This window comes from Neolamprologus brichardi, chromosome 8, assembly GCF_056152115.1.
Source record: "Neolamprologus brichardi isolate AB-2024 chromosome 8, ASM5615211v1, whole genome shotgun sequence".
In the NCBI taxonomy this organism is placed as follows: Eukaryota; Metazoa; Chordata; class Actinopteri; order Cichliformes; family Cichlidae; genus Neolamprologus; species Neolamprologus brichardi.
The window spans coordinates 13,403,363-13,547,541 of NC_142111.1; the positions used below are offsets into that span (position 1 = coordinate 13,403,363).

Sequence of the window (144,179 nt, forward strand, 5' to 3'; positions counted from 1 at the left end):
TCCATATTTATGTTTCCAGATTGTTTGTTTAGTGCACTTTCTATACCGTGCTCTTTGTACAGTTTTTATTTAGCTGCTTTTGTCTTGCACTGTCCACTTTTTTGCAATGACAATGCAGATTTTCCACTTGTGGGACAAATAAATGCAGATTTGCTGTGTGTGTGTGTGTGTGTGTGTGTGTGTGTGTGTGTGTGTGTGTGTGTGTGTGTGTGTGTGTGTGTGTGTGTTTGTGCAACATTGGCATTTGTTTACTCAGATTCAAGGCAGGCCAAACCTCTGTGTTACAACCTACATACAAAAGACACACATTCACAATATATGGGTACACAAGTCTGTTTTATTTCAAAGTGTTTCAGACTTTCCAGCATTTGCAGACCCAGTGTCCATCATCCCTGCATTTGGCACAGGTGAATTTCTGACATGTTGCACAGGTAAACCTGCTGCGATTCCTGTTGCAGCTCTCTTGCACCTGGCACTGCGTTGTCTTTACAGTCCCTGGCACAGCAGCTGCAGCAGCTTCAGCAGCTTCAGCAGCCTGCCTCTGTGCTAATATTTCCTTGAGCTGCATGAATCGGCAACAAAGTTGCTGAGATTGAAGACTCAGAAACAATCTTCTTTTGCCTGTCCACCCTGTACATGCCTTGTACAAAATGTAGGCATTCACCACCGCCAGGTCCAGCATATTGTAGAAAACCGCTACTGGCCACCTGCATGTTGCTGCTCTTATGGAATACATCCGCACCATTTGGTCCAACACGTCTACACCACACTGTAAAAGCAGAGAGAGAGTCATGAGTATATGTTTTTTTTTCTATAGGCCTGTATAGCACACATCAGAAAACATTGTAGCACTGGTGTAAAATTGTACACACATTCACATACCTTCATGTGGTTATAGTCTGTTATCGTGTTGGGTTTCCTCTTTCTGTCGTCACCAATCATCACGTCTTGGTGCATGGAACTTAGAACACACACAGTCTTGTTTTTTTTAGGTGCATAAAGTGTCAAGGAGACACCGCTACTTCTAAGCACTGAAGTGGAGAATACCTCTCGCTTTGCAGTATCTTTTGCAAGTTGAGGAAGTTCACGCCAGATTTTGTTCACCGTGCCCAGTAACGTTGTTTTGCGCTGCAGCAGTCTGTGCAACAGTGACAGTGAAGTAAAGAAATTGTCCGTTGTGACGTTTCTCCCATCATCCAAAAACGGCTCCATCAGTTTCATGACCACGTTCTCTGCCAGCCTCTCTCCCTTCTGACGACTGGGGTCCTTTCCCAAGTAAGGAGATGCACTGCAGACATATTTGGTGTTGTTACGGATTCAAATATTGGGAATGGATACAAGAGGAAAACCAAAATAACAACACTGGTCCGGCCGGGTCAAGTCAAACGATGATTTAATGAACACACGCGTGGGAGATGGACACCATACACAGACAGCATCAGATCTCAAAATGGTGGAGCCTTGATCAAACTCTTATAGCCTCTAGTGGCCCCCACCTAATCATCAGAGCCTAAACATTCTTTCTCACACAGCGCCTAAGCTACGACCTTGGCTCCCTGTTTATCTGCTCCTGATGAAATGGGGCAGTATGCTCTGTTCTCTTCTAATCAGACAAATGAGACGATGACTTTCTGTGAACAGTATTTCTTATAACTCAGCAGTATAATGCATCATAAAACAATATCATTCATTCACAATAAATCAACAGTCTAATGTAATGCAAATCAGTTTACCAAATGTAATAATTATCACCTTCTTCTAGTTCAGGAGCATAATGCAAACTGAAAACTACATAATAATTCACAATCTTTAATTAGGGGTCTAACATGGCATAAAATAATATCATAATCCCACAATTCCCCCTGTTGAGCTCTTTAGACATAAAGAGCTCACTTACACCCTGCAATCCAGTGTTGCCGGGTTCATTTCTCCTTACTCCTGAGGCCTTTTGTCCCCCTGTTGGGTGAACCATATGTGAGATGACCTCTGTGTTTACGCAGTTCAGATGCAAGAAAAACTTTTATTACAACAACAACAGTAGGTACAGATGATACTCCCATCACTCCCCAGTTCTCCCACAGCTTTATTTCGGTGCTACCTTATACCCTCCAAACGTACTCGGACTAGAACCTCTGTCCGAGGAGCTTTTAACCTTTATTTTATGGCTGTAGGCACCAGTGTCTTCCAGTCGGTTATTCTCTGCTCTTGTTTCCTTCAACCTCAGGGGTTAGACAACCCTTCAGTCGTTGCACAGATCAGGGGATTATTCTGCCCCGATTTCAAACAATGATCTGTGTATTCTGGGATCACAGCTGTGTTCCCCAGGAAAAGGAACAGAAAGGTGTTCTCCTTATGACCAACAGCCTCTCGAACGTCGTTGGTGTGGTGTTCCTGGATTTCCATCAACCCCTTCATGGTTATCGCTGTGTTTATGGGATCCATCCTTTTTAGGTGACTAACTGGAGCCCAAAATGCCATGACACTTGAACCCAGTTGATGTTTCAGCAGTCACCGTAACTGTCTCTGCTGCCAAGGATCCTCGTATATCTGTGACCTCGTCTGGTGTCTGTTCCTTTCTCTGTAAGAGACAGAAAACCAAAACACCTCTCTTCCTAGCTCTAACAATCTAATGTTGCTGTCTACTGATCTTTTGGTGATTCAGAATTGGTTTAGAACATTCAGAATGTCCCAAGGACTTATCCTAATTTAGTGTATGTGTGTGTAAGCGTGTTTGCATTTAGCCCGCTGCACTCAAGGCATTTCTTACACTTTATCAGTCCGGACTATCGCCGAACGAAGCTTATGACCTTCAAAAGACCGAGTGCCAACTCATTATAAGCACATTTGCAAGATATATATAAAAATGATTAAAACCACTCATTCTAATAAAAGACATAAAAAACAAATTAGCCATTTCTAATTCTAACATGTGTCCATTCAATTAAGCTAGAAAATTAAAAGAAAAGGTTAGTGACCTCATATCTTAGAAAGTATCAGACTTTCTCCTGTCCAGTGTCGTTGCTCCAGTCTTGTTATTCTGTGTTAGGGAATGAAATCAATTTAATTGTCATGTTAGATCTGTTCAACACCTGGCTCCGCCCAGAGCCTGCGTCTTCACAATCGTCTACAAACAAAACCTGTATTATTATGAACTTCACTTCAACATGAACTTGTTGACTACTTTTGACACCTGTAGATAGAAGATTAACATGGGGTTATAACAATCACTGTAATACAAATGTTAATATGTCAATAGCTTCAATAAATGTTCAATGCAATGCTTGTTATATGATTCTGATGTAACAATAATGCTGATGCTAAAATAACAGTAAAACACACCCTTTTTATCCCTTACTGACCACAGCAGGGGCCTCTATGTTTTGATTCAGCCATGAAGCTCACCGGATTCATCACTGAGCCCCACCGGCACTGGCATCTGACAGGGTGGTGCTGCATATTCTTTCTTTAATGTCACTATTTTCAATCTGTTAATTAGAGTGCTTAAACATGAAGTAGACTACATCCACTACAAGTCAAGACAACTGTGAATGTGGCCAATTATCAATCTATTACCAATCAATAACAAAAAATAGCTTTTATTTTATGCATGCTTTTAGTCAACCACTCACCCACAGGATCTCCAATCCCAGAAAATTCCTTCTCCTCATTTAATGAGTCTGTCCTCCTTCCATGCCCTGGTAACTGGTCCATCCAGAGCTGTATCATTATGAAATATACATACAACAAGCCAAACCACACCTTGGTCACACCAACCCTTTTCCGCCCTGAAGATGTCCAACGCCATCTTAGTCTGGACTGTCAAAGATGACTTTAACGCTGATTGTTCCGACAATCCATTTATAACATTTCCTGGTCAGATTAGCCAATCCCTGCACACTAGAATAAACATAATCAACATGATCAACATTTTTCCTGCGTGTTTTTTCACCATCTTATTAATTCCAATGCTCCATCCTTATGTGGTTTGTTGCATTATGTTTATCTAGAACTCCACTCTGTCTCTAAATGTCTGAAGAATTTTTCATGTTTGGGGTCAAGTTTTAAGAATTTGACCATACGTGAAATTAATGGTGTTATTGTAACATGGTAGACTAGTGTGCCTGTGTTAATTCAGCTCCATATTATTGTGTGAAGTTGCACTGGGTTGGGAGTGGTTTTTTGTGCGTGTGTCACATTTTTGGTTAGCCAATGGCTGGAATGGGGTTGGACTAATTAGAGGCAGGTGTACTTGATTGCACTGATACACTGGTCTACTTATAGCCCACACTGCAAACACTGCTGTGTCATTTTGTCTCTCTGTGCATGTATGTAATGTGATAATCTGATATGTTCGAGATGGATGGGTTTTGCGCTATGAATTTTATACTGAAGGTGTCATTTTATCTCTCTGTGCAGGCCAGGGCCTATTATATGCCACAGCCTAAAGGCAGCAGAGTTTCAGAGGCTGGAGTGATCACTGGCTATATGCTTGCAGGGTAGTGGGTCTCCAAGGACAACTTCTACCCCTGTTAAAGGCAACATGTGGAGTGCAACTGGCCGTGTGGCATAGCTGGCTCTGGCCTTGGGACTGTGTGTTTTTATTTGATTCATGAATGGGACACTGGACTGTTTTATCTTTTATCTCTTGATATTTTTTGTCACTAAATTATCTTTTAGAATGTTATTGACTGTCATTGTTTTGCCCACGACTGAGACGGTTGGTCAGACCTAAAATCTTTCTTTGGGTGTGTTACATTATCACCCCCATCGGGGCTTACCTTTCCCACTTCTGATGATATTCCTCCCTATTCTTTGCAAGTACCCGCTTTTGGTGGCGAGAAACTGTTGGTGTGGTCAAGTGGGCGCTGTAAAAACAAAAGCTCAGGACAGAACAGTTATCAGTCATGTACTTCATACAAAATTAGCATATATTGAATTTCATATTGATCCTCTGAGTGTAATGGTACATTTTAATTTTAATTTATCAAAGCTAAACACAATAATTTTTCTTTATTTTACTCTTGTTCTTGTGCAGCACCACATGCCCCTGTCGGTTCTATCTTACTTTTCTAAATTATTCACTATTTCAATGGAGAACCTAAATGACGTGGACCAAGGTTTGTCATTACATATCTCTATTTTGAATGTGACAAGTCTATCATTCCCCTGTTATTCATACACAGCAAATTCAAAAGTGTTAAATGTTTTGGTATTAGTAGTCTTAGAGTTAATTTTACTCTAAGTAGAGTCACCTTCTTTTAATGTAACTCTGAGGTGTAAAATGATAGTAGTTAAAATCGAGTGTTAAAAATGAGTGTTTCTATTTCAAATCTGGAGGTGTTACAATGGAAACATTAACTCTTGACCTCTTAACTCTGAACTCCTACAGGGGCTATGACACCAATAGAGTAAATTCACAGACTCCGCCCCCAGCACGGCTCCAATCGAAGCTGAAGTGAAGCCGTTTCAAAACATTTTGCTCTACATATTTGAGTTGTTTGCCATGCTTGGTAAGTCATGTTTTCAAAGATTGTTTCAATTATTGTTATTAGCTTTTACTTCTGTGGCTCTTTGGAGTTGAGACAAAGCTGTGTGAAAGGCATTAGCCATGTTGCTTGGTGATAGCATAATATTCTGTTTTAGCTAGCTGAAAGGTATTGTTTGCGGGCAAATACCACAGCCTTGAAAAAAAAGCTTGCATGTGAATTTTCAGTCAAATTTCTTGGTCAAATACACTTAAAACAATGTCTAGAATGTGAAATGTTGATATAATGGTGCTACTTGAAGCCTGAAAACGATCTCCCATAAAAAACGAGCAAACAGCAGTAGCAGATGTCCCAAGTCCCGACTGAGTTCTACGTTAGCACTTAGATTCCTCCAGAGTTTTGTGCACACGGTTTTAGGTAAAAATGAAAAAGGTTGAGGTTTTACATTTAGTTCAGTATTACCTGTTGTCTGTGTCCTTGTCTTTTGGGAAAATACTTTACACAAGTAATGTCTCAAAAAGGATTCCTTTTTTTTTTTTTCTTTTTTTTTTTTACTGTGCTGCAATTGATTTGTGCCATTAATTAGTGTCAACTAATTTTTATTCAATCTCCACATAGGATATGCTTGTGAAGATGGAATATGGGGGAGAGCAGAAGTGCGTTGAAGTTCCACAAAGTGATGAATTAAGGACATGCATATTGTATTTTGTATTTATTGAAATAAGTGATGAGAATGCTGTTATTTGCATTTACCAGCTCACCTATGTCAGACCTTTTGATAAACGAAATTCTAATGAAAGTGAGAACATGTACACTGTTACATCTTTCAGAAAATGTTTTGAAATTGTGGTGCACAGTTCAGAATAAATGTTTTTCAAAAACCATTGCGTCTTTTTAGTAAATGTTTATTTCCAAAAGAAATTTCTAGAAGTTCAGAACAGTAAAATTCCCGCTTTTTAGAATTAATTAGAAGATAACTCCTACGTAGCTAAACTAAAATACTCTTTGAGAGTTAATATATAAACTCTTAACACCAAGTGCCAAATTATCAACTCCAGAGAGATTTGGTGTCTAACACTAAATCAGAGTTAACGTACCAACTCTCCAAAAAGAGTCAAATTAACACTCTCTGGTGTCCACCCATATAGACACTTTAAAAGTGTTGAAATCAAATCTGACAGTGTTAATTTAGACATGCTGGATTTGCTGTGTAGGTATCAATAGAGTTTTTTCTTGCTTTTTCTATCAAAATTGATTGACTTTTTACAGTGGCCCGCTATGGTTAATAATAACATGTTCAGTCATGAGTGAAATCAAAGCTTCTCTTCACTTTAGCATTTAACATTCCCAACAATATAATGTGCTGCATTAATCGAAACACAGCTAATAAAACACAATTTTCTTGATGGAAACATCAGTAACTCAAAATTAGCAACCAAAGGGTTAAGTCTGCAGTTCACACTCATGTGAAACTACAGCCTCCCCCCCTAGTCTCTGTCCTCCTACTCCTGCAAAAACAAAACAAAGCGAGACAAAACATCCACCCTTCTTTTACAAGCTGGGTGAATTGTTTGTAGACATGTACTAATCCTAAAGTCGGTACCGTTTTTGTCTCAGTGTCAAGTCAGTTTAAACATTTAGTCGTCAGTCCATCACAGTCCAGTCACATGCATACATTCACACACATTCATACCAGATATTGCTGATAATGGAGTCTCACACGCAACCTATTCGAGGCTCCATCACCAGCAAGATGACGTCATCATTTTAAAGGAAAACAGTTCCTTGTTTTTTTGGACTGGATTGACTCGCTGCAATCCTTTTAGGCTCAGGACTTCTCATGTGATCAATGTCCCATATAAGTGAATTTCTCCAGAGCCCATTATAATTATGGAGAAAAATACTTTGCGACTGTTTCTAGTAATCATGTTTTATAGCGCTTTAAAGTTCAATCTCTCAGGCCTGGATTAAAGAGCTGATTTGTTAAATCAGGAACTCACAAAATACCAAAATATCACCACCGGTGGATCACTCCTCTCAGATGTTCTTATTTCAGTGCACTGTAACAAAAGCAAAGACAAACGTAACCAATAAAATACTCATATAATAACAAATACTGGGGCCCGTTAGAAACATGTCCAAGCATAAAACCATCTTTCTCTCTCTTAGAGAAAGAAAACAATCCAAACCTCACTGATAAAATCAACCTAGTGTTAAGCAAAACCCAAAATCAACCAAAACTTCACCAGAAAGTTTTTCTCCGTCCCGGGACAATATTGTGTAAGCATACAGGTACCGTAACTTCTTTTTGCACTGACAAAAACATGTTGGACTTATTACAGTCAATAGTGGACACTAGTTGCCCACAAATGTTTTGCTTTGGTAGAAACTTAAACAACTGAGTTAAATCAACACAACCTTTTCATATTCAGTAAACCTGTGCATTTTGAGTTCATATTACACGATTAAGACATGTTCAGATGGAGTAAGTTAAGCTCCTGGAATATTTTAATCCTTCACAATTCTGTCATTTTTTCAACACTATTCACTAACTTTTATCCAAATTCTACTTGGTCCCTTAAATACTACATGTTGTCTTCATATTGCCTACGGTTCAACAAAGTCTAAATTCTGATTACCATAAAAATTGAATGGGTCTACACCAACTACCATCCTCCTATCTTTATCCTAATTGCACGAGGGCTGGGAAATAACTCTAAAGTGATAGGTTACCAGGCAGGGTGCACCCCGAACAGGTCACCAGTCTATCACCTAGAAACAAACAACCATTTACACTTACATTCACGGATAATTTAGAATCATCAATTAACCTAGCTCTAACAGCTGCATGACTTTTCACTGTGGCAGGAAACCAGAATACCCAGAGAGAGACTACTGCAAACTAGCCAGACTGTGGACTTGCACCCAGGACCTTCTTACTGTGGAGCAACAGCACTCACCAGCATGCCAACAATGTAGGAAATACAGGGAAGCTATGATTTCCTGTTGAATTTTATACAGATCTTTAAAGCCTGAGGCAATTGTGTTAAATACATGTAGGATGCTTACGTAATTCCGAGGGCTGGCCCCCTTTTCTTCTTTTTATTTTATATTTTATTATTGTTATTATTTTTATTTTTATTATTATTTTTTTAGTGTGTCCCTCCTTCAATTAAATCTCAATCACAAAAATGTGGTGCTCCGAAATAAGGCTCACACCGTTAATTCATCATTTTCACTCTGTACCACTGCTCCTTATCAGGCTGTGTGAAGCACAGTAAACAATTCAGTTGAGGCCTTGAGCCATAAACAGACATCACTCACAGACATTGTTTTCATAACCAAACTGCTCTAGACCCTGTCCCCTAAATCTACACAAATGCCCTCTGGGTGACATGAAATGCATTTAACCAATTAACAATCAATGGCTTCTTGTTGTTGTAACAAATTCTGTATTTGGACGTTTGTGTGCAGCATTTTGCGTATCAGCATAGCATTTGTTAGTAAAGCATTCTTCATTGCAGCAGCGTGTGTGTATCACTCTTCATTGCACAAACATGTGTATGTGTATGTGTGTATGTGAGTGTGTGTGTGGATCACTTCTCAGTGAATTGAATCAGCATTTTGATTTGTGTGCATGTGTGTGTGTCATTTCTCAGTCAATCAACAAGTGCATATGTGTTCATATGTGTGTTTCTCTTGATTCTGAGTCAGTGTATGTAGAGGTGTGTGTTTGTGTGTGTGTTTGTGTTCATCACTTTCCTGTTCTGGTGTTCTGGGTAAACCATGGCCTGAAGCGTGCTCTGGGGTCCTGCTCTCCTCCTTTTCAGTCCGTTTGGGTCCATTGGTGCTGCTGCCCAAAGTTCTCTCCATACTGGTTCTGGCCCCAATTGAGGCAGTCCTTTTCTCCAGTGTCCTGCATCTTCTCCTTGTCCAGCTCCTCCTTAACTTGACCCTTTTTGCTTCTGTAGGTCTTTCAGGGTTTGCTCCTGGTGTTGGAGCTTCTCGTCAGGTTTGACAACCTCCTGCTCCAGCAAGCTCCGGGCTGATTTCAAGTCCTGTATCTGGGACTCTAAGCCTGACTGATGGGTTCGATTAGCAGCCAGCTCCTCCTGAGCCATGCTCAGTTTCTGCTCTGATGTCTTGAGCTCTCACTGAGGGCAGAAACCTCAGAGTCTTTTCCGTACACGTCAGATTGAAGTTTATTGATGTTTTCCTTGCTTTGCTCCACGGCCTTCTGCAGCTCTGCTGTTCGGCTCTTCTCAGAGGTCAGCTCCTGACCGAGCCCCAACACCTGTGCCTTCAGCTTATGTTCTTCTGCTGCTTTTGTCCAATCTGAGGTGCCTTCTGACCTCAGTTACTCCTCGTGTCTCTGGCACGCCCTTTTTGCTGCCCGATCCTCCGTGTTGGTCCATCACTGTCCTGCACAGTTTTAATGCAGAGTTGTTAAGGTCAGCATTCTTTTGCTCGGCCTCACTTTTCATCCGGGCTTAATAGGCGTCTCGTCACAGCTCTGTCAGCTGAAGCTGTCTGGAAATCTCCCCCGTGTAGTGAAACGGGCCTTGGATTTAACGTTCTCCGTCTCCGCTGCATGAGATCTCTTTCCTGCAGCACTGTTGACATTCTCAGGCTGTTGTTGTGGGTCCAGCTGCTGTAGCATTTGGTCAGGGTCACATCAAAGATGGTAGAAGGGAGAGCCAAGATGGTAGAGGGGAGAGCAGGAGTCCAGGTCAGCCTCGGCTTTCCGGGCCGACAAAGCAGCCTGTAATTAAGCATAAAGAGAAAAAACAAAAACAAAACAAAAACAGACGAACAGGAAAATGATGTTGTTTGAAAATAATGTTGTTTTGGCTATGTTATTCAGAGAGGGGCCAGGCCCTGTGTCAGCCTTCTCCCCCCCTTTTTTTGTTTTTTCTCACTATATAATCAACTCATAACCCACCAAGTTGACAGGACAACACAGGTACACGTTAAAATTCTTAAGATCATGTTTAATAATTCAAAAAAGGAATTTTATTTCATTCAGTAATCACTTATATTAATCAATCAGAGGAAAACATGTCACAATTTGACTCTTTTAACCACTAAATTTGTTGTTTCATCACTGGTTTGTGATTTACCAGTGTCTGTCTTTTTGAAGTCAAGTTGTTGTCCTGCAACCCAGAGAGTTTAATTGTTAGTAGTGGATAAACTTTATCATTTAACATCAGGTGTATGTTAAGTTTTGCTGCTTTAACCTTGCTGGAAAATCTTCACGTGTTCATGAATGTAAGCTGTTTCTTCATTGCGTGTGTGTGCGTTTGTGGGTGGGATATTTTAACTTTTTTCTCAAACAAGGCATTTCTCTAATTGTGTGTGTTTTTAATTTTGTTTCCCAAATTTTGATTTCCCACCTTAAATAACAGCATTTCCTGTCTTCAGCCAGGAATTAGAGCTTGCTTGTGAGATTCAGGGACACATGGTGCCAAAAACAATTCAGTGAAAAACTTGCCTGAAAATTTCCAGTGATGGTAACCGATAACTGGAGGAGAAGATGTCCTTTAAGCTTCTTTTTCGGGTGGGGACAAAGTGATAGGTCAACCTGTAAAATTTTGAGCCAGAGCTTGGCATGTGTGTCGTCCCAATTTTATTAATCTATCCTTTTGCTGCTGTACTCAGGTCTCCTGGTTGAGAGAAATCCACCTGTATTAAAAGACTAAAACATTCATTTACTATTTTTCTTACAACATCCATTTAATTCATCCACCTAGATTTTACTCTCTCTCTTGGTGCATAGTTCACACAGTCAGGCAGTTGCCTTTTATGGGCATGCAAGTTTCCGGTCACTTACCCCCAGCAGCTGCGAAGCCGTCTCTCCCATATCAAAACTCAGCCAAACATTAAACATTCACCGTAGTCATTCAAAACTTTATTTGTAATATTATAATCAGCAAAATCAGCGTTTTAATTACAGGCATGTATCATTGTTTGCAAATCATACGTATATAAAACTCAATAACACGCTAAACAGGAAGTCCTCTGTGGGCTTCACAGCAGCCACCTCATTTGCATGTTCACACACTATCTAAAAATAGCTCGCAGCACACTGTCGTCACACACAGCCTCGTTTCACACTCAACTCTCTATTATTTTACAAAGACGTCTTATATTTACAATCACTCTCAGGCCTGAAAGTTTTAGCGCCTACACAATTTTGACAAATTTAAGATAACGGGTCCAACCGAAGAAAGTCCAACTTTTTTGTAATCAATTAACCAGTATCAGACTCTAACTGTATCTGGCCTCATCTCTAAAATCCCTAAGTCAATTTACAGTGCCCAAAAAAGCGCAGATAAGGAGACTCTAACTCCTAGCTTGTTCCAGGATGCCCTGTACCCCACAGTCAAGCCAACTGAACTAACCCTGTTCGCCGACAGGTCAAGGTCGCGCGTCCGCGGCCAGGAGGGAGCGTAACCTCCGGGCTATGCGCCTCTTAGTGGACTCTAACCACCGTTCTAACAAAATTTATAATACTTTTAAACAACAGACAACACCCAAAAACAAGAGTATGACTGAGGCAGATGCAACGTTATGGACAATGGAGACTCTAACTCGCAACATGACCAACACAGATGCAATCTTTAGACCAATGGAGACTCTAACTCCCAAACTGACCAATTCCCTATCCATCTACCTGAGACTCTAACTCAGTATTATTACCTTTACCTGAGACTCTAACTCAGTATTTTTACCTTTACCTGAGACTCTAACTCAGTATTTTTACCTTTACCTGAGACTCTAACTCAGTATTTTTACCTTTAAGCTTATTTCAAGTTTCAAAACTCATGAGATTTTTCATCAAAATCAAAACAGACACTCACCGGCAACTTTTACTGAATAGACATTTAATTTTATCGTCCAATTCAGCACACTTCGGATAAAATCAACAGGCCTGTGCCTACCTCTTTTATAAAGGCGCCTGTCCACTCAGTTCGATTGCCGGATAATGTCTGCCCGTCTGACCACCTCGGACCGTCCAAGCCTCCAAAACTTCCATCCCAATACCACAGGACGAGCCCCCAAAACTGTTACGGATTCAAATATTGGGAATGGATACAAGAGGAAAACCAAAATAACAACACTGGTCCGGCCGGGTCAAGTCAAACGATGATTTAATGAACACACGCGTGGGAGATGGACACCATACACAGACAGCATCAGATCTCAAAATGGTGGAGCCTTGATCAAACTCTTATAGCCTCTAGTGGCCCCCACCTAATCATCAGAGCCTAAACATTCTTTCTCACACAGCGCCTAAGCTACGACCTTGGCTCCCTGTTTATCTGCTCCTGATGAAATGGGGCAGTATGCTCTGTTCTCTTCTAATCAGACAAATGAGACGATGACTTTCTGTGAACAGTATTTCTTATAACTCAGCAGTATAATGCATCATAAAACAATATCATTCATTCACAATAAATCAACAGTCTAATGTAATGCAAATCAGTTTACCAAATGTAATAATTATCACCTTCTTCTAGTTCAGGAGCATAATGCAAACTGAAAACTACATAATAATTCACAATCTTTAATTAGGGGTCTAACATGGCATAAAATAATATCATAATCCCACAGTGTCCAAATCCGTGGCCATCCAGAACTTGATCCCAAATTTGTCTGGCTTGGTTGCAATATACTGTGTGAATGGACAACGAACCTTGGTAGGGAACAGCTGTTCATCTATGGTCATGTGTTCTCCTGGAGTGAAACTATTAGCACAGTTCTCGTTGAAGCGTGTCCAGATGTCGGAGATCGCCGCAAATTTGTCTGTTTTCACCCGTTCTGCCCGCGTGTCCTTGTCATCAAATCGAAGGTGTTGCATAATTAAAATGAATCTATCTCGGGGCATTGTCTCTTTGATTACTGGCACCAGAAATCCTTCTGACCAGCAATCCACAATGGCACCAACAGGACACATGATTGCTCTTACAAACAGGATTGAAATGAATGCCATCAGTTCATGAACTGACAAATTCCAGTCCGGCTCTATTCTGCGGGCTTGATGTACCGTGCACTCTCTGATGGTCTGCAGCATTCCCAGGTCTAACAGGCAAAGGAAGCTTTGGAGCACACTTGTAATCTTACGTTGTCAGAAGATAAACAAATAGAGAATGGTAAATTTACATGAACCTCACTCTAAATGGGTTTATATAAATATCATATGTAATATGGCAATGAGGTATGAATGTGTGTCTTTTATATTTGCAGGTCAGTCAATGTGTGGGATATTTTGTATAGATACGGCAGGCATTTCTGAAAGTTGTAACACAGAGGTTTGGCCTGACTTGGATCTGAGCAACTCTGAGTGAGCAAATGCAAATGTGCCAGGCCTCAAGGATAATGGGTGGTTTGCACAACAAAAGCTGGAGGAGAAATGAGCTGACGACCTGTGAAAATCTCAGCACGGGTGATTAACGCCTCGGGACTTGCACCAGAAAATAAAAAAGCCAGTAATTCTAGGGGGTGTTGGGTCTAGGGAAGTTATGCAAATTTGTGCAGGTTAGTAAACCTAGTGTTGAAATACTCAAAGTTCAATGAAAGAGATGCTCATCACTTTTATATGTTCAAGTGCATAGTGTGGAGGATCCCATAAGGCCTTGAGGCAATCAGATGTAAAACACAATATTTATGAGTGTTATAAGTTGTAAATCGGGGCGATTTGACCAGATCACGACAGGAAGATTAAATCTGGGACTCTCCACCATTTGACCTTAGAACTGAAGAAGCTTCTCGGATGAGAAGTGAAACGTCTTCAAGCAATTTAAAGTCCAGATGCTTGTCTTTCCAAGCTATGAGCCACCCATCTACTCGAATGATAGTTACCTTGAATGCCTAGGTTGCTGTAACCATGACAAAAGAAAGGAGGAGAGAAAAGACTTTTTGACAAATCCTGGTGTGAACAGGTCTCTTGACCCATATCAAAGGCACACAATTTGAGACGCTGCACTAGGTCACCAAACCTCCCATGGTGGATACCTTTAATGCTCATGTCATTTCATTTAAGCCCTGTAAGAGACTTTGCTTGACCTCGGTGGTAGGTACACGGTGAAGGCAAATGGCATACGCTGTAGATTTCCTAATATTATTACACTTTTTTTCTATCTTATTATCTGTTATGGCTCTGTGACTAGTTTGAAGTATACTGACCAAATGCAGTAGTTGTGCTAATTGGAGAGGTAAGAAGTCACTCTTTTGTGCCATAGTTTTCATAAAAGTAAAAAGTGAAGAGCAAAAAATACTCCAAATTATGCCCACAAGTAATTTTGTAACAAATGTTCCTTTACACCAGAAGACAAGGAACACTCGGGTTTGCTTTGTAATCACAGATGGCCATCTCCCTCACTAACTGGAGACTAATGATATTCCCCCAAGTGCAAGTCTTGTCAGTGCATTAGCTGTTTTAGCATGCCCATCAGCTGCTGGCACTCTAATCACAGATGGTCAATGTAAAGTGTAGAGGAGGATTATGTAAATGATAAAAGGTAAGAATCAAAATTAAAGCAAATATATTCAATAAAATTGTTAACATTTTTTTTTAAAGGAGGAAATTTAATTATTATTATTTTTTAGTTTAACATCTGCATCTGGACAAAAGGAGTACTGTTACATTTAGTAATGCGGTCAATGACTAAGGGTGTAATTAAAGAGAATTTCCATGTATTTTATTTGAAATTGTGAGATAATTATATTTATTTTTTTTATTTGCATTTTTTTATTTTTGCTTTTTGTCATATGTTTACCTTTTGTGTGAAAATGAATGTGAGGAGGAAGAGGAAGGTTCTCTGGCCTTTTTCTTTGACGAATGAATTCTCTCTGATGAAAAAGAAAACAAAAAAACTAAACTGTACCAAAAAAGTACCAATAAAAGTATTGGTAGTATAGCAATTAGGAACAGTTTCTACAGTTGTGGTTTTGCATATAAATAAAAAACTAATTACTCTATAGCAGTCTTTCGTCATTCGTCATTTTGTACTTTTAAAAAAAAAATTCTGCTGCAGTGTTTGCTGTTTATTTTTTCTTCTAAGTAAGAAAAGAAGAACAGTGCTTTATATAATAATCTAAGAGGAGAGTTCAATAGTGGATGAATGATGCACACTTATATAATGCATAATAAAAATGGAAAAGACAAGGATAAGCCTGCACCTCTAAAACTACAGCATGTATGCCGCTTAAGACGAGGACATTTGGTTTTACCTGGAAATTACTCATTACTTAGTATGTATAATTTATAATTTCTTCTTTCCAATAAAAACTCATTATCTCTTCATATTAGTATTATAAGAAATATCAGTCAGTAAATAGTGGAGTTACACCCTTAGTCATGGGCTGTATTATAAAGTGATGCCATAATAATTATATAAATCAGTTGTAACTAGTGGGAGTCATGTACAGTATCTATTAGCTTGAAATCAGCTTTCCAGCCAGAGCACTGGGGAGTCAATAAGCACTATTGTATCTGCTGTTTTCTGAGTGATCACCACAGGGACTTGCAAGGTAAATAATGCAGAACTAATTGACTGAGCACTCCCAACTGATTGGGGATGCCAGTGCCAGTGACACTGCAGAGGTCACTGCCATTGCCATGTGAGAAGAAGACATTTAATAGAAGCTGTTGCATCTTTTCAAAAACTATATTAGACATATATATAGGCCTAATGTGCCATTCTCTCTCAGATTCTCTCTGCAGTGCTGCTGTTCTGCTCGCAGCTATTACCCTGAAACCTGAATAATCTGCTTGTGAAGTATGGTGAGAGGTGAGGTCAGCATCCATGGTGCAAGTGACTCATTTTCCTGCCTCACCAATTTGTCCCCAAACCATGCAGTGATTAACCTCACCCAGAGGCTGTAAATCAGACTGGCAGGCGTTTAAGGCTCAGGGCGCATACGTATGCAGCTTCTGTACAACTTGTGTCCTGGCTAGTGCTGCATCATTTCCCAGAAGACAGACTGGCATTGTGGCCAGTCTGGGACATGTGCACTCAACATTTATGCATTTGGCAGACTGGAGAGCCTGTTTGCTCAGCTGCTTTTTGGGGATTTTTTTCCCTTAAAAACTGGCAAATGTGTGAGACAGTGTTGTATTGGTTATTATTCTGCAGCACAAATAGCAAATCTGTTCCCAGTTTTGCAATCAAAGGCTTGTAGTCGTGACAAGATCTATTTCCAAAGACTGTCAAAGATAACTAAATGACCCAACTACCCCCTTTTTATTTCTTTTACCTAATATAAGCTCTATGGGAGTGTGCCCTCAAGAGGGACATGGACCCCCTAATGATCCTCAACCTAATCACACGAGCCAAGGTGTGAAAACGGGTGTAGGTCACAATCAGCCAAGGTTTCGGGTGACCCCATTGTGAGACTTTGCCCCACCCTATCTATCATGTGATGTCCTGAGGTCAAAAGTCCCAGGATGTGAATGGGCATTAAGGTGTCTGGGAAGGGATCTCTACACTGGATTATAGATGGCAGACAGTTGGTGTCGTAAGCCACCGCCTCTGTTCAAAGAGGGTCATTCACAGTGGACATGGATAGCTCATGTTAAAATGCACAGCATGCATTTACGGTTTACGCTATGACAGAATGGCAGATGTGATGTTTTTAGGCTATAAAATGTGACTTTTGCAACCATATACAAGCAAACATTCAAGGTACAACTCATAAAACACAAATCTTTCATAACCACTCTCATCACCATGGAGATACGAACATAAAACTTGACTTTAATGTCACGTGTGCTTGTTTGAAAGAAGCATTGCCTGACAGGGAAGGCTAAAGTACTAATTTACTTTACAGTGAAATCCCCTCAACAGCCAAGCATTTTTGTGCATTACACAGACAGGCTTTTAAGTGGCACAATGAGCTCTTGTTCATTACCTGCGGACTGTACTTCAGATTTCTACCACCTGGTGTTGGTTTCCCCTTTAACCCAAGTCTCTCTGTGTATCACAATTGCAAAACCCAGTCCTAGAGACACCAACTGTCACAAAACCTGGCAGGTTTAGGGCTGACATCAAAATAAAAAACAAGTTTGATGACGGGTGGGCTCTGAAAACTCTCCAACACTGCTCCACACACACAAACTCATTAGAAAACCCAAATATAGCGCCCATCTATGGATACTTTTGGGATCAAAAGTCGTTGTGCTTTAATAGGTACATATTTATAGGTACACGTAAGCAAGAGAAGAACTTTTAAATGCATTAATCTCAAAATGAGATCCAACAGAGGCACAGGAAGTGAAAACAGTGGTTAATGTGACACGAAATATCTACACAGAAGATACTAAGCAGACATTCGCTGTCATTTGATGATTTCCAACACTAAGTGGATTTACTCTTTAACTGACTCACTTCCAGTTTTGCACGGAGACGCTGCAACTCCTTCGCTCTCATCAGTATTCACAGCGTCTCCTGTGTCCTGAAATGCACTTGATAAGACTTGCCACGCTCTAATTTACCATAGAGGGGAAACAGGCAAACGAAATTGCTCCTCAGAATATCATTCCCATGACAAATCAATATTCCAAGAAAAAGCCTGGTACTTTGATTTTTTTTTTCTTTCTTTCCAAGATTGACCTTTTGAACTTTTAACAAAAAAGATGTGAAACCTGTTTGGATGCACAAAGAAATAAAGTGCTCAAGTGCAGCACACTGGCTAAGAGGCTGTTTACGAGTTTTTCAGTGTTTAATTCAGAAATTGCGGCAGTTTTAAAGAGTCTTTTGGTTTTAGGGTTGTGTTTAATTTGTTCCACATGATCAGCAGCTTATGACTTTAGCTTAAAGCAAGTATTTCCTCTAACAAAAAATAATAATGAAAGATCACATCGACATAATTGCTGAATTCACAGTGCTTTTTATGAAATCCATAGCATCCTTCTCTGTGATAAAGCCACTGCAGAAACATTATAGTATATGCATGAAATAAGCCGTGTTTTTACACCTTTGTCCTCTCTTAAGGGTGTAAAGTGTTGTTTCACAGAGAGTGCAAGCTGTACAAAAAAGAAGATTGAATGAGTATCATGTTTTTTATTGGTTTGTGTTCTCAACTCATATTTCACGACTGAGGTAATCACTCATGTCAAAGGTTCCTTCAGAGCTCAGCACAGTGTCAGCAAAATCTGTGACAGTCAAGACTTGTGATGTTTGCTGACTGACTTATCTACATCCACACAAATTTAAGAAATTTCGTTTTCTCTCCGTTTTGGCCTCCCGTCCACACTGAGACGGCGTTTTCACTCATTGAAAACACAGCATTTTCAAAACGCTCTTGAAAACGCATACATTTGAAAACGGCGCTTTCGTGTCGCAGTGTGCACAGCGAAAATGCAGACCTTCTAAAACGATGATGCATGTTAGTCATGTGATGCAGTCATGTGACCAATTAAACTAGGATAGCGGAGGGCATTATAGAGCAGTTGTTTTGTTTGCTCTGAATTATGACAGCCCTATTAAAGATTAATATCAGTCTGTATATGCTCCAGATAGCTTTTCTTTAAATTCTTTAATTCTCACTCACTTTTGCAACTTTGTACTTTTGGGTTACTCGCAGCAACAACTCCACCTCATTGTTAGTCCATTTAAAAAACTCGATGCTTTTCCTCGACATTTTGTAAATAAACGGCAGACAGAAATGAGGCGGGTAGATAGTGTGGACGTGGAGCGTTTTCAAACGCTCCACGTCCACACTAGCATTTTCGCCGTTTTCAAACGAAAACGCCGTTTTCAAATCTATCTGGGCTAGTGTGGACGTAGCCTTAGCAAACATCACAGTTTGCTAAGTCTATGACTTCTTCCTGTGGTGTTGTTACTCGTGTTTAGCAAGTGTGTCATCAACATTGTGACAGTTTTGTGAGTCCCTGGTTTGCACACATTAAGGATGAAACTTTTTGGGGTTTTTTGGTGCCTCCAGTTCTAACACACTAAAATTAAACTATTTAAGGGAAACTTTACATTAAAAATTATGTAAGTCTAATATCAAACATCCCTACAACAACCAGAGGCTTTTATTTTGTTTCCAGATGTGTTGCATTCTCAGTCTCCTACCTAAGTCCAACTGCATGTCAAGATGAGACGCTTAATTCTTAATGACAAAAATGAAAATAAATTCATACTGACACTTGAAGCACTTTGCTGAGAGTAAAGATATGCGTTTAAATGGAAGTAAAAGCGACCAGACCAACTACACCGCTCTGCATCCTCACTTTCTGACTGCTGAGACTGTGTGTGTAGACAGGTTACATTCATTTTCATTAAGAATAGACAAATTGCGTTTGGTAGGGACTTAATCAGATTGTGTGTTCTGTGGAAGTCTGTGGTTTCTTATACAACCTTGTGTTCCATCAGCTGGGTGAAATTTTTAGATTTGATTACTTGATTGATTTGATTACTCTGATTTAATCAACAGAGTAACTACTAAGAAAATTGCTGCAGCTTGTTAAGACTGTCCTTGACTAGGGCAGGTAACAGAAGGAAATTTATGAAAGTGAGTTTTTAAAAAGCAAAACAAATCATGTCTTTTTATATCTATTGATATTTGATCACCTTCAAAGACCAAAAACTAAACAGATTTATTAAAATTCTTTGACAATGAACTGTTCACAAAGTGAAAAGCAGCAGGAGAGATTTAAGGATGTTTTCATGAGCGGGATCATTTGATTGTTGTTGATCGTCTTGTCCTCAGGTGACCTCGAGTCTATTTACTGTAAAACTGTTCAAAGACACAAGTTTTTTGTGTGTGTTTCAAATCTGATCAAAAATTACATTTCTATGATGACCTGAAATCAACCTCAGAATCACAGATTCATAGTAATACAGTACTGTGCAAAAGTTTCTTTAAATTTGGTTTCCAAGCAGCAAGACTTTCCCGTCATATTTCAAAAGTGGTTTTGATAAATAGTTCTTCAGACTCTAGCCAACTCTAATCAAGTGATGAAAAAATGTCTTTTCTGCATATTGTGGGGGCTGCATTTCTGCCAGTGGTGTTGAAAATCTTAAAATTAATGAAATCATAAAGGCACAGAATTACCGGCAGATTTTGCTCAACAATGCAGTAGCATCTGGAAAGCATGTGATTGGGAACAACTTCATTTTTGAGCATAATAGCGATCCCAATCACACTGCCAGTGCCTGGATAGAAAAACACTCTTAGTCATGGATTGGCCTCCCCAGAGTGAGGACTTCAACATTATTGGATCAGTGTGAGATCAGAAAAAGGAGGGCTCTGAACGTTTTTCAAGAAGCCTGGAGAGCCATTCCTGAAGGCCGCTTAAAGAACTCACAAGAACGCGTAACTAAGAGAGTTCAAGTTGTCTAGAAGAATAAGGATGGCCATGTTAAATATTGACTTTGAGTTCATTAGAACTATGCAAACTCTACTTTGCATCACATACTATACGTATACACATTCCAATAAATCGCTGCATTAGAAAATTATGCCTGCTAAAAATTAAAAAAAAAAAAAAACTGGTGCATGTTTTTTGTATGTTTTGTTTTCTTATTCAGTAAGAAATTCTATGTAATTATTTCATGTGTGAACAAAAGAATATGAGAAGATTACAGACACAATGAGCAAGTCATTATTTGAGACAGCGTGATGCAGTATGGTTAATCATGTATAGAAAAAATGAATTATGGTAGTGTAGCATTATTGAAAATCAAACACAACATGCAGTGCACAAAAGCGAGATTCTTAAGATAGCAGTGCATCATGGGGAATTTGCTCATTTAGTAATAAGTCACATAGCTCTCCTATGTTGCTTCTGAGGTTACTGCTCCCTGTGCATTAAGCCAACTGCATTATGTGATATATGAGATGATATATAAGGACTGCTCTGCAACAACTAGCCGGGATTCAACTAATATAAGGATGTTACCATAGGAGATCATCAGCCTACATACAAACTGATTCCTCCAGGTCCTGCTATTTCTGGACACTTAGTTCAAAAGTTATTTGAAGACAAATCTAAATGCAATAATCACTTAAAATATTGGCCTTGAAACATTGCATTAAGCCTTTAAGCCTTTGTTAAAGTGTTAAAAGCTTTTTTCTTCTGGCAGTTATATGTCTGTCATCATCTTTACTGGTAAAATATTCCGGTTTGATGAAAGTTATCACGATTACAAGTGCAGGACTCAAACGCAGGACTCACTCTGAATGAAAAGTCAAAAGGTGGTTTATTTACACAGGTGTCACCAGGTGAGATATATACATATTTACAGTGCTGGGCAACCAGGGGAAGGTCCAAACTCCTCTTCACACAGTCTGTGACTCACGACAATCTACACACTAATCCAGTCCAAACTCACTCTCACTCGGGCCACGCTACTTAAGGCCACTGAGGTCACTGATAATGGACAGCAGGTGAGTAATTATTCGTGATAGGTGAGAGGTGAGGAGGCTGCACAGGTGAACACTGAGGTGGGGACCAGGGCCAGACCCTGGCGGTGAGGATCAAAGGAGAAACAACAACAAACAATCCAGAAAAACCTGGGAACATGACAAAAGTGTTGTGTATTTTCAATATAAAAAAAAAAACAAGAAAACAAAAAAAACAACTGTAAAATAAGTCTTTGTATGAGGGGAAGATGTTGCAGGGCCATCTGTTCATAAGCATGTCTAACCACATTCTTTAAAAGAAAAAAGAAACAAAGACGGACAAAGACCGAGCTGTACTTCTCAGGTGGTAAGAGACAGTCTGACTAGACTTCTATTGTAGGTAGAAACAGCGCTGATGTGCATCCGTCTATTTTGCAGCTTTTATAGTCTCATAGTTTTGACCAGGGAGATGATGCCAGGGTTTCAATTCATCTAGAAGTTGAGAAAGTCCATGCCAGAAGGACAGAAATGAGTGATTACACGTATTAATTGAACTGAAACAGTGCAAAGTTATTTGTGATTTCCACCTTTATTCAGATGGGTTTTTTTTTCCTATGCTGGGTAAGCTATAACAATCTTTTCACAACAACTTTGTTTTTTACAGAGATGTGAGAACGGGTCAAGTGAGGCCACAACCCAGGAAAAATGAGAATCTGAGAGACTTAATGAATAACATGGGGTCAGACTCGGAGGCCAGTGTGGAAGTAGTTTTCCGAAGAAAAAGCTCCTAAAACTGAAGGAGCACTACTTAATCTTGACTCATTCAAGCACTCTTCTTCAAGGTTGGCGAGTCACACATGATTTGACTGATTTAGCCACAGTTCCAAAGGCTTTTGTATGTTTTTTGTGATGCAAAAACCCATCTGTTTTCTTGTGGAGCAAATGTGAGATAAGATTTAAAGATATCTTTTATTTATTGCAAAAATAGGGAGATTATGCTGTCACAGCAGCCAAAACATTAAACACTTCTTTACTGTCTCATTGCACAAACAGCCTTTGCTAAATAAAAACCACAGTCTGCCGGCCGTCTGGGGAAATTTCTAGAATTTTGCTTGCAGTGAATTTGTGCCTCAGCTTGACCTTCTAGATGTGCTCACATAGCATATTTCCATTAGTATTTCAAGGTAAAAAATCCCCCGGTTCAGCGAAAAGAATGAAAGGTCGTCTTACCCGTAGGCTCGGAGACAGTTGGTGATTTCTGGCCAATATTCATGTCCCATAAGCTGATATGCTGCAGCATGCTAATAACTTCATCGTTATACCAGGGAGCAAGCAGACCTTATGACATCCTTTAGAAAAGCTGCTCCGAGAAGATCGGAAGACTCTGAAATATAAAGACAATGTAATTATATATATATATATTATTTCATTTATAGATTTTTAATTTATTTATTAGATTTGAAACAGAGAGTTTCAGAGAGTTGCTGATTCCTTTGTAGGGTAAGATTTAGTTTGGGAACATGTTTAGAAGTGATGAGGTAATTGCCATTACGAGAATTGAAAAACAAGAAGCAGAGGCACAGACGGGGAAGACTAGAAACACTTACAATGCTTTCAAAATTCATTTGTTGGATTGTTAGAAATCCTAGCAGTATTTCAGTTACAAATGTCTGCATCCCCTTGAGCCGAGAAGATAGCATGCTTAACCTCAGGTTTGTACTGGCTTATTTGCGATCAGCATATTAAAATATTCAATTTTACTTATTAATTCCTTAAGTATAGATGCACAGCAATTTATCCTCTTTAAAGGTGAGGTATTCATATACCCAAGAAGCTGGAAAACCAAACAATAAGAGAAACAGCATAAGCACAGTGCATGTGCTGTAGCATATGAATATTTAAAAAGGCACATATATGCTTCTTACACAACGCTGGGTGAGAGGTGTAACACAAGACGTCTCCACTTTTCTACCCTTAAGGCCTGAAACAGCTGAGGACACGGGAAACAGATTAAACCAGAGATATTAAAAATGGAGACATTTATACTAAATACAAGAAGTGCTGTTTAAAAATGGATTACCCATAAAAGTAAGACATGTTCCTTTGTAGCTTTTGCCCCAAGAAAGAAAACGTATTTTGCTGAGAGCTTACAGCCAGCGGTGCTGCTCTGGCCCTGTAGGAGATAACAGAAGATTGCTCAGGCGAATCAGCGGGTACAGCACTATTTCAGCTGACACTGGTTTTGTCTCTTTCTGTCAAGAAAATCTATTTGTAAGTTCATTGCCAGATTTCTGTGAGGTCCTAAGGTGAGGTGTAGAGCAGATGTGTCAGTGTAGTCGGGGTCACTGCCTTTGAGAAGCTCTAATACTTCCGTCTGATAAAGCAAGTGACTTGAACTGAAACAACAACACGAGTCAACCACCATTGCTGAAGTTGCTACTGCAGTGTCTGTTGTACTGAAAGCAAAAGAAAGAAGGATGTACTCCTTCACACAATTAGTTTGGTGCTATGTTTAACTGCTTAAGGTAATTTGAAAAGCATTCACCTTTAGATTTCTTTGCATAACACCTTTCAAGTTGCTCTGAGTGCTTCTGAGTTTTCTTGTGCTCCCAGTTTAGCTTCTTGTCTGCTAGGTTCCCTTTTGTGCCTTTTTCTTTGTGTCTCCTATGAGACTCTGTCTTGTCGTTTGTGTTTACACATGTCTTAGTCATGTTTTTGTGTTTCGTATCCCTCTTCCGTTTCCATGCTCAAACATCCAGGTGTGTTCTCTTAGACCCCTCTCTCTCCGTTTCCCTCCATGTCTCTCGTTCCCTCTCCCCTGCCCTCTGTGTCTAAATCTTGTCACTGTTTCATCTTCCTTACCCGTTTTCCCTCTTCCTCTCCATGTGTTTCACCTTTTGCCTCCCTGTTTGTTTATCCCCGCTCATGTGTCAAGTTTGAGTCTTTGTGTACTTCCTGTTTTACTTTGACAGTCTCGTTTCCGGTGTTCAGTGTGTTCAGTGTTGCTTCCTCATGTCTTGTCATGCTTAACTCATTCCTGCTGTGTTTCCCGTGTGCTTCCACTTCCCTTGTCACCCTCGTGTGTATATATTGTGCCTGTTTCCCTGTGATCGTTGTCAGATCATCTGTTAACGATTCTTGTGTCTCCTTGTCTCATGCATTCAGGTATTTCCAGACATTCCAGGTATTCTAGGCTTCATGCATTTAGTTTTTTTCCAGTTTAGGTTTATGTTAGTTTTTCCTCTAGTTGCTCCCCTCGTTTGGTTTATGTTTGTGTATCAAGCACCAAAAAAGCCTAATTTTCTTGTTAAGTTCAGTCTTACCTTAGTTTGTATGCATTTTGGGTCCACACCACACACCGGCCACCCAGCCATGGCAGTCAATCACAGGGCTAATGGTGAATTTATGATTCTGCAAGATAGGTACATCTTTATTCTAAACCCTTCTGAAACCCTAAAGCGTGTCTTTTTTTTCTACCACTACATTTTTTCTAGTGGACGGGAAGAGAATAGATAAGTTCAAAGAGAGATTCACCATCTAGTTCTCTGTTGGCAGACTTGCAAAGCATTGCAAATGAACACAGGTGAAAGAACCCATTTGTTCTTTAAATGAAGCTGCCTTCGTGGGACCTCTCAGCTCTTTGGACATGTTCAGACAATTGGTTTATTTGAACAGAGCAGCGGAGAGGTGCAATTATCCAGTAATTATAAAACATTATGCTCTTTGGGGTCATGTGAATGACCTGGTCCTTCAAGCTAACTGGACAGCGTATTGTCCAAAGAAGACATAGTAATCAGCCTGGGGGCACCGTCACACAATACAGGTCTGAAGCAATTTACTAGAATTTAGGAGATCCATTAGTTAAGTAGTCAACTACACAAAATGAGCCACAGACCTGCGGTTTAATAATGAGATGAATGTTGACACTGAATGGCCTACAGTTAATAATGCTGCCAAAATGAAAATGGAGTGCACAAAGCATTCCCAGCTGATATATGTATTCAGCCAGTTCTTCATTTATTATTAAGTAGTATGAGCATCGAGGGTAAATTATATAAGATTACAGTCCAGTGATGGGAGCTCAAGAGGCATGTAATTTGTTTAGATACCACCAGATCCCAAAATGATTCACCACATGAGCGCAAACAACCTAATGAGGAGTATCGCTTTAAATTTAATGTTTTGCTCTTACTCAGAGGAACATTTTGAAGCTCGGGCAGATAAGGATTTGTTCCGAATGCATCAGTGATTAATTAAACAAAAGAATCAAGGCCTGTGTCTTTATAAGACACATTATTGGAGGAGGCTGGGCTTAGCAGTGCTGCTGCTGCACAGCAGGAGCGTATTGAAAGTAAGCACAGAGGTCTGGTCATATATGCAAAGCATACACTCCCCGAATAGGTACATACAAACATGCTCTCTCATCCAGAACATATACTGTACATGCACACAAGCTTTGCTCTCAGAAGTTAACTCGCAACCACTGTTCATTCATGCATGTATGAAACACATTGTTTATCAAGGAACAGTGCCCATGCACCATCTTTAACTGTAAACATAGTTCATACAGATCCGCACCTGATCTCACACTCTTCCCGTTTGCTGCTGGAAGCCACAATGAATGAAACATGAATTCTACAGTTTCCAAGCTCACTGTTCATTTCTGAGAGAAGCATGCCTCATTACTTCATTTGGCCTCACAAAGAAAACAGTGAAATTCATCATCTCTTACTGAGAGACTCGTTGTGTCTGAGAAGTGAGCGGCTAAATGGAGTTTAGGACTCAAGCTGACCTTTTGAACCTTGATGTTTACCTGCTGAAGGTTGGAGGCAAAGAGATGACGTCTCTCTGTTGTCTTCTTCGTGTTACTCATCCATAAACACAGTGCTCATTAATAATGTAGCAGATGCACAGTGTGCCTGGCTTAGCTGAGGGCTTATACCAAACTGTCAATATTGCACAGATGAAGCCCTCTCCATGTGCATGTTGGGATTTCTGGCTTTGTGAGCCTCTCTATGTATGTCTGTCTAATCCCAACTTTTAAAAAGTCTTTCCAAAAACCGTTTTTACCCTCAAAGTCCACTATGTATGGCCTTACAAATACATAAAATACACATGCACACACACACCGAATAACCTGGAGATCGTACATCTTCCCTGTTCATGCTTGTCACAACTGTTTAGTATTGTTTGTCACAGACATTAAAGCCCTAATCCATGAAGTTGTTGAATTTTTGTTTCACTACATACTAATATTTCTGTTCTTGATTATATACAGTTTTCTGTAATCTGTGGATTCTCCACAGAAGTCGAGTACAGCGGAGAGAGAGACTATCCTTGTAGGGCACCACAATTAATCACATTTCAGATCTGAATCATAATTTTGGCTTCCCACATTTAAAGGAAAGAAACTGAACAATATTGAAAATGTGTGCTCCACCAATAGAACTCCCTAAATCACAGCTGTTCCCTGCACCGTGCAGCTTGAAATATCCTGGACAAGTCTAGATGTGTAACACTATGTTAAAAGGCAGATATACAACAAAATTCAAATGTCTGGCGCAGCAGAAGACCAAGAGCTCGTCGTTCAAAGCAGTTCATTATCCACTGTTTGAAAATACTGTTGGATTTACTACAAGCTTTATTTAACAAGAGCAAATCCAATGCAAAGAGTGATGTAGAGTTATGTCTTATTCACCCAGCTGTCAGTGTGTTTATCGGCTCTCAAAGACACACTGAAATCACAAATAGGTCTACATGCCCTTCATTACTGACCGTGTTCAGTGGACACGGTCAGTAATGAAGGCTTCAGGAAAATTCTCAGCACAGTGGACAGCAGCTGTGTGGCTCAAGAGTTGGGTGTTCGTCTTGTAATCGGAAGGTTGTTGTGTCCTTGGGCAAGACACTTCACCTACCGCCTACTGGTGATGGCCAGAGGGGCCGATGGCGCGATATGGCAGCCTCGCCTCTGTCAGTCTGCCCCAGGGCAGCTGTGGCTACAACTGTAGCTGCCTCCACCAGTGTGTGAATGTGAGAATGAATGAATAGTGGTATTGTAAAGCTCTTTGAGGGGTCCCAAAAAGCGCTATATGAATGCAATCCATCATTATTATTATTATAATTATTATTATTATTATCTCCTGAGGCAGTTATTTTTCTAAATAATTGCAATATCCACACTGTATGCAAAACATCACAGTGATCCAAGATTTAGTCACATCCAGCAGTGAATGGAGTGAAAGACTATTCTGCTTCTACCAGGTAAACTCAAGTCAGGGGACTAAAGACCTGATTTTTTATGATTTTGTTTAAATTAACAAAACTGTAGCACAGTGAAAAGATGCAAGCAGTGCCCTTTTCTCAAGATTTTTCTGGTACAGTATTTAAAATGTGTGTGTGTGTGTGTTTTTTTTTTTTTCTTGTGCACTGGATTACTAAGATAATATGAATGAGGAATATTATTTATTTTGATGCATTTGTACATTAGCAGGAATGCAGCACTTTTAACGTGGATGTTAAAGGACATTTTTCACCACTAAAATCAACGAGTAAACACACTGAAAGCAAATCACTTTCCAGTCCAGTGGGAGATGGTGGTACACCTTACACACACCAACACAGGACTAACACAGAGCGGCAGACAAGCATTTATCCTCACATTCACACCTACTGTCAATTTAGAGTCGCTAGTTAACTTAACAAGCATATCTTTGGACTCTGCACCTTGTTCCTGTGAGGCAGCAGTGCTAAAGTACTCTGTGCTCTTTGAGGCAGTATTATGGAATTTGTGCAGCAGCTGCATTTCACCTGGGACAGCTAATCCTCCTTTACAAAGACAAACATGAAAATCAAATGTCAGTTAAATAAAAATCATGAAAAATAAAGTGGAGGCTGGTATAATCTGCTGATACGTGACACTACCATACGGCGTCACATGCTGTATTCTCGTTTATGCTTTTCCAGAATTTAGTTGACTATTATTCTTTTCATAGATTAAAAAAAAAAAATCCTTGCACTTGTGTTTGTTTAAAGTTCTTTAAATTCAGTACAAACCTTCATTGTGACTCAAGGATGAAGTATTAAAAGTTTGTTGGTCAAAAGTAAAGGTCATTATGACTTCAAAAAAAAACCCTTTTTAACCAAAACTCAAGAATAAATTCCTCTTAAGATGATAAAATGTCACACAGATGTCTAAGAGGATAATATGATGAAGTGATTACAGGCTTTTTCAAGCTGTTATTTAAAAAAATACTCCAGGAACAGAAGGGGAGATTGTGGCCATATTTCACATTTTCTTGGATAATGGCCACTAATCTTTGGTGCCAACCAATAAAAGTCCTCCAAAGTCCATCAAAGTTTTTACTACAACTATATAAACACTACATATGGGTCCTGAGATCTCTCATCGTTGGCAACACTTTTTCTCAACATCTACTGCAAGAGTAAAGCGGACTATGGCAGTGAAAGACCAAAGCAATCTCGCAAATGCCTAAAACTCAAGTGAACTGTTGTGATTGTCCACCAGGGGAGCTGTTGCATTGAATCTTCACACTAGTTATCTAGATCTTAAATCCGAGTCACTGCGGCAGCATTTATGAGCGAAGGGAGACCCAGTTCATGCACATGAAAGTACAGTATGAGCTGAACGAAAACAGACACTCAGTGACTCAGATGAATAAATAACCCTAATTATGTCCTCAGAGCAAATGACAACAAAGGCTGGCACAGGAAACCACAAAACACAAGCAATAATATGGATTTCATATGAAGGAATTGCAATAGGCAGGGGATGAATGAACGCAGACACGAAGTGAGAGCTAATTCCTTGTTATACTCCCACCCCAACCCACCCCATCCCCTTCCCCACTTGTCGATGTGCAATTAGATAAGCAAGTGTTCGATGAGGCACTTGGCGCCCACATGCTTCCATTTCAGAGCTGCTTTCATAACAGCAAAGCTCAACTCTACCAGTCCACTTTGACCAAACTCTATCAAACAGAGCCCCTTATCCCTCTCCAACGCAGGGAGTCACATCCCGGCCGCCCACTCCAAACTAACTCATTTCCCCCCGCTGTCACACATCATCCAACCTAATGGAAGTGCTCCCCCCTCCCTCTCCTGTGATTCACTCGGATTCAGCTAAACCACCTCGTGTTATGGAGCAGTTCAAATTTACTTTGAAAATCTAATTCGCTTTTCTTTTTTTCCCTTAATGGGTGCAGAAAGTCAATATTTGAGAGCCCAAGCTGTTTGATGGTTTTGATTAGATTTTCATTTCCAAATGTCACCACTGAAAACATGTTTTAATAAGGTTTTGGAAAGGAAAGTGTTTAATTTAGCCCGAGGAAGAATGGGCCAATCATTCAGTGAATTTAAAATTCACTTTTTAAAATGTAAAGCATCATTTAAACAACTTGTTGTTTGTTTGTTTGTTTGTTTTTTAATTTTCTTCCCACCATTTGTAGTGAGACGAGATAAAATGACTCCTCCTGAAAAACTGTTTCTTATCTCTGAAATGTCAATAAGCAATTTTAAATGTAGGCAGTAATTGTCTATGTAGGTAGACCAAGAACAATTTTATATCCCTTAATAATATGTCAGCCTGCCTTAAACTGCTCTGTTTTCCTCATTTGCACAGTTATTAAACAGTGATCCACTACATGTGCAGAGGTTAAAATTAAATGCTCCCTCCAGTCACTTTTCATGCATTCAGAAAAGTGCAGTAGCATGAAGACACTGGAGGACAGTGTGCCTGAAAGTGTCCCCTATTGTCCCCATTTTGATGACTCATCTCACTGCTCAGTTATGGCAGTTTCTCTCCCACCTTCAGCTATAAACAGTTCTGCCTTCAGGCGTGTTTAGACACTTCACAGAAATTATTAAGGCTAGTTTGAAGACTCTTAAAACTATAGGTGTTACCACCGCAAAAGGAGGATGACAAACCTGGGATGCATCGATGGTACAAAAACGTGATTGCTTTTATGTTTTGCATAAGCCCCTTGCAGACATGAGCTCCTTCCCATTAATGTGACAGGATCTGAACATGTCGGCTTTATGTCTGAATGTACAGAGCTGCAGTGGAGGGAGCTTTTGATGGCTGCAAAACCTCAAACTACAGCAGTGAGCAATATGCAACATTTGCAGTGACAGTCGGAGAGACCTGACTTCCCTATGGGGGCCCCACTTGACCGCACTCACTTCAGTTGCAAGTGGCCTGCATGATTCTGTTTAAACAAACCCAATTTCAATGAGGAAAACGAAGGGTATTATCTTTCTCAGAGTGATAAGAGAAAGGATAAAAGGAGAAAGAGTCTGGGTGTAAAGATAAAACTGACTAACTAAATGCTTCTAGTCCAGCTTTAACTGTTAAGTTCTACGAGCATCACATTACTTCTTCTGTTTACTTTGATGGTCAGCATCAAACATAGGTTAGCTAAGTTAAGGTAGTTAGCCTAAGTTATCCAACCTAGCAGAGCAGCAGTGTGTCCAGCACCACAGATGACTTGTTAACATCACAGAAACACTGTAAACAGGTTACTGTCAATTTTAGAGTATTCACTGGCTGCTAGCTGCCAATAAAGTTACTGCAAAAAACTATTTACAGTAACTTCATTGTAATTTTATATTTTTTGCTATACTGTCATTTCAGGCTGAACGACAGTAAGCTTTCAGTAACAGTATGCTACATCTGACAGTCAGTCAGACAGAACTCCAAAACACAACCTTCGCAACATAGTGTATGCTGTACAGTGTAGCGAAGAATGCTCAGACCTCTACATTGGAGAGACCAATCAGCCACTTCATAAATGCATGGCACAACATAGAAGACAAGACTTGGTGGGGCTAGGTATCACAACGGATTCACCCGAAACCTTGGCTGATTGTCACCTACACCCGTTTTCACACCTTGGCTCGTGTGATTAGGTAGGACGTCCATGTCCCTCTTGGAGGAAACTTCCATAGGGCTTAAATCTGGGACTCTCCACCATTTACCTTAGAATTGAAGAAGCTTCATGGATGAGAGGTGAAATGTCTTCAAGCAACTTAAAGAAGTTATTTTCTTTCCAAGCTCCTTAGACTACGATGACCTGGATGACTGAGAACCTTCACAGACAGTATGCCACATCGTTTGATGGAAAGGAAAACAATAAACTTGTAGAGGGATGAATTTAAAGACATCCCAAGAGTCAAAGTGAAAAACTGACATGGTCGGCATTAGATAGATTGAATCAAAATGTCAAAGGTGTCCTGCTGGATTTTTGTCAGGTGTGCTAGGGCCCAGAAAATGGTATCAATTCATTCGTCATGCAGGAACTTACTGCATATTCTCACCACTTAAGGCCAGGCATTGTATGCAGGAACCTACAACCCAGCCTAGAATTTGGCAGTGGGATCAAGGATTTCATTCTGATAACTAATGGCAGTCATGTTGCTGTTGCCTGTGGAGGCCTGTTGGTGCTCCCCATGGATATGCCTCCACAGACCATCACTGAACCCCTGCCAAATCGGTCATGCTGAATGATGTTACAGGCACCATAATTTTCTCCTTGGCTTTTCCAGACTCTTTCACACGTGCCACATGCCAATCTGACTCCATGGTGCCAAGTAGTGAGCACAGGGCACACTAGAGGACAGCAGCCCCTAATGAAGTCTGTTTCTGATTGTTTGGTAAATGGTAAATGGCCTGCATTTGTATAGTGCTTTACTCAGTCCCTAAGGACCCCAAAGCGCTTTACACTACATTGAGTCATTCACCCATTCACACACACATTCACACACTGGCAATGGCAAGCTACATTGTAGCCACAGTTGCCCTGGGGCGCACTGACAGAGGTGAGGCTGCCGGACACTGGCGCCACCGGGCCCTCTGACCACCACCAGTAGGCAAACATGGGGTTAGTATCTTGTTTGACCATAGACATTTACACCATTGGGCTGCTGGAAGTCCTTTGGTAGCTCTAGCAATCCGCATCCTTGTACAAAAGAGCAGAGACTGGTCCTCCAGATGCGTTGAGTACCTTCCACGGCCTTCTCCAGCCCTCCTAGAGCAACTGCCTGTCTCCTTGAATCTGCTGCATGTTCTTGAGAGTATGTTGGGAGACACAGCAAACCTTCTCACAAAGGCATGCACAATGTACCATTCTGGATACCTGTGCAACCTCTGTAGGGTCCATGTATCGCCTCACACTACGAGTAAGGACACTGGCCCAACTCAGTGGCCTCCACCTGTAAAATGTTTCCTGTTTGGGGGGTTGTCTCACTGTCACTATCACTGTCATCAACACTGAAGCAGCTGAAACTGATCAGCACCCCCATCTGCTACCTGACCGACCAGATCAATGTCTCGGAATTTTAACTGGCCTGATGTTATACTGGCAAAGCAGTTTTTGTGACTAGTCCTCTGCAAACACTTTCCTACTGAGCTCATAGGCTTAGTCATTTGTTTTGGGTGAAATTAAATAAAAAGCATAAAGTCCATTTTGTAAATCCTGCTCATACTATGTTTCAAAATGGAGACGTTCATTGATATTACTGGGCCTAAGGACATTTTAATATCATCATGTCATGATAATAACAACAAAGCTGCAGTAGCAGAGAGGTGTAAACCCATAAGTAAATCCTAAACCCTCATGCTGTCCTTACGTTTCTGTAGTTTTTGTTTAATGACAGCAGGGACTCTCTGTGATGACATTAAAAACACTGATTGGCTGAAGCAGTATTTGCCCTGGGGGAATCATACAAATGTTAATTTCAGGACAGCAGCTTGGTTGAATCAGGAGCTGTGAGAGACAGTAACATAAATGTGACCTGTGCCAATGATGCTAACAATGTTATGTATCCTATGTCTAAAAGGGGCTATAAAGATATAGCTCATAAAGACTCAAGGGTAAAGTGACCTTATGCAACTGCACACTCTTGCCTGACTTTAAGTGATCCTGAGTCACTACAAATAAAATTATCAGAAGGTGTGGGCATCATCTCCTCTTCTGTAACATAAATCTAAGAAAAAAAAAATACAGTAAGGAAGATAATTGTGTTCTCCTGTTAGCTATGCCCTTCTTCTGCCTCTCCCTTTGTGTCCATCTCATCACATCACCCAAGCAGGGGACTTCTGTCAGATTTTACCATAACCCGTGTCTCACACCCAGTCATTAGGTTGCTTTCTCTGCTGCTGTCAGCTGTCATTTCAGTGTCATATTGATGCAGTGCTCCCCCCTTTCACCTCCAGTTTTCATCACCAGTGATGTCCATGTGTCTGTCCAATCAGCTTCACGTCACTATCTATCTTCAGCATCACCTTCACCTCTGCTTCTGTTTCTAGACGTCATTGTGTGAATATTTCTGCACATTGCTACCCTGGATGATATATTAAAATACATTTTCTCTAGCCTAAACACTGAAGGTTGTATGTGGACAAACCTTAAACAATGCTGCTCAGAGCTTTAACGCCTGGCAAATTTGCACAGCCTCTGTCGACTCAGTGCTCCCTCTTAACGAATCATCTTGTATAAGTCAGCATAAAATTAGCCCTTTTGATAGTTTAATTCCCACTGCAGCTAACCCTGAGGAAGGTGGATGCACTGCATTGCAGGATACAATGAAATGTGTTAACTGTGTTCCCCAGAGGCCGCAGATCCGCTCGCAAACTTTATTGCACTTGCGCTTTAGATCCTGGCAGTGGCAGATGAATGTGTGGAAGGGCACCTTGAGGGTCGATGGAGGGGCCGCTGCCCTTCCAGAGGCTGACAGAGTCATTTGTCAAATGGAGAAGGCCGTGAATTTACTGCACCCGCTGTCTTATCCGCATGTTTAACCCCATGTGCTCCTAACACACACACACACACACACACATCTCCTGCCCCTGCAATGTACGCAAAGGGATCCGGATCTGATGGAATTAGAGTGAGACAGAGGGAGAGAGCGGGCTATGGAGCAGACAGGGAGAGAGAGAGTTTATTTAATTATAGAGACACAGGAAGAGAACTGAGTGACATCATTTCAATGTCGCCTCTGTCCCTCTCCCCCCCTCACCCCCAAACTGTTCACTGTCAAGAGCTCCATCTGGTAGACACATGACGCACACACACATTCACGTCCACGCGTATATTCACATGGACAGACTCATGTTCTGATACTCTGCGTGCTCCTCTTCACTGAGTCAGTAGTTCAAAAAAAAGAAAAAAGAAAAAAAAGAAAGCTTCTGCATTTCACATCCGAGCTATTCATCATGGGTTTCACTCCCACCACACAGTCTGATTTTTAACCCATGTCCCTGTTCGTGGAGGGGTTCATAAAGCCAGGACTGTAAGTGACACATGTGACACATTCATGCAAGATGCAGGACTATGAGGATGTCTCATGGATCAATATGGGAATGGAGTCTTATACTGATAATGTTCTTGTAAGTCTGCACACCCAATTTGAGTTGATCAGCCACTTCGTAATACTGGAGGGTTAGCATCTTGCCCCAGGACACTTTGTCACATGGACTTGATCAAAACACCAACCTTCCAATTAGCAGGCAACCTGCTCTGCCTACAGAGCTACAGCTGCACCTTTAATAAAACATATGACACATTCATAATGAATTTTTTTGGTGATGATAAGTTAGATCTTGAAAGCTGAAAGTGAAAATAGTAAGTCTGGTCACTTATTTATTGGAAAAATGATATAAAGATACATATTTGTGTTCAAAACATTTTAACCCTTTTTTTCAGCAATTAATTAAATAAGATTTAATAAATAATTGTTGCCAGTCCTGGACATCAACCTAAAGTAGTTTAAGCTCATTTGTTTTGTCCCCTGATATTCCACCACATGACAGTTTCTTCAGCACTCAGTTCACTGATAGGTGCTCTGACATTTTCCCATAGAATTTGGTAAATGGACTGGTGCTTGTACAGTGTAGTGAGTTTCTGCTCAAACTGAGCACTCAAAGCACTTTACTACACAAGTTTTACTCTACGCCTTTAAGTGCTTTCCAGCTATCACACATGCACATATTCACACTCTGATGGATGCATTGGGAGCAGTTTGGGGTTTTCTGGGTCAACACTTTAACACCTTTGTGACAACACGCACCCATTTGCTGCTATAATTCATTGCGTCATCAGTAATGGTCGCCCTACATATGAAGCAAAACAGGCTCAGACCATGACATCAACACCACCATGGTTCACAGGTTGAAGGAGGTACTAATGGTGGAATTCAGTGTTCGCTTCTCTCCAGACATAAAGTACAGATACTTTTGACTGCTACGTTATTTGCAAGGGGTCACAGCGTGTTTTGATATGGGTTTTATGCTGGATGCTCTTCCTGGCGCAACCCTAGAGAGATTTTTGTCTGCTCTCAGGGTTGAACTGAGGTTCTTTTTTCCTTAGTACCAAATGTATAAACCATGATACAACGAAATAAATTCTCATCCATCCACAAAACATTGTTCAAATGGTCTTCCAGTTTGTTATATATATGTATATGTATATATATATATATACATATATATATACACACACACACACACACACACACACACACACACACACACATCTATCTATCTAGCTATATATATATATATATATATATATATATATATATATATATATATATATATATATATATATATATATATATATATATATATAGAAAGGACATAGAAAGGATATAGAAAGGATGTAACATGTGTTTTTACCAAGTTTTAATACCTGCCAAGATCATATATGCTCATTTGGAAACATCACCTCAATGCCTTATTTTGTTAGATTTCCATTAAAGGTGTGTATTTATCTTCTGTGTCATATGCAGATGGAATGAACAGGGTTGTATTTTAGACTCCAACTATCCCAGCCGCACTGCAGAGCCACTGTAGCATAGCAGCACTGAGTCCCAGAAGTGAACAGCAGTGAATCTTCAGACAGTGAATCCTGCAGCACCTGCTGCATGAATGCTGAAGCCATTCTCTATTTCAGGGCAGTAAACGCATGTGTTGTGTCAACCAGCATCTCTGCATGTATAACCAAGTGTGTTAGTAAGTAGTGTAAGTGAATGTGGGGGTGTGCATGTGTGTCATGTGTGTACATCTCAGCACGGAGTGGGTAGGTTGAGAACCACACAGGACGTGAAGTGTGCAGTGAAGTGTGGAGCGTGTGGTGTGCATGTGTTACATGTACAGTATTAATGGAGGAGTGAACCTCCCATGGCTGGATCAGTAGCTAACCGCAGGGGACGAGGTGTCCAGGAGAGCTGTCAGTTTTATCCAGCAGGAGCGCATTTGACGCAAGAGCAGGTGACATTTATTGGATCGACTCTGTTTACACAGTTGCCAAATATAACACATTTGTTCAAGACTGAGTAAGTAAAATTTATACCTTGACAGAAATCGCATTTCAAAACCAGATTTGGACGGGCTGAACTGGATATATGTTATACCTGAAGCATGTTATGAGGTTACAAAATCTTACAGGTAACAAATTAACAGGCTCTGTGCCATTTATCTAATCTCTACAAAAACCAAAGGACACAACTGACAGTGATAATGTCAGCATCAGTTTGTCATTGCTCAGTGTGCTACACGTGGGAAGGCCTCATCATTAAACTCCCATACAAGCTCTTTAAAATCTATAGGCTCCTCCTAGGTGGGCAGATAGAACCAAATAGCAATAGTATCAATACCAATGCTGTTATGTGATTTAGTAGACATTAAAATGTCTTTTTCTTTTATTTTGTCTGTTTATTCATTATTATCATCATCCACAGTGTAATATGGCAATGCCAGAGAGGACAGGAAGGAAAAAAAAGTCCGGCTGTCTCTCCAATAGTTTGCACTTTGTCCGTTCTTCCTCTGCGCTCTTTACCCGACCTCTAACCAATTGCAGTGATTGGCTGCCCCTCCCTGAGCCTGGTTCTGCTGAAGGTTTTTTCCTTTTAAAAGGGAGTTTTTCCTGCTCAGCGGCCAGCAGAGACTCACTGCTCCAGACCAAGAAACTGTCATTAAAAAGAAAAATCCTGGCTGTCATCTTCATACTTCATTTAATATAAACATTGGGATGAAAGGATTTCTTCAATGAAAAGGCAAGTTATTAGCATTTTTGTTGACCACTGAATGTCATAAATGAGACAGATTCAAAAAAACATTTAATGCTGAAGGTCTCATGAGGCTTTGTGAATGTGAAGCGTGCACTTCTAAATGCATTCAGACGTCCATACAAGAAGTTCAAAGCTCCTCATTGAAGTTTTTATTTAAATATCTATTTATAAGAAACTTCAAGAAGGACTCTAAGAAATGTCCAATACAGCCAATGATTTATTAACAGGAAAACTTTTTTTGTTTCTGCACTGCTCTTAGGAAAAAGGTTGGATACATGTATTCATAATAGATAAATGCCCATATGCATGCATGTGTGCGCCCTATAATGTACATAAAAGATGGATGATGGGGCTCCACTTGCTGAGACCATACATTTCATTGTTTCAGACCTTGCTGTCTTTGGCTTCCAGGGTCTGTGCAGGAGTGCTCCGGGCTGGACTTTATTCATTTGAATTCAAATTGATGGCAGTGTATACTAACTATACTAACTACTAACTATTTTAACAAGGCACAAATTTGTACATACTCTTGTTTTATGTACATCATTTATTTATCTCCTGCTGTCAGTATGGAGCTGGTTTGGCAGATGTGTTAAGAAGGTTAACAGGCCGTATTTCAATGTATTTCATTCAAAACTGTGATTAAATTATAGTTGCCTATAAATAATAAAAGGTAGACACACAAGAATAAGGGGGTAACAACTCTGTTTTTTACAGGAAACAGAAATGTTTATACCGTAAGTAGATTTAAGTACTGTTCAAAAATGTTTAATTAGTGTGCAGTTTTATGTTAACTTATATATAATCTTACATGATAAAGACACTGTACATTTCGGGGGGCGGGCCATATTATTGAGTGGATTTATCTAGCCTTTTTGCATTTTTATTTAACCCTCTCAAGGCAGATTTGCAACAGTTAAAAGCTAACAACCTGATTACCCCACATACATATTTTAGTTTTTTTTACTCGGAAGTACCTCTGCAGGTATTCTTTTGTGCATTAGCAACAAAAACTTAATTTGAGCCTGAGAGGGTTAATATTAATTATGTTGATGTGTATGTATACTGTTCTCTCTTACTAACTTACAAGAAAAAATAAACACCATCAAAATTCTCAGGTCTATGTGATTTTATAACAATGGAGCAAAGTCTAACTTAAATTGTCTTTCACAATTACTGTTCAAACATGAGTTTCAAAAGGAAATACCTAAAATACTTACATAATAATATATGTGTACTTTCCTGTAAATTAAATGAGGTTCTACAATACTTAAAATTACTTGTGATTTATTCAAAATTACCTGCAAACTGTTTAATTTTACTTATAGTCGTTACCCCCTTATTCTAGTGCATATATCTTTAACTAATTGTAGATAAATATAATTACATTGTAATTTAATTTAAATTCTGGGGTCTTGCAACCCTACATACAGGCCGCATTATAAAGTGCTGCTGAGTCATTGTGGGATTAAATCTGTGTTTCAAGTGTGACCAGCAAAGTGATTCAGATGGACTTTTCCAACCTTCGGTTGTTTGCACATGGGCAGGAATCAGTAATTACAAGACCAATCCAATGAAATGTGTTTTGTTGATGTAAATGAAAACAGGAAGTGGAGTAAGATGGGTGGGGTTTGTGTCCAGGATCAAACAGACAGACTGTTTTAACCATTTGCACTGACATGTCACAAACTCACAGATTAGCCCTCTTCCCACATCGTGAAATCTCTGCCCCAGAATTACAGGTCGACCTTGGGGTCAGGCTGAGATGGATCAGGGCCAGGTGTAACAAAAAAATGCACCCAGGCAGCAGGAGTAGAAATCACCAGGGAGGCTGTGAAACAGCAGGAAAATGGTTTTGTTCATAGCCTCTTGTCAGGAGAGGTCACAGCACAGATTATTTCACAAACGTGTCAAAGTAAGGAGGTGCTATTATGGGAAATGTACGCTGGCAGGTGGAAACAGAGGTATGACTGTAACATATTTGCCTGCAATAAACTTCTTCGATAGTGTAACCTGGACGTGTGTCCCTCTATCCCAATAAAGTGATCCACCCTACTGGCCCCAAGTGTAATACTTACAGCCCTCATCTGATAGTTTAATTTCCGGGTTTGCCCTGGAGGCACCACCTGCAGCTCAGGTGGGGCCGAAAAACAGGAGTACGAGCGGAGAGAGCAAAGGGAAGCACGGGTTGTCCAATTCGTGGGGAAGGAAAACTTTCCGTGGAGTGTAACACTTACAATGTATGGGTCTAGGGCCTTCCAGTGTAGAATCACCACAAGGCTACTCCGATTCGCACTCACTAACCCACTAGGTTAGGAGATTGGCCGTAGCCGACTAAATGGAAGCAAATAAGGCCTCCAGCCCAGACAACACACAGGACCACACGCTGATGAACAGGAAATTTCTTTATGATGCATTCAAAGAACCCTGTACTTTTGAGTGCTGTGAATCTAACCAGGGTTACAATAGCAAAGGGTTGTAATGAACACCACGAGGGTGGGACAAAGTGAGGAAGAGGAAGAGGAAACACAGCAGCACCACAGAGAATCCCAACTTGCTCGCCGGAGCTGAAATTGAGTTTTTTCTCATACCAAATTGTTGCCGTTGTATCACATTTATTACATCACTTTGATATATAACACAATAGAGGATTCTGCCAAAGCAAATCTCCCCGAACATTCGTAGATATTAAAGAGAAAGCAAATAATGAAAAATCTAAATCATCTTGCAGACGTCTCACCTTCACATTCCCTGCTTAAACACGAGTAGTCGGCGTTACAAATAAAAGCAGAGACGCGAGAGGCAAGACGTCACGCCGCTTGCAGAAAATTACACTCCGGAGAAAGCTGAAGTTCAGCAGAGGAAATAAACAAAAGGTTTTGAGCTGAGAGCAAGGGCTGGCTCTTTGATGTCATTAAAGTTTGTGATGTGCTTGTCTGAGGAAACACTTTACTGTCTCCACGTTCTGCAGATATGTGAAGATGAACAAAGATTAGGAAAGAATGCATTCAGCCTGCTTCTGTGTGTGTGTACAGTGTGCCTGCTACCCGTGTGCACTGATATGTTGGGGGATTTGAGTTGATTGCTTGAGCTCAACACTTCCTCACGAGCTCAGAAAGGATCCATTATCCTTCAGTCGGGTAATGTCAGTCGTGCCAATTAACACAGAGCTTAATGCTTCACTGTTACACACTGTGACACCCCATTCATCACAATTACAGAGCTGCTATCATTTTAAATCGCGCTGTGATCCTCATCAGAAGCCTGCAATTACACAATGATTTCTTCTTTTTTTTTCACCCCCACTTCTACAGCCTGTGACACTTTCAAACACATTTTTCACAAATGGGAAAGGTCTGTTAAGGGAACCCATTCGAGGCAATTATAGAGCAGTTTTTGACGCTAAATCAGATTAATCAAGCAACAAAGAACTCATGCACCCAGTTAACAAAATCCAGTGACTCAAGAGAAACCCAAGGCCTTTATGCTGCACAAATGAGACTAAAGTCCTCCTATCCAGGGAAAGACTCTTTGTCAAGAAATCAAGGCTACATTTTCTCTGATCTTAAAGTTCAGATGCTGGAGTTTGGCATGCAGCTAGAAAATAGTTTTCAACTGTTGCTGCCGCTGATTGTTAAAGATTCAGAGAAGATGGAGAAGGCGAGTATGGAGGGCAAAAGAAAAGGAGATGGAGGCTGACAGATTTAGAGAGAAAGTGAGAGGTAAAGAGAGAGAGAATAGATACACAAAGATAAAAAAAAATGGATCGGGTGGGGGAAGATGAGGTGGTGGGGAAATGAGAGGGAGGAAGAAAGGATATCAGAGAAAAACACTTTTGGAAATGATACACATAATCTGGCTGATGCACTGTGAAACACCTGCAGGGATGCTGAAACTCATATAGCTCTGATAAAAGAAAATACGCCCTCTTTCATTTCTAATGTTTTACATATCAATAAAAAAATCATCTTATTCTCAGCAGGTCTTACAATTATTCCAGCACAAGCTCAGACACCGAGTCTTTACTTATTTTAAAATCATGCATCCTTACTGCCTCCATAGGAGTTAAGATGAGGGTAAGTAGGAGACGTGAACACCTATGTGAAAGGAGATTTTTTTTGGGCAGTTTGCTGGTTTGGAGCATGCGGGTGTGTGTTAACACAATGCCAAAAAGGAAAGACATCACAAAGGATCGTAGAGAAGAAACTGCTGCTGCATGCCAATCTGTAAAAGGTTACAAGGACATTTCCAAATAATCCAATTCCATCATTCTACAGCGAGAAACATTATTCACAAGCTGAAAACATTCAAGGCAGGTGTCTGTGAAGGTTCTCAGTCATCCAGGTCATCGTAGTCAAAGGAGCTTGCAAAGAAAAGCGTCTGGACTTCTTTAAGTTACTTGAAGACGTTTCACCTCTCATCCGAGAGGCTTCTTCAGTTCTAAGGTCAAATGGTGGAGAGTCCCAGATATAAACCTGGTGGGAGTGTCCCCCCACAGAGGGACAAAAGGACCCCCTGATGATCCTCTAATCGCCTGAGCCAAGGTGTGGAACTGGGTGTGGGTCCCAATCAGCCAGAGTTTCGGGTGAGTTCATTGTGAAACCTGGCCCCACCTTATCATGCGAATTCCTGAGGTCAGATGGCCCAGGATGTGAGTGGGCGTTAAGGCGTCTGGGAAGGGATCTCAAAACTGGATTATAGATGGCAGAGAGTTGGTGTCGTAAACCACCGCCTCTGTTCAAAGATGGTCGCTCACAGTGGACATAGATGGCTTCTTTCACTCCTCTTTCAAACCATCTGTCCTCTCGGTCCAAAATGTGAACATTGGCATCCTCGAAAGAGTGTCCTTTATCCTTAAGATGCAGATGGACAGCTGAATCTTGTCCTGTGGAGGTGGCTCTTCAAGGCAGGTGTTCCCGTTCACTCACACAAGTTAAGCCCATGCAATATTCAGAGAATCTAAATCACAATTAGAAAAACACTGAACAAGTGTGGCTTGTTTGGAAGGGCCGCCAGGAGAAAGCATCTTCTCTCTAAAAAAAACAACATGGCAGCACAGCTTAGGTTTACAAAGTTGCATCCGAACAAACTGCAAGACTTCTCGTCTGTCCTTCTAGAGTCAAATGTGAGGCCATCTGTCTGACAGCTGAAGCTTGGCACAAAGTGGGTCATGCAACAGGACAATGATCCCGAGCACAGCAACAAATCTACAACAGAATGGCTGAAAAAGAAAAGAATCAATGTGCTGCAACGGCCCGGTCAAAGTCCAGCCCTCAGTCTGTGGCGGGACCCGAAGACAGCGGTTCTACAAGCTACTATGAGGTGTGCTTGTGTTTACACACACTACTTGGCTTTTAATAAATAAATAATGACACTGTGTAATATCTCATCTGAGCTTGGACTTAAATCATTTTAGCACCTGGTAAAGACCAGAAAATGTTTTATTATTTCCTGATATGTAAAACGTTAGATGCGACTGGGTTGAGTTGTAGCAGCATGAAAGTTTCTGTTTCAGTACACGAGTGTAACTGTGCGTAGGCAGTGAACCACACAGGCGAAGGAAAACAGAACTGTAAAGGCAATTTCACAGCATCTGCCTGGGCATTTGTATAAAACCACAGGAGGGATATAAAGGTGTGCAACTGTTGAAACAGATAATTAGGAAGTCTGTTGTAAGAGAGACTGGAAAATAAGGGTAATGTAGGAAAAAACATCAAAGCACTTACCTACAAAACAGATGACTACATACTAAACACACACACAGAGATTTTATATGCATCTGTCCTCATTTTACACTGATTTTTATTATATTTCATAAACAGGCTGTCACCAAACTCTCAGCAGCTTCAAATGAGAAACACACAATTTTTGTTTGTGTGTAAAAATCCATGAAAAAGGGAAAAAAGTTTAGAGTGTTTTGAAGTGCAGATCAGATTAAATGAGGCTCATTTAAGTCAGTCATGTATACAAATCAGTCAATTAGGCTATACTATTTAATATACTTCAACACTACTTCTTGTTGTGAGTTAGCTGATAGCCTAAATAAATCATTCAACTTAGCATTAGACTGAAAACAGGTTAAGAAAATTCACCTATTTGTAATAATTGCAAGTGCTGTGACCCACCTGATAACAGGTTATCGCCACCTCTGCTCAAGAAGCAGTCTGACACACACCTTGGCACCGAACAGGCAGGCTTGCTGTTTTCAGTTTTTAAGTTAAGCTAAGATAAGCAGTGCAGGCTGTAATTATCATTTTAATGAGTTTTTTCATCCCAAATTTTAAGATACGTGTAAATGAAAACTGCAGGATAAAGTGGACATCATAGGCACAAAACAGACAGAGGGATGATGAGCAAAGTGGATGATGCTGCCATGCACAAAAATTAAACAGTTTTCATTTTACATGATTGCTTCTGAGAGCGTTTGCTCAGGCTGAGGAGCGGGTGACACGGTGCAGAAAACTGTTATTTTGCAGTAAATCAGTTCATGTAATAAACAGCAAGCAGAGAGGCACTTCAGGATGAGGGGAGTGACAGTGAGTAAGAAAGACGAAATGACAGCAGGACAGCGACTGCGCCCTCGCAGAAATAATTTCGTTTCCTCTGCCACGCTGAAGGTCACTCAGTAAGAAACAGTGGACAACCCCGTTTAGCTGCGCCAAAGACCCAGGTGTGCTTAGTGAGAATTAGAAATATCAAGCACATAAATCTACAGACAGAACAAGGATAGGCGAGACCCAACATCGTACAGAGGTTGTGGTTTAATTACAAAGCCGTCTTTTCATATTAAAACCCCACAGAGACGTGTTGGCCTGGGAAGAACTGTATTAATTTCACATTTTTCTCAGTCTGCTTTGAACCTCTGAGATTAGCAAAGCTCAGTGACAGCAGACTGTCTGTTTCTATTGGTGTCAGACATACATTATAGTAACACGTCTTACATTATAGTAACTGAGGTTTTGATTGTTACCCTTGGGATTTTCCATAGTTACAGTCACAGGATTGTTTTTAGACAGTGCTTTTACTCAGGGGCGATTTTAGCCCATTTTTGGGGGTGCTGAAGCACCCCCAAAATGAATCAAAGCACCCCCAAAGATTTCTTACTTTTTTTTTGACAAGATTTGCTGTTTGTGTGACACACTACTAAAAATATAAAAAGCATACAGTACTGTACTTGTTTGAGATGTAACATTTTAACAACAAAAGTATAGATAACCCCCCCTCCCAAAATGGTTTGTTCCAGCTCTCCCCTACTCTGACTCTAGCACTGTTGCTGCCAGAGCGATGGTGGCTGAGACGCAGCAGAGCAGAGGTGTAAGTGCCTGGCTTAAAACAGGACATATTAGCTGCATTTAACCTTCAGTTACTCTTTATATAGTTGGTTGGAGTCAGACCATGTTTCTTTTTAGCTGAAAAACATTACACCAGGTAACCTGCAGTGTTGAAAATGTGTTTTCCGACAATGTTTGCTACCCTACAATTCCTCCTGCTCTGTAGTAAAATCAGCGACATTTGACCGTCCTGTTGCTCCCATTGAAATGTATACAGCCTATTTAAAATCTAAAACTTTAAATTGTCCGCAGCCTACTGTTGTTACCACATTCCTGTTTGAAATGGATACTAACTAGCTAACTGACTGAATGCCCATTAACCTTATAACTCCTGTTGTGTGTGTGTGTGTGTGTGTGTGTGTGTGTGTGTGTGTGTGTGTGTGTGTGTGTGTGTGTGTGTGTGTGTGTGTGTGTGTGTGTGTGTGCGTTTGTGTACAGAGAGACAGCCAGGTTCATAATGGATATAAGGAAGTTTTTTTCAAAAAAAGGAGCCACATTCAGGTAAAAGTGTAAAATCAAACGATCCGTCAATAAAGGATAATGTTGGATCAGTGTTTAAGTATTTATATCTTTTATTAGATGTTCGTGTGGTTTGGTTATTTTCCTTATGGTTGAAAGTAAACTGAGAGAGGACTTTTTGTTAGTGATCTTAATAGAATCTTTTTCATATTAATGTAATTTTTCATCTAATTGAATACAATCTATTTGTGTATGATTGTCAGTCCAAAGAGGGAGAGAGGAAAGAGGGGAACGTGAGGAGAAAGTACAACTCCAAGAAGAACCAGGTAAGAAAACAGAGAGGGAATAGTGACAGGCACAACAGAAACTGTTAAACTGCTTGAGAGAGTTCACCAACAATAGTGATTTGCCAACCTCAAGGTGAGGCGACATAGGTTAAAATAAAATAAAAATTCTGCAGAGCCATAGTAGGATCTGCAGTAAAGATCTTCTCATACATTGTACCATAGGCAAAGTTGCCTCCAGTTTTATAATTTTTTTAGCAATATTTTGTACATTTGTACATTTAAAGGACTCTTCTATTTTTGGAGTGTTTTTTATGTATCTGTATTATATTATACATACACGTTAAAAGTTAATCGCTGTCCAAAAAATGCACTCAGTTTACTTCTTACTCACTATGATCATCATCATTCATAATTCTCCCGCAGTAATTAAGGTTAGGATATGTATTTGCTTTTTTTTTTATTCCAATCCATTCTTCTTTTGCAGCATCTAAATAACCTTTATCAGATTTGATGGTTTTGTTACAGATTTTTAAAAAGTGTTTTGCTTTTCTTTCACAAATGTTTGGATTAAATTGTGTTAAAATGTACAAAACAGTGATGTCATGTTTTGTGACGAGGACCCAGGCACAGAGAGACTTGATGAATTTAAGAATCTTATGATTTAATAAAGAAATTTGCAGACTAGCACAGAGATGGTAAAATTATGATGACTGATAACGGAGACGAAGACAACAGATGATGAGGACAGGGAGGAACAGGGGTTTAAATGCACCAAGGAGACATTCAGAGAGAACTCGGGACAACATTTAAGGATACAGGGACTGACAGAGACAGGTTTATCTTGCCTGGCTGGGCAGCTCTCTGGGTGCTCAGCACCCCCAAAGCTCTGATCCTAGAATCGCCCCTGCTTTTACTTATTCTTGCATTAGCCTACATTTACTGTGTTGGAATGTTTGATAGAACTTTATTATATAGCCCAGGACTCCTGTAGAAATCTCAGAGAATTAAAGGGAATTTCAAGGAATGTTACCTGAAATGAACAGAAATGAATGACATCATGTAATCATGCATTTCCCTACATATTTCCCAGCAGATACACTATAATAACAATTCAGGTTTTCACAAAAAGGGAAGAAAAAAATAGATAAGTAATTTTAAATGCTGCATAAATAATAGTACTGTGTAATTTGAAGTACCGCATAACTTCAGGAATTGCTCATTTGCTCAAATTGTCATTTTTTCTATAAAATATTACTTTTTTTCCCCTATAAAAGGCTGAATTGTTACCCCATTTTTTGAATGTACCTATTGGTAAGGCTTTGTAGTTAAATATAGTAATTTCAGATAAAATACAAATACATTTGTAGGGGAATTAAGCCTTAAATGTGTGCATGTTGATGACAATGGTTGTTGTCATTGTCAGTTAAAAAGATAAGCAGCTCTTTGCCACAGTGCTAATAATATCAAAGCTAAACAATGTTACTTTACAAGTATAACTATGTTTAGAATGTTAGCATGCTAGTATTAAGCATGAAGTAAGTTCCTGGTACCAGCTACTGTTTTGGTACCTACTCCACCCGGCTTCCAAGCGATTCGAGGAGATCCAAAAATGTGACATCAGCAGACTGCATGCCACTGATTGGCTGGTCGGTGGTGTTGGTGGTGTTGACCGCTGTTTTAGAAACTTGGCAATGAAGGAAACGGGTACAAAAACCAACGCTGTGGGGGATGCTACAAGATGGGAGGTTGAGGGGTTGAAGGTTTAGGAGCTGGTTGAACTCGTCCCAGAACTTTGACTGTTTTCATCATTTCCCCGCTTTAGAAAAATGAAACGAGCACCAAAAGGTAATTTCAGCTGCTAAATCAAAGTGAAGAGTGCCGAATGCTGCCTTCAGCGGGATGTGAAAGAATGCACCCGTGTTTCCTTCTTAGAGCCGGTGTCAGCAGATCATTTACCTGTTTTGTTCCAAAATGATCCAAAATATTTGAAAGCCAAGGAATAAAGTTGATGTAAGCAGCACCTGGTAGTCGCCCCTGTCACAAACTGCATCCTGATCCTGGAGGAGGAGAAGACCACAGGCAACAGTAACAAACAAACCAGTAATTTTATGGTAATTCTTGAGGGAAAGTCAGGGCTTCACACAGTAAACAGTAAATTTTGACTCCTGGTGGTTTTAACCTCATATCATGTGTTGATGATTTGGGATCAGAGGCTCCCTATTCCTCTGGGGACATTTTCCCAATCCAGTTAAAATCCTGTGATGTTTCAGGATGAAGAAAAGTGGCGTCTGTCTGACAAACACTACCATCCCTAAATGGATAAACTATGACTTCCACTAAGCATGATCATGGATATTAAAACGCAGCAGGCTGCTTTCTTCTCTACTGAGTCAGTCTCCCACATAATCTGTTCACATTTTCTACTCATTCCACTGTAAACCACAGAAAGCTGTTCTTTCAGCAGTCTTTTAGCAATATGCACATCACACCAGTAATTTTCCACTAAGGCTCTATGGCTTTGTTGTCCTCAATGAAGGAAATAATACGCCAACCAGAGAAAAAAAAAGCTTTTTAAACCCTTCTGCAGTGTATATGTGATTTTAGGTTCTTTTTGTGAGCTCCATTATTTTCAAGGCTGGAACAGAAAGCTGTACAGCCTCGACCCTGCCACTTCTTCTACTGGACATCTTTTAGTGACCTGCAAGTTTTTCTCGTGCTAGTGTCTCTGAATAAGGGCCTTTTAAATCAGCATAGACAATAAGGTCACGTATGCTTTTAAATCCTTCTGTCCACGAAAACTGACGCACCAAATCAGAAACAAGAGCACCAGATGTTTGATTTCTGTCTGTAGGATGGACAAAAACAAAATAAAGAACTGAAATATTTTAGCATTTAAAAGTGCCTGTACTGTTTTCAATTCAGAGCATTATATTAAAGTTCATTTTTTAAACGTCAGCTCGTTGGCTGAAAACAGGATCTAAAAACTGTTTAAAAAAGAGATGTTAAAAGTGCTGCTTTGGTTTATTCAAATCGTAGTCGTTTAAACAGAAAGAAGACAAAAAAAAACAACAACTTGCACATCTCACACACACACACACACTCACATGTTTGGGATTAGTAGAGCTGCTTCCACTGAGCCAACCGCTGAAGTGAGCATTTATATTGTGTGATGTAAAATGTCAGCGGGTATTTCCAGGCAGCAGATGGTGACAGTTTGCCTACTTAACTTGAACACAATGCATCTGAACACACTTACACACACACGTAAGCACAGGGACCCAAACTCCAACTTTCACCATAAAAACAAAACAAAAAACCCCTATACGTTCTCAGTCCCATATTCCCATCTGAAAATAGCAGGTACTGCATGCCATTTAAATGCAAACACCCAAACGCACGCGCGCACACACACATTTACCAGCGACAAAAGCCTGCCTCTATCGACCATGACATCAGTGCCGTTTCCCACAGATGATACAGGAACTGCAGATGACAGATTGATTGTCTCTCTCTCTCATACATCACTCTGGCCTCTTTATCATCGTCTTGCTGCTCAATCCATCTGCTGGAAAGAGAAGAGAATTCCATTTAGGCCAGCCCTGACCACCACAGCAGCTTTATGCATCATATCCAAAGCAAGACAGCCATGATTTCTTCTCCTTTAATTCTACTTTGCCCTCCTCCTGACGATGGAAACGACTGAATGTTATTAGCCTTGTGAAGTTTGAGCTGCTTGATAATCTAATGCCAAAAGTTCTGTACTTTTGAGAGGTTGGGGGAAGCCTAAAATTTAATCTCAAGTCGTGGAGGGATTTGTCTGAGCTCCTCTAAAATGTTTGGAAGTTTGGATTCTTTTTTAAAATCTATTCACCTTGGCAATATGTTTAGAAAAAATGAGAGAACTGGAGAAAAAATTTATAATGCAAAGAAGGTACAATATACCGTATGTTAGCGAAGCTCTAACCTTTTAAGGTTCTGTATCACACTTATCTCTGTTGTAATGTCACCATAATGAGCAACTGCACGGATTAACACAGACACACTTTTGGAGATGACAGAAATGAAACACCTACGCAGCAACTCTGCAGGCAAACATATGCAAAATGATTCAGTAGCTACAAGCGAGTTTAAGAAGACTGACTCTTTTAGATTAGCTTGGCTTTTCACTTTAATGCTTGCACATCATTTAAGTACCTCTGAGCATCTTTAGATATTTTGCGGACACGTGACCACTTATTACGTGACGTTAACTTCCTCTGCTATTTTGCATGTGTGACAACTATGGTGACAGTATATGGTAATATAAATAAGGTCTCATAACACAGCTGGTCTGTGACCATCTGGCAACCAACAATCAGGAGGGAAAACTGAGTAGTTGCAGCCAGTATCCAAGTGGTTGCTGTAATGGCAGTTGCTGGAAAAATGATTGCTATAAAGCAACATTTAAGCAAGCCTACAGACTGGTCAGTGACACTCTGGCAAAAATATGCAATCCTCAACTGGTTGGCAAGTGGTTGCAACACACTGCTAGCTATCACAAGGTGCAAAAAACCCTCCTTGTGATTGTTTTAGTCACTAGCAGATTTCCATGGTTGCCCATAGCCAATTTATCTGTGAATGCTTGCCATTTAATCTCTGAGCTGTATTGAAGATTGTGTAGTGTAAAGTGCTTTGGGGTCCTTAGGAACTAAGTAAAAGCGCTATACAAATACAGGCCATTTACCATTTAAGATTGAAAAAATGTGCTGCAAACAGGAAACGAATAAAGTTCACCCTCAAAATAAAAGTTCTTTATTTCCAATTTGCATGGTGCATTTCACATTTTTACTATTGCTTGGCATGTATTTGATGTTTGCAGACAAATCGCCATCTTCCATACATGCATGGTGGCCATGAGGGCACCAGTTTAGTTCACTGGTTGAGCAGGTGTCTGTATTACCCAAGGCTGAAATGCAGCAGCCTGGTTATGCCTGGTCTGACCTCTGGGTACGAGTCTGAAAAAAAAAACAACAACCCAAAAACGAAGCAGTGACGACAAACCCTGTAGTTTTTCGGTGCATAAAGAAATTCCATTTTGCAACTGGTTTTGTGGTACTGACTGCCAGCAACTTGTCATAGGATATAGGTGCCCCGGGGGATGGGGGAATACAAATTTTTTACTGACCAGTGGTTGCCAAGTGGTTGCCAGACAGTTGCAGACTAGTCTCTGTATCAGTGTGACTGTAATCACAGGGAGATTTTTGGTGCAACACCGTCTTTGTGATTCCACTGAGCAACCAACAACACATTTTTTGCCAACTGTTTGGGTTATACCCGAGATTCCAGAGGAACTGAAGGTTTCCAGGGGATCAGTGGCTTCTGATTCTCCTTTCTGCAGTTTCATGGAAACTAAAAGAAACTACTCTGATGACACTGACTACAAAAAAGACAGCAGATTTTTTATTCATATTTCTTTTGTTAATATTCCCTTTAATAGACATGTGATGCATAACAATCACTGTAAAAGATAAAATTCAATGTCTTGAAAAACTTTCAGACTAATCTGAAATGGTTCGAGGTGTTTTTAATATGAGTCATACCTCATAGATCAAAGCATATTGTGAGGAGAATGAATTAGACAGCTCCGTACGTTAATCCTGCAGCTCTCCAGCAGTCTCAGAGAAGTTACTAAATTTCATCTCAGTAGCAGAAATCCAAAGACAGAGCACTGCTGGGAGAGAAGCCAGGGAGCAACATTGATTAGCAGCATTATCACCTCTATTCCTACCAGTTGTGCGCACACACATCGACACACGCACACAGGCGCTTCCAAGGTTATTGCCGGTTTCTTTCGCTTTGATATTGGCTGCTGCACTCAGAGTGACAATGAATTTTTCAAATTGGATTTCTCACATATAAACAAGATTTTTTTTCTTTCTTTCTTTCTTTTTCTCCTTTCGAATGAGCCAGGAAGAACTGTTTTGTGAGTTATTAAAATCTGAAGAACTCACTTGTCTTGTCCATAAGGGACAGCTATCTGATGCTTCAAATGATATGCATGATAGTATAAGAAAGCCTCTAAAAAGCCAGAGTGTAAACATACAGTCCACAGCATATGAGGATTGATTGGCTCATCACGCACAATCAGTTCTTCTAAAATGTCTCCTGGGAAGACTTTTGGTGGAGGGTTTTTTCTTTTGATAGCCTGTTATATTGATGTTCTCAGCTTGTGCAGAGCAATTATGACTTCATCCCATCTTTCAGCATAAAAGGTAAACAAACTAAAATGAGGGAAAAAAATACGCTGAGGCTATTTTTGTATCCTTTTAAAGTCTTGAAATTGGAACACGGAGAGCTCTGCGTTCACTTGAGAACTGATCACAAGGACAGCGTTAGCAATTTGAATGGCTGAGGTAAAATGCAACAAATAACAAAAAAAAAAAAAAAAAAAATCCAGTCTAACAGTGGCAAAAGTAAAAAAAAAAAATACTGGTAAAATTGTAGTGTTACACATATTAAAAGTCTCAACTGTTTTTATTTATCTACCTGTTAAGACAAAAAAATAAAATAGGATTGGTTTGAATTTTTGATTCAAAGCTACTTTACAAAAATATAACAACAAAACAATGAAAGTAAGCATATATTTTAAGGCTCTGTATAACAGCCAGTTATTTAATATAGTTCAACTGTTTGTCAGTAATTTGGTTAAATATGACATTTATCAGATTTTAAAAAAATTATAAATTGAGATTAGAGCAGTTTCTTGGTTGGAAGCAGCTGATGGCAACTAGCTAAAACTCCAGGGCGTTCCTCATCCAGGCCCAAGATATAATCTGGGAATGTTTCATTCCTGCACTTAAGTTTAGTTTAGAACTTATTGCTAACCAGTGAGCTTACAAGTGCTTGTAAGAAAATTACAATATCTTTAATTGGAGGTCGGCTATAACACTTTAAACAAGTGTTTGAGCTAAGATAAGCTAAGCTAAGTTAAACATGTACTAGCTGCATCTTCTTGCATAACCTAGCTGGGTGTGTCTTTATGAACTGGATGGGCAACAAACGTCGACAGGGGAGTATTTGTTTCTAGTCACTTGCACATTGTATATGTACAAACTTGGGGTGTGAAGTAAGAACTCTTAAATTTTCTTAATTCTTAATTTCTTCTTCAGACTGAGTTTAGTTCATGTTTTTCCAGCTGAGGCCCAGCTCCGTCATCTAACATCCAGGACATCATTAGTCAAGCTAATCTGCTTTGTATTAGCATCGGCTTTGTTTGTCTGCATGTCAGCCACATCGTGGGCTGCTGTGGCACCTGAGCCAGAAGGCAGAACGATGCAGGTGATTAATGCAAGCCAGAGTTTATGATAAATAAACCCACCGGCCTCTCATCTCTCTGCTGTTGGAGGAGCAATGACAGCATTCTGTAATCTGTTGTAGAGAAAGCTTTACTGCCGCATTCTTGTTGGCGAATGTAGCTAAGCGATGAGGAGATGAGTGTGTAATCCATATGGTCCACATCTATCTGGGTTTGTTTTGCTTGTCAGTGACCCTGAGAGTGTGAGGCACAGATGTACTGCATCCTAAATGAGCAGGTGTTGTTCAAAACAGCTATTCCGATGCATGAGTCAGGCAGGCAGGCATGACAAATATTCATGACTGCTGTTGACATGGTGTTGAAGAAATTTCCAGAACATCCGCCTACAAATAAAACTTTCTCATCTGGCAAGTTTGTTTTTAAAGTTTCTTGTTCTGCTCGTCAGCTTTTAAATGCTTATGAACGAAAAGGCTGGAGAGATTTGTAGGGGGGAGAAAAAACACAGTGTTTAAACAGGAGTGAAGGTTGGCCAGACAGACAGCGCCCTCTTCTGGTCACTTCTAAAAACTGCAGATTGCAAAGGCGTGTCAGAACAGGCAGGTCTCTGGACATCAGTATAGTGTTGTTAAAAATAAGAATCTATCAAATCAACATTTTTGTTTAATAGTGTGACTTGAAATGACTAACATATTGACACAATAGCATCACACAGTTGCTGCAAATTTGTTGACTGCACATCCATGACCTCACTCTTCTCTTCCACGACATCCCAAAGGTGCTCTATTAGATTGAGATTTGGTGACTGTGGAGGCCATTTGAGTACAGTGAACTCATGGTCATGTTCAAGAAAACAGTCTGAGATTATATAAGCTTTGTAAGATGGTGAGTTATCCTGCTGTATGCAGCCATCAGATACTGGATATATTGTGGTCAGAGATGGAAATGGTCTGCAACAACCAAAAAGTGCCAAGAACATATTCCCAATATCATTACACTACCACCACCAGCCTCAACCACTGATATATGGCAGGATGGGTCCATTCTGACCCTACAATCCAAATGTTGCAGCAGAAATTGAGACTCATCACACCAGGCAATGTTTTCCCAATCATATGTTGTCCAAATGTGGTGACCTTGAGTGTTTAGTCTCACTTTCCTGTTCTTAGCTGACAGTCTGGTCTTCTGCTGCTGCAGCTCATCTGCTTCATGGTTTGACACGTTAAGGCTTCAGAGATGCTCTTCTGCACACCTTGGTTGTAACAACTGGTTAGTTACTGTTGCCCTCATTGGAACCCATTTTGGCCCAGAGAACTGCCACTCACTGGATATTTTCTCTTTCTCGGACCATTCTCTGTAAACTACAGAGATTATGTGATCAGTAGATCAGCAGTTTCTGAAATACTCAGAGGAGCCTCTCTGGCACCAACAAACATTTTAAAGTCAACAGATCACCCTGACCACATCACATCTACATACCTAGAATCACTGAGTAGCTGCCATGTGATTTCCTGACTAGCAGATGAACAGGTTTACTTACACGTTCTCATCCTGACGCGTAAAATACAGACGATTGTGACAAGTCGATATTTTACACGTTGGGAATGAATCGGTTTTATGTGTGAAATGAAAATGACAAACCTACCGAAGCATGATGTACGTTAAATCTGTTCACTTTCAGATCCTGAATGTGTGATGGCCACAACATGAAGCTATTTTTATTATTGAATTATGAATGATACTTTGATGTGTTTGTGTTGGAATGGATGGCTGGAGCCTCTGCTCGAAGCGTCTCATCATATTATCACTGGATTGTGCAGTTTCCCCTCTATATCTATCTATCTATCTTCTATACACACTTTTGTTTATGAGGCTAACAATGAGAGTGATGATGAAATTATTCCCAATACTCTTTGAATAATTACATCAGAATACATCATTTTTTTAATACATTTTATTTGAAAAGGGAATACTGAGCATCTCATTTCCAAACCACCAACCTTTTATTTTATGTGCTAAAAAAAATAAAAGCTGGCCCCAAACAAATCATACAGATCCCAAGTTAATTACAAAAAAGATGCATATTGCAACAAAATGAATGCATGATTGTGAACACCATGCAGAGAGTGTTCTAGTTCAGACGTGACAGACAGCTTTACTACCAGCATGCTGTATATACCATCATATCATTACAGGGAGTACGTTTGCATTAAAGGCAGTTATGCAGCACAGTTTCTCTCAGTCTCTCTCCACAACACACACCTAATACTTTTAAAAGTTGCACCCTTGCTCACAAAAATCACACATACACAGAAAAACATAAATGAGACAAAGATTAGATTTGGTCCCAGATAACCAGAGGGGCAGTTAATTATAAGAAATAACTAATCGATATTAATGATCAACAAGGGAATTTTTGGGGAGAGAGTTTTGCAGATTGCTTTGTTGCTCATGCCTCTGCACACATTTAAAAATGCTAAAAACTGAACATTTTTCTGTGTGTGAATCAGACGTCTGTATCAACACTCTGGTTAAAGAGCATCAGAGAATCATAGATTACAGGAATTGTGCACAGCCCTTCAATTTTTCTTCCTCTGTTCTCAAAACATGTCGATATTTCATATTTCTGCTGTGCAATTGTTTTTCTTAACACAGAGGTGGCTTTTTCCATGACGCAGTTCAAAAAAAAGAAAAAAGAAAAAAAAAGGAGTAAATAAAATTCCCAAAGTATAAAGACCACAGGCATTTTTTCAAAACAAACACGGTTTTAAATGAGAAATAAAACTGATAAAAAACATTTATGGTATATTACATATTTATAATATGAGGATAAATGTAAAAGAAAACATATTTCTATTAAAAAAAAGTTAGCAATTGCACATAGGCTAGAATATTTCACTGATAAAAGGGGAAAAATGGCACTGTTTTTTAAAAATAGATCAACATTTGAACAAAATTGTACATTTGCTTTTCCTAAGTCTTTCTACAAAATGAGGCCTGTTTGTTTTTAATAAAACACGTTAAAAATAAAAAAGACCCAACAGATGCGTGAAGAAAACGATGCGGTTTTAAAACAGACCCTTGCTTTTCTTCAGATTCTTTTGCTTCCAGTTTGGCAGAGCGTTGAACTCAACGCGACTCATCTCAAGAAGTTTCTATAAAACATTAAAAGTGAGCGGAAAAATAAATGTCGGCATTTATAACATTTTTCCTTATTTACTGAATTTAAATGTAATAAATAATTCTAATGGCCACAGAGCGCGTCCTACCTTGAAGTCCTGGTCTGAGAGGTAATCCTCCAGACGCAGAGGGTCCACTCCCTCTGGCAGCGGTTTCCTGGTCAGCTCCTCGATGGAGTACTGCTGCTTACTGAGCTTGGACAGGGCCTCTTTCACCAAGATCACTTTTTTGGAGAGCCCAGCCTGCGAACACAGAGGCAGAAATACTCTACTTTCTATTTTTTTCACATTTAAGCTCAAACTCTGTCTTTTTGCAACACATTTAATCAAACATAACACCTAAATAAAAGGATAGAAAACAGCACTGCACCCTTTCTGCGATGCGTGGGACAAAATAATCTCCAGTTCAAGCTGTGAAGCTGTGACAGCTCCCTGACACCAACACTTCTTAAGACAGAGACTGCAGTAAAAGACAAGCCATCACCCACCTTTGAAGCGATATTGGGGTCCTTCTCCCAGTATGGGAAGATGTTGGTGAAGGTCAGGGGTTCACAGCCTGCTAGGATCAAATAGGCCAGAGGGGGGCGCCGAGGATTCTTCTCTGTAGGTCAATGTTGTATTGAAAAACAGAAGGAAAACATAAGCCAAAAAAGAGATCGGACATTTAAGTACAGAATATTAGAAACTTTACAAAAGAACAACATTACTCAGACACACACGTTACTACAAAAATCATCCCTGCATGACTCGACTGTTAAAGTGAAATCTGTGATCTGAAGATTTTTATGGCCTCTCTTTGATTTTTCTTCTTTTCTATATCAAAAAAATGATGATGAAGTATTTGTGAAGAATATTGCAAGACTTTAAATAAAATGTTCAAAATGCTTGTGTGTGACCTCTGACCTTTGCAGTACTGCAGCACAGTTTCCATGGCGCACTTCCTCTCGCTGTCCCAGCGCATTTTGGCAGATCCGGTGCACTGTGTGTCTTCAGGCTGCCAGCCCTGCCACAGATACACCTCCATACGGTTGTCGAGCAGAAACAAGGCTGAAGAAGAAATAGTGATGTGATAAGATAGCAAGCCATAAAATGATTACACTGAACTTTTGTGTTGCGTTTGAACAGTTGCAAAATATTTGTGATGCATGTGGCATTAGCAGGCGTTCCTCTTGATTCTATCTTTCTTCATATCTGTAGATGTTTGCTGAAGATAAACCTGAACTTGCTTCGCTAACTTTAAATTCTTTAAGAACTGAAATGTAGAAATAACTGAAATGCGACATTGCTCGCAGCTTGTGTTACCTGGCTGTTGTGCTGCGTAGAGGTTCTCCTGCAGGAAAGGCATCGCCATGACTCCTTCTGCTACCCTGGCAGGATACAGCACCTCCTCCCCTTCAAACACCCCGGAGCTCGCACTTAAGCTGAAGAGCCGCGGTGTGTGGTTGTACTTTCCTGGATCTGCAACACACACACACACACACACATATATTATCTCTCTATCTACATATCTACATTCTGCTAAACACCTGGATAGTTGCTAAGCAGCGCATGTTGGGCCGTACCATCCAGCATACAGTCGTAGGCCTTCTTGTCTTTCAGACCCAGAGCCTTCACAAACTCCGCAGGTTCAGATCCTTCCTCCACCTCCTCCACTCTCACACTGCTGCTGAGGCTCAGGCCTAACTCTGACGGATGCCTTGAAGACACAGACACGTGTTGATCCGCAGCCGCAGCCAAACATCCATTCATACATTTACACATCCTGTGCCTTACCTCTGGGTTAGTTTGTCCACTGCTCTTTTGGCCACCTGCTTGGCGCTTGCATGAGCTTTGCAACCGTGCCACAAGTAGAGCTGGCCTTTCTCAGCATTAAGCAACACCAGGCTGCCACGAGAGCGCAGACTGCTATGCTGGCAGTCCACCTCCACCAGCAAGGCCTCTGACTCTGCCTCACCACGGACACAAAACAACCTCCAGGCTTCTGCAGAGGTGAAACAGACGTGGCATGCTTTCATGTTTTCTACCAGAAACACCTAAATAATTCATTCGGTTTATGAAATATTGTGAGGCTTTAATCTTTCTCAAGTAATCTCAAGTTTCAACATGAGATTTTTTTTGGTTACCTGTGTTGTTGGTGTTGTTCTCTCTGCTGCCCTTATGGATGATCAGACCTCCCTGGAAGAGCTGCAGGAAGCAAGGAGGTTCTTTTCCCTGAGTCACCAACACCTGGAGAGCCACCCGCAAAGAAAAAGGTGAACAAAGCTGGATCTAAATTTACTTTCAACAAGCAGGGATTGTGATTCTAACACTTATTATTATGGTTATTTTTGGTGTATCTGTGACTCACCTGTGACCCCCTGTGGCTTCCGAGCTCCACCGTCATGAGAGCGGAGGTTCCCTTCTCACTGGCGCTGGAGTGGCGGCCCTGCCAGAAAAAATACGCAGCCCTCTCTCTCCCAGGACCTCCAGCGCTCAGCTCCCCGGGTTTCTGCCGCTTCCCCACTGGAAGAACAGAGCACAGAAAACCTTCTGCTTATTCGGTTCAGGCTTTCAATGACATAACAGTCAGCTTTTCTTCACATGCTGTTCTGATGAATGTGTGCCAACATGGCAAGCAAGTGAAGCCACACAAACACAAATTTATTATTATTATTTTTGCTCCCCACAGGCATCCTCTTCCACTATTTATTCTGAGGCTGTGCCAAAATGTGACTCACCGAGCGTGGTGACAGAGTACTTCCAGCGGATGATGTAGGCGTCGCCCTCATGCAGCTGGCCCAGGCTTTCCTCAGGCACTTCCTCCTCTCCGTGCTCTCTTATGTGCCACGCCTCTACGGCCACGGTTGCTAACTCTGCCTGCCTCCCATCCTCCGTCCTCACCAGGCCGTGACCCCGCTGGACATTGATCCCCTCCAGAATGGTCTTCACCGGCTCCGGCTCATTGTTCAGCAGATCTTTAGCATCACATGGGTGGAGCTCCAAGTCAAGTGGGGAGCGCACAGTGGAGTGGACCGGGCTCTGAGCAAACCAGGACACTTTTAATTAGCTTTAAATTTGTTACTTTAAAAAAAACAAACAAACAAAACAAATCTCCTCTACCTTAACTTCCTCAGCTTGAGCCGCTTCCTCTTTCTTCCTCTCAGCCCAGTCAAGGAACTTCTCTCTGAACAGGGACGTCTCATTGTGCTCTGACAAACGACCAAACAGAGCCCAGCTCGGACGACCTTCCCCTTTCCTACATGTCACACACATGAAAGTTACCTTTAGTATTTTTAGTGTCTTCTCTGTGTGGCTGTACATGCACAGTGAGACCACTAGGGGCTGCAATATAACTAAAAATCTAACATAGCTCTCAGCTTGAACAGACAATAGAGGTTTCTGGCACAACTTCACCTACTTCCAAAGTGCATAGAGAAGAACAAGAGTCTGAAGAGGTTGAAGCTCCAGCAGCGCATGCAGTTTAAAGAACAGCTTTATTACTTAACCAAACAATAAAGCTCTTCTTTAAACTACGTGTGCTGCTGAAGCTCCAAACTTCTTAAACCTTTTGTAGCTGCTTTAAATGTGAGATGACCACATCACGCATTTAAAAAGCACCCCACAGAGGACAGAATACAGGATTAACACGTCACACTCACTGAGGCGTGTCCTGGTCTGTGCAGGAAGCATCCAGCGGGTTGGCTCTGCAGTGGCTGTAATCGTAGCTGCCGCTGTAGAGCTGTTTGCCTAGTTTGACGGCCACTTTTCTGTCGCTCAAGGGCACATCTTTCCCGTGCCACACGTACACTTCGCTGCCAAAATCAAACACCAACACCTGGTGTGAGACAACAGCAGCAAGAGGAAGGAGGAGGAGAGAGAGACGTTGGTTAAGTGTTTACTGAAATCTCTGTCTTGACTTTTATGGACGCGTCCTAAAGATCTTCAGCTTCCTGTAAGCTTTTAAAGACTTAAAGGCTTGTAGGAGAATGAAATGGACTGAGTTTCTATTCCACTTATCAGAACTTCCCAGACATATGAGTGACATCACCTCTTTAGAGTCGAGCAAGGACACACTTGGGATAGAGGCCCAGGCGTCTTCGTGAGGCACCAGCTTGTCTCCCTGGAGTCTGTACACGCCATTAGAGTCCACCACACCACTCTCGTACAGCTCATCCTCCTCTGGCTCTCCCGCCCCTACAATCAAAAACAGGGTAAGCACATGTGTGCGGTGGTGTGGGGGCTCAGTGGTTAGACAGATAATCCTTCAAGAGGATAAGAGAAGTGCTCTAAGGAGAGTTTGACAGAATATCTACTGGTACTAGACAGTATTATTAGAGATACAGAGGTCAGAGTGTTTGTGTTTACTTATGAAAATGTGTGCACTTACCTCTGTATTTGGTCTTTCCACCCAGCAGTGTCCAGAACTCTTTGGCCCATCTGCTCTCAGTGTTGATGCCCTCCTCCAGCACCGTCACCTGAGGGGCCTTACAGCCGAGGTCCCTCTTAGCCTGAACGAACGCCGCCATCTCCGACGCCTGTCCACACAAAGCACACGTTACAGCAAATACACAGCAGTCACATTTTTTCTAAATATGTAAGAGGAGACACATATTAGCTCATTTAATCCATCTGTAGTGATCAGACTTTGTGAAAATGAGAACACAAAGCAGTTACACTATGCTAACTTGTGTAAGAATAGCACAGGCAACACTTGTGGCTGTCCCACATCCTGCAGGCCCTACTCAGACAGGGCCCTCACTCAACCAAATCAAGTATTCCCAGTAGTGAGAAAATAAATGATGAAATAGAGGTGGAGGAATCATCTGAACCTGTCTCAGCCGGGTTGGGTCTTATTAATTCAGCAATTCTGTTTGGTAACCACAAGAATCCGTCACCCTGTAGTGTCAGCTCTCCAGCTCAGGCACAGCCTTTGATCTACTGATGAAATTCAGCTGATATAAACACAAACACCATTGTCTACTTACCTGTATATGTTTGAGGGTTCAACGTAACCCTGTTTATATATTTTATGTTTTTATGTTCAATATTTTACATTTGGAAACAAACATGTTTTAGGTTGAACTCCTAAAACCAAAGTGGTTCTCTGTTGCATCTCTTTAGTGTGATGATTGTTTGAGTCACAGATCAAACAGTGTAAAGACGTCTTTATGTCAGAAACCTTATTTTGGTTTTATGGATTTTAAGATTTTTGGTTGAGACCTCAGGATCTTCAGAGAGAAATTTGTTAAAACTCACTTTTCACATGAAGATACTGACATATAATAACTGAAAAAGTTCACATAACATGAACGTCTGACAACCTTTTTTAATTTCAGTGGCAGAAACAAACTTTCATACATTACACAATGCAATAAATACGAGAGCAGCAGAGATCACCTCCCACAGGACAGTGTCCCTTTGGTAGGTACAGTTAAAGCCTTTTATAATCAGTTTGTTTAAACTCTGAATATATCAAACATCAAACTTGATCCTGCAGTTCATGATGGAAACAACCCGTCAATGCACAACATTATCTAATCTGAATCTCTTTGTTTTTTCAAATGTGGTCATTAGGGCGCTGATTCAGTGTGTGAGGTTCACTACCTTTGCTTTCTCAATGACATTGGCGAACTCTCCACTCCACATGTAGCAGTGCTTTGGTGTTATCAGAAGAAAGCAGTCACCACTGTTTAGAGACTGAGCTGTGGGCTCCACCAACCGAACCTGGACGTGCCTCCGCCCTTCACAAAGTATCAAAAAAAGACCTTTTACTTATTTGAAACATTAAAAGGATTTAAACTGTGGAAAAAAAGAAGTTGATTTACCAAATATTTTTAAGAAATGAAACAAGAAACATTTTACTGAACCTTTGATCGCTTCGATATTCAACACGTAATCATAGAAAGAGTTAATCCCCTCGTGTTTCCTCACCTTTGATGCGGATAAGCATGAGCTTATTGAAAGGAACGGCACTGTTATTGGTCACAACATCAGTGGACTTCACACTTCGCAGGTTCACCTTGCGAAAGTTTTCCTTGCTGGCCAGACCGGCCAAGGCCACGTCAGCCAGGTTCGAGTGTTTTGCCACTGGACAGGTGAGAAAACAAGAACAGGGACTCAGTTACACATCAGCTCTTGAAATATTAAACTGTTGAGGTTTTGATGATTTTCTGTTCCTTTTTCTAATTCTTCAAAAAACAAAGAGACGAGACACACTTTAATTATTTCTTTCATGTGAGCTATACTAGCTCACAGCACACGTAGCTGTGGTGCTCACTTCCTCTTTTGTAAACCGGGAAGACGTCACTGTGGTCAGTCAGCAGAGTAGAATACTTGTTCAAGCAAACATCACACTAATATGATTATGCAATAACCGGCTGGCAACAGCCCCACAGCTTTACCTGAACATCATTTTCATATTTTCTTCTTACATACAGTGTGTTTACGTTACGGCTGATTCACAACATAAACAAGAAATTCACTCTCCAGACATATTTCCTGTATAAAATAATTCACTGACTTTAATGTGATTTTTGTCTTTTTTAGAAATAACCCTTTTTGTGCTCCTTTAAAGCTATCCAAGACTTTCTGGCTATCCTGGGTGAGAATATACTGTAAGCACTGCTACAGTAGGAAAGTTTGAGCACTTACTCCTCTCCACTTGGATCCTCTTAGTCTCCACGGTGGCTACGTTAAGCCTCTGCTCGGTGTAGACCTGCCTGATGTCATTGCGGGCAGCTAAAGCTCGCAGAGGGTTCCTGGAGCCTTGGTTCCTTCTGGCTGGTCGCACCGCTCGCTTGTGCTCTGCTACTGCTGAAGTGAGCCTGATGACAAAGTTTAGGAACTTAAAAATATTATAATACTAAAAAACAAAGGACAAAAAACCCCATTTATGTTTATTACAAACTTACTTTGGCGACTCAGTCGGGATCTGGCTTAGGTCTTCCTCAGTCACCACCACGCCGGTGTCCTGGATTGTTGAGGGCGAGACGGATCTGTAGAAGTTGCCGAACGTCTCTTCGTCGTCCAGCTTCATCACTTCTTTCTCCATCTCTGCTGTCACCTCGATGGTGGATGTCTTGCTTTTGCTCACGCCTGCGCCCACCAGCCATAACATCGGCAAGAAGAAAAGATGGAAAAGGAAGTGCTACAAAGACTTTTTGTGCATAACATTTCTGGCATTTTACAGGTCAAAGGTCACATGTGATGATGGATGTCCTGTGATGTCTATAGCTCAAATGCTTACACTAATTGAAAGTCAACATCTTTTTTTAATGTTATTAAATTAGTGTGTATTATATTAATAGGATGAAACAGAGAAGAGCTTACTAAACTGCACAATAAAGATTTACTTAAAAAAAATAATAAACAGGGCAAAAAATAAATAAATAGAAGGAAAAATAACAATTCTGCAATTTTACTTGTACATTTATTTATTTTTGCTTATTTTTTTTGTTTAAAATTCCTTAAAGTAAAAAAAAAAAGCTCCAAAAGCTTAATTTAATCTGAAAAACAAATGTTCTGCCAATCTCATCGTTTCAACTAATCCACATGGTGGGCCAAACATTTGTGTTGGCAGTTGCTCTGCGTGATTCTTAAACGCTTAAAAATATGTTCCTGTCTGTTGCCTCCACATGTTGAAGTGGTCAAAATCATGTTTGTTTGTTTTTTGGCAAAGACACAATTTTTGTAGTTTTCCCTCAGCAAACGATCAGCAGAGGATTTTAAATCAAACATTCAAGATGTGATTGAAATGCAGACTTTCAGCTTTATTTCAGTGGGTTTAACTACAGTTTTGCATTAACTGTTAAGGAATCACAGACATTTTCATACAGACCTGTGATGTACAGAGGCAAAATGACAAAAACTGTGTTTTTCAACAGATTAAGTCAGACACAGCTCTTGATTTTAACTTTGGAATGACACATTTTTACAAACTCAGTATAATCGTGTACTATACGATTGTGCAATACATCATCAAATTCAATACTGTGTACAATAATCAGAAGCAGAGAAAGTGTACCTTTATTGTGGAGCTTGTCTAGGAAGGACTCCAGCTTGTCAAGCCGTTTATCTCCTTCCACCTTGACATCAGATCGAGTGGAGATTTCTGTACAGCAGAGAAAAACTCATTTACTTTTCAGTGGATTTTCCAACTATCTTTTTCATCTGTAATTAAGTGGCACTTTGAGCCATATTTAATCATGAATATATATTTTTTTAAAGACCTTTCAGTGAGGTATTAAAAAGATTTACAGACCTTCAAGAGGTTTGACGGGTGTTGCATTAGCCTTCTTCAGAGCTCGAATGGGCGACTCTTCTATTCCTGACACGAGACCTTGCAAATAAAATAAAAAGTTTCAGTATTGGTTATTTGTTTGTTTTTTGGTCTTTAAATTCAAATGTTTGGTTTTTTGTGACTGTCTGGACTACAGAGATATTTGTATCTACTTTACAACGAGTGCATTCAACACGATGGCTTGGAAACGTCCTATTCAAAGTAGTATGCTTTGTGTAATCAAATATAGGTCGTCTGCGTCTGTTGGGAGGGTTGGATTTCTGTGTATAATGTTATAAGGGCTGCAGTTATTAGGATTGTTGTCAGTGGAAAACAATAAGCTTATTCAGGCCAACTAAAGCCCAGAGTATAGTTTCACCTTTCTTGGCCATGCGTCCAGCCACAGTGAACTGGTTTGAGTCGTTGGCCGCTCCTTTGCCTTTGCTCTTCCACTGCTCCTCCTTCTCCTTGAGAATTTTCATCCTGTCTGCCAGCGACATTTTGGGCTCCACATCTACATTGGATTTCTGTTGAAACATTCAAACACTTTCAGCTTTGTGTTAGTTTGTGTGTCTGTGTGTTTGAATGCAAATCTGTTAAGGCTTACACTCTGATAAACTGTGTACACAAGAGCAGACACACATGAAAACTTGGTGCAGTAACTATGAGAGAGGAAAAAGTGTTGCATCAGGAAAACAGAGACTCTGATGAGGGTGAGGGAAGGAGAGTGAAACACTCATACAGGCAAATATTAGTCTGTCAGCGAGTTAGGAAAATTTAATACTGGCAATAAAAACCAAGACCTTTTTTTCTTTTTCAAATCCATCTCTCACCCATTATTCAGCACACCGTTCCTTCTGTGATTTACTCCTGCTGCCATTTTTGCACCTGAACTCGACCATTAAAAGGGAATCAGCAGTATTTTACTGGCCTCCCTACAGCCCAGGAACTGTGTTGCGGTAATTAATGATTTTCCAGTCTGAAATATTTAGGTTGTTTCTGTCACACTTTTCCCTTTGCTGTCTAATTAGTAATTCACACCGTGCGCAATGTGTGCCTTTTTTGCAGTTGATTACACACAGCTTAGTCAGTGACTGCACAGATTTAAAAAAAAATAACAGAATTAACTGCTAACCAAGCATGAAAGGTCATAAAAAAAATGTCTACACGATTAGATTTTACATTTATTTATGCATGCAAGCTGTACGTACGGCATTTAAGCAGCGCAGGATGAAAGCTAAACTGGCTAAACGACAAACAAATGTTTGGGATTCCCCACACCAAACAGCTGGAATGTTCTCGGCAGATGAGTAACGATCTGTGTGATCTGTTGACTCTCACTCTATAACTCATCGCCTCATCTTTACTGTAAGCTCAGAAACCTTAAACTCTTACAGATGCCAGAGGCAGCTTTAAAGAGAAAAACATATTTAGTTAAATTTGGGATTAACAAGAGGTTAAAAAGAAGCTGTCGGTGGAGTTTATTGTTGTTTTCATTATTTTTCTCACACTGAAGTGACATGAAATCATTTGGCAAAACAATTTGAAAAAACTACCATCTTCTTCTTTCAGCTGTTTCGCCAAAGCAGATCATCTTCCTCCATCTGTTCCTATCCTCCTTAATCACACCAACTCATATCCTACTTCATGGCATCCATGAGTAAACGTCTAATAGCAATTTAAACCTTATTATAAATGTACCATTAGGTCTCTCTACAGTTGTTGTTGCAAAATGCTAAGCACAGTTAAAAGAAAACGGATGCAGACACAAATCTCTGTGAGGGTTACATTCAAACACCACGTCAAGCCAATCAGTTAGGAGACAATTATATTTTTAGGTAACATAAAACAGAAATCAGAGATCAACAAAGTGCAGTCATCCAGTTAATCCTCCATTTTTTTTTTATTAAATACTTGGATTTACAGCTTCTCTCCCATGTAGATAACACAGCGGGGTCCTGTTCAGTGTTTCATATGAGATAACAGACTTTTGTTGACGCTCCAACAGGCACAAAGTTGGAGACCCCAGGTCAGATCAGCACACTCCAAAAACAGTCCATCGGGCATTACCTCATTACCTTCAGACATCACTTAGTAGGAAAAAAATAATCCTTTTGTGAATCAAGAAAATCATTTTTGATCAGCCAATAAATCGCACATCTATAGAGCACATCAAGTCTCATATTTAACAGTATTAGAGATAAAACATATCTTTGGCCTCTGCTATATTTAGCACACTGAAATATAATAAATGTGCTTTTTTTACTGTGTATGAGAAAATGGAAAAACTTACATGCTCAAACAATTATCCACCAAATCAAATCGCACGTTCTCTCTCTCCTTCCGTGTCTCGCCATTTCAACCTGAACTTTATTTTGTGCTTTCATATCGAATGTGCTGCCATATGTGCTCAAATATTTGCCTTACATGAGACAAAAGCTCAAAGAATTAAGACTGAACCATGCTGGAATGCACAGACACATGGATAGGCGAATAAAGAGCTTTTCTACTCTAACAGACAAATCCCTCTAAAACATTCCTGCTCTTTTGCTCATCTCACACACTAAAGGGTGAGAGTTACTCTACAAGGCGCTCTGTGTTTTTCTTAAAATCACTTCAAGAGCCAGAAAGCCCGAATAAACATTTCTGCATACCAATAACACACTTTTGGACTACAGGACTAAGTAAAGTCTGCTTTTTGCAGTCAAAAACTACAACTTCAACCCTTTCCATATTATATTTCATGCCTGCTATAATACAAACAATATCTCCCTAATCACAAAGTCTTGGAACAACTCTCACACACTTGCACATTGCGATAGCCCCTCAAGCTAGCACGCTCCTCTGGAGTCAATCAGAAAAGGGAAATACCTTGGCCTGACAGGACCCCGGAGAGAGTGGAGGAGAGGAAAAGACCTCAAAGCCCCATAGGAAACCACTTTTCCACCCCCGCTTTACCGTACAGTGTGGGCAGCTTTTTTGGGCGAACCACTAACACAGATATCGACCACCTGTAGTTCAGCAGACCGCATTCATGTAGCGAAAGAAAGTGTGTCGACAGCTCTGAGTTCTCAGTGGGACTCGATGAGGGCGAGAGGCTGTCCGGGACACAAGTTGAGAAATACGAGCGAATGTTAAGCAGTTAAGTCCATGCATTGTATGTATGTGCGCGCGCACACACACACACACACACACTCACCTGAAGGGGTGGGGAAAAGGATGACAGGTAGATGCCAAAGTCAAAGAAAGGGGAAGAGTCTGCATGTGAGGACAGAGGCCATAGGAACACAGCAAGACAGAGGAAACAAGGGGAGGGAAAATATAAGAGGAGAAGAAGAAAGGAAAAATATAACAGAAGAAGAATTAGAAAAGAAGAAGGGCAACAGTAAAGACAAGGATTATTTATATACCATAAAGTGGGTGAAGCTGAGACTGTTTTAAAAGCCGCATTAAGAGACAGCACATATGAGTCTCTGTCGATCGCTAATAGACTCTCTAATAGACTTTCTGGGAACAACACACATAAGTCTAATGACTAGTTAATGCACTTAGTTTTCTGTGTGGGGCCTGCGTTGTCAGTGTGTTAGCTTGTGGAGGGATGCCAGACTGTTCTTTGTTAAGTCATCTCTGAAACATGAAACCCAAAAACTTAGCCTTCAAGAATTTTACAGCAAACAATTTTAAACAATCTTCAAGAGTCAGTATGTTTTTGTAAAGGACACCTAAAACAGCTTGGTTTTTAATGTTATTAACCATTAGCTCGAAACGTGCAGCCATCACTCATTGCAATTTATGACTAACAGGCACAATAGACCCTCTTTAAATTAAATTTACAACAAAGCATCACTTTACAGCACCACGGTGTACAGATCAGCTTAGCAGGCTTAACAGGAAACATCTGGAGCCGATCATGGCCTGTACCATGCGTGTTACATTTTCTGGTCTTCCACATAGTGACCGAAGAGTAAAAACATCTGAAATAACTTGGCAGCGTATGAGATAAGAGAAAATGTTTAACATGAAAACTCGAGTCTGACTGATTCTGGATTTTTGAGGCTGTGAGAAAAAACAGATCTATTAGACAGGATTCTCTGGACAAACTATGTGAACGCACATGTCCATTTACTCAGAGCTTTCCTCTGTCTGAAATTGAATCACTAGACACTTTATTAGATACATATGTTCAACTGCTTCTTCATGTAAATAACCAGCCAATTACATGGCAGCAACTCAATTCATTTATATATGCATACATGCTTAAGATGACGTGTGTAAGTTTAAACTGAGTATCAGAAAGGGGAAGAAAAGTGATTTAAGTGAATCTGGACAAAGCATGGTTGTTGGTGCCAGACAGGGATTTGCTGGGATTTTCCCAAACAGTCATCTCAAGGCTCAGGGAATGACATGAAAAGGAGAAAATAGCCAGTTAGTGGCAGTTCTCTGTGTGAAAATGCTTTGTTTATGTCAGAGGTCAGAGGTGAATTGTCAGACTGCTCTGAGCTGATAGTTTCTAAAATAACCACATGTTATAGGATGCAGAAGCGCATCTCTAAACATACAACACATCACACCTTGAAAATGATGGGCTACAGCAGCAGAAGACCATACTGGGTGGGGTTCTCTGCTGTTGGCATCTGTTAGTGAAGAAAAGGAAACTGAGGCTACATTCAGAGGGACTCACCAATACTGGACACTAGATGCTTGGTCTCATGAGTTTCAATTTCTACTGTGACATTCGGACGGTAGGGTCAGAATACGGTGTAAAAACCATGGAAACATGAATCCATCCTGGCTCAAAGGTTCAGGGTGGAGCTGGTGGAGCAATGGTATGAAGTCAACAGATCGCAAACTGATAGAGTACCTTAGGGATGTAGTGTAACATGAGATTTGCATCATGGATGCGATGAACTTGCAGAAAATATGTGATGCCAAGAATGAAAATCCCAGAGGAATTTTGAAGCATCTTCTTGAATCAATCCCAAGAAGAGTTAACGCAGTTCTGAAGGCAAAAAGTGCGTCCAACCCAGTACAGGCAAGGTATAACTAATGGAGTGTCTGACAACTGCATGTGCATCTGCTACATTTCAGACAACTCATACCCCAGCGTAGATATATCTGCAATAGGCCAATATCAGTTGGTAATATTTGTCTGGCTCTAATGAAAACCAATGGCCTTTCCACATGAGAGAGAAATGTTCCACATGGAAGTAAATGCCCCATGGCTAATGCAGACATGGCACTAATGCCGGTAATTTAGTCAAACCCTGTATTAGCTGCATCCGTGACATAAGTTGGTTTCCCAGACCTCTACAGTAGCAGCCACAATAAACAGTAGGTTCTAATTCACAAGCCTCAGACAGAAGTAAAGGAAGCAATCCAGAGACATTTCAGACACCAGCTTGGCACCCGTTCATGCGTGCGAGTGTTGAGGATGCAGTTTTCGTGCCATCACTGGAAATACACTAAAAAAATTTTTTTATGACTTTAGCATGGATTTATCAGAACGAATAAAGACCGCACAAATATGAAATGACATCATCATCAGTATTTGGGGATTTGCTCAAATTTTGGCTGCTTGCACTCACTCATAAAGTGGCTTTTTACAGACCTGCATTTTTTCTAACGTTAGCTCATATTTGGATGAACCCAAACCAGTAATCCCCTGAGAAAAATCACTGATCTTGACAGACACCCAGCCAAAAATAAAAAATAAAAATAAATAAATAAATATGACATCATTTCAATCTTAAGAGTCCATTTAACCATTTTGGGGATGTCCATGCAGAACACACTGGACTTTTTTCACTTGTGCAGAACCATCCAGTACAAGCACTTTCAGTGGACTGGTTTTTGTATGGTGTAGTCTTGTGTTTCCACTTGAATACTTGCTTTGTGTGGGTGGTCATGTTTTTGTAGAAAAGGAGAGCGTGTAGAAACCTGCATAAACTTGCATCACCGCCAAGTACGACAGTTGCTTTAGCATGTATCTACTAGACCGTTTACACTGACCTGTGCAAAACCGTATGATCTGGATGTTTATATATATTTCTGAGAAATGAAAGTCTGTTAAGAACAAAAAAGCTAACCCTGTGGAGGAAATTATTGTTTTAACTTAGAGAAGTGAAGAAGAAAGGAGAGTGCAAAAGCCAACAAAGGAAGGAAGCATAAGCTTGGAAGGCTTGCAGGTGTTTGGTCATGGTGTAGGATTTTATTTTTACAAGGGGTAAAAGGTGTGTCCTTCATTCTCTCTGGCAGGCTAGCTAAGCCCTGGATCTCTGGCTTTAGCATCGCCACTCCTATATCCGCTGCACCGCCAAGCCCTCCTGACCTCACACCTCTTTGGCAGCAATTCAGGCAAACAAGCTGATTCAGCAAAGGAATAAATGTGTCCGCAGCCAAGTCTTTTCTTTGCCTTTACACAAAACTGATGGTAATCTGCAACATATGGCTGTTTTTTGCTCATTACCACCCTTTTCCCAGTGAAGAAAAAGCCCTGCAACCCTGCCAACACAATAGCCTCCAGCAACAATGACCAATATAAAGTTTTGTAGAGGTGCAATTTTACAAAGTGAACAAGTTTGCGACCAGCAATCACATATTTGTTCAGTAAGTGAAAACTCACCTTTTTCTTCCAGGCACCTTCAGCATCTTGGAGCTGGTTGAAGCGGTCAGCCAGTGACGTCTGGATCACCTGAGATGGCCTCGCCTTCTTCGGTGTGTCCTTCTCACCTTCCCCACCGAGCTCAGCCAATCTAAAAAGAAAACAAGACACATGAATCCTTTTTGCTTCTCTTTAAAAGTCTGAACCTTTCAGTAATTTTAAAGAAGTTTAAATTTCCATCTTATGCATCATATCGATTTTTTGGTCTCAACCTGAGTGTCTGATCATGTTTCTCCACATGCTGACCTCTGTTTGAATGACGAGCTCTGACTTCCATCCAAACTGCTCTCGAGCTCCTCGACATCTTCTGACATTGTGGAGGACTTCTCCAGGCTCTCATCAGGGGAGGGACTCCGCATCTCCTCATAGCTCCCTCCACCGCTACTGCTGCTGCTCCCCCTCTGATATCTGTTGATACTGATGCACCCTCCGTCTGGGATCTCATCTGTTAATGACTCATCTTCTTTGTCATTTTCCCCATTAACCTCTTCTTCCATCTCTTCTTCCTCCTCCTCCTCCTGCTCCACCTCTTCCTGCTCTTCTTCTTCTTCTTCTACCTCCACCTCCTCCTCGTTGTCTTCACTCTGAGGGTGGCTTAGGGTGACACTACTTTGTTGTGCTGGAAAACGGTCAGGCATGGAGCCGTCGCTGTGGTCTGACTCCACACTAGTAGAGCGGCTTTTCTTTAGGATTCCCTTGATGCCTTGAGGCCCCGAGTCTTGGCGCTTCAGCACAGCGGCAGACTGGCAGGGAGGACTGGGAGGGGGAGAGGCGTCTCTGTTTCTGCTGAGTGGGAGAGCTCTGTCAGAGTGGAGACTGGAAGACTGTAGAGGGGAAACAACACAGAAGGATTTTTTTTTTAGCAGCCATTATAATATGAAAAGAAACCCTGCAATACAACTTTTAAATCTAACAGCTTTCTCAGTTTTTCGGCATTTAGAGTGAAAATCAATTTTTCTTTCTCCCTCTCTTCTCCATATTTGTGCAACCTAATACAATCAACACAAAGCCAGATTCAAGTGCTTACTCACTGCTTTCAGTGACCTACTCCCACGTTAAAGTTAGTGAGTCACATTAAATATGTTGATGACGTAGCCTCACTTTTTTCCCCCTCTAAGAATGTCAACATATCAAATACGGATATTGTCCACAAATCTGAAAGACTTTGTCTTTTGCAATATAAGGAAAAAATTCAGATAGAGAAACCGGTGTCAGAAAGCAAAGCTTTTTGAAAATATTAGAAATTCCAAGGCCAGACCATGAATTTCTTCCCTGCAAAAAGAGGAGGCATGATCATGTCTTTAATATGCTATAACTTAGCAAAAGCAGCTGTGACAGCAGACGCTAAGAGGTCAAAGGTGATGAGAGGGTGCTGATTTAGGAAGAGACGCACAAAGAAGTAAGACTGCAAAGCCAGCTGGGTGTAAGAGTAAAGTCCAGTGCTAACTCGGTGGTCTCCTTTAATGAACTCCAGAGTTCGATACGTGTGTGGGCATTTACTCGAAGTAGTATGTGTGTGTACTTCATCTGATTACTTTCGAGAATCGGTTTGGGTCACGTTATAATATTTTGTCCAGATGAGGGAGTTATGAATCAAGTTTACAAAAAAAAATCGAAACTAAACTAAACCAGACGAGGAAAAAACAAAACAAAACCAAGTAAAGAGTTTTGGAACTAGAAATAGCAGATGTCTAGAAATAGGACATTTCAGAAAAGAATTCACAGATTTTCGCTTTTTATAGGTTTGCCTATTGACTCATGAGAATCACTTCTTATTTTTATATACCTTCACAGTTTTATGAGTGCATTATTTTTCATTTAGGTAAGCTGACCTTTTCCTCTGTAGTGGCAGTGTCGTCATGTTGCTGTTTCCATGAAGGTTCGTCTGCGGACTCCTTCTCTTCCATGACTTTGCCTGGATCAGGTTTATGGAGCCTACAATATATCAGGAAAAAACAGAAATCACAAAGACCTTAGAACAAAATTAAACATTATATCAAGTTGCTGGATTAAACAGGCAACACTGATATGACTTTATGCTTACTATAACATAAGGCTGCCACTGTGACAGCTTACATGGTGAATCCACAGTAATAAAAAGGAGCTGATGATACTCTCACTGTTTGTATTTTATTGATTTATAACTTCAGAAGCTCTTGAAACAGTAGTCTGATGTCTTTGAAACTTCAGCCATGTTTAATATGTGCATGTATGAGTATAATGTATACAGAAGATATGAGATTACATACAGAAGATATGAGATTACATACAGAAGATATGTTAGCACAGCAGGCTTGCCCTCGGACTGTTCAAACCTTTTATTTGTGAGGGACAGTCATTTAGAAAAGAGATGAGGACCTAAATCGACTTGTTTCAGACAGCAGCTAATCTGAGGGGCAACACCAAGGTCCAGTATAAGAGAAAAAAATATCCTGAAATCATCTGAATCATGCAAAGCTACTCAAGAAGAATAAATATATAGATGCAGGTGTACATAGGAATCTAACCATTATTCACTATACATGTTGCAGGCAGTGATGAGGTTTAGTTGGAAATGGTGATGCACACACATTCACACTGAAACAATTCCTGACTTGGGGGGAAGCTGAGGACAGTTTGTGGGATTCATTCAAACTCCACATGGACCAGAAGGACCAGGAATGGTTTCAGTTATACCTTAAACTGATCCACACAGTGGTTACAGTGCTAAGTACAGTGTGGCTCTCACTGCAGCAGCTATTAACTTCAATCTGGTTTGAATCACTGTGGCTACCACTGACACCTGAGTGCTTGTGTGTTGATGCATGTGCACAAGCGTGCGTGCAAGACAGAGCAGTATTAAAGGCAAGCCCTGCAGGTTTATCTGGTTTATCTCTGCAGCTGTTTACAACATTAGACAGCCTGTAATTACCTCTGTGCTCCATTCAGTCTGCTCGCCCTGCATGTCACCGTCTTTCAAGGTATATCTAACTATTAATGTTGTGCTGTATAATGTATCACAGCCCACAAAAAAGACACTACAGCATTTAAGCGGTTAATATAGTTCATCTAATAAAAGCATTCGACCTGGCTGGAATTGCTTACCTCGTAGAGGTTTCCTTTTCCTCACTGTCGATTACCTGATGCTTTCCTTTAAAATCAACTTGTCGGCCGCTGCTTCCATCTTCCATCCCCTCCACCTCCTACAGGTAAAGAAAAAATGGAGGGAGTAGTATCTTAAAGGCTAGGTTTAAGTTTTTAACACATACTTCTGAAGTCCTACGGCAGCTGTAAAGGATTTCTTGATATGGGAAGTAAATAAATGAATGTGGCTCCACCTCCCTCTACTTGAGAAAAGCAGTTAACCCCTGCAACGCAAGCAGGGTGTTCCAGGAAAAAAAGATAAAAGGAAGTATGTGATGTCAAAGAGCAGGTATGACATATTCATCCACTCTGTGTACATGCAGTGTAAGAATTAGAAAGGGATTAGCTGCGCTATATTTTTCATGTTAATGCAAGGGAACTGTTGAGGCAGGTTTCTTGTTTTTGTTGTTTCCTGCCAGGTCGTTTACAATTCTGCTCGTGTGCTTATTTTAAATGCTAATAAAAACAGCATTAAGAAAGTATGACTACCTTTAGACTGAACTATGGTAACTGTTCACCCAAGCTCATAAACTAACAGGTTGTATATCTTGTGTTGTAACATAATAGCATCAATTTACTCATCAAAAGTAAAAGTGAAAGGATTTACATGTCTTCCTTTATATTTCTGTCTAATCGCCAGATTTTTTTTTCTTTAAACCTGCACACTGCAGCTGTGTGGGACCTTTGTCAGTAAACACTTTACTGAGCCCTGAGGTGACCTGGTGAAGATAAGTGGATCTCCAGCAGTGAGGAAATTAAACTCCATCGAATTAGAGAATTAGAGGCTCCTTACAACCTAGGCGATGCTCACTGATTACAAAGAAGGGACACATTTTTCCACCGGGGAGGATGTGCTGCCTTCTGCAGAACAGATTTTTATACATTCAGGAAATTCAGTCAGGAAATTCTAAGTATAAATGAGCTGAATCTCTCTTTTATTGCTTCCATCCGAGCTGGAAGACATGCTGTAACCTCACTCCTACTCTGTCTCTTCTGACGGAGACACTGACTCACCTGCTTTTTTCAACAGGAGGAGAAATGAGTGATAAGGGAAACGTGAAGACAGAAAATGGGCATCTGTCACTGCTGCTGACAGTCGAGTGAGGCATCTTAAAATAACAGATCTAGGTCAGGAGAACGGATGGAGGTGGGGGTGTACTGCGATTTTCAGTTGGGCTCCCAAAGAGAGGCTACTTTCCCAGCAATTTTTTGGTTCAAGCAACTTGCTGCCATCTGGGTTCACTTGGCCAGTCTTGGCACCGTTCCTAGTTTGCAGGCCCAGTTAGAACAGCTATTTACATCAAACATCATGAAATCTAACCACTTCTGAAACCTTAGCAGCCTGGGAAAGACCAACACTCAGTTCATTTTAAGAACACATGTGAAGCTCTCCCATAGGATGGAGGACATTATCGACATTTTTGTTCGAGTGCATCTTTTTATTTTTCCACCACCAATTCCACTGCCTGTGTGAGCTGAAGTCATGACTTTGGCCAAGCATGCATCCAGGTGCAGGACATCTCCGTGCTGTATGGAAAGGCTCAATTTGTTATTAATGGTGCAAACCTCCAGAGGGGAGTTGGAGTGCACACCAGCTGCACTGGAAAGCTGCTGTGAGTAAATCAGCAAGGGGGCTGAAAGGGATAAACCAAAGACAAACGCACCCCCCAAAAAATAAATAAATAAATAAAATATGTACATACGGCAACTGTTCTACCACTAAACGAACAGCTGATTGCCTAACCTTGATTTCTAATCTGTCATCTAAAGCTCATAGCCTTTTATTTTCATGAATGGATTTGATGTTGGTTCCCTAAAAAGGTGCCAGGTCCTTACGACGAGGCAGTAGAAACAGATTTATGTGTCCACAACAAGTGCAAATATATACAAACAGACAAATGCATGAAGTGAGACAAATGGCAAACCAAAATACTGTACCTTAAAAAGAGACACGCTGGAAGTTGCACTTCTCTTGGAGTCCACAGGCTTTTTATCAACTAAAATGAGCACAGCGAATAAAAGAGTGAGAATTAATTGCTCCACAAGTGTCTTTCTTTCTGCCAGTGCAGTAAAAAACAATCAGTGGGAGTGTATGCAAGGGAAAATGATTCAGGACAGTGTGTTTGGCACAGAAAACCATGCATTTTTAAAGCTTGTACAAAAGTAGACATAACAAGTAATTTAATGCACTACACACAAATCTCTCTCTTGGTCAAAACAATTACTCATGTCAAAAAGCTCATGAGCTCCACTGGCTTTAGGGGGAGCCTGAAAAGTCAGTGGAGAGCGCCACAGTGAATTCAGCGAGTCTTTCAATAATGCAACAGTTCAACATCTGATGAGAGGAATACGTTTACCTGTGCATATGCGTTAGAGAGAAATAGAATTGGTCTCATGTGAGCTCCCTAATCAAGAACAGCCCCGAGAATATAATCTTCTAATCTTAACAAAAGGAAATCATTAAATTTTATGATACTCCAAAACAACACACACTTCTTAAGTCAACGCACTTAAATTCATCCCCGCGCTCTAAATCTGTTTTTATCGCCCCGACAATGTGACATTTTTACGCCAAAATAACAGCACGTCTCTGACAAACTCACTGTTTCCAATGAAAGAAAAAAGAAAAAGAAAACTCCACTTTTAGTTTATGTTTCCGAGCTCCCCTGCTGTCGAGAACATAGTGTTTCATCATCTGAATTAAATTATGCTAAGCATTGCAGACTAGTGACTCCACTCAGACTGTACTCTTATAGCTTTGACTTTAGTCCAGCCTTTAACATCATCACCCATCCAAGATCCAAACAAGAGAGAGGAAAAAAACTTCCACTGAAGTTTAAAGACTCGTCAGGTAGAGTTTCTTACAAGACTGCGATCTTTGTTCTACTGTTGATGCCCAGGTCAAAGGCTCAGGTCAAATGTAAATAATAGCCAGGCACTACTACTTTTAGCTGCTCCCTTGTTATTGGGGGTCGCCACAGCACATAGCTACAGATGTTTGACACCAGATGGCCTCTCTGACACAACTTCAAAGCAAATTTCTGTCACTGTCTGGAATTAAACCAGCAACCTTCTGCTTGACAAGTGTAAACAATCACACTACAATACCAGGGAACATCAAAACATCAGATTTGTAAAATAAAACTTGCAGCAGAGGTGATGTTTAGCCAGTATCAGCAAACATCAAATGGAGTGTATTTACTGTGGTGGGCCTCACCTATTTTGTAGAGTTTAATAATTATGTGGGTATCAACACTGCTGCATCTTGGTTAGGTACAGTGGGGCAAAAAAGTATTTAGTCAGCCACCGATTGTGCAAGTTCCCCCACTTAAAATGATGACAGAGGTCAGTAATTTGCACCAGAGGTACACTTCAACTGTGAGAGACAGAATGTGAAAAAAAAATCCATGAATTCACATGGTAGGATTTGTAAAGAATTTATTCGTAAATCAGGGTGGAAAATAAGTATTTGGTCAATAACAAAAATACAACTCAATACTTTGTAACATAACCTTTGTTGGCAATAACAGAGGTCAAATGTTTACTATAGGTCTTTACCAGGTTTGCACACACAGTAGCTGGTATTTTGGCCCATTCCTCCATGCAGATCTTCTCAAGAGCAGTGATGTTTTGGGGCTGTCGCCGAGCAACACGGACTTTCAACTCCCGCCACAGATTTTCTATGGGGTTGAGGTCTGGAGACTGGCTAGGCCACTCCAGGACTTTCAAATGCTTCTTACGGAGCCACTCCTTTGTTGCCCGGGCGGTGTGTTTTGGATCATTGTCATGTTGGAAGACCCAGCCTCGTTTCATCTTCAAAGTTCTCACTGATGGAAGGAGGTTTTGGCTCAAAATCTCACGATACTTGGCCCCATTCATTCTGTCCTTAACACGGATCAGTCGTCCTGTCCCCTTGGCAGAAAAACAGCCCCATAGCATGATGTTTCCACCCCCATGCTTCACAGTAGGTATGGTGTTCTTGGGATGCAACTCAGTATTCTTCTTCCTCCAAACACGACGAGTTGAGTTTATACCAAAAAGTTCTACTTTGGTTTCATCTGACCACATGACATTCTCCCAATCCTCTGCTGTATCATCCATGTGCTCTCTGGCAAACTTCAGACGGGCCTGGACATGCACTGGCTTCAGCAGCGGAACACGTCTGGCACTGCGGGATTTGATTCCCTGCCGTTGTAGTGTGTTACTGATGGTGACCTTTGTTACTTTGGTCCCAGCTCTCTGCAGGTCATTCACCAGGTCCCCCCGTGTGGTTCTGGGATCTTTGCTCACCGTTCTCATGATCATTTTGACCCCACGGGATGAGATCTTGTGTGGAGCCCCAGATCGAGGGAGATTATCAGTGGTTTTGTATGTCTTCCATTTTCTGATGATTGCTCCCACAGTTGATTTTTTCACACCAAGCTGCTTGCCTATTGTAGATTCACTCTTCCCAGTCTGGTGCAGGTCTACAATTCTTTTCCTGGTGTCCTTCGAAAGCTCTTTGGTCTTGGCCAAGGCGGAGTTTGGAGTCTGACTGGTTGAGGCTGTGGACAGGTGTCTTTTATACAGATGATGAGGTCAAACAGGTGCCATTCATACAGGTAACGAGTGGGGGACAGAAAAGCTTCTTACAGAAGACGTTACAGGTCTGTGAGAGCCAGGGATTTTCCTTGTTTGAGGTGACCAAATACTTATTTTCCACCCTGATTTACGAATAAATTCTTTACAAATCCTACCATGTGAATTCATGGATTTTTTTTTCACATTCTGTCTCTCACAGTTGAAGTGTACCTCTGGTGCAAATTACTGACCTCTGTCATCATTTTAAGTGGGGGAACTTGCACAATCGGTGGCTGACTAAATACTTTTTTGCCCCACTGTACATGCATTACTGACTTGAGAGGTCAGAGAAACCTTTGATGTAAACATGGGAGGTGTTCTGCCTGAGAACCGACTCTTCTGCCAACATATCATTTTTTTTAATGTTATTCTGTGACTATTTTGTTCCCAAAATCAACATTGAAATGAGCTGTTTAAAGCTATAACATGGTTTAACTGAAATAACATAAGTAATGGTCATGTAATCCTGTTGTTTCCGAGCTGGGGTACATTTAGCTGGGAAACAACGATTCAGTGTCCTGTTGGTGTTGACAGAAAAGAAAAGTGACTCAATACTGAAGAATATGGCAGTTTGAGACAGTCAGCAGAATACTGCCTGCAGCTCGTTTCTGTCCTCATGCTGGGTTTTAAATTTCAAACCCTCTCATTACAGATCAGACCGAGTTCACTGGGGAGAAGTTACAGCTGGTTCAGTGAATAAAAGCAACACCAGTGATAGCCTGTGTGTGTGTGCACCTCAGTCAAATACACTATGGACACAATAGTGCTATCATTTATAATTTATGCCTGCAGTGCACCTTTTACACTGAGCAAGTCCAGGTTAAAATTTGTTATATGTTAAAATGAAAACAATCATGGCAAGAATATATTTAGCTCCATTTCTCTTCTCTAATATATGATTTTCATGATTAAATAACAACTTTTAATTTAATCTAAAGCTAACTTCCAGAATTCAAGCATTAAAAAAAAAACAAGGAAACGTGATCATTGTGTGTGCCAATAAGATGCTACACAACATTAGTCTGCTGTGAACCACTAAAGTAACTGTTTTGCTCACCGCACGATTCTGAAAACTTTCACCTTCTACTTTCTTTGTCTAACCCAGCACTTACACTTATCTCTAAATACAAGGTAACCAAACGGAAGGGACAACAAACATGTAAGCAGAGAATACACGGGTAAGTGGGCTAACCAGCGGACAAAGAAAGGCATGGTCACAGATTGTTGCATGCATCCACACTAAAACACCTCAAGCACTTATCTGCACAATGCCATACAAACACACCTTTAAACATCATGTTACCTTTTGCACAACGTTTCTGTCTTTTGCACGACCCACTGTGATTTTTGCACTTTTCTATTTCTTTATCTTGTGTCTGTATCATTCTGTTATGTCTGGTGTTGCACTGGTTATTTACAATTTTTGCACACTTTGCACTTTATGTAGTCCTGCCTCGATTGTCTGTTATGTGTAGCAGCATGGTCTTGGAGAAACGCTGTCTCGTTTCACTGTGTATTGCACAACTGCACATGCTTGAAATAACAAAGCCACTTGACTAGACTTGAAAAAAGTGTTTTTGTTTAAAATGTGGCATTTATACTACATTTATGGCTAGCATCCTACTTCCTGTATTTCTTTCACATCCACTAACAACAGTCACTAAACTGGACCTACAGACCGTGTTTATGCTGTTGATGCCTTTTGTACCATTTTAACAAAACATCTTAAAAGAAACAAACAATGTGCTGCTTGGTACAGACCATCTAAAAAGGTTTATGCTTCAGTTTTAATAAGTAATATTATAGTATTTTATCAGTCTGATACTTAGCATCAAAGCAAAGACTGTATATGTGCCTGTGCACTGCTAAGGCACATAAATGGTTTATGAATTCCTTGCTAACCAAGTTTGCTGGCATTAGCTGATTTAGCTGATGACTTAGCACTCCACCCTCTCATTCTAATATAGAAGCTTCTTGTTTCAACAGTTCCAGATGGCAGCAGCCCAAATGCTAACAATAAAGTGTATAATTCAAAGTACAAAACCACTGGATGATATAAGTATAAAAAAGGTTATCAGCTAATAAACTTGTTTATATTGTCAATTATATCAGTTGGTAATATTTAGAGGAGAATAATAAGTAAACAGAAGATAAAAAATTACTTCTCCATAGCTTCTTTTCCACAGTGGACACAGATAATAATCCTTGTAACTATACTTGTATGTAAGATAAGTTTCTGTGTTTTATCTACACAGCTTGGACACAGCTTTAGTTTGTAAAGCTAGCTGGTTAGCTGTCTCATCAAGTAAATGACAAACAGCTTCTCTATTTTATTTATTTATATTTAAAAACATCAGTTTAGAAAACCTAAATCAATGCTTTTTAAAATTCTACATCAACTACAAACTGAGCAAAGAATATTTCAGATGTATTTTTCTTCACTTCTTGATAAAAGAGTATTAAAAAGCCAACGTCTATAAATCAGGAAGGTAATCTGACATCAGCAATGAGCTCAGTATTCCCTTCACACTGAGTAATAGAACTTGAATGAGCTTAGTGATAGGGCAGCGTGTGGAACAATAGAGGATCAGAGCGCAGTGAAAGTACGAGTTCATCTTACCCTTTGGCTCCTCTGTGTCATCAGTTTCCAGCAGCCTGGGAGACAGAGAGAAATGAGGTCACTCTCTAATGCAATAAAGAGATGACAGAAGTTCCACGTTTTTCACAAGTGATGCTGGCAAACAGCACAAAATATATGTACATCACTCTTAAATACACTATTATAGCCCACAAATGCACACTTAAGTCTAAAAAAAATTGCAAGAACTGCAGCAAGCAACTTACTGCGTCTCATATGACATAAATCCATTTACTCATGCTGCTCTTCCACTCCCGTGTCAGCTATGATATAACAGAAAAGCCTTTCTTGCGTCTGAAGATATGGTCATTCATTTCCAAGTAATGGGCGTTAAAAATGGATGGGGACAGCAGCTGCCTGTGGGGTAGCAGCAGTGATGTAACAGGAGGAGGGGAGAAATGCTTTAATACAATAGAGGACATCTGCAACGGGTCAAAGGTTATTGGAGAGAGGGAAGGCAGAAGCTGCACAAACCCTAGTTCATTTCAGATGCTTCATTTAAGTAGATCCCACTGTGCTTCATTAAAAGCCCGCAACCACACACTGTTGTGAGAAAGTGAACCTCAAAGTTCACACTATAAACAAGCAGCAGCAAGCGCTTACAATTAACTGCATCACAGAGTGCTTCTTGAGAACGAGGGAGTGTGGGTTTAGCTTCTACTTTAAGAGTCTAACCTCTTAAGTTCAGTTGTTCCTTCAGTGTACATTTGTCACCAAATACTTTCTGTATAGTGGAAATAAAAGGAATCTGAGATAAGCAAAAGTAGTAGTAGTTTTAAGCAAATAAAGCTGATTAATTGGCTGATTTCTTCCAGCCCTCTTTTCCTCAAAGACAGACTTGACACAGTTGGATTATTATCAGGATTTGATAATCTTCCTAAAGATATGGCTACAGATGAGCAATTGCCAGGTACCATACTATAATCAAATGTCAGTTTATGAAAGCTGCCTATGCCCATCAGTCCAAAATTGATCGCATGCCACACCCAGGCATAAAGGATGTTTGTTTCCTCCTTTTTCTTATTAAGTAAGCAGTATATCTTCTTAGCTGACTCTTAATGTTAACCGTTTACATGGACAGGAGCTACAACTACACTATGCAGCTGCAAAAGAGAACAAAACAACATTTAAACGTTGGCTTGGACTCCGTATTATTTCGCTTTTCCTTGTACTGCTGTAATTTGTGAGCCTAAAACTACTACAGAAGTGTTTTTTATTGCAGTTTCTTATGAGTAATTCTTGGCTTGGATTTGTTTACTACACAAACTTTTGTCAGTTCTTAACGGCCACGCCTCCTGATAGTTTTGTGAAGACATCATGCTACACTGGCCAATATATTCTTTGGCCTGTATTTATGTAGTTAACAATAAACTGAAGTGATGCAATACTCAAAAATCTCTGGCTGCAGAGATTTAGGTTTTATACGTCTGTGTTAAATCTATGTTGTGTGTAAGCAAACCACGAACCCCTCTGAAACCATTCTCCGTCACAACATGACGTGCGCCTTCGTAGATCTGCAACCATACGTCAAGTCAACACAGCTCCAAACTATTTTGAGTGGCCTGTTCAGTACCATTGATTCCTCCTACGCATTCCCAGCTATATTTTCTTTTTTGGGGCCCTAGTTTTTGATTGGATCAATGAATGATCATAACATTATAATGTAAGGACTCACAGATGTCAGCTCATTTGTGGAAGGAGATTGCCAAAACTATTGGAATGGAGACAATGGATTGTACAAAGAAATGGAAAAACTTAAGGGACGAAGATGTTTGTTTCTTGAAAACGAAAAAAAGAAAAAGTGACCACAACAAAGAGTGGGAACGCAGGAGGAAAAAAGTCCCAGCACTTTGTTTCTGCTGTGGCTGGCAGCACATAAAACATCAGGACAGGACCACAAGGTAATTAACACATAATGCACCTCACACAAGTATGAATGCTGGTAATGGTGACGACAACTTGCGTAGATTATGTTGTAGACTCTACAATGATTCGCTGCAGAAGTCCAAATCGGTCATTGCTCTGCCTTAAATATATTTGTAGACCTTGTAACCCTCATTGTTTGATCTCGGACAGCCCATTTTTAACAACCAACCTTATAACAGGTCTCAGAAACACATCACCTTTGCTACCCACACGTTGACGGTCAGCTGAAAGTAGATGAAGAAAACCGGAATGCAGTTTAGGAGTGGGCGAAAAGCAAAACAGAGGGGAACTTTCCAATCCAGCCGGGCACTTGTGTAATCAAATAAACACTCACAGTAAAATTGTTCACATAAATTCATGTTTAGCTTTGTGTGCATCATATTAAATTATATCATGAGAGAAAATGAAATAAGAGCATAAAAACAACACTTGTGGCTGCAGCGTTGTTAAAAGCTATAATTTTATTACATCTGATTTGTGTGCTTAACTTTTTGAGCCATTTGTCTTTGCTGTGGCTCAGTACTGTAAACAGTCCTTAGCCTTAATCCCAATTCTGTTTTGTTTATAAAGAGGTTGGGTACCAACCCCATCATGACAGTAGCATTAATAGTTGTGGTTTGTTACACATGCTTGATAGCATAGAGCACTTTCAAACCAAGATTACTATGACCTATGCAGCAACTTGTCCTGGAAATTCCATGTATACTATCCCAAACTCATATGATAACATACACACACACATTAAAAATATATACTGTTGGCTTTTAACCTTCTGTAACTGAATATAACTTGTGGTAACTAAATGGTTGCCCAGAGTGTTGCATACTCACCCTCATGTTTGATTGCAGTTTACCTGATAGGAGGCAAACTTTCTGGAAACAGTCACAGTCTGGACTGAGAACAATCGATCTCAGAGAGATTAAAGGTTTGCAAATAACTGCTGTTTAATTTATCAATTCAGACAGATTGCCAGCATGTTGCCATCAGTCTGAACGAGTCTTTGTCAATGAGCACAATTCAAGGGGACTGGACTCAATTGGCAGCAAGCTGATTGTATTCTGGTTATATTCCTATAGAATGAGAAGGGTGCTGAGGGCAAATGTAGTGGTTACATTTGCATTTAGCACAGGTCATTGCTATGTTATCAGAAACAGATTGCATGAAGTTGGCAACTTGAGCTCATTTGTCTGCAGTCAGACAGACATAACAGATATCGACAAAGTTTAACTTGAGGACATAATTTAAAGTTGATATCACACAGTGAGGGAAGTACTGTGATAATATTGTATCGTGGGGTGATTCCGATTCCTACCTCTATTAAAAACCAGGAGTCTTTAACATAAAATTTAAAAATAAATCATAATAAAGGGAGAAAGAAGCCAAAGAGTGCGCTTTCATGCACACAAACGCATCAGATGTTGGATGACAAAGCATTACCAAACGGATTCTTCTTAAATTGCTAAGGGTGCAATGTAACAGTTTAACGTCAAAAAGCAGACTTTTGGAATGTCACCCTTCAACTGCAACTTGAAAGATTCGTGTCTGTTGCAGATAAACGCCTGTTGACAGCTTTCATTATCACTGAGACAGCCAAGCTCCAGTTTCCTGTACGCTCTTTCTGTAAAAGACTACACAAAAATGTTGCTCAAGTTTCAGTAAATATGTGTGACCCACTAAAGACATGCCAGTCAATGCTGAATGCAGATGTCTTAAAATAAAGGAAAATATATGAAGTACTAAAAACCATTAATATATGGGAATACCTAGACAACAAAAGCTTCTACAGTACCATACTTATGTATGTTGTGTAAGCCTGCACAGCTGGGCTGTGATGTGTAGTGAACATCATAACAGAACTTACAAAAATAGTAGCTAACATGACAGGCATGTGACACAAACACTTTAACCTGTCAACCTGCCTTTCTGCTCTCTGTAATTAAAAACACAGTCCATAAACTGCACTCTGTACTTTCCCCAAACACTCTTTCTGCAGTGGTAAGCCGACGCACTGAGAGAAGTTCCTCTCACATTTCATAACCTGTTTACAAAAAAAGAGAGAGAGAAAGTTCTAATCCAAATAAAGCCACAAAAGCAGAACGATGATCGCTGTTAAAATATGCATGTAGAAATAAAAAAGACTTATATATTTATTTTAAAACGTAATCAAACTAGCCAAACTTTCCATAAAATATGATAACGTAGAACACTGAAACATGCCATGCTGCTTGTGCTCTATTTTTATTTTAAGGCCATTACCCAAGGCATGTCTTTTCCAATGTATAAAATAGCTTGTCTATAATATGCTTAATTAAGCGCAAAGCATGAAAAGTTGGCAGAGCTCAACAGCTCTACACTCATTCCCTTCCAACTCTGATTTTATCTCAGCACTCTTATCCGTCTCTGTTCTTCTCCTCACCAGCATCACTCCCTCAGGCAGCTTTATTCAGGAACAGACAAGTCCAGTTATGTGCATGCAGCAGAATCCGCAGCATGATTACAGCCCCAGACCCACGACTGGACATGTTTTACTCCGTCTGTGTACAATTCTCAGAAACAAGCATTCCTCTGAGAAACCTCCAGGTTCTTCATCCAGTCAAGCTGACAATAGAGGTTCATTATTCGCTGGTTTTGTGAGCCCCTCATATAACTGTGAAGTGAACCAAAGCAAGCAGCATGTACGTAATCACAGCAAAACACACCATGGCAAAATAAACAAGGTAGTCCTGTTCTTTGCACACATGGCCAATTTTGGAAATGCTAGCACTTGTGTTTACCTCAAACTGAAGATAGCACAAAGTGTTCTCCAAATGCGCCGATTTGTTACCTCCTTTTCACGTACTGGGAGCCAGCAAGCCCATTTAAAGTTATTTAATAGCTGAATAAAAATGGACCAATTGCTGCAAATGTTCTCTAAATCAAAGAAACCTCTGAAAAGCAATACACTATGTTTTCTTCTCCTGAAATTAGTTTTAAGAGATTTACATGTGCATCAGTTATCTGTTCTTAGAGGATCTGCTTGCACAAGTCTGTGCAGCTCTGTTTCATGCCCCTGGCCAATTTTATGTCACCATGAAAACAACAATGAGACTGGTCTTGCACAAACAACGGGTTAGTGTGTGTTTAATATCTAATATTATGACAATGTGGATGAACTCACCTGGAATGGGAGGACATTTTTATGGAGGGCACAGCTTCTGATTTTGAGGATGTAGTCGTTTCTGTTTTGGGGTGAGCTGTTCTCTTTGTGGGCTCTTCATTAGCAGGCTCCACAGGTTCTGCTACTTTACTCCTAAAGCCCCTCCTGGTGCATGTTTGCTCTGCTCCATTATCCTCACATTTCTCTTTCTCCTTTGTTGTTGAAGACACTGTTTCGGATGTGCCTGGAGTTTTCCTGTCCTTACGCACGTACTTTGAGGTGAGCTCCTCTGTGTTGCCATAGCGCTCAGCCAACTCCCGCCTTCTTTCTGCCTTGTAGCGAGCAATTCGCTCAGCCTTGGTCTCTGGCGCAGAGCTCTGCAGGGTGTCTATTCCATCCATTACGCTGTTCGACTCGGTTTAAGAGGCTAGTTTCTTGATATGTGATCCAACTTTTTTCTTTAAAATCTCCCGTGACAGCAATGTCTCACTCCATCAAAATCATCCCAGCGCTGCAAAAAAGGAAGGAAGACATCATTAGTGCATCCTGCAGATACAATTTCAGACAACTGGCCCATTAAAGCTGGTTAAAACCGGATGTACCAACACATACAGTAAACAAGAGAAGTGAGGGCACTCCTGTACAACATCACTTAGACGTCCAATGCAAAACAGATGGGTAAATGCTTCAGACTTGGCACAAGAGACATCAGTGCATATCAGTAACAGCTCAGACACTGCAGAGGACATTTTGCACAACCTTGACCTCAATAGACTGCATCCAGAAAAATAATAAACGTTGCTAAAGCACATCAAAGAAGGATTGTGAACCCTGAGATAAGACGAAGATAAATTACATTTGTTTTTTTGAACGTGCAGTATGCACAGAGGTGGGATGTTGGGGTAACATTTACCATGCTAGCCTGTGGAAATATCGAAAATACTGACTGACAAGAAAAACCCAGAAATCAGAATCAAAAATTCCAGCATGGTATGAATCCAAAGCAAACAAACAAGCAAACAAGCGCACGTCAGTTTCTAAAGAAGAAACCGAAAACTGTGACTTGCCCAAGTATGTTAACTGATTGCCCCGAGCATTAGCAAAGAACGATTGAAACTTGTACAACAATGCATGAATAATCCACGTACAGACACATAGCTTTAGACTGAGTCTCAGTAATTTAAGATATAATGACTGATAAAAAGCACTGATCTTCTCCTATCTAGGCTATATTTCCTAGGCTCTAAATCTAAAACCGCAAATGCCCTAAATGTTTAACTTGGAAATAAAGCAGTTACTGTAAACTGATACAACCTTCCATATTATCATATTTAAACAAAACTGCACATTGGTGCAGCTTTCATAAGAAACTAAGCAAATTGCATCTCTCTCAGCCAAGCCCTGCCGTATCACATCTGGCCCCCACCTCATGAAAATGATGTCAGCCAGATCAAAGACGCCCGACCACCGCTGTGAGGCTCCGATTTGAACCTCTATTACATCGACCGACTTTGAGGTGGTTGGAAAGTTGAGGTGGGGGTATAGAGTGGTAAATGCACATGCAATATTATCTTAATCCCATGTTATTCCTTACAGCTTTGCACCTAGCTTATCCGCTCTCAGAATTATTATCCGGTGTAATGACTGTCTTTACAGTGCATTGAAATCTCTATGTTGTCCATTAGTGTGAATCAGTAAATGTTTATTTTCATCTCTACATGTCCGTGCATGCTGAGACAGGCTTCAGCTACCAGTGTCTGTGAAAAGGATCATCTTTTAATCATCTCCTTTCCACATCCTTCAGCACCCCAAAAAAGCACTATAAAATAACTTGACTTTTCAATACCAAGTGAGTCACAATGATTTAGGGAGAAAGAAAAAACAATGAGACTGTTAAGTTCAACTCACTTTGTTCCAGTAAGTATTCACAGAGGAGAAAAAAAAGCCACACACGGTCTGAACGCAGAGCTCTGAAAACGGCACTGCCAGCTGACAACAGCAATAATAATTAGGCACCGTTTCTGACCGCTGGACCAAAAGCACTGGGGCTTTTCCACAGACGTTTCTCACAGCACAAGTATGCTCACGATGCTTTGGAAAAGTCACAGAGAAGACAGAGAGGGGCGTGAGGTATTTTTATTAGGGAAACAAAGAAACCGTCATTATACAAAAAAACAAAGTCTTTTAGAGGCTCGTCACACCATCTCTAAACATTTAACCAGAGCAAAGTCGATGTGACACCACAGATAAACGTTAGCCAAACATCTTCATATTTGCCGATAAGCCAAAAGCAACAACACCACAGGTCATTTTAGCCAATGCACGTGCATGACCAGTATACGTATCCATACATTAATCACAGATGCATATACCATAGAGGGGCACATGTTAAACATAGCCCCCCGAATTCCCTATAAATACAGAGCATGAGTTAATTAAGAACATCAGTTCTCACACTTCAGGTATATGGGAAAATAAGTGTTCCACATGTGGGCAATGTTAGTAATGTGAGAGGCAAGAAGAAAGAGGAAAACTGAGGAATCGGTCAAGGCAACAGGAAAAACAAAGGTGTGTCTGATCATAAGGTAGAATAAATGCTCTGACTCTAAGAGCCTATTCTGTAACAGTGATAAGCTAGAACAAATGTTGAGTGCTTACAATCTCTGACCACCTTTTAGTTAATAAATGACTCGCTTTAAAAGAGAATACAGCTTTGAAATATTACATAGGAAACTGGTGTATATTATACAGAATGTGTATGTGTACTAGGTTGCCACAAACGATTATTTTGATAGTCGACTAGTCACAGATCATTTTTTGCGATTAGCCGACTAATCAGATCATGCATCCATTGGACATAAATGTACAGCTTATTGCACCAGCAGCATCTGCTCTTATATAACTATCATTAGCTTACAGCTTTAAGTGTTCAAGGTATGTGCTAACTAAAAATAAAGACAAGATGATAGTTTATTAAATTTAAATGAAATTTGCAGATTGTTTCGGTGGAGTTTTCCAACCAGCCGTCTGCTCCTTGCTATCTAAAATATAACGGGACACCGGAGTATATTCTCGAGCATCTCACACTTCTGATAATCAGTTGTCTGCTTGATGTTTATTCAGCTGTGTAAAAACTATAACTTTAATCTCAGCCAAACCGATTTACTCAGGAACAAATAAAATACTGAAAAAAGCCAAACAATAACATTTTTAAGTTATCTAAGTGACTTATATATCATGTTTAACCTGAGTAGCGAAAGACGGTGGTGGGGTTGAAAACGATTTTCAGGGAGTCCGGTGTTCTCACGGGCCCTAGTGAGCCTTGAACCCGGCTAGCTATCGAGCTAGTGGGTAACAGACGTCTGGAAAACGTAGAAGCGCTTTTGAAAATATGTGGCGTCTCGATAAACTGAGCAGATATTTGAAGTTTACACAGTTACATTCTTGCCTGAAAATATGTTAAACGTTTATTTTGTGACCCAGAAAGAATAATAACAGTAACATTAAAACTAACTAGCTGCCGCCATTGTTGGAAACTGTGCAGGGCTGCACTATGAATTCTGGGACACAGTTTCTTCTTCTTCGGGGTTTAACGGCAGCTGGCATCCTTGTACATGCAGTGCTGCCATCTTCTGTTTCAGTCCATTATTACACTCTTAAATCCTACTACTTATCCCTGTGTCTTTTGGGATCTTACAAAGCTTCAAACAACACATCGACTATTAAATTATTTGTCGACGATTTAATTTAATTCATTTCATTTATTTATTTATTTCACACTTGGTACAACAATTTCGCGACTAGTCGACTAATCGTGGCAGCCCTAATGTGTACGAGTGCCATCCAGTAAGAGAAAATGTGTCTGTTGGTCTTCACCTTGGCCTCCCCCATTCCTCCTCAACCTAAAATAACAGATTTTCTAAACACTGAGCGACCACAGTGTCTCCCTTAGTTTACTTTGCGACTGTGCTGGACGACTCCATTCTGTCTGAGCCTTCTTAGAAGCCTGCAGATGTCCTAGACACCTACTATTAATCTGCTTTGTGTAGAAAAGATCCCAACAATCCTAAAAATTAGTCAATAAGTACAGTTCACATTGATTCCAGTTAGTCTGATGTCAAGCATCTGTGCTCATTTCACCGTTTCTCCTGCAGACGCCCAGGTATATTAAGTGCCACAAACTATGCTTGGCAACTTATGTTAGTGCTTTAGTTTTCATTCTGTCACCACATTGTGCCAAAATGTGCCATCCACAAACAAATTACACATGGAAAAGTCCCCTGCATCTATTTTAAAAGTTCAGTGACTGCCCGCATGCTGGTCCCAGCTCTTCCTGTCTTTGCGTTTTTGGATCACAGACTAAGTCGCTGTTTTGGTGGTCTTTGGTAACTTTTAGCTGCCTCTCCAATTAGTGTTTTGCCTTATGCCTTGACAATAATAACTTTTGTGTACTGCATTCCTGCTCTTGTTCTGATGAGCAGCTGCAAGCTGGAGGGCGCTGTAACCAGAACTGCAGAGCTGAATCAGGACTACAGTTTCAGCCAAGACGGTGCAGTCTTGGCTGAAACAGGTTTCTTGTCCCACTGCATGAGACAAAGAAAAAGAAAGAAAGAAAGAAAAAAATTCACTGTCACAAAGTGCCTGGGTATTCAGGTATTTAAAGGGTAGCTTCTTATACATGTATTACTTAATAACAAATGATGTAAGTGCCAGAGGTTGTGGTTTGAAGTTCACATACACTCATCATCCTGTCATGGTAATTTGGGGGTTTTTCAAGCGGTTTTCCATGGTGGAATAATTGTGCTGCATACATCTTCAATTACTTCAAAACACACGAGTTGGGGCACACTGGGTCAAGATTACACATACAGGCTCAAATGAATTCACGCAAATCTTTTCACAAGTGCTGAGGATTGACAAATAAGGCCTATTAAGTTCTCATTAGTCATGATTGACTACAACTGCTAATTTCTCTTTGCTGCCATAAAAAGGATTTGTTTGACAGGACTCGTTGGATTGACCAATACTCTGGAAAATGTCCAAGAAACTCAGTTTCGATCTTCGATCTGCACTAAGCTTAAGCTATTTGGTCCCAAATGAAAAGACGTATGTGAGTGGTGAAATCTTCAGCCAGAATTATACCAGAAGCTTGTTGATGGCATCAAAAGCATCTGGTTGTGGTACAAATTACTAAGGGACATTTAGCCAAATATTAGCTGGGGGTGTTTGTATGTATTTGAGGCTGTACGTATACTTCTTTTCTTGTGTGGATTGGATTTATTCTGGATTTTCTCTAAACTTGTGCACCCAATTTGTTTTTTAAAGTCATTGAAGATATATGTTGTACAATCATATCCACCCTAGAAGAAAAACGGCTCGAAGAAATCATTAAAAGCCCAAAATTACCATGACATTTATGCCCATGATGAGTGTATGTAAACTTCTAACCACAACTGGAACCTAGCTCTGTGGGAAAAACTGCAACTAAACTAGAACAGACTCTGGGTACACATCCCAGCTTAGACTAGGCAAAAGCTTTTAAAACAGAGTTCACAACACAATACAATATGAAAACCAAATGAGAAATTAAACAGGCACGCCTAATCAACTGGGAACACTGCTTCCGAGACTGAAGCTTTCCTGGGTTACAGAGCTCAATAATAAACAGATATTTATGATTAGGGTGTATTAGATTTCTCATCAAGCCTAATTTTTTTAGGGTATTTCACAGTTTACATTCTTATAATATGGTAAAACCACCAAAATCAAAGTAGAACCAAAGCAACCCTAAATTGTGACGTTCCCTGACCTGTTTTAAGCAAAGAGCCATTTTTGCAACAAATACTAACACAGAAATCTTTAATTTGACTTGACCTTTAGGTTTGAACTCAATGCTACACCAAAACAAAGCCTTATGAAGGCAAAAAGGATCCTTCGTTTAGATGTTGATTTCAGGACTGCACGCGCGCGTGTGTGTGCTTACGTAATTCACCTAGGTCACTACCTATAAAAGGAGAGCTCCACAGTGCACTAAAGCTTATCCGTGGAGACCCAGAACGTCGAGGCTGCTTTGTTTGGAAGCCGCCTCTGTTATTTTAAGCAACAAGGGGACTCAAAATGCAGTTGTGAGTCATACTTTAAAAATCATCACCCCCTCTATCAGCACATGTGGACTCACCCAGAATATTTGTTTTGTTAGGTGATTTACAACACCAAAACACTGCATGGTGCCTTTACCTATTTATGGTTATTTCTTGAGTAATGAAGACAAGCGCAGCTACCAGGATCAAAAAAGCAGTAAGGCAGGCCTGCATAAGTGAAAGGAGTAATAGCAGTCGACATAACAATAAAAAAAGGGCCAAAACTCCCAACAGAACAAAACATCTGTTTCCATCACAGCAGCTAAGTCATCTGGTTCAGTATGATTGTCCCTGAAAGGGGATCACATCACATATTTGAGAGCAGCTTGTTAACAAAGACAAAAAGAAAAAAAAAATCTTGTTCTTTTGTTTTGTGTCACTGGTGACAATGTGTCTGTCTTGTTCACTATGTAGTTATACCAGTCCTACCGGCTAATTTATGTGGGCAATAATATTTCTGCTCCTCTAGGGCACGCAAACAAACTGAATCATCGGCTTCCAATCACTAGAGTGTTCTCTGACCTTTTGTTGCCCATTGGGAGCTGTTACTGTCTACAAGAGGAAGATCTGTCTCAACACAGGCCAAGTATGTCACTTCCTGGCCGTGCCCCATATCCTTCTTCCTAAAAGCTTTTTCTCAACCCTGGCAAATGTCCAGTGCTCTCTTAAATAGAAGGGATGGTTAGTGAGAAAAACTTTGAATTGTTTCAGACAGCATCTATTTTGGACTCAAAATATCTTCAAATCATTTCCTCTTGTAAGTCTAAGTACTGCATGACAGGGCCATCTTAAAATGTTTACTCCTCTCAAGTAAGGAGTTACTTGAGATTACATAACGTCTGTAAGAAATGCAATATACCACAAATGCAGAAGTTACAACACTTAAACTCACTGGATAAAACAATTATGCTGCCTGCAGTTAAACTGTCAAGTGTTTTACTGGCTGGTATAAGCAGCTCAAATGAGAAAACCCAGTTAATTTTCACCATGTCACTGTTGGTCACTGATGATTTGAGTTACAGGAAATGAACACCTGTTGACATATTCATAAGAACAGCATACACAGAAACTACTCTGAGATAAGGGCCAGACAGAATGCTGCCCTAGAGGCAGATATTGACCTGTAGTCTACCAGACTAGATTTTGTCAGAAATCACATGTCCAAACAAGAGGACAGAGCAGGACTGTGGTCAACATCCTACTCATGAATGGTAGATTTGTATGGAAAAGGCTTTAAACTGTGTATATATATATATTTTTTAAAAAAAGACATCACTACATCACTGGTAAAGAATGAACCAAAGTGCATGTAAGCACTGTTTAGCAAACATTTAAGGTGTTCTGACAGACAGTCAGTCAGCCTTTCACCACAAAGCCCACAGCTCTGTAAGTCATCAACGTAATGAGAGAAGTCACAGGACCAATGAAACATATTGAGCTCGCAACCAAAGACCGATATGAACTCGTGTCCAACCTTTCAGTGTTGTTTCAGTTCAGCTTTGCCAGAACTCCCACAAGTCTTCTGTTTTTTCTCATTGAAACCCTAAACACCACAGACATTTACACCTGAGAGCGCTAGACTGTGACAGCTCTCAGGTTTCAAATCTGCCAAGTTGTTTTATGGCCATTAGTACACAGGATATACATGTTGTTTTGTATCATCATGACAACATTTTAGCCACTTCACAAATTCACATAAACAGTAAACCATCAGAGAAATGTTCTTTTCCTAATTGTACAAAATCGGGGGAAGCTGCTGAAGACGGAGCCAGCCAGTTGCTGACACAGTCTCTTCCTGAGGGAAGAGGGTGGAGAGTGGAAACTCTGCTCCAGTAAAACCAGGTGCCAGTACAAAAACAAACTGGCCCTCCATTTTTGAAATAAAGAAGGAAAAAAAAGGATTTACAGCTGGTGGTGTGCTGAGAAATCCTCAGCCAGCATCAGGAGCCATGAAGGAACAAAACAAAAGATGGAAGTAAAAAAAGTGTGCTCTTTAGTGCAGAGGAAGGAAGCACATGCGAGCAACTTCCAAAAGTATTCCTTCCTTTGAGATTTGGCCATCTAATGTGAATCCCCAAATTTTACTGATGAATTCCAGTAAAAGTAATTAAAGATCAGTGTTTACTGCCTCTGAGGGAGACTGTGACATCACCCATCCAGCCCTCAAGAAAATGTACCCAATTTATGCACGTCTCAGCTCAGTGTGCAAGTCTCTACTGCATTTTGGACTCATGTATGTTGTGCAATGGTTTCTATCGTACTTCCTCTCCACAGGTGTTAACATGAGGGGGGTAGGGTTAAAGTGATACATGCACACATAGAAACAGACATGTAATAATATTAAACCCTTAGCCCAGTTAAGTCCAACAAACATCTGTAAAGGAAGCCCCAGCCCTGGTTAGCCCACAAGGAGCTCTGCTGCAGAGTCACAGGTCAAACACCCGAGAGGACAAACCTCCACCTTCACTGCACTTCAAAAGCAGTCAAAAAGTCACTGGCACAAAAACAGTTAGTCCACAAAAATAGTCTTACTCATAGAAGTAATATAGTAATATCAAATCTTACCATTATTGTGTTCTTTTTATGTCCAGAGAAAGCAACATGTCATCCTACCGCTGTCGACAACAGAAAAATGACAGGAAGCACAAGAAGTCCTGTGATTTGTTTGGTATACAATATGTTGCAATGGGTGTGTATGACTACAACCAGGTCATGAGCCTTTCCACTGAAAGCAGACACAGGTCACTAGCCCTAATGCAATAACCCCATGTTTTATACGTATATCGATCCATGCAAGCAATCAAACCAATGTTTTTCAACTGGGAAAAAAATGCATCGTGATGTGGCCCGGGAGGACGGTAGATGGAGGGTGTGTCGCTTTTTTTTTTTTTTTTTAAGCAACCCTCACATAACAATTAACCACATAGTGAGTGTTCAATGTGTGTCTCATTAAAAAGCAATCTTTCAGCACTTAAGGTGGTTTAAGTGCCCTGCCTGCAACAACTGGCAAATTTTAATCACAACTCCAACTGCTCGCATCCCCGTCGCCGCTAATAGAGTCCGCTTCAGAGTTTCAATCTGACAGCAGGGTGTGTTTGTCTATCTTGGCAACGGGGTCTTCAATCACATGACTAAACTATCCCTTTGATCTGTGAGGGAAAAGAGGGAAATGGAGTTAAAGTGACAGAGGAAGGAAAAGCAGCTGTAGACAGAAGAAGAGTACGGAGGGCAGAGGACGATACAAAAAAGGGATTGTGAACGGAGACAAGAGGGTCCAACAGGAAAACGTGTTGGGAAAGAGGACGGGAGATGGGAAGAAAGCTGGAGAGAACGGGCTTTTGTGGGGAAGGGGGGGATGGATGTGACGGCTTTGTGGGGCATGTGTTTCCAGGGTGCCGAGAGGCCTCAGTCTGGTGATATGGGGGTGAGGAGCAGAGGGAGGAGGACAAAATCTGCTACTGCAAAAAAAACAAAAAAAACCCCACAGGGTCTGAGACTAATCCATCTCCCCCTCTCCCCCCCTCTCTTTCTCACAGAGACACAAAGTCCCTTAAATCCCTTTTACCAGAAGTCCTGCTGACTGGAGTCAGTAGCCCAAAAAGCAGTTGACATAACAACCCTGTGGGTACTCGTGCTGTAGAAATGCACTGACCTGCTTCAGACAGCACTACTTATGTCACCAGAAAGACAAAGAAAGCGTGCAGCTTCCCCTCCTGGAAATATTTAATTTGGCTACATGTCATTCAAACACAATCAAGCCTCAAAGTTACACTGGACAGCGCGAGTGTGCGTTTTTTTTTCTCTATTTACAGACTACGTTTTTGTCCAAGCCTTCCAGCTTTCCATTTTCCTCCATTCAGAGAAGCCATTAAGCATTGCATATGGGGAAAAACAAACAAGAAAACACACTCACACAAATGCACTGTGCACATGCAAAGAGGGGAACACAAGAAAAAGAAAAAAAAAAAAGAAGAAGAAAACAGGCGAGGAGAAACGCACACACTGCCTCTCCAACAAAATACTGCAATCATGGAAGCTGCAGTGGTGAGAAGGAAGGGTGGGGTGTATGGTACTTTATCTAGCCAGGAGATCATATACACGCACACACACACACACACACACACACACACACACAGCAGAAGCAAACACCCAGACAGATGTTGGGGTTTTTTGTTAAATGGGATACATCTAGCATAGTAGCTGCAATTAAAGCTACTACCCCCAGAGCAGGCACACAGAAAGAATTTTAGTGCTCCAGCAACACTTCCAGCACATCAGTTTTGCCAACTTACGATGGAAAATGTGAAAAGTAAATGACTAAAAGCCGTTTCAATTTTACAAAAACCTCTACTGGGTCAGTTAAGCGAGGGAGAACTGATGTTTGCATCCATTGTTCCTTCTCTTCTGCATGCACTTCCACGATTTATATCAGTAGTTCCTGCTGTGAGGCCACTTTTGATCGAATGCAAATATTGTTGCACAACCAAAACTAAATTCAAAAACTGCCCAGAGGCAGGACATTTGACAAATAAATGGGTTTGCACATGTTAAAGTAGCAACTTCAGTAGCTAAATGACCTCAACTACATGAGAATTAATCCACTCTCTCTTTTCAGACAGCTGTTCGATAGCTGTATGTGAAATAAGAGCATGCAACTATCTCTGTTGCTCTTCCTCACAGCTGAGTTGAAGCCCCTGACAAACCATAATGAGATTTTTCCGCTTGGCAACAACTTATCAGCATAGAGTTCTTCCACAGAATAGCAGCCTCTGAGATACCGAGAAGAAGAACAGAGAGAAAGAGGACGCAAAATGAGGACTGGGGGGGGGGGGATCAGTGGGGTGGAATGTCTCATCCTGCCAGTGGGGTTTCTCCCTCTCAGCTCTGTGGTGTCCACTGTGCAGGGCAGACACCATCTGGCCAGCTGGAATGCTACTGAGCAGGGGGTGAGTGGAGGGTTAAAGGGGGTGTAGTATCTTGCAGGGGGATGGGTCATGGCTGAGAGATAGAGTATTAACAGTAGTGGTATTAACCACTTAATGCCAGACAAACTAAAATGTGTCAAGTAAGGAGAAAAAGCAGAAATACGACATTAAACGCTCAAGTGAAGCCCCCCCCCCCCCCCCTCAGAATTTTCCAAAAATGCTGTTTTGCAGTTCATTCCAAAGTTTATGGCTAATTACATTTACATAAAGTCTACTGCCCCACATATGACATGCATATATGATGAACAAGAGGCCTTATTTGGATTTGCTCTGTAAGCTTCCATGCAAATTTTGGCTCAGAACAAGAAGTATTGCTGCCTTTAAACACTCCCCCCAAATATGGTTTACCAATAACTGTGCATGTTTTATTCATGGGTATTTCATGGTAACATCTGCCACTCATATGGGTTTGAAGGCAATAAAAATGCTGGCTGACAAGCACAGAAAAAAAAAGCACCGCAGATACACTAACTACCTCACTTATATTTTACTCTGAGGCTTTGTTGTCAGTTGACGGTGGTGTCAGATGAAATTCGGCTCTGACAGCTAAAGAAACAAAGCGAAAGGCAGTACGGAGAAATCCCCTGTGCTCCCTCAACGCATGGAAACTATTACGCGTTTGTGCAAATCAAACGAAACCCTGAAGTATAACCATATGTTTATGTGCCATGCAAATATTAAACTGGTTAAACAGACGTCGTTATTGAAGTTGGTCCCGGTGGTGGTGCTGCTGACCAAATACAGTTTGCATTTTAGTGCTGAAGCTGGAAGCGGTCCACTCTAACTGCTAGCGAGGTTTATAAATATGTCTTAGTGGAGATTAGCCCAAGGATAACCCTCTAGCATCTTCCCAGTGGAGTTCCTATTCCTCACACTGTCACATCCCGTCTGGTTTATATAAATATTTGTACTGCTGAACTTTTTGGCTGTGCAAATGACATCAAATCCTACTGAGAGCTGAGGAAGGAAAGATGGGTCAGAGCAAGAAAGAGGGGAGTAACAGGGCTGAGTGGAATTGTGCCTGACTTTCTGAAGTACACTATAGCTAAAGACTGAGAAATTCTCAGTATACTTAAATTCCACTGACCAGGTGAAACAATATCTACTCTAATAACTGTCTTATTTACACTGTACACGTTCCCAAGACAGCTGAGAGTTATAATCTCTCCGGCATGTCTTGGGTCTGTCCTGGGGCCTCCCCTCATAGGACTTGTCCAGAATATCTCATCCAGAAGGCATCCTAGTCCCCGGACCACTTCAAGTGGCTCCTTTCAATGAATCCCAGAATGACCAAACTCCTCACCCTATATTTATGGGAGAACCCAGACCCACTACGGGGGTACCTTATTTTAGCCACTCGTATCCACAGTCTCATGCTACCAAAAGCACTTGGACATAGCATCTTATACTCAGTTCTCTCTTCATCACAGCAGACCAGTACAACATCCTCATTACTGCTCTAAGATACTTAAATTCCTCCACTTGGGGGAGCAACTTGCCCCTTGCCCAGAGTGGGTACCCTCCCTTTTACATATAAAACAAACACTCAAATTAGATGGCAGAGTCATCTTTTAAACTCTTAGTTTTAGCCTTTTGGATGCTGGAACATTGTTTTGTTTTCATTTTATTCCTGAGCCCGAAGTTATTGGTTTCTGACATGGTTAGCCAGCTGTGTCCATGCACTATGTATGCACACTACAGCCAGAGATACCTATCTATTACTTAAGTACCACACAATTAAATGCTAGAATTCCCCTCACCATAACTGAGGGGACTTTTTGGACAGACTGTTACATAATTTGTGATAAAAACCACCTATATCAGCGAGTACCTGTTAAGTTGATTTAATTTAAGTTAGAATAAAAACCAATGAGTTTGCACAACTGGTGTGAAAGGGCGAATTCGCTACAGAGACCAAAAAACGTTTATATAGTAGGCTGGAAACAAGTTATATTATGTTTAATACAGGAGTCTATGAGGACTGATTGGCTTGTGGGGGTCAGCCTCAAGTGGCCACCTGAGGAACTGCAGTTGTTCTGCACCATTCAGCTTAATTTTTTCAGCCCTGGAGGTTTGTGCCAGTCTGTACATGTACACTTTATTCTGTCAAAAGGGATATTATTGTGAAGTGAGTAAAGCCTTCTTCAGTCATGATTGAATTGATGATATGATTAACATGTGGCAACAAACTCAAGGAGTGTCCATACCTGCCACGCATTGCTTCTGTCACGACCAGACATCTCGGAAATTCCACTAACGTATCAAAACCCTGTCATATGACAATCATCAGGATCCTGGGCTCTCAGTAGTTGTCACTTCACTCGACTCAAAGTTAACAAAAGTTTAATTCAGGACCTTTCCAAATCATAAAGGTCAGGGACATTGTCTTGAAATCACGATTGACCACTTTTCTGCTAGTGGTTTCCTGTGTGGGTTTTAAGGTCCCAACATAGCACTGCACTGGTAGTCTGTGGGTGGTACAGCGAGACACATGTCAGCAAGTTGTAGTTGTAGTGACAGTCACCTGGGGGCACTGTCATAAGTATGTGGAATAACCGGTTGTCCCGTTAGCTAAGCCTCTACCACAAAAAAAACAGAAGTGATAGTATGAAAATAGAGATAACAATAAAACGAAGCCAGGGTTACAAAAACTGTCTAAAGAATTTAACTCTTCTTCCTATTTGTGCTTTGTTGATTTTTGATGTTCTCTTCCACACTTCCTCCTCTTTCCTGATGTCCTTGTCGTTGTTCAAAACAATGCTTCTGTCAGTCAGTGTTTTACCACTGTCAGGCTATGTGAGGTTTTCTTTTTGTAGGACCTGCACACATACCGTATTATGCAAAAGCTTTGAGCTACCCCGTCATTCCCTTATATTTTGCTTGGGAAATAAGAAGTAGGTGCAATGATTTATGGAAACATATGCAAACATAAATGGAAATACAGTAGATAAAGCAAAACAGAGTGAATCTGAACTCTTAGACAAGTTTTCCTGTAATTTCTTTCAGTAGTCTTCAGGAACAGTTTGCCAGCATTGTTTAAGGACATTGAAAGTTCTGCTTTGGATGTCGGCTGCCTCCAAAATTACTATTTTATGCATTTTAAACTGTGTCAACTTTGACATTTTTCACAGATTAAAACATCGATCTTCTTTGAAGTGAAACTAAATACCTAAAGATATAATTTAAAACTCTACTAAGGTGTCTGCTATGAGTAGACACAACACTGGTTCATATCTTGGGTTTTTTGCCTTTTTTATGCTTGAATGATTCACAGCAAACAAGAAAAACAGGAAAACATTTCTCTGAAAACATTTCTGTGAAAGGACTGGACCAAAAATAAGTGAAAAAGCAGTCAATGTCAAGAAGACCTTGAGAAAACCTGGAGAACTATTGCTCAAGATCACTTTAAAGAATTACAAGAAAGAAAGACTCCTTGGTGAACTGAAATACAAAGCAATGTGATTTTAGTCGGTTGTTTCTTTTTTTAATTAATGTGGAACTCTTGGTGTACTTGTTTTGGTACTTTGCCTTTAGAGTTTTGTAAAAACAGTCATTGCCCAACTAACAGCTCTAACTTTACAGATTTTTTTTTTCCTTTCTTTCTTTTTTTTTTTTTTTTTTTTTTTTAAAAATAAACATCCCTTAATTATTTTTGAGCAAAGCAACACTCTATCGGAGGTGCACACACCAAAAAAACCAAACACATTTTGACAGTGTTCACAAAAATGCAGAACAAGCCTTAATGACAGGTCTTCAACCCATCTGTCGTTTGCAAACAAGTGGGAAATTTCTCTGATAGCAGAAAAAAAAAAAAAAAAAAAAAGAACAAGGAAAGAAATGCGCAGCCACCAAGTAGGAGGGCAATGTCCCACGGTCTTTGATTCTGCGGGATGATTCCAGGGAACTGGCCCATGATTAAGAGCCTCGTAGACCTTGTTATTGTTTTCTTGTGATGGCAATGATCCAGGAATTGAGTTTTCTAGAAGAGAACAAAACAAGTCTGTGCAGCAATAGCCCTCATCCACGGCACACTTCTCCACTAGTGTTGAGCAACAAGATCCCTGCAGGGACAATCCGTTACCACCCCAAGACTGACAGGAGGTGTTTGGATGAATGATAATACCTCCCAAAGCCACTGCAAAACACTTACTTTTGCTTGACAACAATGGAGTCTCTCTTTGTTTATGGTCTTTGCATGGCTCAAAGAAAAGGCAGATAATGTGCAGCAGCACTAAGCAGATGAGAGAGAGGAACTGTAAATAAAAGCAGGATGCATTGTTTGCTGGTCTCATAAACCCATATTTTATTCACAATAAAAAACTGAAAAAAAATCACATGTTTAATGTGAGACATTTTTACTATTTTACAAAAAAAAAATTTGCTCATTTTGAATTTGATTGCATCAACATGTCTCAAAAAGTTAGAATTGAGGCAGCAAACAGTAAAGTAATTGGAGCTATAAATAAAATAGCTGGAAGAACACTTTGCAGCTAATTAGGTTAAATAGCAACAGGCCAGTAAAATCCTATATCAGACATACCTGGTAAACCTGGCAAAACATAGGACTCAAAATCAAAAAGTACCCCCCCCCCCCCCCCCCCCCAAAAAAAAAAAGTACATTTTATCAATATAAACATTTGATGTGTTTCCTATGTTTTATGGTGAATAAGATATGGGTTCATGGGATTTGGAAAACATTTTGCTTTTATTTAGATTCTGCTAAGCATTTCAACCTTTTCAGTGCTGGGTTTATTCCCACAGAGAAACAGGCCCCATTACAAGAGCGATTAAGAGCAATGCTTTAACATGTGCCATCCTGCTCTGATCTGCGCCTGACACACAGCACATAGTACATCTTATCAAGGCATGCATCAGGGGTTTTTTCCCCTGAGTTGCTCAACACCAGCTGGCTCATGATGGTCCTGGAAAGCCTGTTGTGACACAAGCCACTGAAATGCCTTACAATGGGAAAATTACAGTCAAGCCTTAAACACAGTACCCCTGGGATTCAAAAAAAAAAAAAAAACTTTAGTTCTATTCATAATTTCAGAAAAAAATAACAGCGACTCTTGAAATCATACATCAAACCCTTTTTGACAGATGAAAAACAAATAAACAGACTGTAATCAACTCTAGGGTCACCTTTCCCTTAAAAACCAAAAAAAAAGGACAACATTTTGAATTTAAATATGCTTCGTGGCATGTGACAAGAACCAGACCCAATCATAGGATCAAAAAAAGAAAAACATACTTCAAAGACAATCATACACACCTCCCCAGCAGTCTGCGAGTATTTGCACAGCCATGGTAGTCTGACACAGATAAACACGACTCTGACTCCAAACTATTATGTGCCAGCTGGAGTGACATTACTGTAACAGCAGTGGGCCCTGAAGCCTTTTCATTTTTATCGCTCTCTCTCTGTCTTTTTTTTTATCACTTTGTTTTCACAGGTGGTTTTGCAGAACAGGCCTCAAATGTTCACTCACTGCGCCCAGGGTTAGTTCCCCTCTGTGGAGAGTGTGCTCAACAACTCTCTGCTGACTAATTTGCCGAAACCTAAGTAAAAGAGCGAGGGGACGAATAAAACCAGCTAACTTTAACATGCAATTTAATATGTCACACTTGAACTGCCTTAACAGGGGGGGAAAAAACCTATAGATGGAAAGGAGCGTTTGGAGTCGTTTTGCTCAATGAATACAGTTAAAGGGAACAAGCCGGTAGTAGGCGTATTCAAGTGCAATATTAACCAGAAAGGTTTAAACTGGTGTTATAAAAAGCAACATTTTACTCACACTGAGTAAAATACGAAGCTAAACATGAAAAAGGCGATGACAGCCGATTTACAATGAGTGTTTCGACCCAATGCATGCATCATATCCTTGTGCGCAACATTTTTTTTTTCCATATACAAAAATGCACGACTATCAGAGATGAGCATTTCCTCAAACAGCCATTAAATGCTTCAAATTGTTCACAGGAAGTGCACAGTTTGTGCTAATGCCTTCAAACATCCAGCGTGACAGCACCGGAGTTAGTTACACCATAACAACACGGTCATTACAAAAAAGGGGGGAAAAAATAACCCCCTAACTTGTAAACATACCTGCGACCCACCGTGGAGGTCTCCTTACGCGCCAGCAAACAACCACATACACGCCGAGATATTAAAGAGACCCTCTGTGATACAGCTGTTCAAACACTCGCTCTGTTTTGGAAAGTTTGGTGGTAGCACTAACGTTAACCTGAGCACGTAGTTCAAGCCGTCAGATAGCGTTTCACCGGCAAGAGCGAGTCCTCCACGACAGACGGCATGAAAGCAAAGTGAGCAATGAGTCAGCACTTGCCTTCTTCAGAAGACAGATAGGCTCTCCATACCACCCTTCACCGAAACTGAGGGGTCAGCACGGCGGAGTCCTGCCTGGTCAGTATGCAGAGAGAGAAAAAGCTGTGATAGCCGCTACTGGAAGCAGGTCGAGTGGCTTCAAACTTAAAATGCTATCTCTTCTCTGATTGGTTGGAACCAAACGGCGGTGCGTTCGCGTCTTTCCAGTAAACGCCCCTTTTCCTAGCTGTAATGTATAAATTACGACTGTGTGTGGGTGTGTGTGTGTGTGTGTGTACAGTAAGAAAATAAAAGTAATTATATACCAAGAAGTTAAATTTAGTAAATGCCAAAAGCTTTACATGACTACATTATGTGTATTCCTTATTGGGGCATTTCTTGTTTGTGCTGCTTGATACACCGCATTGTACCGCACTGATTAAAATAAAAACAACCATTGAGCCAGTGGCAAAGTCTATGATCTGTTAGTGAGGGACTGAAAGCTTTAACACTATTTATCGATCCATAAACTAAAAAATGGGGGGGGGGGGGTATACAAACCCAACACTTTAAAAACACACTCTCCCCTCTTTCTCTTTGTGTGTCACTGTCCCTGCTTCTTATATGTTACAGATTTTCTTACACATGCAACCACATAATGCAAAGCAGGTGAGTTCTATATCTGGCACTTTGGTTGCTCATTAAGCGAAGGCCCGCTTTGATATATTGCAGCGCACCCTGCTGTTCATTGATAGGCCCTGTAGGAACAGCATTGTGAAATAGTCTTGAGCCAACCCTTCATTTCTTTATATTTTGCAAGGAAAATGAGAAATAGGTGCAAAAACATGTACAAATACACATCGTAATACAGCATCTAAGGCAACAACTTGAAAACCAGAATTTGGAATGAACACCTTTATTCTAACCACACACCGAACTATCATAGGCAACTTTTCATTTGGATTGAGCACGTAAGACCTTTTGCCCCTGATTTTCAGTGCAGTTATCATGTAATGTGCAATATCTTAGCTTTTTCTTCCTGTTTCTCTTTCTTAAGACTGGCTTCTTGACAGCCATCCTTCCACTGAGACCATTTCTGATGAGATTTCAGTGAATAGTTGACTGAACAGCTGCAGAGCCAGATGCATCTCTCAGGTCCTGTGTCAGGTCTTTCCTGGATTTTTTCCCTCTTTCTTAAGGAAATGTAGGTTTATAAGGCCTGCAGTTTCTTCCTTTGTCCTCCATTTGTCCGGTTTATGCCAAGTTTACAGCTAACAGCGCTTTGACCTTGTTGGCGCAAAATTTTGCATTTTTCATAGATTCAACTAAAGAACTGGGAACAAATAATGTGTTTTGCAACAGGCTCCTAGTAGCAAAGTGCCTGAAGACACAATTTAAAATAAGGTCTTTGCTAAGTTGTTTTGTGCAGACACAACTGTGGTTTGTCCCTTGAGTTAGGTATGTCTTCATGCTTAAATGATTCATAGGTTGGAGTTACAAGGCTTAGCAAACAAACAGAAAGCAAGAACAAAAAATTCAGTTCCTTCATTCAAGGCCACCTGAGCAGTAGTTCTCAAGTAAAGGCACAAAATATTTTAAAAAATGAGGGAATGCTTAAAACCTATGTACAATGAACAGCTTTTACACTGTACTGCATTCAGGAGAGAAAGTAAAACAAAAATTTAATATGTGTAATTTGCCTTTTTTTCATCAAACTTAACAAACAGGTTACAAACAGGTTATTCTGAAGCAATGCGGTCAGCTCTTGATTTCCAGAATGTCTAAGATGTAGAAAAAAACAAAACTTCATGCTGTGTGATAGATACGGATTTATAGATTGTGAGAGCATTGTTCACTTTACAGCATTTTCCTTTGGTTTCTTTGCTGACTGTTAGCCCTACAGAGAAAAAAACCCAGAAATGCTCATTATTGTTTCACTTTCACACTTCTGGAACAAATCATGCCTAGTTGAGATTTAACTTGAATGGCTTCATTCCTGTCATGGTGTACTTGGAAACTAAAAGGGAATAGCAAGAGCAGATAAGAAGACAGACTGGTTTATGTGCGTGTGTGTGTACTGTGTTTACATATCTTTGTGGGGACCAAAAATTGGAAATTTACTGATCTTGTCGGGACCAACAGCCCTTATGGGGCCAAAGTCCACGTCCCCATGAGTTTGAAAGTATTTTTGAGACTCAAAATGTGGTTTTAGTGTCAGTGTTACAAATAGGTTATGGTTAGGGTAAGGATTAGGGTTAGGCATTCATTTTTTATGGTTAGGGTGTTAGGGTAAGTGGCTAGGGATATCATTATGTTAATTAGATGTCCCCACAAAGATATGAAAACATGACTGTGTGTGTGTGTGTGTGTGAGTGTGACTCTAATGCCTTTGTCTTCCAATCATGTTTTTGTGCTGGTTGCACTCTAACAAGAGTCATGCCATCACAGGTTATATGAGTTTCCTCTATTAGTCAGAGGCTAATAGACTAATAGACCCTTCTGCGAGTGCGCGCGCGCGCGCACACACACACACTATCACACACACACACACACACACACTATCACACACACACACACACACACACACACACACACTGGTGTTAGGATGTGCAGGGTCTATCTACTGAACAGCACAAATTCTCCATTACGTCAAAAACAATTTGTCCCTGTTACTAAAAAACTGGACCCAATGAATAACTGCCATACAAATCAGAAATGCATCTAGAAATTTAATTCAGCCTTTATTCTTCTTCTTCATTTTTTGAAAACATGTGTTTTGCAGTTTTCCCCCCCAAAACCCCAAATTCCCCTTTGCTGATACTGATGCAGTTTGACGTCCAGTCTCCTGAAAGTCCTTTCACTTGCTTCACCGCTCTGCCACTCTGCCCTCTTCCAGTAGAAGGTCAGTTTGGGAACACAAGGCCAACCTGTGAAGCACACGTCCATTATATGAATTACTGATGAGTAACAGTTATCAAGGACAGGAGACACCTACACTGAACCTTACAGGATGGACTCGCAAACATTTTTAAGCAGTTTCTGACATTACCATTTTATTTATTTACTTTTTATACCTGACATGCTGTCAACTCAATGTAGCAACTTGTCAAACACAAAGTATTCACATCAAGAATCATACTTCCATTTATTGTCTATTTTAATCTAAATGGGTTATACTTTATAAAATAAACATCATGTTATAATAAACCTGTCTTGAAACTTGATTTGAGGCCATGAACTAATTCAGAAAGTATACAACAAGGTGTTAAATCAAGTGAGACGTAGCATCATTTTCTCGTTGTCCTCACTATAATCTTAGTCGTCTAAAAAATGTGCATTTAAGGCATTTGCAAGCACAGGAATCCATTGGATCCTGTTAAAAACTATGTATACCCAATGATTAAATAGCATTTGGAACTACTTTGAGCAGCAATAACCTGCAGTAGTGGTTTTCTCCACATCACCGTGGAGGACTTCTGTCCCACTTTTCTTTACAGTCGATGCACTGAACCCACAATCTGACCCAAAACACAACTCATCATTGCTTTGATTAGACAATAAAGTGGTGGACCATTGCATGTAAATGTAAAGAATGACAGTAATAGCTCTTAACTGATTGCAACATTAATGCACTGAATACCTTGTCTGGGCTCATATTAGGACACATCCAGTTGTACAAGTAGTAATGAACACTCTGGTCACTGACACTGAACTTGAGCTTCTCCAGGAAACTCTTGTTGTCCATCACATCGATGGCAGAGAAGACGTCAAAACCTTTCTGTTAGCGAGGGGATAAAAAACAATAACGTGACCATTATATGCACAAAATCAATTATACACAGCTTTATAGCTTACAGCATATGAAGTGGAGTGACACATAATGGCACATTATTCAGTTTTTAGATGATAAATGGTTATATAAAGTGGTCATAGGTGTGAATGGGAGTGTGAATAGTTAGCCCTGGAACACACTAGCAACCTATCTAGGCATTACTCAACCTTTTGCCCTACGACAGCTGGGATAGGCTCCAACCCCCCACCCAACCAGAGACCAGAGACTAGGGTAACGAATATGAGGATGTACTTTGGCCTCTGTAAAGGATCCCTGGCTCCCATGCTTCATGTGAACTAAGTTTTTACAGTGACACACTCACAGACTTTGCCAGGACCAGGGTGTCCTCCATCAGGTCGACCAGCTTCGATCTAGTAGAGACAACATAAAGGAGGCGAGCTCCTCTGAGGCTTGTGTGGACCGGGTGATTCAGCACTCTCGAGGAGAAGCTATAGAAACTCACTATATCTGTCAGAGCACCATTATCACTCTGTGTGGGAGGAGAGGAGGCAAATACACTTTTAATGACTACAGCATAATATCATTTTAAATTCCTCCCAAAAAAGAAGCCCAGCGAAAAACTTTTTTTTCCCCTTCTTTGATATAATTTAAATTAGAAATACAGTGAGGTCAGACCTCGACCACATAGGTGTCGATCACATTCTCCCTCGGCAGAGACAGATGCTCTACATCTTGCACGGATAAGATGGGGCTGAGGTGAAACTTGCAGAAGTTTGTCTGGAGTAGTGAACGTATCCCCGGGATATCTTCTCTGGTCATAGAGCGCAGACCTTGCACTTTTGTCACCTTGGAAATAATTCAAGCGAGGTGAATGAAAACAGGAGAAATGCTTTCGAGAAGTGCTGCAGTAGCAACATGCAGCAGTAAACTTTTGTCTCTAGATGGCGGCACAGACTAACCTCAGGTAAGCGGTTGAACTTCAGAGCTCTCTGCAGGTTCATGCTCTGTCTCAGTGCTGGGTGGTTGACCTCCATCATCTTACGAGGATTCAGTGGGCGATGCCAAAGTCTAAAAGGATTTATTTGACAGAGACATTCCTTCATAAATAAAACACGAAATGTAACCTAAGTGAAGCATACACAAACACCTAAATGTATAATTAGTTATTGTAGATAAAGGCGGAAGAGTCTGGCATCCATGGCAACGTGACAAAAACGTGCTGATTTTATTCCCTTTTGCACCGTGCCTTTAAATTGTGACTCAACTACGTGTGGCAGCTACTACCTGCAGGAGCTTATTGGTGTGGGCAGTACTATGCCAGTGGTGTAGACAGCCTGGCAGAGCCCCTGCTGGTTGACCCGTCTGGCGAGCTCTCGGATCAGCACTGGAGTCATTCGCTTGAGGCGGAGCTTCTTATGAACACACAGGAATTTGACCTGTACCACCCGCCTCTCCCTGCAGAAACATTTTGAGTCCCAGCTTTGAGATGTTCACGAGGAAATTGCCACGGTTACGTGCTCTGAATGCGGACATCACTCATCAGACTTCACACAAACACACATCTTTGCATATATTTATGAGCTACTCACATCTCATAAATGCGAACATCTGCAGGAACAGCAGCGATGAAGCCGACTAACTTCTTATTGGCGTCTACTCTCACACCGCAGTGCCAGTGAGCCACCCAGTTAGGAGGCTGTAGAGCCCTTAAGAGAAAACAAATAATGCTGTTTGCAGCACAACACTCATTTCATATAGACATAGTTCACTACACCCTGAAAAAAAAAGAAGAAAGAACTCAGCATGATGTGAATTCAGAGGCTGAATGAATGCAGCAGTTTTTTCAACCTCAGGGCCAAACACTTGTGCCAATTCCTGGAAAGATAGCGCTAATTATTCATTTCAAAGTAAATGTTATTATATTTTGATGCAAGTAGCCCCGAAGGTACTGCTTTATGGAGATCACAGCCAAAAAAACCCCAAACAAAAAAAACAAAACAGCAGTGACGACATTAAAGCAGAGGCTTGTTAAAGATATGATGTGTTAGGTCAGGTTGGGAAAAAAATGTCCTTTAAAGACATTTAGTGTTTTAATTCGGTGTAACGCAGAGGCTGAAAGCAAAGCACTGTGATTACACAGAGCAGAGTCCAGCTGTTAATCTGTAAAAATCTATGAAGTATGCCTGAGCCGTATGTGTGTGTATGTCTGTGTGTTTCTCTATTAGATAAGAGGTTTTAAAAGGTATTAATGCTAAAAAGTAGACATCAAAAGGCACTACATCTTTTTGGAGCTTACCACTGCAGATATTTCAGAGAGAAGTCAAATCTGGTCGTGTTATCATCTTCTTCCATGTAGTTCTCATTTAGTAGACTGCATAGTTCTTTCAACTGAAATGATGGAAAACCGCTGAATTGGATTCATTTTATTTTAAATAGCATTTGATTTTTCTGAGCCTGTACACTAAGAAGTTGGTCCTTTACTTCTGACATGCTAGAAAAAGACTGCCATATATTTTCTGTTATTGCATACAACAACCTACAATAAATAACTTACCACTGGAGGGCTGCTCAGGTCCAGAGTGTCCCAGGAGAAGCCCTGAGGTAGTGAGTAGGGCTCCTTCCGGATACTTGCCTCACTCTCTACTATTGGGCCATGAGTTGTAATGCTGTCACCTGAGGGCAGAGAAATAGACATGTCTGCATCGAATGACATTCAGATAACACTATTCTCAGGTCAAGTGAATGAAGCAGTGATGTACAAATGCACTTTTTATACTATCTACTATAAACTTACAATATATTTTCAAAAGGTCAACACAAAGTCAGTGTTTCAGGACTTCTTATCATATGTAAAAGCAAAAGGAAGGTCAGCTGAGCATAAAATAATATGCAACTGAGACAATTTAAAATTATATATATATATATATATATATATATATATATATATATATATATATATAATGAGAATGCAGTATCATACAGATGCCAGAAACAGTGGAAGAAAAGAAAAAAAACTGTTTTCCAGAAGAGGCCCTGTATCTTGCCGACTAACAATCCATATGTGTAGCTGTGATACGTTTTGCTGTAAAATGTAAAAATGCACCAATACAGTGCAAAAGATTACATATGAAATATTGACAGAATTGCAAAATTAAATATTCCTTACAGTGTTCTGACAAACTGAGAGGACCAAAACTACTTCTTACTTTGTATACAGACTTTAGTAAGCAGCCAGTCCAGGCTGTATGTAAAAGATAGACCCCCCCCCTTTATTGCTTATGGCTCCCTCCATCTTTGTATCTTTGTTTCAAATCCAGACCTCATGAGTGAAGGGTGGAACTTACTGAAAACCCCAAGGACTCTGCGCACTAATGCTGTAGTGAATAAAGTATAGCCAGATTGGACGAGCAAATAAGTCTTTGGCTGTTTTAAGATGGGTTTGGTGGTCATTCAAACATACACATTTTATATGTTAATTTGAAATAAACCGAAAGGAACTAAACCAGTATTACAATCAGATGTCACAACCACTGTACAGTTTACTGTGCTGGGCTAGAAACCATTAGCAAGGCTTCCTTCTGTATAGCCAGTTTCATTTACTTATAGCTCTGTTTTTGACTCAGCTATGGGCCATAATCTGAAAAATCAACATTCCAGTCTATTCAGTAAGGATTGAAACTACAAGTGTGACTGTGCACTCAACAAAAGACAGTCACTATACTTTCATGTACATGGAATTATTGTTTCCCTATTGAGTCCTTTGTAACTGGAGTTATTTTTGCAACCACGGGAGTTTCCTGTTGGTGAGCAAGACTCTGACTCCACTATGTCCTTAATTGTATATAGCCAGTTAGCTTACAGATTAGCATAGAAACTGGACACAGAAACAAGTAACCTAATCATATTGGGTTAGCTAAAGCTCCATAATTACCTTGATTATTAAACCACCTTTCTTATAATGCCTTGTTTGTCTAGTCTGCTAAAACCAAAGTTTATAAAGATTTTGCTATCTTTGGACACTTGGAGAAGCCTTTTTAAATTTTCTATTTGTGCTAAGCTAAGCTAACCCACAGTCGCCAGAATTATAGCAGACAGACGAAAGAAAAAGTTTAGTGTTTTTATTAGTGCTTTCTTTTTCAAGAGTATGTAGACTTTTTCTAAAAGACGGATTACCCAGTTTAGGGACAGGTTGCGTGTCCCAAAAGCAGTAGGTGTGTTTTTTGGCCTGCTGCAAGGTCTTTGGCAGACCTGGCTCCAAGGAGAAGAGGTGAAGGGCTCTTTGGATCTCCTGCTGCTTGTTCTCTGGCAAAGCATCCAGCTAGTACAGAACAGGACATTGAAAGGACAGGTCATTGTGCAAATATCCCACCTAAGGAAGTAAAAGTTTGACCGTCAAAAAGAAAAGAAAAATCAGCTACAGCTAGAATACAAATGCACTGAAAACGAAATGTTTCCAGCAGCCAAATATTCATAGTCCACAAACAAAACATATTGAATATCACAGCCAACCATGCACAAAAAAACAAACCATGGCGAATGGGTCTCTTGGCCCCTGTGGTCTCCAGGCATCGTCCCCCTTTTTCTTCTTTTTGCTCTTCTTAAAGCTGCCATTCTTGTCATCTGGCAGCTTCTCATCACTGAAAGACATTTTTAATGCACTAAAGTTCCCGTATATTCCTCTGTACTCAATACTGAAACTTTAGATTTTCAGTTAATGGAAAACAGAATTTATTGCTGTACTTACTACTTTGACTCAGCCATTGTAAGCAAGTGTGACTCCCTTAAGCTGAGGGTGACTGGTGGTGTTTTGTGGTTTTTTCATCTCTTATCTCTGCAAGCAGTGAGGGGAGGAGGGCGGACGCCTCAGTTACCCAACCCAGCTCCCACCCAGTGGATAGATAACCGAAAACAATACGGACAATTACATATGACTTCTCACGGTCTTCATATGTCAGACTGCTGCTAAATAGAGTTCTCTGGTAGATTAAAGCTTATAGCAGTTTGATCCAGGTAGAGGTTTTAATTGGTTGGGGCTGTCTAATTGCAGAGTTCCCATACAGGCGCCCTTTTAAAATTCAGCACTTTTATAGAACTTTATATCTCCTGTGGACTTGACAATCTTTGTGCTTTTTCAGCACAATGTAAGAAAACACGGCTAATTTGACCATATAATCTCACTGAGGATTTTTCTGCACACAAGCAAATGATAGCGATTGAATTCAAATATTACCAAAATAGTAACATCAGTTTACAGTTTAAAGTACTAGGGAGTAATAAGAGCTCAATGTGGCTGAAATACATTCACTTGCCAATTAATTAGGTACACCTGTTGGACTGCTTGTAACTCAAATGTCTGTCAGCCAATCAAATGGATGCAACTTAGTGCATCTAGGCCTGCAAGCATAATCTCAATGACCTGTTGAAGTCTAAACTGAGCATCAGCATGGGGAAGAAAGGTCGTTGAAGTGAATAACTAGTGAGCGGCAGTTCTTTTGTTGATGCCGGAGGTCCAGACCAGACTCCTTTGCGCTGATAGGAAGGCAGCAGTTACTCAAATAACCACTTGTTACAACCAAGGTCTGCAGAAGATTGTCTTTGAATGCACAGCACATCCAACCTCGATGCAGATGAGCTGCACCAGCAAAAGAGCAGATGTCAAATGTGTATCTGAATAATCTGCAGCAAATGTGTGAAGCTATCATGTCAACATGGACCGAAATCTATGTTTATGAATCTTGTTAAATATGTGCCAGGAAGAATTAAGGCACTTTTGAAGGTGTCCAAACCAGTACTAACAAGGTGTACCTAATAAAGTAACCAGTGAATGTACATATTCTGTCTTCCAGTTTAGAGTAGAGACTCTATGGAATTAACTTGATTATCAAAAATTGTTTATAATTGTTTATCAGAATAAAAATGTCCTTAAATGAAAGGAAGTGTTGTGGTAATGAATGTTATTGTTGTTGTTATTGAGTTTTTACCTTATAAGAAAAAGTGCTTTGAGGCATCTGTTGTTGTGATTTGGCGCTCTGTAAATAAAACTGAATTGAATGAAACTGAATAAAACACAAATCCTGGCATAGGAACAGTTTCTGGGATGAATAAGCAAACTTTTATATAATCATCCATGCAGCCTATTGATCAAGGCTGACAGAACAATTTCCAATAATGATAATATCACAATATCTACAGATTTATTTTAATTAATAAGAAATTTTTTTTAAGGCTATCGTCAGATTCATCTAGAACTCTGTGTTTTTTCGTAGCCAACACAAGACTTCACAGGTATATTTATAATATTATCCTACTGTGTGTATTATTGACACATCATTAATATTTAATTTAGAAATGCCACAATGTTCATCAACACACACATCAAGAGATCTGTGCTCTGCATATAAGATCAGCAGAGAACAAAATATTAAGGCACCGATTGCTCTAATGCAGGAAAGATGAAGAGCTATTCCTTTTTTCTTTAAAGAGAAGGGAAGTCTTAATTGTTTTGTAAGAGAGCAGAAAAAGGGGTTTGTAACTTCAAAAAAGATTAATCTAATATGTCATTCTTACACTTTAGTTTTTTAAATAAATAAAAGATCAAATAGTTACATAAAATTATGGCTTTTGTTCATGTCATAGTGCATGAACAATGCAGTCCATCAGCAGCTGCAGACTTCTCAAAGAGCTGTTATACTCTTTATTATGCAGCTCTGTATGTGAAAACACAGAGTGGCTGGAATAACATTTTGCTATGCCTGGAAAGGATTAATAATTTGGGGACAACTTGCTTTTTTATTGAATAAAATACAAAGCTCAGAACTTCTCCCCCGCTACAGTAATTTCGGCAAAATCCCTTAAGGGGAATAACAGTTTGTTGACTGCAAAATGTGTTATGACACAAATATTTGTGCTCTCTGGTCTTAAGTTTAGGCGTTTTCTTTTTGTTTCATAAGAGCTGATCTCCAGTTAGATTCAAACTAATCAGCTGCTTTTGGCCATGCTTTCTCCCTGCTGCCACTTTTGCTAATAATAATGATAATTCTGACATCTCTTACATTGTGCATGACAAATATTCTCTTCCGTTATACCCCAGGGGAGGTTTATTGCGGTCCCTGAGGAGTTTGTTGCATACTTTCTTGGATTCGTCTTGCGTGCATCCTCCGGAGTACTGAGCTCAATTCATCTGCATAACGATTTGTGCTATAAATGGTCCACTCCGCTTTGATCCGAGTATTTTTTAACCAAAATATACATGTAAAATAGATGCAGCCTGTATCTTTTATTTATTTTATTTTTTTAAATGTGCACCCTGGAGCTATTTTTGTCTATACTTCTTGGTTCTGCTGTGTTATTATCCTGCCACTCAAAGCTAAATGCCAACAGAAGGATGCTCGGAACACCTGTCATCTTTCAGGGTGAGGCAGTGGAGTTACCTCAGACAAAACTTCTGATGTGACAACAAGGAGACAGCAGGCAAGAGTGGGCACTGGAGCATGCTCATCTTGAGTTTCAGGTGCGTTAACATAATGTAACACTCCACAATTACAAATTACTCAAGGCCACTGCGCTGCAGCTGCAAAACATGGTAGAGACAGCTGGTGGTAACTGGTGGCACAGCTAGCTCAGCTGCGCAACCTGAAGGCGCCAGTGGAAAGGGAGGAAGACAAGCTGATGACATTTCCAACTGATAGCCACACAATGAATTTCTAGTGAGCTGAAACAGCTTTTTAATAATTTTTATATTTATGTTCATCTTCATACTAGCATACTTTTTTCTAGTTGAATCCCATTTCTCTTATAAAGCTGAAGTTTCCCCCAGAAGACATTAAAATTTAATCTTCTAACGGTGTCGTAGTCCTGTCTGAAGGACTCTGAAGGGGTACACCCACACGCGGAAAACAATTTACCAGTTATGACAAGAATAGGTAAAGCTCGATGAACTAATAAATAGAATGTGTCTGTGATGATTTCTGTCATAAACTGACATCAGATGCATTTGCCGGTACATTTGCCAGTGCAGTTTCTTGCTCAAGATGATAGTGTTCAAAATCAGCATGTGCCTAGTGACCATCGAGTGATATTATGAAGCCAGCATGAAAAGGATAAGATTTGCAGTTAGATAAAACTGGAATGTTCAGCCCCACACCATCATATTCATGAAAGGGAATATTAGGAAACAACTGATGAGGAGGCCAAGCTCCTGTGAGGCGGACCTGTTACAGTCTGCGGTGTTTCTTTATCTGTTTCATTTTCTGTGTTTTTACTGCATCTGGTAAGACAACAGCAAAATAAATCTCTTCATTGTCACTGATTGCGAATGATCTAATTAAATTTTGCCCATGTTTGTTTGGGTTTTTATGTTTTGTATGATGAAAGTACAGAGTAACATTTTTTTTTTTTTGGCAGTTTGGCTGAAAATCAGAATCAGAATCAGAATACTTTATTAATCCCGAAGGAAATTAGGGAAAAGTAAGACAAGCCAAGTTTCCCTGTTTAGGCTACACACACCCCATCCTGGATCCTGCGGTCCTTGAGGTAAGGTGGTCAGTGCCAGCTGTAGCTGTAACTCTTGACCTAAATGGTGGACACCCAAGCTAAATGGAGTCATAAATCTGCAGAAGGAGTCATATCAAGCTTAGTTAACCTGCAGAAAACGGCCTTGGAGCAATTCTGACAAACTGACATGTGACTCTGGAAGGGGAACCAATGCTCTGCTCACACGTGTACAGCAGGGATGAGGTGCTGTTGAATCCTGAGAATGAAGGTTAAGTACTTTGAGAATCTACTGGTGTGCCTTCTTAACTGAAGCACATTCTGGGGACAAAGGAGATGACAACGTCAGTGGTCGGTGAGGTTGCGGGCTCCTGGGTTGGACGAGATCTGTCCGAGGATCTGCTGTGGGGCTGTTGTGGTTGAGATATCTTTTCAACAGCGAGGAGGTCTAGAGGTTAAGCTATTGAAGAGGAGAGCGAGTCTGTTAGTCAAGCCTCGGATCCTCAGAGTTTTCCATCCTGGTGATGGAACAGCATACCAGCTCTTTATCCTCTCAAGGATATCTGAGTTTGCCCAGGCAGTCTACATGTGTTTAGTGGACCAGAAGAAGAGCTGCCCGTTTGTCAGATCTGTTGCTGGTGGGTGTTGGACTCTGCCAGCGCTGTCATTTGTCACCAATTCTGTTAATAATTTTTATGAAAAGAATTTCTATCTGCTGCGAAGTGGTGAAAGGAACCAATTGAGGTGGGATGGCCATCTGCATACGATAACTCCTTGACAATAAATAATAAAATTGTGTATACCCTAATGGGGGGAGACCCAGGACATTGTTGAAAGATTATGTCTATTGATTGGCTTGGAATACCTTGGTGTTTCCACAAAGGAGCAGAAAAGGAATTGATGGTCCAGCAGGAGTAGCATATTCTCAGTCTGCTGGTCATCTGGAATTGACCCGTCTAAATGCAGAGAGCTCTGTTGTCAGATAGAGACAGTGTACAAAGTTGGTGTTACAACCGATCAGTGGGTAGTCTTGTTGTTGTTGGTCTGTCACCCAGCAGAATTATAACATTCAAAAAGCTGAATTGAAACTGAGCATTAATAACAATGAAGACTGATCACTGCAGCCACTGTCAGTGCTTTTCAAATTGAATTTTCTGATCTTTGAATTTTTTTTTTCACAGTTCTCTGTGAACTTGACAACCAATCAGCATTCTGCAGATAGACAGTCAGGATTTTGAAAGACTCCGCAGGAGTGTGTCTGCAGCGGGTGCACATTTGCAGAACCATAAATTACACTTAAAAAGATGGCCAGGTCAAAGGGAGGTCTGATATCGCTGCTTAGACTGTTGCCCCCATGACCCGAACGCAGATGAGCAGCAGAAAACAGGTGGAATTTTCCAGACATAGAATGGCAGACCTGATCAAACATGACTGGGAAGTCATTCTGTTTCCAGTATTAAGTATCGAATTTTACAGAATGACTCCGTGTTTCTAGTTTTGCAATTAATTCCTGCAACACAATCCCAGAGATAAAAATGAAAAGCTTTATATTTACACTCTCTAGATGGCGCAAAAACACCTGCAGCCCATTACAACTGATAATAAACACAATGCAAGAGCAGGAAGGGTTTGCTTTCTACTCGGGGGATACGAGGATAACCTGCCAAAGGTATGTTTGCCGTGTGTGTGTGTATCTCTGAGTTCGACATTGTAGGTGTCGGTACCTGCACACACACACACACACACACACACACACACACACACACACACACACACACACACACACACACACACACACACACACACACACAAAGTCAGAACCATTACTAATCTGTAAATAGATCTGTATTGCTGTGATCTCTCTGCTGAACAAGATCCTCCTCTCTTTGCCTCGCTTTCTCTTCTTCTTCCCCATCTCCCTCGTCTGTCTCAGACTCTGTAACTCTGTTGTTTGCAAGTCTGGATGAATGAGCAACAATCTCAGCGTCTCCCTTTCTCTCTGCTGACTCTTGTCTTTCAGTTTCTCTTACTCACTGTCGCTCAGATTTATTTTTCAGCTTGTTGTTCTGCCCTCGTCTTATTCTCTCTCCCTCTCGCTTATGCATTTCTTTATCTCAGCTCAATTCTTTTTGTCAGCCGCGGCTGTCAAATGAATCATCACGATCTCCAGATATATCTTAGATATTTCTAAAAAAGTGCGCAGGAGTAATTACTCTATTAAATATCTGTTAATCTTTATTTCTGCATTCAGCCTAAATAATAACTGGACTGGCTTATCTGTGCTTTCTTATTTGTTCACTTGCCACTTTCTTTCTTTCTCTCTTTCCCATATGTGGTTCCCCCATTGTCATTTTGACAAGATAAAGATACAGACATGAAATTAATAGAAATTATTGGAGGTTTTTTAGACTTATTTGGACAAGAAAACATTTGATCCTCTTTGAAACAGTGCCTGTAGATAAAGGTGGGAGGTGGTAATTATCTTTAAACAAAAATATCAATAGATGAAACACTCTCAAACTCAGATGGTACTGCCTCCTTAAGGAAAAACAAATTGTTGTAGGTGTTTGGTATAATTGTCTACCAGCCTCTGATATCGGCTCACAGATATTTTGCATTATTTTTTCCCATTCCAAAGTTCACAGTCATCAGTGGTGTTTAAAGATTTTCTTGCATGCACTTTTTAAAGATGTCTGTTTAGTTATTTCACTTAATTGGACCATCTATTGTCATAATAACGCCCCATTACAGATTTCTTGACTTTAATCTCAGGAATGCTTTTTTTCCTTAAAATTTATTAGAATATTTCTTATAATATCACCCTTCTTCCTCAGCTCTGTAATTATTGTAATTTTTTAACTAAATATGTCTTTAATTCTGTGTTTTAACTGCACAGCCTTCTCTTTCTTCTTTCTGCTTTGTATTTAGTATCATCATTCTGTTGAACACTCCACTTCCATTTCAGATTCAACTTTTGGACAGATGGCCACACATTACCTTCAAATACTCTTTGATATGATGCAGAATAGAATATTTATAGTTGAATCAAGGACCGCAAGCTGCTGAGTCTCCAAGGCAGTAAAGTAGCTCCAAACATTTCCACCACCAAGCTTTACACCTGGTATGAGGTTTGGATATTCCCCTCACAATAAAAGCTAGTATTCACAAAAATGAGTGGAAAATTGAGAATTTTGCTACAGATGCCCAATGCTGTTATGTTGGACTGTGCAGCAAAGTGTAAGTAGTTCAAATTGTACATTTATCCCTTGATTAATGCTACAAATTGATCTCGAGATGTTACTGGTATGTCAGATTTTGTTGTTAATATCATGTGATCAGCTGTCAAACAGTTTTTTGAAACATTTGTCTGAAATTCCTTATACAAAGTTCCTGACACAGCATATAGGGCCGTGTCACTTAAGGAATGACATGGTTATTGTTAGGAGGTACTACTTGGTTTGGGATAGGTAAATGTCAAGTTCTAGGGTCAAAATACACCCTTTAAAAAGGTTAAATAGTGTTAAAAAGTTCAATTTTCTAGACTTCCAGGGAGTTTCTCTCCAACTACAAATGAGGACACACCAGGTGACTGAGGTCACCCTGCAAAGATGACATTTCCTGCTGTTTTTACGGTATTATTGTTGTACTTTTTCATACTGCTACTGATGGAGCATCAAACCAGTTTGTCAACCAGTACCTAAAGTGGCCTTAAGTTGCCCAATTGTTTTAATATTTCACAAATATCATCAAACAGTGCAATACATCTTTTTGCAGGATGGTTCCGCAATAGTTGAGTTTGCCTAATTGGTAACAGTAAAACATTTGCATTGTAGCAGTATAGTGTCTGGCTATACTATACAAGTCTGGCTTTCAAGGAGCCAGACTTTCTTGGAATTTTTTTCAAGTGATCTTGAGCAGTTGTTTTCCAGGCTTTCAGGCTTTTCATTCATTTTCAGTACCTGACAAGCAGAGTGTTGCAAAAACACAGAATTTGAATCTATGAAAAATGCCAAAGTTAACACAGTTTGACAAGCATGAAATAGTATTTTGCCCCAAGAAGGTGATTCCTAAAGAGCTATCAGGTGAAAACCTGGCATATCTTAGCATGGACTGGATAAGTGGCAGACAAAGGAAGAAATGGCAGACCTAAACCCCCACCCAAAACCTAATTCAAAGCAGCAAAGTCAGAAATAAATAAGAAATAGGAAAATGACCTGACTTAGGACCTGAGAGACACATCTGGCATTTCAGCTGATCCATCTTCTGTTTACTGAAGCCTCATCAGAAATGGTCTGAGTGGAAGGGTGGCTGTCATGAAGCCATTCTTAAGGAATGGAAACAATAAGAAAAAGCTGAGATATGCTACATCAGGCTGAAATATGCCAAAAGAACTGAACTAAAAGTGAGCATAGTCATATGTAGTGATGAATCCAAATTTGAAATTGTCGTCATTATGTATGGAGAAGGTCAGGAGACAGGTAGAGCAGTAAGTGTCGGCAGCCACTACAGTGGAGACGCACCGTCTGGTGCTGCATTTGAGCCAGTGTTGTTGGGGATGTTGTCAAAATTGAATAATTACAAATGCATAAAAGAAACACCAGATCTGAAGTAGTATTGGTTCATCTTTACAGAGAACAGAAAAAAACACAGCCAATATCCAAAGAAGAGCTTTGAATGTCCTTCAAGAAGCCTGGAGAACTATTCCTGAAGACTACTCACAAAAATTACAAGAAACCTTGCCTAAGGCTGTGCTGAAGAATGAAGTTGTTCATACCAAATATTCACTTTCAAGTTCGTCAGAGTTGTACAAACTCTGTTGTGGTGACTGTATTTCCAGATATATTTGCAGATTTTTCATTAAACCAAGGCAACTATTTCACATTTTTCTAACAAAATATAAAGAAATGAGTGATTGTTCAAGAGTTTTGCACAAGATCTGAAAGTTCAAACTTTTCATGGGGTTAGCCATTGAACCAAACTTCTTGGTCAAATTATCTCATTAAACTCGAGAAGGCAGAGGTTGTGTCTTTCCTGTCAGTGTGAAATTACTGCCAGCCCAATTTTGGCTCCAAAACAGCAGCTTTTCATCAAGGAGTCCATGACGCGTCTCTCATGTTGCCAACAACTCCGAAAATGAAAAGCTTGTTTTGCACTGATTGGAGTGTCCTCCCTCGTAAGTCAGGCAATCAAAGGCATTGTTATTGTTATTTGGCCATGTTGCCACACTTGATGAAAGAACTGGACAAAAGTATCTGCATTCAAAATCAGCTCTGAGCTCAGTATCGTTAGCTTTCTCTTTCTTTGCACAACTTTCATTATTAAAGTCAGTCAGGAGAGTTCATGGCAGGAGCGTTGGGGATCTTTTCTGGGGGTGTTTCTCCAACTTACACGTTGATGAGTAAAAGTAACTAAAAGTGACAAGAAATGTTGAGTGTCTTGTTCAAGGGCATGGCAGATAATTGAGAAAATCCCCATGGTCTGAGATTGAAATGTTGATTTTCCAATAATGACTATTACTATTGGCAACCTTCACCTCACCTTTTCTTTCTGTATCACTCTGCAATCCCATTATCTATTCTGGCAAAGAAATGAAACAGAAAATGGGGCAAAACCACACATCACCTGTCTGGGTCTGCACCTTTCTGAAAATTATTTGAGTACACCCAGAATCTCAAAATCCCCCCAAAAAACCCTTTACTATAAAGACTACTGTAGGTATTTTTCTGTTATGACGATAACGAAGTCATTAAAAACCATCTGTACTACTTTGTGTGTGTCCATAAGACTGTGGATTGCATTTTCAAGCAAAAACATCACAGTTTAAGATTAAAACCTGGTTTTGAACGCTGATTTCAAACTGAGATTAAGGGTACGCACTGTGCCAAGGCCTTGATTATTTTTATTCTATTATTGTTAAACTTTAACAATTCAAGTACTACTTTAAGTCTCGAGTGAATGATGCTGAGCCCTCCTAAGTATGGGTATTTGGCTTCGATTCAAAGCAGCCGTTTCATTATTTCTGGCCTGGCGCGATATTCAGTCTACAGTAGGCAATCTCTTGTGCATTATAAATCCCACATTATATCATTTGACATGATAGAGAAATTCAATAAAAACATCATCCACTTAACTGCCAAATGAACACAAAATATGTTGTATATAAAACTATACAGTATTTGTGACATATACACTGGACGCTTTATTAGGTACACCTGTTTAGCTGCTCATTAATGCAAGTATTTAATCAGCCAAACACATGGCTGAACTCAATTTATTTATGTATGCAAACTTGGTTAATGCAACCTGCTAGTGATGTAAGTGACTTTGAATGTGGTATGGTTGTTGGTCCCAGACGAGCTGGTCCGAGCAGGTTCTAAATTCCTCGGACCAGGTCGTCTGGTCCGAGGAATTTAGAACCTGCTGATCTGCTGGGATTTTCACATACAACCATCTTTAGGATTTACTGAGAATGATGTGAAACAGAGAAAACGTCCAGTGAGCCGCAGTTCTCTGGGTGAAAATGTCTTTTTGATGGCAGGGGTCAGAGGATAATGGCCAGACCACTTCGAGATGATGGGAAGGCAAATAACCACTTGTTACAACCAAGGTATGAAGAACAGATGGATAACACACATTCATCTCAGACTGTTTTTTTGAACATGACAATGAGTTCAGTGTAGTCAAATGGCCTTCACAGTCACCAGACATCAATCCAGTAGCGCACATTTGGGATGTGGTAGAGCAGGAGATTCACATCATGGATCTGCAGCTGATAAATCTGCAGCGGCTGTGTGATGCTATCATTTTAGTTCAATAAGGACAGATCATTAGACTGAATTGAATCTGATTTATTGATATAGAGAATTTAATTATGCTATTTGGATGCTAGACTCTGATGGCACATCACAGCACAATGAAATCCCAGCAGTCACAGGAATTAGGGCAAGACCCCCCCCCCCCCCCCCCCTCCCCCCCAGAGTCTAGCCGGTGGTGTAGATATGGTGGAGGACTGGATGGAGTGACTTGCATGAGGAGTTGTTGAACTTACACATAAGATTCATTTCTGAAGGCAAAAGTGGGTGTATCCAATAAAGTGGCCACTGAGTGTACACAATAACACACACACATAAATGCTGCACAAACCATGAAAAGTATACATCAAGTTGTAGAGTCGACACACTTTAAATAATCAAATAAGCTAGCAAATAACGTGAAAGCCCAGCTTGTACTTGTTTTAGACTCCAACAATGTACTTTCATCATAATGGGCGTTGTCAGTGTGCTTCGCAAGTCTGGTGCGCTAATGAAGATGGTTTCCTGTTAAAACAGATGACAAACTTTGAAATAGGACATTCTTCTGGCATCATATGATTTCATCTCACCATGTGGCAGAGCACCGACTGAGCTTTGTTGTCAGTGTCCTGTATTTATATTCTCTTACACGACTCATCACTTTAAAACCCTCTGGCTCTCCATCCCCAACAGACACAAAATAACCAGCATACATCTTTTTCCAAAAAATCGTTGGCAAGTATGAGGCCACAATAAATCAGAGGACAAAACATTGTGTTTGTAAAGTGAATGAATATGTGGTTTCTACTTTTTCTAGATCCACACTTGTCAAGCACTAAAGAAAAAAAAGGGTAAGACAAGTGTAGCTTGAATATAAAATAGTGCGATTGTGTGATTCAAGCCTTTATTTGGTGAGACAGTGAAAAGAAGACTGAAACAGTAGGAGAAAGACTCACAGTAAATAGCCTGAGGGTTGATTTGAACCTAGGTCTCTGCATTAGCCTCACAGGTTGCCCGCTCAACCTTCTCAGCCAAACAGACTCATTTTTAAAACTGGAGAATAATATGAACTTTATAACCAAACCAAAGCAAATTTTTATACACATTTTAATTCAAAAATAATAACAAAGATATTACTTTTTAAGATCAATATTGAAATTTAGGAATATAAAATTGGATACATCTGGCAAAACTGTTTTCTTTCAGACAGATTAAACGTTATTTATGAATCCGTACTAAGATAATGTGATGATGCAGTCAAAAAAACCCAAACAAACAAAAAAAATAACTCGATTGTCACAAGTTAGCCGAGTGGAATTCCAAACTTGCTGCCAACAGGAAGGTTGCAGCAAGTCCCTCTGGTTCACCAATTTGTCCCTCTGGTGGACAAATTGTGCAATTTCAACACAAATAACACAGTCAGTGGGTTTATGTCTCATCTATTGTTTACTTTCTAATTTTAAAAAAAAATCACCATTATTAATGCTGATACCAATACACTGGCAAATAGCTGAAATTGCTCAACAACATCAGTCCACAAGTTGAACGGTCAGGCTCTATTTTAGTTGAACACTATGGTGTCATTCATTTATTTATCCATTTTATGCAGAGGGTTGAAGGACCTGCCTACCTCTTTGGTATGTTTAGCTAAGTTAAATAACAACTATTAACTGTGTTAGGTGCAAAAAATCCAACATGTTTTCACAGTGACTTCATGAAGTGCCCTTTGTCAGAGAGCTTCAGGTGTGCAGTTCGGAGTTTTTCTGAGCTAAATACCTACAGACACTATGAAAAGCAACCTTTTTTGTTTCATAAGTATCCTTCGAACATTAATTGTTTTTTTTTATGTACTTGGTGGTAGGGATAGGAGTAAAGAACTAATTCTTGTAGAGAACTGGTTCCCAGTAGTTCAATTTCTTGGAATTGTTAGCCAATCATTTTGGCTTGGTTCCACTTTTTGCTGCAATCAACTGATTTGAGTTTGAGTGCCAGAGGAGAAAAATAGTGGTTGGTTTACAACATCACTTTTATTTTTTTTATTTTTTTTTTACAAACTGCATCCAGGACAGAAATATTTGCAGTAACATAGCATAACTGCTCTTTGCAAGCACCTGTGCAGACAGCAATGCTAAACTAGCCAAGAAACCAGAGTGATGTTAAACCTGAGTGAATGCCAACCCCAGCCATTATATTGTTTAATGGTAATCATGAGACAATGCATTTCAGGTAATTTTACAGAGAAATGCCAAAGTAATATACAGTAACGAGTAGTGCAACAAGTTATTTTCTCCTGGCATTAAAGTAATGTATTACCTTTAAGAACAGTGATCTGTGTAATATGTGTAATGCATTCATTTTGTTTGAGTAACAATGATCATAACAAAGAGGGGAAATACATCTATGCACAAACATTTGACCACGCAGCATGCAATTAATTCACACAAATGTAATGTCTTTGCTTAGCAACTGCGAGAACCGATGAGAATCAATAAGTGATATCGAAATTGATGATGAATTCTTAATCACTGAATTTCCCTGTGTCTGTCTTACTTATGCAGTCTTAGGTAGAGTAAAAGATATTTGATGGTGCCCATTGCCCTTAGAGATTAGCAGCAGATCTCTTAAAGCCTTTAGGGGTTGAAGGAGCTGCCTCTCTGCCAGGAGATTTGTTTGTGCAGATCGCTTGTACTCTGTAGCAAGTCAGTGGTTTGTCTATTGTCAGATCACTGTTTGTGGGTATTTAACATTGCTGAACCTAGGAGTTCGAAACAGGCTTTATCATCTCAGGCGTGCTACGATTAGCGAGTTACTCTTATATCTTTGCACGTTCCCACTTCTCAGCATCCAACATATTCACTTCAAGAACTTTTACTTAATATACCAGGCCTAGAGATATTCAGAATGAACTTCATTTGTTCATTTTGCGTTAAAATCTCCAAATTTCAACATAACTTGAAATTTCAAGTTTCATATCTCAAAATTGTGAGTTACTCAGAGGTAAATGAAAATGTCAAAATACTTTCTGAGTAGAAATTTTGAAATATATCATTCAAAATTTAGAGATAGTGACCCCATTTTCCCATAGCCCTCAGTATATACACCTTCTACATGTCACTCCCCAGTTCCCAGATTGATTTTTTTTTGATTTAGGCTTTCTGTCCATTGTTTCTTGGTTCTTGGCTCAGTGTTCTTCGCATCTTCCTTGTGTTCATAATTGATCCCTTCGTGCGTGACTTTTTCCCGCCCTTCAAAAGAGTTGTTTACTTGTTCACCTGTGTATGACCACTGCTTGTGCAGATTAAAGATTTGGATTTTGGATCTGCTTCCTGGTGTTTATTTGAATCCTCTTCCATCTGGTCCCTTACAACCACAAAATCTATGTGCATTTACTTATAAGGTCATCCTTATATCATCAGGCTGCTTTATCGTCTTCCAGAAATAACCTCATTGTAGCAAACTCCATGTGACCTTTTCCCTCAGAGGAACAACTTGTCTTTCTCCATGAAACTTGTCATCGCTAACTTTCAGGACTAATCAACCATGTATCTGCTTTGTCTATTCAAGCAACTATAAACTTCCTGTCCTACTCGATTATATTCTAAGCAGAAAACAAATCTTCTCTTGGATGTCGGCCATAGTGGTTTCTGCATCCCAAAATTCGTCAGTCACTTCTATTATTCTAGCAGCCAAAGTCATTTTGTGCTTTAAGTGAACCACCATATGCCAGTTTGGACACTTGCCATGGTGGCAGAATACACACAGCTAAACAACAGCAGTTAAAATTTACCAGCATTTACTGGCTGTTGGCTCGTATTGTCAAACCCCATGTTGATTGTATGCAGTGTGAGATATATGTAAGAGTGCGAAAATAGACATCCATCCATCCTTGTCACCAGCCTTTTCATGCAAAGAGGTTTATAAATCCATTTTCTGACAGAAACATCTCCAGAACAATTTGTACCCAATTTAAATAAGCTAGTGACCTAACTTTGGATGCTGCACCAGTTTTTGAGGCGTGCAATGGCTGAAAAGTTAAAGCTGTAAGGGAAACAACTCTCACTCCGACAGCAGCGGGAGCAGCTGCCTTAGGGTCAGGCAGATAATGCTGCTTAAGTTCAGGAAACAGTTTGGCTCCATTTGGGACACTATTACATCTAAATTTCATCACAAATCATCATGACAGACGATGCAACACTTTGACATACCAGTTATTCCCTATTAGTGCTATCTTCTCAGCTTCAGCTTAAAAGCCGGGACACTCCACAGATCACTGCAATCAATCCCCTTCTTTTAAAGGTTTACTGCAATCCTATCAATTACTGGACAACTTCTGCTATTACGTCAAATTCAGATTCAATTTATACTCCAAGTATGATTAGATAAAAATCTTCAGGGTCAGAAGTTGGTTTCAGATGAGGATATAGGTCTGGTTTAGTGCAGATTGCTTTATTCTTCCACGTGAGGTTCACCCCAAATCATCATGACAACAGGCGGAACATACGGATGAAGTGGATGAATGAATGGAGTAGTGATTAGAAGAGAGCGAGACAGTGCAGAATTCATGAAGCAGAGCTGTGTTATTGGGAGTGTCAGGCTGTGAGTGACTCATCCTGGGAGCCTCCCAAATCACTTAGCATGGAAAATGATGAGACAATTCATGACACTGCCTTGGTTTTGTGTGTATCACACATTAAAGTGTGAGCACATTCAGCACCATGCACACATTTTCGCGTATTTCATTGTGAATGAACCAACCATAAAATCATAAATAAAATAGATGATAAATTTCATTCTCATATATTCAGAAACTCTAATTTATTGGTACTCTGGTGGGCTTTACATTTTATCTTTCTTATGCCCTACAGTAAACTCCCACTCCTACTCCGCATGCATGTGCCTGTGCATTTGAGCATATTCAGCTGCTTATATATCCACGTGAAGGTCATGACTCCCCATGAAAGCCATTAGAAATTAATCTGTTTTTACTGTTTATCTCTGCATGGACAGTTATTAAGAAAAGCTCACTGACAGCGAGAGCTTCGTCCACGCACAGGCGTGTATGCGTGTATCTCTGTGTATGTGAGTAGGCCATACAGATTAGCTTCTGATCCCTTCGTAAACTAGCAATCAATAGGTCTCTGTATTCAGACGGTTAGACAGACAGTTCTGCTTCAAAACATCCAAACATCACCTCCACTCCACATTCAGAGCACACAGACGTCTTTCTGACACCTATGAAAGACAGAGGGAGAGTGGAACAGAGAGGTGAGCGAGAGCAAAAAGGAGGGGAAAGAGGCAGGAACAGGAATGAAAAGGTCTATTTTTGACATCAGTAAAAACTGACAGACGGACCAAGAGTAACTGAACAGGAAAGAGGAGTTTTTCCTTAAACAGAGGGACAAAAGGGAAAATGGAGGATGTAAAAGAAAGGGGTGAAAAAATCCTTTCAAGTTGCATCTTTTACTTAGAAAAATAGAGGGAAAAAAGTGGGTCAGTTAAAAAATGGTCAAAGATATGGACTAATGTCTTTCAGAACCACTGATATTTAAATATTTGGAGTATTGAGAGAACATTTTGGCAGCTGCAAATACCACCTGCAAAAGGTTCCTTTTTATCAGCAAGCAGAGCACTCTCTCACTTCTTCTGCATTTATCTGACGGATGGTCAAACTAGCTACTCACTGCTCTCCAAATTTGACATGAAGGTCAACAAAACACAGCACGAGCAAACTGATATCATACTGCACAAACACAGAAAATGACTCAAGCAACACTGTTGTTACTGTTATTAATATTTGTCTATTCAACGAGTTTAGGAATGCATTTATAGCATTAAACCTGAATCAAACACTGTGGACGGTCTCTATCCTTAAACCTCAGATCCTCTACTAGAGGTCTGGGAGCTTGAGGGTCCTGCACAGTATCTTTGCTATTTCTAGGACCGCCCTCCTCTGGACACATATCTAGGATGTTGTTGCTGGGATCTGCTCCAAGTATGCCCTGCCTGCTAGCATCTTGCAGCCTGCTGTTATGTGGCAGTTTGTCTCAGGGGCATCTTTGCACAGTCTGTACCTGGGTCTTGCCTGGTGTGGTAAACCTCAGCCTTTGTCAATCTTATACTCAGAACTTTTTCCTGTGCTGCCATAATTAGTGCCTCTGTGTTACCTTTCAGTCCAGCCATTGGTAAGATTTTTCAATATCAGCCACTTCTTCTATTTGCTGGTTGTACATGCCATGCAGGGGCCTGTCCTTCCATGATGGTTCCTCTTCTACCGCCTCTTCTTCTTTGGGTTTCTGCTGCCTGAGGTATTTAATCAGTTGATCAGATTCCGCTGCTTTGGTATTAACGAAATTAACAAAAAAGTGCAGTAGAGCGACAACAATGAGAGAACCCCTGGAACAGGTTGAGGTCACTGACATTTTTTCCTCATCATCTTTTCTGACTGTTTTTCACTAGTTTTTCATTTGACTGAAGTCAGTGTAACTACTGGTAGCATGATGACCCTGCACCGGTTGCACAGGTAGTCCAGCTCCTGGATGGCACATCAATAATGTTGGTTGTCTTTCAGCACAGTCTGAAGAGCATGGAGGAGATTCCAGTAGACAGAGAGTTACTCTACGGGAGCTGGTCAGGGCCATCTCTTCATTTCTACATTTAAAAGATCATGAAGATGCACAATTTTTTCCTGAGCAAAGTTTCCTCCTCAACGATGATACTTCACATTTCTTAATCAGGTGTTAGTAGTTTTAGCACTCTCTTTAGTTGTTTTCTTAGCTTGACGCAGTCTAATAACTGTTTCCAGCAGAATATTTTAAACACTGATGTAATAATCTGATGGATGCAACGGCTTGCTTAGTTATAACCAAGTATTTCATTTTTGGGCTTGGCAGTGTATATTAACAATGCATATTAATATTAAGATGCTGTAGTGTGCTTCAGGCTACAATCCTTGGTAAAAAGCAATGGCCTGGATTTAAAACAGTTCTTCAAGTCTGAGTAGGTATTTTTCATAAAACTGCTGTAGCTGACAAGCTAAATATGCCTTCTCTTGCCTAGAAAGTTTTTTTCATGCAGGATTACGGATGTTTGATATATATATATATATATATATATATATATATATATATATATATATATATATATATATATATTTAGAAAGACCTTCTGAAGGAGTGGTGCACTCAAAGACACCTTGGTTGTTAAGTGTTTATTAGGATGCAACCAGGCTCTTTTATGGAAGCAACATTGTCTGCACAGCTGCTAAGGAGGAAGGAAACCGTGGGAAGAGCGCAATAGGAATAAGAAACAACACTTAGCATGTTTGAATGCGATATATGCCTTTCAACCAGGCATATGTTCATTAATAATCCTTCTCAGAGAGTTTCAATGGCCCCTTTATGGTGCAGTGGAGCCAGAATCCACTTGCAATCGTCTCTGTATTTAATCAATATTGGCATAAGCATATCTGTAATGTATTAAGTATTGCACAGATTTTTTTAATTGTTTTGTATATAAGTGTAAATTATAACTTGAATGAGGTGCTTGTGAGAAGGTCAGGGTGCTGTCAATAGTAAAGTGGTCCTTTCTGCAGGAGGCAGGAAATTGCTTATGACAATCTAACCTTTAGAGTTTTAGAAACAATGGGTAAAAATGGTTTCCCTGCAGATGGTGCTCAGAGAGAGGTTGTTAAAAATCCAAAGGATGAATCCCCTGGGGCGCACAGATCTATTTAGAGTAGGTAAGCATAATCCACTTTATGTATGTCATGGTGAAAATCAGCCATTATGTTAATGGCAAGGTCAGGGGGTGACCAGAATCCACCCGAGTCACCTTGAGAGTGGAATAAACAGACTGCAAATGTAATGGCAAGATGGTTATTTGCTGCGTGTGTTCTCTCATGAGCTGAAGTGTCATTAAGTGAATATTACCACTTGCTAGTGGCACAAAAACAAATGTCAACCAGGTCATTGGCATTTCTGAGACACATTTTAGGAGCAAACTCTTCATTAATTTGCGAACAAACAAAACATTTCAACTGATCGCCTGACAAGCTAAGTCCAGGTGTCACAGCCATCGCCTTAACAAAAGGGAGGAATATGAGGGGAAAAAATGGATGGAATTCTCAGGGAATAAAATGGGATGCACATAAGTGTATGCATAGACAGAAACATGCATTTCTATGCATGCACACAGGTACCGGACCTTCATCTGCACTCACATACGCAGTCTGTGCATGTACATGCAGGGATCTTGTATCCTGAGCCAGGACTAGCACAAGGGACTGGCAATGCTTGGTTGCCTCTCTGGCAGAGACAGAGGGATTGGCATGACGTGAGTGAATGAATCCATTGGCGTAACAATGAGGATGTGATATTCAGACATAATTTTAGAGGGAAAGGGGAAGCTTGCATAAATCTCCGAGCCAGGTTTAACTTTTTCAGCTCTGGCTACGCAACATTCTGCTGCACAATGTGCAGCGCAAAAGAAGGACTGGATGTTTGGACACTTATCAAAGAAATGACTGCTTAAGATAATAATCAGTCATAATCAGTCAGTTTTGTCACCTTAAAGTCTCTCTTTTTTATGAATCTTGAGATATTACAACAAGAATACACAGGAATAGCGTCAAACCACTACATTCATATTATGATGAATATTTGCTAATTAAAAAAAAACAACTGTCACCTGAGATTGAAATATTCTTTCCATTTTATTGTGTGTTTTTTTTTTTTTTTTTACATCTATCAAATGGTGATTGCATTAAATAATTTCCAATTTCCACTGTGAAGCTGCCAGGCCAGATGGTGGTAGGCAACCTGTCCCCAAACAATCGCAGTCTGACTTGGACTGACTGCAATCATTCTCTGACAGACTGGCAAATAATTATCATCTAATTTATAAACATAGAGACAACAGTCTGAGTCTGATGAATGCAACTCATCTGTGGCACATCTCTTGGCAATATGAGACTCCAGTGAACTGGCTGTACAGTATACTGGTTTTTATTCCTAAGTAAAAGCAAGTTCCTGCAGCAACTACATCACAAACTGTTGAGGGATTTTTATTTCAAATCCACGAGGTTCCAGCTGGGGTCTGAATGTAAGTAGTTAATAGGAAATTATGTTGAATGTGCATATAAATGACGACAGATTTCCAGCAGATGGCAAAATATTTGTGATTTTTGCCATCTTATCCTTTCATGCAAAAAGATTGCATGAAATTGAAACCATTCAGTCCAGAACTGAGAGCAGACAAACTGTCTTTTTGCTGTTTTATTGCCATCTTATTACTTTATTGTTCTGATAATAACAATTGACTGTGAGTGCTTGCAGACCTGTCCTTGTCTACAAAGCAACCATTTCAAAAATAACGAGATCTCAAGTTTATTAATGAAAATGTTTAATAATGTTTAATTACAGAGAAAACCCCAACAATCAGATAACCCCACTATGAGCAAGCGCTTTGGTGACAGCAAGAAGGAAGAATATGTCTGTGAAGGTTCACCCTGTCATGAGTGCAATGGATTTAATGGGCAAAGTCGTTTGGGGAGCATAGCTATGACCTGGATTCACACAATAATGGTTCTATTGCACAGAAAGGGGGACATGTGACATTCGAAGAAAGAAAAATAGAAGGAAGAACTCCCTTTTAACAGGAAGAAACTTTTTGCAGAACCAAGCTCAGGGAGGAGGAGACAAGCGTCTGGTTGGGGGTGAAGGGAGGACGATGGGACAAGACAACCTAATGATTAAAAGTAATAATTACTATTAATAATATTGATATTAAATAGGGGTCAAATTTTACAGTAACAATTCGATTGTGTACTTAACAGCTGGATAAGAACAGTTTTTTATGGTTCCTAACAGCATGAATATAGGACCTTGTGAAGTTTAAAAAGAAGAAATACCTCAAACACTGGAGCAGTGGCAGAGATATTCTCCTGTAATAACCTCTTACTGAGAGGCGATGGGATCATTGACTTCTTCCCTGCTCCTAGCTGATTTATTCAGCACAAACACTATATGGAGGAGCAGTACAACAACATGATGAGACAGCATGCATTTGGGTAAGCTTTACACACATACGCAACGACATCCACACCAGCGTATCGAGAATACAGAAAAATGTATGGGAAGGACGAAATAAAATAACATCAAACACACAGTACCAGGCAAAAATCTCAGGCACTATAAGGGAAGTGAGGATGACTTCAGAAACAATGTCGTGAGCAGTTTCTATCAATTAACTTCATGAAAATTTCAGTTGATTGAAAAAAGAAAATCAAATTACCTGCGAGAGTTCTCCTGTGGCTTCAGGATGTCTCATTGTCTCTTTCTGTTATCTCACACTAGCTTAACGATGTCAAGATCAGGACTTTAAGGGAGCTATACCATTATTAGAGTCGCTGTCACACCGCAGAATGAATTCAATCAGACATCCCACTGATGGTATAGTGCAAATATCTTTGCTGAGGACCGAATGTGCCAAAAGGCACACATATGCAGTTTATACACTTTCACACACATGAACTCACATTTCTGAGAAGATTGATATCAACAGGAATGGTTGACATTGCAATTTGCCCATGCACTCTGGCAATATGTCAGTCCAGGTAGCAAAAAGCAAGAACCAGGCATTCATAGAATCACAGTTTTCTTTCCATCACTTGAGAACATGTGGCGTAGATATTCCCACACCTCGTCTTATATTTCACCCCAGGATTCAACTAGGTTTTCACTTTAAAATGGAACAATTTTCTAATTTTTGTGACTGTGTAAACACACCAAAGTCCCCAAGACACGAGTAATACAAATACACACGCACATATCCATACTCAGAGGTATATAGTCATGCTTGAGAAACAGACAAGAAAAACACAGTGAGAGAAAAACCTGTTTACAGTGCTTCCCTGTTTGAGACTTTCAGCTCTTGAGACGAAAGCAGAGGGATTTGAAATTGATATTTTTCTTTCTTCGAATGTCACATGTCCCCCTTTGTGTGCAATAGAACCATTATTGTGTGAATCCAGGTCATAGCTATGCTCCCCAAACGACTTTGCCCATTAAATCCATTGCACTCATGACAGGGTGAAGCACACGAGACCAGGTAGAAGAGATTCTTAGAGCCTTAAGGTATGTTCATGGTGAATGCGAGATGAATTTCAAGAAAAGCACTTTTGCATATAAAGTCAAAGAAAAGATGTGAGCAGGCACAGGTTTGCTCCAGGCAGTGCAAACTGAGTCATGATGAATCTGTACGAGAACACATTTCTTGGGGGAAACACTGTACATATTTATGCTTTTCTAATACTGTATGACTGTCACACAGTCGTCTACCCTGCAACGGGATGATGCATTCTCTTGTAGCCGGAAGAAAAGTGTTGGTGCTGATTTAATAAACGTGGGTGAAAATTGCATCATTTTGATAAATCTCTCTGCGCCTGAATGCGCAACAAACGCAAACAAACAAAAAATCCCAATTACCCAGGTGCCTAAGTTGCATTGCACTCATGAGCTGATGCCATGACTGTTGGCACCTGTCTGAAGGGTGATGAGGGTGATTCATCCTGAACTATCAAAACAAAAAAGCAATAGCTCTGGCTAGCCTACAAGACCTTCAGTCACTTTTAGCAAGTACCAAGAGAGCAGACAGCAAGTCAGGGACAGGCAGAGACAACGCTCCCAAGAGAAAAGACTATCAATTATGTCAGCAACTTACATTTATGGAGTACCAAAGCCCTCTGGCAGCCATAATTAATTTGGACTTTCTAGAGTTGCTCCCTCTGAGGCCTAGAAAGGTCAGGACTGGTGGAGACTGACTGGCGTGGTCTGTTCTCCACCTATTGAGGCCTCGTGGACAGTGCTGCTTGTTGCCTGGGTGTTGTTTGAGAGACTTTCACTGCTTGTCTTATTTGTAGGGGAGCTATTATAAAGAAAACTCTCTGTGGACCGATTAACTTCAGGCTTGGGAACTTCAGACACATGCTCATCTCTTATCTGTTTGATGTCAAGTGTTTCTGTAATAAATGTATTTTTATTCCACACTTTACATTTGTGTCTCTTGAAAGACACACATTGCTAAATCTGATCTGTTGGTTGAAATATGAGGCCAAAAATACTGAATTTGAATCTAATATTTGAATTCCTCAACTTGACTAATTGCAGTTAAATTTAAGAGTTTAATGTTTTGAATTGTTTTACCTGAAGAAGTGCACTAAAAATTTGAATTTCAGGAATTGAAATAGAATCTGGCTATAATACTAGTGCTGTCTGCGTTAATCTTGTTAAAATGACTTTAAGGCCATAACTGCATCAACGAGGTAAATCTCCGTTAGTGAGTTAACACGTCCAGCCCTCGCACGGAGCGAGCCGTGTTAACTCGCTAACGTTAACGTCATTTTAACGAGATTAACGCTGACAGCACTATATAATATACAAAATCTCTGTCTGTGTGTTGGTTTGTTTCTTTGTGCACAGGCTTCTTTTACACAATCAGGAGCTGAGCAACCAAACTTGGCATATACGTACATATTAGGCCCCCGATATTATGACATCACCATATTGCCAACCACCTAGCAAGGAACCAAAATTGCCTGTTTTTAGCATTAGTATCTTTAACATTTGTAAATGCTTTGCATCATTTAGATTTGATGTCAACAAGTAATTTATATTCACAAAACCTATATACAAACTTACATATGTTATAATGCCATTATGTTGCCTAGCAACCACCTAGCAACACTCTAAAATGACTTTTTCTGACTTTCTGCACCTGCAACACCAAACAATCCATCCTGTTGTTTTAATTTCATGATAATAACATCATATTTATATCTATAAAAGCTCAATTATAGATTATATATTTTAATATTATCATGTTGCTGGGCAACCACCTAGCAAGGGGCTAAAATGGTCCATTTTGTGGTGAGCGCACTCACAATACCTTATAAAAGTACCCAAAAGCAAATTTACAGAACTGAATTTAGTTGAAACTCAAATTGTACTTCAGTATCTTTGCTGATTCAGTTCAGCTAAAATCTTTATAAACTCTACAGTCACTTCTCAGAATTGAAATTCACTTCTTGTAATAAAAAAAAGTGTTTAGAATTCAATTTAAGTGTGCTGAGAGACACTGTCAGGGCACAAAATCGAATAACAAAACTCTTTCCTTGAATGTCTATTAAATGTTTTGTTGTGACACAGTCTACACCGGGAAGTTAAATGGGTGGAAGAACAAAAATATGACACATATTCAACCAAAATTCTCTAATGTGAAACAATTAGTTATATGAAACAAAATGTGTTGGTAAAGACCTAGGATAGTTTGTATTTTATAGTTTTATTTGACACTTTTGATATATTTTCTTTAAAACCACTATGCTTATGCTTTACTATCCACAATTTTATATGTAAAATAAAAGATTAGTGTATATGTGTCATGGTCCTGGGTCATGTGACCCAGTATTCTGAGTTTCTTGGTGTTTTTGTTATTCTTTTTAGTCTAGTTTCATTTCAGTTTATCTAGTTACATTCTGCCATGTTTCATGTCCAAGTTTTCTTTGTTTGTCAAGTTCAAGTCATGTCTGTGTCTCCTTATGTTCCCTGTTTTATTTTGAAAGAGTTTTGTGTTTATTGTATTTAGTTTCACGTGTCCTGTCATTATGTTAATTGTTGTCAGCTGTTTTCCCCATGTGATTCTACTTCCCTTGATCATTCCTTATGTGTATTTAGTCTGTGTGTTTCCGCTCAGTTAGTGTCAGATCGTCTGTTATCCTCACCTCATATTTTCGTAGTTTCCGTTATTGTGACACTGTGTTTCATAGCCTGCTTAGTTACTCTGTGTTTATAGTTTTTCCATAGTTCTTTCACAGAGTGTCTTAGCCTTTTTAGTTTACACAGTCTTCTCTGTTTTCTTAGTTTTCCCAGTTTCAGTGTTCTCTAGTGTTTTTTGTCATGCCTTCAGCCACAATAAAGGTTTGCCTTATTTTGGAAGCCTAGTTCTGTCTCCACCGTGTCTGCTCTTGGGTCTACCTCATTCTTCACACCGGCGCACCCCGTCGTGACATATATGGTCCATTCGTGAGCATTTATACTGCTAATGTTAATACTCTGGCACCTCAAAGTAGATTTTAAAACTACCGTTTACTAAATCTTTGACCTTTAAGTTAAAGATAATCAGTCTCAGTGCCAGAAAAGGCTTATATAAATTTAACCAACTTTCTACTTTGCCCAAGGTACCTATTAATAGTCACTCATGTTTTTTTTTAATGCTAATATAAGTTTTTATTTTATCTTTGTATAAAATGTAGTATTCATAAAATAATTACAAAGACCGATTAAACAGATTAAACCCTTGCAAACCAAGAAAACTATTTAAGGTTAGAATATTAAAAATTATGATTTTATTTTGTTATATAGTAAAAAGGTTAAACTTAGAGAAACAGTGTGCACAAGATAACAGGGCCAAAGGAATACATGACTCATTTTTCTATATTATGCCATACATCTGAAAAATAAATATTCAGGACCACAGAATTGTTGTTTGCTAATATTTTCTATGTTTTAACACATGTTTATGTGAAAGTCAAGAACAAATACATAAATTAAAAGAAGGAAGCTTGGTGATTTTTTTGTTTTTGTTTTTTGTTTTGCTAATATGGTTTACAGGGTCACACCAATGAGGGTGTAGCTGCCTAATCAGGAAACATTGGGATGACACAAATTATATGAAAGAGGACTGAACTGTGGTCGGGGGGGCAAGCAACATTTGAGCCCTCGCCCTTGGAGATTTACAACGAGAACATTGTTTCCAGTGTGGATGCAGTCTCAGAAATCTACTTCCATCGAGACATGATTCTTGGAGACATGATGTGTTTACAAGACAATACAGATTATGGACAGATATCATTTTAAAGCTGCTTTAAAATGTAAACGTAAAGTGTAGGTGTAGTTCTCAAGCTCAGTTTCACTTTTTGAGAACTCACCTTTTTTTTTTCTAAACCGTGAATCCTGTATCGTGGCCTCAACACGGAAACACATATCTGTGCTGTCAGCTCTGGGTGTCTGTAGAGAAGCGCATGTCACACTGGCAACGTTAAGAATCTAAAAAGAAGCAGCAGTCAAAAACAGCGTGATGAGGCTAGGCACTTCAAAAACCTTTGGCATGCATTGGAATAGAAGGATAGTCTCCAATATTAGGCTGCCAAATCTATTAAAGTTTTGCATTGTTTGTGTGAAGAGGGGTGAAGATGATGAATTTCTTTGGCTCTGATGCAGCGAAGTAATGTCAGGCATTGATGATGGATTAGGTTTGCACTGAAAAATCCTCAGTGGAGTCTGTTTGATTTAAAAGGAAAAGAATAGGTGATGATCCTGTGTTGAGGTGACTCAGGGACTTCCAGCAGATGGCTGAACATAAGAGACGAACAGGGCGACATTTGTGGTACTGCCAGAGGAAGGGCTTGACAGCTGAATAGTTGTTGGACATGATTAGTTTTCTCACTATGGGGTAAAATAGGTTTGGTGAGGTGTGTGTTAAAGCGTGAACTGCTCTGGGGAAAGTATTAGCAGCATATGTGAATCACTCTTTCCAAGTTTTGGTTATGAATTCCAATTGTGTTACACATGCAGTCGCTGATCTCATTCAGAGAGAGATTATTCTTGTTCTTCTTTCCTAATTGATTGTTTCTCTTCTCTTGAGTCTACTCTCTTTTTCTTGAGATGTCACTCACAGAGCCATGTTTTTGAATACACAAGCCCAGAGCTCCTCTTTACCATAGTTTTGTTGCCATTTGTTCAAAAGGATTGATGCATTACATCCACTCACACGCTTCACTTTCAAAATAAATACATAAAAAATACATAAACAATAACAGAAGCTAATTTGTGCCAAATTCTGTCAGCAGAGAATCCACAACCTGTCACTCCTACACCACCTGTGCACCAAAGTCATCTGGGCAGACGTTTGGCAGCGCTGACAATCAACCAGCGTCGAGAGACCAACAGAAAGAAATTGAGTTGCAACAAACTGATGCAATTGCTTCCCTATAGATGTTTGCTCTCTAATCACTATATTTCAGCCTTATTTGTAGTGTTTAGGTGAATCTTGCAAAATGCAAAACAAATTTGCAGAAACTTCATGTCATACATGAAAGGTCACAAAAGGTGCGTGAGACTAGCTAGCTTATTCAAAGAGAGTTAGCTAACCTTATAAATGGAAAGGGTTATTTAAGGTTTTCTACACAATTGAAAGTGAAAAACAATTCAAAGTCACAGTTCTGTGGCTTGTATCTAAATGAAAAGACTACCTGCACAATTCATGGCTGCTAATTTAGCCCTAAAACCTCCTGCCGACGTTGTTTGTGTCTAATGCATAAATAATAGGACAGGGACGTCAAGCTTTGTTTGCCTGGATGAAACACACACTATGGACATATTTCTCTAGCTTCTGTCTGTTCTGTCTGACTGCTGTTGTTGGCATTAACTTGAAGTGAATTGAAGCTAGCTTTGAAGCACACAGTATATTGTTTATGTAAACTTTTTCTAAATTGGGAAGAACGAAGTATACAGATGTTCATGCGAGTGGAAGATATAGCTGCTCCTGCCAGATGTGTTGTTGATGTGTGGTAATTTGGCCACATTGCCAATCCCTTAGTTCTTTTAAGTAGACGGCTTTAAACAATTAATATTTCTTGCCTTTGTCTGTGTGTGTTTTTTGTTTGTTTGTGCTGCCTGCTGGTTCTTTTAGCTGTGTCTGTTACTTGGTTAGGAAGCGCCAAGTAATTTGTTAATTATACATAGCTGGTGGTTTATTAACCACTAATGAATAAAGCACAAATGCGGTTTTATACATTTTATCTGCACTCATTGGCTACTTTGTTAGATGCCTTGCCAATACCGAGTATGGCCCTTTTTGTGCCTTCTGAATTGCCTTAATTCTTCATGGCATAGGTTCAACAAGGTGCTGGAAACATTTCTCTGAGATTTTCTTTCCCTATTTACATGATGGCACCACACAATTGCTGAAGATTTGTTGGCTGCACAAATCTCATCTCATTACACCCAAAGTGTATATCTGGTGACCGTGGAGGCAATTTGAGCACAATGAACTCATTGTGTTGTGCAAGTAAAGTTTAAGTGATTTTTGTTTTTTGGCATGGTGTGTCCTTCTGGAGATGGATACACTGTGGTCATGAAGATGGAGTTTAGATGATGATCAAGGGACCCAAAGAGTGCAGAGAAAAATCAAGCACAAACCTACACCACCAGCCTAAACCACTGATACAAAGCACTGTGGATCCTTGTTTTAATGTTTACTCATAAGACCAGGCAGCTTTTTCCAATCTTCTCTTGTCCAATTTTGGTGAGCTTGTGTAGCCTCAGTTTCCTGTTCTCAGCTGGCAGAAGGACCACGTGGTGTGGTTTTCTGCTACTGTAGCTCATCTGCTTCAAGGTTCAACATGTTGTGCATGCTGAGATGTTCTTCTGCATACCTTGTTTACAATGAGTGGTTATTTGAGTTACATCCAACCAGCCTGAAGGAGTCTGTTCATTGTCTTCTGAGATCAACAAGGAATTTTCTACCAGAAAACTGCCACTCACTGGGTATTTTTGCTTTTCTGGACCATTAAAACCCTTATCCTTATCAGGGTCATGGGGCGGCTGGAGCTTTTCCAAGCTACCATAGGGCGAGAGGTGGGGTGCAACCAAGACAGATCTCCAGTGTGTCACAGGGTTTTTCTGGAGACAGTTATATGCCAAAATTAGAAATTAGGCAACGCTCAGATTGCCAACTACATCCAAGCCCATTTAAGGTCACTTAAATCAGTTTTCCTCCCCATTCTGATGCTCAGTTTAAACTTCAGTAGGTTGTCTCAACCATGTCTATGTGCCTAAATGCTTTGAGTTTCTGCCATGTGATTGGCCGATTAGATATATGAGTTAAAGAGTAATTGAACAGGTGCACTGAACAAATAGCTAGTGCCTGTACTATATATAATAATGGCTATTTATTGCTGAAATTCTATGATAGAGATGTCCATAGAGCTTATTGAGGGTGTGATTTGTGGTATTATTGAACTGCACTGCAGTATTCACAGAGGTGTTTCTGTTATTTCTTCTACTTTTTTGAACATCATTGACTTTATCTGCACTCCTCTAAAATGTTCTAGTGTCTGGCTTTGTCTGTGATCTCTCAGCTTACCGCCGGATGAGGCCACCATATGAAATAGTGTCACAAATATGACAAGATAATGCATTAGAGACATTGTTTGATTTATTAAGACCTAACTTCTGCAGGAATTATTCACTATTATTTGTCTGCAGTACATAAAGTTAAGTGCATGTCAGGTCTCATATCTTAAGTGCACGGACAGAAAAGCGTCTAGACCATTTTCCCAAATATAAAAGTCTGACATCGGCCAGAGTGACTTGATCTTGATATGGGAACCATCAATCATTTTTAAATGCTGATGAACAAGAAGCAGACACTGCTCTGGACATCCAGCCAAGAGGAAACGGAGCTGGAGCAGCTGGAATGCAAGATTTTCCCATGGCTTAGAACAGGCCTGTGCGGAGGACGGGGGGCACAGCAGTATATTACTGGTCATTGTACAATAACATGCATTTTTATGTTAGTTTTTAATATTTGATTAACAAGAAATTATTATGTTTGAGTCAACCACAATTAACAAAAATGGTCTTAAAACTGTTTAACTACTAGCATTGTCATTTTTCTTGTTTTATATCATTGGTTATTTCAAAAATAACAATACAGGAAGAACTCTTTAATGTTGGTTACTTTTGTCTATTGTTGCCATCAAGTTTTTCAATATACAAAGCTGTGCTGAAAAATTAACCATTAAGAGCATCTCAACGGCTGCAGCAGAAGATCCCTGCTGAGGTGGAATAACTAATAAATTTATTCTGCCCTGCATTGCCCGTATCACCTTCCGTGCCTTTTCCAACAACATATCAAGTGTAATATAGTGCCAGAATTATTCATGCTTTCACTTAAGCCTTACAAAAGGCAATGCACCATTACTGGGGCACGCAAAACACTCCCAAGGGAAATTAGGGTGTTCGTTGCTATGTTGGAGTTCAGTGACACATTGAACTCAGCCAGCAGGAGATTGAGGAGGATACCAGTCTGTAGCACCGATCAAAGGAAAATCCAGAACTAAGTACTTAATTCACAAAGTGCTTCAGCATGTGGAAACTAAGAGGATCCCATATTTACGAAGGAAATCGTAGCAAAGTCAGCGTGGATTAATTGTGAATGAATCAGATTTCTATCGTGATCCCTCTGCACATTTTCACCATAATCTTTCTGAATTCTCAGAAGTCTTTTTTTAAATTTTAATCTGACCTGTTGGCAATGAGAAGATGACTGGACACACTACAGATGAAAAAAATATAGGTGAGAAGCTGACTTCCAAGACCAATATTAATATTTAGATTTAAAAACACAATACCCTACTACATCAAATAAAAGATTTTTTTTCTTTCAGACTCACAAATCATAACAACATTTTTCTGTTTGTGTGTAGCTTTTTATTTACATGTTTACATGCTCTGCTCAGATCAGCTGGTTTCTGTGTTTGTGGCATTTCCAACATGTTTTGCAGAGCTCCCTCTGGTGGGCAAACTAGGCAACATCAGCATTCAAAACATAACTGAATGGTGTTTCTCTTTTACTCTTGAAATTAAAATGGATTGGGTGTTATCAATGTCAATACAAATAGATTGGTTAATACATAATATCATCAAATATCATTGGTCCACTAAGAATTTGGTTGGGCTCTAATTTTTGAAATGCTTGTTTTTTTTTTAACAAATATTGCTGGATATGTGGGACTAATGCCTGTAGCAAACACACTGTGCTGACATCGATAAATAGCTTAATGTTCTCTATATTACAGCCCAATCAATACTGGATTTGTTGGGTAGATGTCATGTTCTATGTAACTATAATATATATTACTGCAAATTGGACAACAGACTGTTGTCTTATGCACGCTGGACTTGTGCACCAACACTGGACAAGCAACAGACAGCTCTATAAAATACCAGCAACCTTTTATGAATGGATTCAGCCTACAATATATCTGAGCTGAAGTGAAAGGCAAATAGCCAAAGAATTTTTTAACTCACTGCAGAAAAAAGGGAAGATATTTTCATATTTCTTTACCTCCAAAAAGGAGATTGTGTTTTTGGTAGTGTTTAAATCCATTAAAATTTGTTTCACATCCACCAAGGTCTTCAAGGTCAACTTAATGATTAATTGGTCGATTATTGACAAAAAGTCTTTTAACTTAGAAACTATGATTCTTACAAGTGTGGTGTGCATTGTCAACATAAAGAAATACATATACATATACACACAGAAAGTATCCTTTAAAATATTTAAAATATCACATAAATGTCCCATTTAACCTCTGACATGTCTTTCAGTGCCAATAGACTGACCTGAAGCTTTTAAACCGTTTCATACTGTGATTGTTTTTATTGACATGGTATATGGGAATATATATATGGACAATCTAAATATCAGATTATTTTGGCCCTCTAACCTCTTCGTCAAGGTCCATTAAGGTATTATCAAGAGAGTGAGCTGTCTAGTTAGTTAGTTAGAGATGTCATAGGATAATATTATACAGTATGCTTGTGTTAATCAGGTACCGTTATGTAAAAATCAATACATATTATCTAATGCCTACCTACTCCCTGTAAAGGAAATACTGCAGAGAGCACGAGCTTTTTGTTTTTAGATCTTTTTCTTTTCTGCCAAAGTTCAAACACACTGAATGAAAACTGAGGAGGTTTGTT

At 40.0% G+C, this 144,179-nt stretch overlaps 2 protein-coding genes across 5 annotated transcripts; both read right to left on the reverse strand.

Moving 5' to 3' along the window:
• Positions 1-55,229: 55,229 nt before the first annotated feature.
• On the reverse strand, positions 55,230-104,439 carry svild (supervillin d). Of its 4 annotated transcripts, none has more exons than XM_006807533.2 (29): positions 104,303-104,439; positions 86,852-87,341; positions 81,751-81,785; positions 76,449-76,507; positions 74,472-74,569; positions 73,220-73,322; positions 71,634-72,211; positions 71,349-71,478; positions 65,106-65,253; positions 64,709-64,786; positions 64,472-64,558; positions 63,360-63,543; positions 63,100-63,272; positions 62,380-62,535; positions 62,053-62,189; positions 60,836-60,983; positions 60,497-60,642; positions 60,108-60,283; positions 59,569-59,704; positions 59,187-59,487; positions 58,817-58,971; positions 58,593-58,695; positions 58,243-58,450; positions 58,032-58,165; positions 57,772-57,927; positions 57,373-57,516; positions 56,958-57,070; positions 56,560-56,712; positions 55,230-56,445 (listed from the first exon to the last, which is right to left on the reverse strand). In XM_006807533.2, exons 2-29 carry the CDS (start codon positions 87,229-87,231, stop codon positions 56,359-56,361), a joined length of 4,506 nt encoding a protein of 1,501 aa, XP_006807596.2. In that variant the 5' UTR covers positions 87,232-87,341; positions 104,303-104,439; the 3' UTR covers positions 55,230-56,358. The 4 variants fall into 4 exon arrangements, with proteins under 4 accessions (XP_006807596.2, XP_087700769.1, XP_087700770.1 ...); XM_087844643.1 differs by having other exon boundaries at positions 104,062-104,433; XM_087844644.1 differs by lacking the exon at positions 104,303-104,439 and adding an exon at positions 95,536-95,710.
• Positions 104,440-106,889: 2,450 nt separating this feature from the next.
• LOC102779901 (glycylpeptide N-tetradecanoyltransferase 2-like) lies at positions 106,890-112,865 on the reverse strand. The gene is made up of 12 exons (XM_006807534.3): positions 112,818-112,865; positions 112,602-112,710; positions 112,247-112,391; positions 110,628-110,746; positions 110,370-110,461; positions 109,663-109,779; positions 109,358-109,528; positions 109,033-109,141; positions 108,749-108,919; positions 108,435-108,602; positions 107,921-108,058; positions 106,890-107,207 (listed from the first exon to the last, which is right to left on the reverse strand). The coding sequence occupies exons 1-12, from the start codon at positions 112,832-112,834 to the stop codon at positions 107,184-107,186; spliced, it is 1,380 nt and encodes a 459-aa protein (XP_006807597.2). The 5' UTR covers positions 112,835-112,865; the 3' UTR covers positions 106,890-107,183.
• Between the last annotated feature and the right edge of the window lie 31,314 nt (positions 112,866-144,179).

What these genes read in the sequence shown, in the direction of transcription:
- svild (XM_006807533.2), bottom strand. Translation starts at nt 87,231, where the DNA reads ATGGATGGAATAGACACCCTGCAGAGCTCTGCGCCAGAGACCAAGGCT. An exon ending in CTCAAGCTGAGGAAGTTAAG is followed by an intron (nt 59,488 to 59,568) that starts GTAGAGGAGATT and finishes TGGTTTGCTCAG; the next exon opens with AGCCCGGTCCACTCCACTGT. An exon ending in GTACTCTGTCACCACGCTCG is followed by an intron (nt 58,972 to 59,186) that starts GTGAGTCACATT and finishes CTGTTCTTCCAG; the next exon opens with TGGGGAAGCGGCAGAAACCC.
- LOC102779901 (XM_006807534.3), bottom strand. An exon ending in TCTCTGAAATATCTGCAGTG is followed by an intron (nt 109,780 to 110,369) that starts GTAAGCTCCAAA and finishes TTTTCTCTTAAG; the next exon opens with GGCTCTACAGCCTCCTAACT. An exon ending in ACACCAATAAGCTCCTGCAG is followed by an intron (nt 109,142 to 109,357) that starts GTAGTAGCTGCC and finishes AAATCCTTTTAG; the next exon opens with ACTTTGGCATCGCCCACTGA.